A 121,896-nucleotide genomic window follows, 5' to 3' on the forward strand; every position below is an offset into this window, starting at 1 on the left:
CAAAAAGCTGCAACAATCACTGAACAAAACAAGTGGCTGAAATGTGGAGCACCACTGAAAGATGACTTAATGGTCTGTGATGGAAAACCAATATTACCAGAGTCGTTACACAGGACAGAAAAATTTGTAAGAACATGCCTATTCTGTCAAAAACACAACTCACAAGGAAACTTAAGACCTAAGAGAGGCCAGTTCTCCACACCATCCACATGGATTTTATTGAATTGAATGAATGTCAAGGATCAAAATATGCCTTAGTGATCATAGATGTGTTTTCAAACTGACCAGAGATATATCCAGTAAAAAGCCGAGGCAATCTCCATTGCAAAATGTTTATGTAATCATTTTATTCCAACATATGGTATCCCTTCTCTGGTAAGATCAGACAATGGGACACATTTTGTCAATGATGTGATCAGTAAGGTCTCTGAAGCACTAGGATTCAGCATAAGAAATCATTGTGCTTATCACCCATGGAGTGCAGGGTTAGTAGAGAGAACTAACGGTACCATAAAACAGAGACTCAGAAAATGCCTGAAATAGATAAAAATGCAAAGAGTTTAGTTTATTTAAAAGGCAGTGTGTGTGAGAGGATTATGAAGTTATTGTGTGAATGACGCTACATTCTAGATCAAAAGTTAGTTGAATTACAGAGGGTTTGTAGATTGTAATTGTTTTGAACTGCTGTGCGACGCTTCTCAAGTCTCTTGCAGATTAAACCCAGGCGATAAGGTCCATACCAAGTACTCCTAATGACACCAACAGCTTGCAAAATCGCTGAGAGGCCCTTTTGGATCCACCAGAGCTATTGCAAAAAAGGTGGAAGTGAGTGACAGCACAACCTAAAGACACCACCACCCCGACTCTTTGGTGATCTACAGGTGAAGGGAGGGCTGATTGGGTATATCCCGCCTTCTACTTCTCGCCTGTAGTCTACTCACCAGAGTAAATCGGTGTGTCTGGTAATCATGAAGATTATTCTGTTTACCACCTTGGCCCTGCTGCCTTCAGCATGGACCCTGATGCACTTAAAGGATCAAGAAGCCAACTTGCATAGGAGGGCATGGACATATGACAACTCACACCTGGTTGAAGTGACACAGGACCACATCCATCCCTGGATGAACAATGCCTGGTATAGATAATATAGCCCTCTCCTGTACTCACTCTACACCTACGACTGCACAGCCACTAACAACTCCAACATCATTGTGAAGTTTGCGGACGACACTACAGTGGTGGGTCTTATCACCAACAGTGATGAGACAGCTTACAGGGAGGAGGTCAGCGCCCTGACCCACTGGTGTCAAGACAACCATCTCACCCTCAACGTCGCAAAGACAAAGGAGTTGATAGTGGACTTCCGGAGGTGCAGAGAAGTACACACCCCCATCACCATCAGCGGCGCTGCTGTGGAGAGAGTGAGCAGCTTCCGGTTCCTTGGCGTACACCTGGCTGAGGATCTTACGTGGTCAGTACACACAAACAAAACAGTGAAGAAGGCGCAGCAGCGCCTCTTCTTTCTCAGGAGACTGAAAAGATTCGGCATGAGCCCCCGCATCCTCAGGACCTTCTATCGCTGTGCCATTGAGAGCATCCTCACTGGATGCATCACCACCTGGTATGGCAACAGCACCGCCTACAACTGCAAAGCTCTCCAGCGAGTAGTGCGGTGCTCTGAACGGATAATTGGAGGTGAGCTTCCCTCCCTCCAAGACATCTACAGGAAGCGGTGCCTGAGGAAAGTGGGGAGGATCATCAAGGACTCCAGTCACCCCAGCCATAAACTGTTCAGACTACTTCCATCAGGAAGGAGGTTCTGCACCATCCGGTCCCGTACCAGCAGACTGAGAGACAGCTTTTTCCACCAGGCCATCAGACTGCTGAACACTTCATAGACACCTCAGCTTCACTACTGGAACTTTAACATTATGCACTCCATACTGTACAGTAATGCCACTGTTTTGCACATGTCTCACTCTGTATATTTATTTTATATATTTTATTTATTGTTTACTCTATTTAATTTGTAAAATATGTACACACACACACACACACACACACACACACACACACACACACGTAGAAAAATATTTAGTATACACATCCAGAAATGCATATACTATTATATATTGTACATATATTTATTAGTTTCAGATGTAGCCATTCTTGTATTTTGCTTGTTTACATTATTGTATTTGCACAACTCTGTTGCTTGTGAAGCTCGCACACAAGAATTTCACTCACATGTGCTGTACCAATGTACCTGCACATGTGATGTGACAATAAAAGTGATTTGATTTGATTTGATATAATTGCACAGAAGGTAAAGATTGTTATATATGCTCACACATGCCTGCTACAACACAGCATGCTATATTATATGGCAGACCTATGAACATGACTCAAGTGACATGCACAACAAGCTTTGCCAGTCTAGGTTATCAATATTCAGGAATTGTCCTAAACCACAGCGACCCCCTGACTATTGGATTATCGTTTTGGGCTGTTTTAAAATGTATCGACCACCATCAACAAAGAGCAAAATCAGGAAATTGATGCCATAAGAATAACTGTTATGCAACACAGAGTTGCCCTGGACATGATCTTGGCAGAAAAGGGTGGACTGTGTGTTTTGTTCAATACAACTTGTTGCACATATATTCCAGATAATGTGCATTCTGACAATATGACAAATGCTCTACAATTAAATTGAAAATTGGTGTAAGTTCGAGCGCGAATATGACATCTTTATCGCCGCTGCCCACAGTGACAAAAATGCTAAGACTAAGGCCTATTTACTCCTCAATCTGGCGGGACCAGAGGCCATTGAAAGAGAGCGATCATTCACGTATGCCCCCGCAGTCATATCAGCTGAAGGCATAGTAGAAGTCGCCGCGGAATTGAGGGAAGACCCCGCATGTCTAAAGAGAAAGTTCAGGGAGATCTGCAACCCAGAGACCAATGTCATAATGGAGAGGCATAACTTTAACAAAAGACAACAGAAACCCGGTGAAACCATTGAAGCATATGTGAGCACGTTAAAGAACATGGCCAGAACCTGCAGCTTTGGTGCACTACAAGACGAGTTAATCAGAGACAGATTAGTATGTGGTATAACCAGTGACAGCGTCAGATGTTCCCTGCTTAAAGAGACGGAACTCACTCTTGCCAAGGCGGTGCGTATATGCCAAATAAGCGAGCTCACAAAAACAGGTAAATCTCGTTGCTTTCGGAGGCACGAAGATCAAGACCACAGGCACAGTTACTCTCAAGTGCAAGCTAGCTGGACAGTTATATGACCTGCAATTCCAAGTTGTAAAACACGATGTGCAACCCATCGGATTAAAGGACAGCGTGCGAATGAAACTGGTTAGTTTCAGCAAGGAAGTCTACCAGGTTGACACAGATCAGGATGAGACACTGGCGCAGAAAGTGTTTCATGAATACACAGACCTGTTTAAAGACGAAGTCGGTGACTTACCTGTAACTTACTCAATGAAACTCACTCCAAACGTTCCTAAGGATGCCCTTTGGCATCAACACCGCTTCTGAAGTCTTCCAGAGAGCCATGGAACAAATATTCATGGGATATCCATGAGCAGTGATTGTGGATGAAATCCTAGTGGGAGGCAAAGGAATAGAGGAGCATGACAAAAATTTAAAAAAAGTTCTGGAGCGGGCCAGAGAAGTAAAACTCAAACTGAATCCAAAACAGTGCAAGTTCAGACTTAAAGAAGTGAGCTATGTGGGACACATATTCACTGACGAAGGACTAAAAGCAGATCCAACTAAAATCTCCGCTATCAATGAAATGCCACCACCAGAGGACAAGACGTCTCTCCAACGTTTCCTGGGAATGATCAACTACCTGGGCAAGTTCATCCCAAACTTAAGTAAACTGTCAGCACCACTTCGCCAGTTGCTTCACAAGGATGTGGTGTGGAGCTTCACTCAACATCAGCAGGATGCTTCCAACAAACTTAAAGCATGCCTCACTAGCCCACCAGTACTTCAATACTATGACATGCACAAGCCAGTGACTCTCACATGTGAGGCTTCCCAGCATGGTCTAGGGGCTGCATGCCTTCAGGACGACAAACCTGTGGCATATGCATCAAAAACTTTAACTCCAACGGAGAGAAGGTACGCTCAGATAGAGAAGGAGTTACTAGCTGTAGTGTTCGCATGTTACAGGTTTTACGACTACATCTACGGACCACCAGCCTTTGGTCACAATCCAAAACAAACCTTTCCTCACAGTCCCGGCACGGCTACAGCGCATGATTACAAAAGTTCAACTTGACTCTGGTGTACAAGAAAGGCAAACACCTTTACATCGCAGACACACTCTCTCACACACCAACGCTGGATGAGCAACCTCTAAAGGAAGAGAGGCGCGACTTCGAGGTAATGTCACTTCAGCTCATCTCACCAAAACGCCTACAAGAGCTCACCGAACACACCTCAAAGGACGCTACCCTACAGACACTTGCTCGCTACATCCAGCAGGGGTGGCCAAAACAAGCAAGTAGTGTGCCTATAGAAATAAAACCATTCTTCAGCTACCACGATGAACTAATCATCGACAACAATGTCATTATGAAAGGCAACAGAGCCATCGTTCCAGCATCACTACATGATACCTATCTGCAGGAACTACACAAGGGACATCCAGGCATGGAGTCTACAAAAAGGAGAGCAAGGGACAGCGTATTCTGGCTGACAATAAACTCTGACATTGAGAACAAAGTCAAATCATGCAGCATTTGCAACAGTCTAAAGCCTCACCAACAAAAACAACCCTGATCTTCCCTGGTCCATCACAGCCACTGAGTTCCCTCAGTCAAATGGACTCAGTGAAAGAGCTGTCCGGAGTGCTAAAAGACTCCTTGAAACATCAAAAAGAGATGGAACTGATTTCTATTTCTATTTCTCTTTCACGCCACGAGACAACATTCTTGGCACACCAGTACAGAGGCTGCTATCAAGACGAACGCGGTCAACCCTTCCTGTGTGCAAAAAACTGCTAACACCAACAGCAAAAGTGACAACCACTATCAAAACTCAACTCACAAAAAAGCGTAAAACTCAAAAACAGCACTATGACAAGTCCAGCAAGCTGCTCAGTCCATTAACACCAAGCGAGGTGGTGAGATTACAAACACAGAGAGGACATGACAAGATTGGAGTTGTAAGTAAGGTATGTGCTGAACCTCGCTCTTATGTCGTTGAGTTGGGTGGAAAAGAATACAGGCGCAACAGACAACATCTTCTGCCTGTGAGTGAGCCTCAACCCGAAAAGCTCGCTACAACACAAGATGAACTGGACACATCTCGACGAGCGGATGAAACTGAACCTAATAAAACACAAACCAACAAACATGAAACAATTCAAGTTCAAATCGACCCACCACAACATGGCACAAAACAGTCAGAACAGGTGATAACACCTACAAAATGCCAAGTACGCTCTGATGACAGCTTGTACCGAACCAGATCTGGTAGAGTGTTTAAACCGAATAGTAAATACGTGGATTAAAAGCACACTGGTGCTGTATTTTCTGTTTTGAAATGTGTTTTATCTCGTGTTATGTTATTGCATACTTGTCGCAGTTATGACAATGATTACTGTGAATTTCATTTGATAGTTGAACCTTCATTTTGTTGTGTAATCCATAACCTGATAAGTTCTTCCATTACGGTGGTGTTGTTTGATTTGGGTTTGCCTGAAAAGTGCAAAACTAAGAAGGAAAAAAAAAACTGAAAAGGGGGATGTAGATAACAGCAATGTTATGTTTGCCTCCTGTTGCTGCTGTTACGGAGAGTTCCAGCAGGTGTCGCTGTGGTTCTCTGTAGGGGTTATGTGTACTTCCGGTTACGAGTGTACGGACGTTCATGTTGGCTGCTAATAAACACCTGGGATACAGTTACAGCGGACTGATTATTATAAGCAAACCTACAGGTTTGAAAACTGCTTGAAACTATAATTGTATTTCATTCACCACAAATAACTATCTGATTGAATAGTTTTCTTATCAGATAGAGATATCAAGCAGTAGTAATAAATAGTAGTAGTAAATAATTTCCCAGTATGTGTAAGTTACACATGCTATTTTTTAAAATTATCATTATTTTTTTCTTAGCTAGCAAAAAAAAATAAATTGTTGACATGCGTTTAGTGTGACACAATACGGCAGCGCTAGTATAGCAGTTAGTTTTGTTTTGTTTTGTTTTTTTATTAGTAATATGAACATACAAACAAAATGCACCATATATTACAGATTCGGAGAATAGACATTTCTTACATATTAGCAACTTTCATACATAGTGAAAAAGAAAATATAAAGATGGGGTCACATAATTTAACAGATTATTAACTCACTAAATCAAAATCTTCCATAAAGGAAACAAAAAAAGCAGCCTTTTTCTTTTAACTAAGGTTAAAAGATTTAACCAACAGGTTTAAGTCGTTTTTTCCAGTAAGCTAGTGTTGATTTAGTCTTAAAAAAGCGACATTTATGTATAAATTGCTTGCACAAGATTGATAACACATTAACACCATAATTAGCTTTCTTTTCTTTCAAAAACACTCCAAACATTATCATATTTAAGGTAAATGGGGTATTGAATCCCACTGGAATAAAGCCAGGTATGAGTATAGCAGTTAGTTATGGCACATGTACAATGCTACACGTACACGGCATTTTGGAGAGTTTGAATACATTTAAGATTTAAATTAAGATTTTCAAAAAACTAAATTTCGGTAGTCAGAAAAGGAAAGGTGAGATTTTTTTCTTTCTATGTAAAAGATTTGCGTTTTTTCCTCCTTTTTTGAACTTTCTCAGTGTTATAACCACATCTTCTGTTGCACGGGTGCCTTTGCATCCTGCACACCTGGAGATAAGGAACTCACCTCACTCACTCACCTCATTATATATGTTCACCATATGAACACACTATGAAAAGGATGTACATTTTTACATACAATCTGACAGCAAATGAAAAAAGCAGAAATTGAGATGTAATTTTTTTGGTGGTACTTTATTGATTAATTAATTAATTTTTGGTATTATTTGTTGATTTAAAGAAAATACCTGGAATTAGACACTGATACAAAACTAGTGGAACAAAAAAGAAAGATGAGGAGGGAAAAACTGTTAGTGGTCTCCACCTGTATAATCCTTTCTACTTTGAGGGTTATTGCCCCCTTAATTTCATTAACACCAAACATTAACAACCCCCTCTGCTAATTAACCGAGCAGATCAATATCCCAGTTTTAACTGGCTTGATGCTATACGCTGGTTAAAAAGTATTCTTATATTAGTAGTAAACATTTGCAGCACACCATCTGGTGGCGGTGATGCTTCCTCCTGCTTTTTACAGTATTTCAATGAGCTTAGACAATAAGTGTAAGAGACAGTTTTCTCTGTAAACTAGAAACCGCATCAGAGCTGCAGTGCCTGTCTAATCATTTATTGTCACTTCCTGTCAGTGATGAGGATCCTACTGATTGACGATATGTTATGCACCAGTGCAGCGCATTGTTAAGGCAGGTCGCACTGACGAAGTCTTTTGTCTTTCAGCAGTTTTCTGTCTCCATCACTATATTTTTCCCAGTTTTATCATTTCTTCTTTCTGTCACTCTTCCCCAACCCCCCCCCCCCCCCCCCCCCCCGCTCTAAAACATGTTTTTATCCCATGTTTCTCTGAACAACAGCTGCTTCTAAATATATCCTGCAAAACAAAAGAGTCCTCAATAATAGTTGGTGTCTATGTAACATGAAACAACAGGTGTGTGTGTGTGTGCTTTGAGAGTGACCTCACTGTGATGTGATGTGAAGTGATGTGGTGTGGGTGGAGTTAGTCTGTGGTTTCTGAAGTATGATTGGCTCGTTGTGTGGCCTGGCCATGCCACCATGTATAAAAAGGAAACCACTCACACACACTCATGCTTATTTCTTTATTGCAGACTACATTAACCGTTCTCCATGGCTGCTGTCGTTCCTGTGAGTATCTACGTGTGTCTGTGTGTGTCCATGCAGGTGTCTTAATCATCAGAAATAGGTCAGTTCTGTTATTTCTGTATTCTTCATTGTGTCAATGAACTGTGGTGCTGCAGAATCAGTGAAAGTGGCTGAATGAGTGCATGGGAATTTTGTTTCATCCTCAATGTTATTCAAATGTAATACCATTTTAAATATTGTAGGACAATAGAAAAGGTATTGATTTCTTTGTGCATGATCAGTGTGTGTGTGCGTGTGTGATCATGCCTGCATTAATAAAGAACTGTTGGTAGGCCAGTGCAAGCGATCAAGTATCAGTCCTGTAAATGAATCTGCAGAGCTGAATTCTCTTTGCGAGATCAATCCTCCTTTGTGTGTGAGTTTCTGACATAGAGGTCGATCAAGTCAGTGACAAGAAGACAGCCACTCCTGTGCTAATTAAAAGTGTGTGTGTGTGTGTGTGTGTGTGTGTGTGTGTGTGTGTGTGTGTGTGTGTGTGTGTGTGTGAGGGTGTGTAACATTTGAAGTGTGAATGTCAGAGGCAAGATTGCGTGGTCCTATTGTGTTCCGCTGCCTGAGCTACAGTATCTATTATGCTCCAATAGATTAACAGGCTGGGAAGCCAACAATAGCGAGATGCAATTAAATACTTATCTGTATTTCCCATGATGCATCAGCAGTTGAATGATTTGTTAGATAACAGGGTGTGCAAAAATAGAGCAGAACAAAAATAACAAATACAGTTCCAAAGAAGTTGGGACTGTGTAGAATGTAAATAAAAAGCAGGTACAATAGTTCGTGAATGTAATAATCTCACACAATATATCATGTTTAAATGTACATATTTTACTATTTCATGACAAACGTTACCTTAATTTGAATTTGATCTTGAGCAACACATCTCAAAAGTGTTCGGATGGGTAAAACAACAGGCAGTGACACGATTGGGTATAAAAAGAACTTGAACACAGCTGCTATAATACATGATTCATACACTGAATGATTTTGTAGGAAAATACTTTGTGCATATGCTAAAAATAACAAACTCTCCATCCTTGAATCCCAGTTTGTGTCCTGCTATGCCAGCGTTCAGCCCCTGCAGCTATTCGGAAGGGGACCCAGAGGGGGCAACTATTTGTCGCTTCTCACAAATCGGGGTCCCCGCTGCGCCCCGCGTCCCCGCCTGGCATGCCACGCTCCTAAGATGACCCTGCGGCAGATCTGTCGCATGCTGAAGGTGATGAAGCAGATCAGGAACAGAGAAGCTGCTGCCGCTGCATCTCCCACCAGGTGACTTACATCTTTAGTTTGTGATCAATAACCGGGGCTGTGATTGACAGAAAATAGTTAAAAATTCAAATGAATGTAACTGTAGCTTTAAATACTAACAGGTGCAATCACTGAAGAATTAAAGAGAACTGAGTATTCAAATTCAAAACGATTTCTTATTCAGAGGATATAGAGGGGTTTATATATATATATATATATATATATATATATATATATATATATATATATATATACATATATATATAAAACCTCCATCCTATGTGTAAGATAAAGAGAGGGAGAAAAAAATGACCTAAATCTGGCCTAAACAAAATATATTGTTTGTGGTTTTAGGTCCTCTCCTTCATAATAGAGGTCTACAGAAAAATACTTTTCTTGTTGCAGGAGATATTTTTAATTGCAGTATCATAAATGATCACTTAGAAAGTGGCTAGCCTAATCGTTGGCGCCATTTTTAGCTCTCTTGTAATAAAGAGGCTAATACTAGTTTGTAAGTCAGCTGATGGTAGGACTAGAGAAGGACTGTATTCTTTGATTGGTGTTTTCTTTTTTTTTCTTTTTGTTAGCACAGCTGATCCAATGTGGTGTGTGGATTGTATATAAAATAACTAGTCCCTGAAGCTTGCGTTCTTTGTAATATCCTGAATGGGGTGTGTGCACTGCTTGCAAAAAAAAGACAAATTATGATAAATCTATGAGATAATGATCCTCAGATAATTATTAATAAAGTAAACATTTTGGGTATTTTGCAGTAAACTCAAATGTTATTTTACGGTTTGTTTGTTTAAAAAAGTATATTATTTATTTTGTAAGGTATTGTCCATGTAAAGTAAAGTAATAGTAAAACTGGGTGAGTCAATACGGGTGTGTGTAGCGTCCTGAAGTTCAATGTGCAATGTCCAAGCCTCATTTGTATGTTGTCACCAAAAAGCAGCAGTCTCCAAAACCTATAGTGTTACCATAGTGTGTATCGCATTCTGTATCTTATTTTAGGATAATAGTTTGCCAACAGCAGTTGGTTAGCAGTAAACACAAAGTGAAGCTTTTGGCCTGGTGATCATTACACTGTGTAGCACGCGTTCAAAAAATAATAGTAATAATATCACCTGGAGTTTCTGAGTATCATCTTTTGTGATTAAGGTTCATTAATTATAAGACATGAAACAGAACAGAAATGTTTCAAAGGATACAAACACAAAAAGACTTCGTAAAACAAACTGAGTACTTACTAACGCTGCTACCTCTAAAAACTGTCAAAAGTCTCAAATGAGGCCAAGTTTACTAAAGGGCAATATTACTGACTATGTTTAAATAATATAAGACAAACCATGTTCAAGTCACCTTTAAATAAACAAAAACAATTTAACAGCATTTATTTGTTGTCTGGTTTCACTTATGGTTAAATACATTTTATTGAGACTTGATGGCGTGATAAGTGAAAAACTAATGTAGGTGTTAAAGCTTTCTGTCTGGTGATAATGTAGCAACAAATATTAACTAACGAGTGCTCAGTAATTCATTAATAAATGGATTCTGGGCTGTATTCATCCATTTTGCTTGGGTTAGGTTGAGCCAGTTAATAGCTCACATAAGGCTGATGCATGCAATTTATTATTAAAGCTTCACATTGCAGCGCCTAAAGACCAACCTTGACTATCAGTATCTGTACGATTGAAGCAAAGTTCAGAAAGTTTCTTTAGTGATAATGAAAAGCATGCAGATTTGTGTGTCCACCCATTAGGATGATTACTACATTATTGATGCATGAGGGTAATAACCACAGTGTCTGTGCTGGTCTTGGCTGCCCCAGACTGGACAGTGATCACATCAGTGATTCTACCAGCAGAGGCCACAGGAGCCGGCTGTTAATTATTAAATGCTCCCGTGTCACCACCAGAACAAACAATCACACTTCCTCTTCTCATTTCTCTGTGTCTGGTTTCTCTCTGTGTCCACAGGAAGCAGGGCTCTGCATCTCCGGCTCCAGCGTCTCCAGGCGCCAAGTCAGAGAAGAAATGTGTCCCCAGCTGTCTCAGGCGCAAGCGCAGCATAAAACGTGTGAGCTGACCCGTGACACCCGGATGACTTCAGACAAACTTATTACCCAGAAGAAACCTATTTACTATCACATTCACGGTGACGTGGGAGATCATCATCTTCAGTCCCCCTCCAATGAAAAGGCTTTAATGAATTATCTAATGATGCTGGAGGGGCGGACACTTGACTTGCAGCCCACTAGGAGAGGATGAAATGGTCTTATTCCCTCCTGGTTTAGAAAGCGGAGTTCCTCTTAAGATTTTTTTTAAAGACAAAAATACTTAAAGCTACAATTTTTAAAGCCAGATATTGTTGGTGGGAATCATTTGATGGATTGTTTGATGTTTATTTTTAATTCAATTTGTCCCCTTCAGTCTCCAAACTTTTATTAAATTTCCTCTACTTAACCTCCACTTTACCTCTGGACATGTTTTTGTAACTGTGTTTTGTAGTTGCTTTTCAAACACTTTAGACCAGTTTGATAATTATACCTTGTTTGCTTATTGAAGAAAAGCGTGTTCTATATGTTTCTTTCAGTATTGACACAGCCACCTCTGGCAGATGTGATGGTAGTCAACCGTTTCAGAAATCCTAAAGTTTAAAATAGTAAAATGGCAGCTGATTCCTCTGTGCTGTTCTTTACATGCAGTGTTTTATTTGTGTGTTTATTTATCTGTGCAATAAAGCTTTAAGAAGTTAGTGATAAAATGTTTTGCTTTTGAATAAAAACAAAAGAAAAAAGATTAAAATTAAAGATTTCAAAGTAGCCTTTGACTTCCACAGCATATTAACACACTCAACATCCACCTCCATCTGGTTAGTTTAGTCATATATTATTAAAAGTTATTACATTCAAATGTTCAAACTATAAGAACAGTATACATGACATCAGACTATGTAACGTATCCTCGAAGGGTAAAAATGCATCTTATGGTGTTCTGTTTGTGAAATGTGGGCAATCTTCTTATCTTTGATCAGACAGAGAATTTGAAGTATTGAGTGCACCCAATGACTCAGTAGCTTGCTGTTTCTCCTCTAGCAGGAATCACTTGCAGTATGTTTTCAGTCATTGAGGTTTGTGGGCATTCAGTTTTATGCACAGCATTTTAGGCTGTCAGACAGATGGCCTCACTCACTTTGACTCTAGAATGCTTTGTTATGCAAAGGATTTCATGGTCAATGCAACTGCAAATCATCATCCCTCTACCACTGTACTTGACAACTGGTATGAGGTCTTTCTGCTGAGATGCTGTGCAAATGTGGCATTGGATTATGGCCAAATGCTTCCATTGTGGTCTTATCTGTCCAAAGGACATTGTTCGGAGGCAACTTTAAAACCTAAAGATTGCTACAATGTTTTTCTTAAACAGCCCTTTGAACAAGCCACTCTTGTTCAGTCTTTTTTGAATTATTCTGTCATGATGCTGAACCCGAAATTCCTCCAAATCCATCCATCAGAGTGTGAATGTGGGTGTAAGCTAGAAAGAACTTAAAGGCGTAGAATAAAGTGCTGTATGAAAGAGTGATGAATGTGGCTTGCATAAAGCATTCTGAGTCCTCGGCTACAGTAGAAAAGCATTATAATAATGAAAGGCTCATACAGAGTCATCTTAGAGAAAGTAGCGCTAACCAGAAAACACTTTTTGCTTTTAATCCAGTGTTCGTGACCTCTAAGGTCCTGTGTCAGGTCTTTGCTACATTTCTTTCCTATTTATTAAAGAAATTACTTTCAGGTGTTCATCTGCTGCCACGTCTTTCTTTTGGGTTTTGATCGGTTTTGATCAGTGTTAACAGCTCAAAAACAAACAAAGAAAAAAAACCCAAAACATTCCTTTGAAAGTGATCAGGTACACAGACTGGAATGAAAACTTTGAAAGAGCTTCACAAAGCCAGGAGCCAGGAAGTCTGAATTCTAAGAAACAAAGTAAAAAGAGATGTAGGAGTGACAAGACTGTCACACAGCGCCCTAATGCACCTGTAAAGTAAGACAGCTTAATTACTGATCTTAAGAATTAGATGCTTTGGGGGAAAACACTCATGTCCATCCTTTTCCTTTTGCTCATCTGGAGCCGGGTCGCAGGGGCAGTAGCCTAAGCAGGGAAGCCCAGAGCTCCCTCTCCCCGGCCACCTTCTCTAACTTATCCGGGGAAAACTGAGTCGTTCCCAGGCCAGCCAAGAGATATAATCTCTCCAGGATGTCTTGGGTGTGCCCCGGAGCCTCCTCCTGGTGGGACATGCCCAGAACACCTCACCTAGGAGACACCCTATCCGATGCCCGAACAACCTCAACTGGCTCCTTTCGAGGAGCAGCAGCTCTACTCTGAGCCCCTGCCGGATGGCTGAGCTCCTCATTGTATCTCTAAGGGAGAGACCAGCCACCCTTCAGAGGAAGCTAATTTCTGCCGCTTGCTTCCGCAATCTTGACCTTGTGGTCACTAACCAGAGCTTGTGACCATAACTGAGGGTAGAGATATAGATCGACCTGTAAATCGAGAGCTTGGCTTTTTTACGATCAACTTTCTGTTGACCGATACAGCATCTGCAGTAGTTCAAACATGACGTACAAATGTGGGTTGCAGCAAAGATGTGAAGCAATATGTAATTTATGAACAAAACACACAAAGAAGCCGTGAGGCACCATTTTAACAATAAAAGCATGGATGTAATTAATGAGATTAACAGTGACTTTGTTCTATTAAAGAGTCTAGTAAGGCTCAGAGCGAACCTACACAATATTAGGAATCTGTGGTAGATAAATGGAATTCTGCCATTGCTCACTTTATTAATTGCATCTTATTTCTAGAATTCTTTGAAAGTGTCAATCCAAAAAGGTGTCATATATAAAGCCACAATATTTTTTAACTAAAGAAGCTAAAGTGTTCATATTATTCAAAGAAAAGAAGACCCAAATTCTATGTAAAAGTAAACATGTTGATGAAGAGGTAGTCAGAAAGGCAGTCAGATGGAAAAGTAGTCACTGTAAAAGGATCACAAAGTTCACAACTCGCTGTTTGTTTACAGCCCAGAATTATTCATTTGCTGGCTAAATAATGTGGAAACTACAGGTCACCTGTACATTTGCACACGAGCATGTGTGTGTGGACAAAGAGAGCGTGCAGTGGCCACCGCTGATCACACAACACTACTGTTAAAAGTTTGATGTGTGTGTTGGTGTTGGAGAGTAAGCGAACGTGAGCGAGGAGTCAGGTTGTAGGACAGGAAGCCTTCCTTTTTTCAGTATAAGAAGAAAGCCAATACTTCAGACCTGGACACAACAACAGCAACTAATGCTGGTGACCTGTAAAAGACAGCTATACATTGTGATCAACCATTCATTGTACAGGTTTAACATTAAATAAACAAACAACAGGTCAAATAGACTGGAGTCCCCTGACTGTGCTGTAACACAATCTCATATTTAGTCTCTGAAACCAATGCTAAATAAAACCGGTATTCATTTACAATAGAAAACATGTAGAAAATGTACAATTTAAAGAAAAAATGGTAATTTTGAATTTGATGGCAACAAATATGTCAAAGTTAGCACTGTGTAGCATTTTTTAATAAACAATAGTCTAAGTCTGAGAGCTGAGGAAACAAGCTGCCGAACTTTTGTGAGAGGAACTTTGTCTGATTCGGGATTCTAGTGCTTTAACTGTCCTGGTTCTTCTTTGGTGTATTTTGTATTTCATGATGCACCAAATGGTGAAAGGTTTGGCCAATCAAGGAAACACAGACTTTTTTTTTCATATGAAGCCCTGCTGTTGTCATACACCAATCAGACATCATATTATGACCACCTGTCTAATATTGTATTTGTCCACCTTTTGCTGCCAAAACAGCCCTGACCCATGGAAGCATGGACTCCACTAGACCGCTGAAGGTTTGCTGGGGTATCTGGTACCAAGTCCGTACCAATAAAGTCCTTTAAGTCCTGTAAGTTGTGAATGTAGAGCCTCCATGGATTGGACTTGTTTTGTCCAGCACATCCCACCAATGGTTGATTGGACTGAGATCTGGGGAATTTGGAGGCTGAGTCAACATCTCAAACTCATTGTTGTGTCAGTTCCTGAACCATCTTTGCTTTGTGGCAGGGCACATTATCCTGCTGAAAGGGGTCGCATCCATCAGGGAGTACCGCACCGTTAGTCTACGTGGTCTACGGCGTACGTGGTGCCAGGTGATGCCCAGGTAAGCGATGCAAACCCACCAAGTCATCCACGGGATGTAAAAGAAAACATTATTCATCAGATCAGGCCACTTTCTTCCATTCCTGTTGTTGTCTGTCGTTGTGACCATTGTTGCCACTTTCGGTGGTGGACAGGGGTCAGCATCGGTGCACCTTCATCTCATATGCGACAAACTGCGATGCACTGTGTACCTTTCTATCAGAACCATCATGAACTTTTTCTGCTATTTGTCTGTTCTGGACCACATGGGTCAGCCTTTGCTCCCCACATGCATCACTAACTTCGACCCCACATGATCCTGCACTGGATCAGCACTGTTAATTTCTTGCACCCCACAAGAGCTGCAGCTTTTGGAGATGCTAAAACCTGTACATACTGTTCAGCAACGATGGCGCCTTTCCAGATGTGCAAGCTGCACCCCCATACTATGAAATATGCAGCCTCTTGAACTGAGTGTTGACAATCAGGATGAACAATACAGTGCCTTTCCTGGTCTTGGGACATATGGCTTCTTCTTTGCATGATAGAGCTATAACCTGGGTTTGTGGATGAACTGTAATTTCTGAAAGTCTTCCTGATTTCTCCAGATTCTCAGAACCTTTTGATGTTATGTTTTCAAAAATGTTATATAGTGAACACCAACAGATGAGGAACAGAAGAAGAAAATTTTGTCTCCCTGTTATCTTGTAACATGCAGGAAATTTGTGACTTTTCCTGTTTTGGGCACCAAATTGAGATTTGCATAATTTGCAAGTCATAACTCCCTGCAGCCCTCCAGATACAGGCAGCAAACATATTCCAGGAGCATGTGTTTTAACTATGACAAAGTCATGTGAATTTGAAGCAATATCAGGGTTCTGCTGGCTAATCAAACCAATTTATTAGCACAGTATTGAAAAGAACAATAACAGTGTTTCAGATTTGTGATGGTGAGTGAGTGACTGCAATGTCAAACGTGTTGAATATGCAGATATTTACCATGCCACTGCAGTCCTCCTCGATGCTTTGAATACTTATGTATTTTTCAGCTTGTACTGGTTTTACTTTCTGCCACTTTTTTTGTTTTTTTACACAGAGAAATGCGCACACTTTCACGGACAACACCAAACAGCAGAGGACAAGTTAGTGACCAGGCTGCAAAAGATTAAGGCTCATACCCCCTCATCAGCTAAACAGTAGCAATGGGACTACATATAGCACTGTGCAAAACTTTGGAGCTATCCCTCATTTCTTTATATTTTGCTGGGAAAATTGGAAACCTATTGGAAATACAGCACATCGCTCCATAAGACTTGTTGTCACCGATTTACAGTCCAGTTCTTGTGTAATTTGGGATCACTAAGCCTTTTCTCCTTGTTTCCCTTCATCAGGAAAGGTTTCCTCCCATTTTTAAGGACACACTGTCCCCCATGCTGCGATATACCAGGTTTTTTGCTAATAGCTCTTTGAGAATCACCACTTCTAACTAGGTTACCTTTGGTATTTTTCATAAATTCACTAACGAAATGGGAACAAATTGTGTATTTTGTGACAACCTGAAAAGTTGCTCAAAACCACTTTAAAAAATACAAAGTCTGGCTCTTTGGAAGCAAAATGCAACGAATGAGGGGTTGTTAAAGGCCCCTCTTCTGTGGAACCAGCTTCCAGTTTGGATTCGGGAGACAGACACTATCTCTACTTTTAAGATTAGGCTTAAAACTTTCCTTTTTGCTAAAGCATATAGTTAGGGCTGGAGCAGGTGATCCTGAATCCTCCCTTAGTTATGCTGCAATAGACGTAGGCTGCCGGGGATTCCCATGATGCATTGAGTTTTTCCTTTCCAGTCACCTTTCTCACTCACTATGTGTTAACAGACCTCTCTGCATTGAATCATATCTGTTATTAATCTCTGTCTCTCTTCCACAGCATGTCTTTATCCTGTTTTCCTTCTCTCACCCCAACCGGTCGCAGCAGATGGCCCCGCCCCTCCCTGAGCCTGGTTCTGCCGGAGGTTTCTTCCTGTTAAAAGGGAGTTTTTCCTTCCCACTGTTGCCAAAGTGCTTGCTCATAAGGGGTCATATGATCGTTGGGGTTTTTCTCTGTATCTATGAAGCGCCTTGAGGCGACTTTTGTTGTGATTTGGCGCTATATAAATAAAATTGAATTGAGTTAAAGACTTTTATACACCAATATATGATGAACATGCAAAAGGCGTTTTATTGAACTGAAAATGTTTTGAGATGTCGTAAAACTAAAAATTTAATGAAGGTACCCTTTTCTTTGGTCTTTTTTTTTTTTTAAACCCCAAGCATCAAATTTAATTTTTTCTATCATCTAAAAGTTTGTGTTACTAACTGCACAAACGTCCTCATCACTTCTGTTGATTAGCTCACCGACTTTTAGTCTGTGTCCTCTTACAACACTGAGTGCAGGTTTTCCATTTCCTTTAACGCACCCAGGACACGCTCGGTATCTCCTGAGAAGAGCTGGAGGCGGCGGCTGGACAGAGAGTCTGGGCGTTACCTGAAAGTTGGCCCAAAATGCTGACACGGAAGTAATTTGATTGCATGTATATTTTCCGTGTAATTTTGTCAAATGAAAAACACTAAATTTCATTAAATCTAATCAATTGGCAATTATTTGACATCAAAGAGGGCTTTGTATGACCCACAGTGCAAAATGAGTTCATCATCCCGAGCTAAAGTAACTTTAAAATACCTTAATATTGGCTTTTATCCATCAAAACTAAATGCACTACACAGTTTTTGCTCACATGTTGTTTTAATACCCAAATATCTTTGGTTAAAGGCCATCTTGTGTATTTTAGGTAAACTGGAACCCTTTAACTCAACCCATTTTCCTTTATTAACCAAAATATAAAATAATCATAATAAATGTCACGCCATATCAAAACAAATGAGCAGTAAAAATCACTCACAACGCGTGCAGTTCATCTAAATAAAAATCATTTAATTTTCATTAATATTAATATTATTATCATCGTCATCATCATTCTATCTAGAGAGAGTCCACCATGCCACTTTCAGATCTGGAGTAGTGCTAAGATGCCTGTCTGTCTGAAGGGGGAAGAGGGTGGGGAGGAAAAAACAGGAAGGAGACAGACGAGTTAGGGTCGGGGGCAGGACCTGTACAGGTTCACGCTCCTGTTCATTCTCCATGCTGATGCAAACAAAGAGGGGGGCGCTATAAAGGAGGGCTGGACAGAAAGAGGAGGAGGAGGGACTGAATTGTAGTTTGTCTTCACTGGCCAACATGAAACTGAGCTGTGAGGACAGAGACCAGCTGAGGGGGACAATGGGTGGAGGGGGTGGAGCAGCTTCAAGCTCACTGGTCAGGTCTGCTGGACAGGGAACCAGGACAAGCCAATCACAGACTGATACAGAGGAGGAGGGTTTATGTATACACGTCTGCATCTGTGTTTGTACATGTAGAGGTGTGCTTGCACTGATGTGTGTATCTGTGAGTGTGTAACTGGTCAGAGTTACTTTGATCCATTGTCACTGTACACTTGTCAAAGTCACTGTCACAACCGGGTACAAAGTTGAGGTAACAAACTTCTTTTTCCGCTTCTGTGAAGAGAGACAAAGAACGAGTGAGAGGAGTCGAATCAATTAAAGCAGCAACTCACGGACGTTTTGCTTCCAGGCTTCTTTAAAGCAGAAGACAGACATCATCAGGGAGTTATCGATGTATAACAAACATAAACACTGGTGTTGTGCTGATAATAAAGCCGTAACACGAGGATTTCATCGTTTGTAAAACCACACTGACAGCACGCTGCAGTTAGCTCATTCGTGACGGGCAGCTGTAGCGCCAATACCTGTCGCCTTCCACTTTCTGTTTCTGAGCAACAAGGAAATGAGGCACCTTCACGGAGCTTCACGATTGGCAGCCTTTATGAGGATGCCATTAGCTCACCGCATGCCAAATTAAATCACGATATGCTCATTATTGATAATCAACTTTGACTTTTCACACTTAAATTCAGTCTTGCAGACACCTGGATGAAACCTGACAATTAGGAGAATCTGAATTTTTGACTGAAACACTTTGTAAGACAATACCGATTCCTAATTAGTTACATATTTATCTGATTCTGAGGCCTACTACATGCCCTCAGGCCATCCTCCACCCCAAACGAGTTGCTTTAGTCCACCTTTTTCAGACACTGACATCACACAGAGCCAACCTGAGCCTTTCGCTCCTGGGGATTATCCTTGTGCAAACTCCTTGTTACCTCATTACTGAAGATTTTGGCCACGTTTAATGTGTGCATCCACCTTTTTCAGCTAATTTTGGATATGGCGGTAAAAGCACAGTGAGTTTATAAAGGGATTACTATTGCAAAAAAGTAATTAGATTACTGTTACTTTCCTGTAAGCACGTTGCGTTACTAAACTGTGATTTTGTTTGTCTCATGACAATGACACGACAACGACAGCGTGCAACGTCCATGGCAACAACGAACACGTGTGTAGATCAACAATGGATAATATGGAGTGTGGTAAACAGTACAACCATGCAGCGTTTAAAGCTCGGAAATACTAACAATACTTTGAGTTTGATTCCGTAATAAGTGACAACATTAACATCCGCTGTACACTCTGCGTGGGAAAAAACTTCTTTCTACAGCGAAAAATTAAACTTAAAATCTGAGCACACGTGAAAACTTCATCTGATTATTGTTTGGACTTCTGTGTGTGCTTTCAACTCCTCACGGATGAGCTCTGATGATGTTCTTTAAGCCGTTACCTGTGTTTCATCGCGCTGTAGTGTTGCCACTGGAAACCATGTTGCTGTCAGAATTCGACAAAGACTGCTCCTTCACTACAGGGTCTGCAGGAGCGAGGGGAAAGGGAACCATGTTTAAAAACCAGAATATCTCTGAGAATAATAGATTTCCTTTTGATTTAGTCATTAAACCCAAAAAACCTACAGAAGTAGGGGTGCTCCATGGCCTCTGTGGCGGTCAGTCTCTGTTGGTGATCGTATCGTAGCAGCTTGTCCAGCAGGTCCAGAGCTTCGGGGCTCACCAAGTGCTGATTCTCCGTCTGCACAAACTGTTCCCAGCGCTTCCTGCTCTGCCTGCAGGCAAATGACGACAAACATGTTTCCATTTTTGGAGGCATGCTTCTGACTTGGTTCAAATCATAAAGAATAGAAGTTTCTCTGTACATGTGGGAGATTCTTCTTCTACAACAGCACCTTTCACTTATGGAGTGCCTCAAGGGTGCATCCTGGGCCCACTTCTTTTTTCATTGTATATGTTGCCTCTAAGTTTGACCTTTAGAAAACATAATTTTTCTTTCCACCGCTTTGCTAATAACATCCAGGCATATATCCTCATTCAATTGACAAGCAGATGCATGGGAGCATCAGTTCAGCTTTCTTAGCAACATTAAGTTCTGTGTGATGATAAATTTCTTATATCTTAATGAAAGAAAGCCCGAGGTTATTTGCTTTGGTAAATTTCACCCCTCAATCAACTCTTCTGACACGCCGAGTCATTCGGCTCGTTACTGTCATGCTGCTGTAATAAAAAAACAAACAAACCTGGGCATGATTTTTGATAAGTTTTCTTTTTAAAATGGATCAACAAATAAGGACTGCCTCTATAATTTACTTTTATCAAATCAGAGTCACTGCCAAAGTAAAACCTTATCTCTTGCAAAATGACCTGGAAAAGGTTATTGATATTTTCAATCACTTCCCACCTGCACTACTGTAATTCCCTTTGGTATCGAACAGTCATCTTTGGTTGCAGTTAGTCCAGAATGCGGAAGCTTGCCTCTCTACTGGTATTAAAAAGCACAAACATCTCTTAATTGGTTCCCTTTCCGTTTTTGAATTGATTTTAAGATTTTATTGCTTACTTTTAAAGCTTTGAACATCACATTCATACACCTGTAAGTACTCTGAGGTCACCTACCCAGTTGCTCTTAGCACCAGGTCTATGGAATAATCCATCTCTCCATATCCGTACAGTTCAGATGGTACACACATTTAAATCTTTATTAACAAGACATTTATTCCTCTTGGCATTTGGATCAAGTGTAGCATCCTTATAGACAAATACATTTTATTTGTTTAATGTTTTGCTTTCATTTTATTTCCCTTGTTGTTTTATTTAATTTTATTGTCTTTTATGAGTTGATCGATTGTCTTTCTCTAGATTTTCATGTAATTTTTCTTGAGGCCGAGTGAACTTACTGTCCTAGGAGGTCCTTGAAGCGTGGGTCTAGCTCAATGTGGTATTTACGCAGGTAGCCGAAAAGCTCGTCTGTCCCCAGGACTTTGGCAATCCGCACCAGCTGGAAAAAACAACAGTGGAAGATCATACATGTCAGAGCAGACTTTTAACACCTTCCAAAACATTAAAAAATGTAACACACAAGCTTTAAGACAGTGGTTACCTCCATCTTTTAATATATAGTCTATGCTACCAAACTGTGGGAAACTCAGACCAATTACTGCATTTATTATGCCAAATTATGCTTCAGCGACAAACCCTGCCATTTATTGGTTTATAAGTTAGTGCCACATATGAAAACATCAGGACACTATCTCACTACAACGTCTATTAAACAGGTTACATTGTAGGCTCTACAAAGGTTCCCCACAGAAGTTAAGTTAGAATGAGCAACTGCACTGAAACCTTCTGGTAAAATGAGGACCCCTGGTGGTGAAAGGTTTAATTACATTTTACAAAAAGTAATTACAAAAAGTACCTTTAGCTGAGAAAAGGACACCACAAACAGCTGTGTGTTTGTGCCATGAGCCGAGGCAGACCCTCTGAGTTTTTTAACGCAAGTGTGCATGGAATCAGTTTTTAATGTTTACTCTTTTGTCTCATCTCGTATAAAAATTCGTGTGACAGGCACCTGATCGTAGTTGTCTTGTCCGTGGAAGAAGGGCTCTTTCTGAAAGATCATACTGGCCAGCATGCAGCCCAGGCTCCACATGTCTAGACTGTAATCATACATCTGGAACACACAATCATCAAACAGCACTGCAGATGAGGACAAAACAGACATCTCAATTATCTGCATGTGAGAAAACAGTGTGCGTGTTACCTGGTAGTCCACGAGGAGTTCAGGGCCTTTGAAGTATCGTGAGGCCACTCTGACGTTGTACTCCTGGGATGGGTGGTAAAACTCTGCCAAACCCCAATCTATAAGACGTAGCTAAAAAACACACACAGCAGAGACACATCCTGTTAATGCAATTTAAGGGTAAATTGGGTGAAGTCACATCTATATCAGCCTGCTGCCCCCTACTGGACATCTTACAGTCTGTTTTTCTTTTCTTGTAATAAAGATAAACCTGCAGTCTGAATTTCTTTCCACAGAGAACTTATTCTGCCCAGCATAGCCTCCACTGAGCTTCACTGTTCCCTGCAGAAACTCGTCCTTGAAGTGCCCTCCAGCTCACTGAACAAAATGTGGTCTGTTCAAACCAAATACTTCAAATTTTGACTCCCTGCTGCCATTTTTCTGCTCTTGAGCTTTGTGTGTGTAGCTGAGTTTGAGCACTTTGTTGCCAGTTCAGAGAAAAGGCTTTTTGGCTGCAAGTCCACACTCTGCTTGTTCCGAACATCTCCACGTTTCAAGGGGAAGTCGGCTTTTCGTCTGCTGCACGCAGATTTCTGCATTTCAGCTTCACATTGCTGCTCATTTCCTTGTGGCACCGCTGGAAATGCCTGTGTGCCTTTGAGACGTCTTACTGACAGAGGATGACATCCTTTGGATATTTTTGTTATGCTAACTGTTGGCAACATTTTTTGATGAATTTGATTTCTGTCACTTCTGCAGCAACCCATTTTTTTCCCCTTCTGTCATCAGATTTTATTCCCGCGACGCTGCTGTTTCTGAGTAAACTCAAGATCGCAGTTCGACCTACATAAGTTGCAACATTAAAAACCGAATTGTTTTCAATCAGGAAACAGGATCTGCTACTGCTTTCACACAAAGCACAAAAAAACCCATGATGTAAACAAATAAAACATGTAATTTCTTATCTGATATATAAATATTACTGGCTTTAAAATGAAAAATATCAAACTAGTCAATGATTCCTATTGTGAATACATTATTAGAAAGCGGGCTTTCTGGGGCATTAAATGTATTTAACTTCCCGGTGAAGGCTTGTTAATGCCAAATGTGTCAGAGTTAAATATGGCTTTGCTCTGAGCATACAGGACTTTTAATATTTTGATGACTTCATCAGTCTCGCTTTGGAGGAATTTTGGCCTTTTCTTCCGTTCAGTGTTGGTTCAATGCATTTGCAGGTATTTGTTTATGCATGGCTCTCTTAAGGTGCTGACACAGCATTTTAATCAGGTTGAGGTCTGGACTTTGACTGGACCACTGCAGCACCTGGATTCGTTTCTTTTTCAGCAATCCTGCTGTGCTCGAGATCATTATTCTATTCCAATTTGGGCCAAATTGACAAATCGCTTCACATTTTTCCCTCCCACTGTCGCCAAAGTGCATATGCGGTATTTGTCCTGATATGCTTGCTGTCTTTGGTTTTCACCAAATGTGCTGCTGTATGTTGTGACCAAGCATTTTCACTTCGATCTCATCTGTTCACATTCAACTTTACAGACCTAAACCATGCTGCGATGTTCTTGTTTTATAGAGAACATCCTTTCCTACAGTGGCCCTGAGACGTCAAATATACCGCGACTTAAGAAACCACCAGAAAATAGACAAACACTGCGAAAGCACACGAAACACAACAAAAGTTGAATTTAGCACAACAGAAAGTGTTTCTCGGGACACAATAACTTGACGGTCCAGCGGCAGAAGTGACAGAAACAAAAAAGACTCAAAGCAGAAGGTTCAACCGTGCTGTGAATGAGAAAAGATGCTAACCCTAACCCTTTGAATCACATATTCATATAATACTGTACATACATGTTTGCCATTAGCTGTTTACTGTTAGCATGCCACTTCCGCCACTGTTCTGTAACGTTATTTGGTCCCCAGAGGTTTGTGAGCTTTTACAATTTTTCTATTTGCTGGTGTCTTCTTATGTTGCAGTCTGTTTGACCTCTCAGGGCCACCGTACTCTCTCCTGGTAACACTTCCAAACAAGCCACACCTGATTCAATGTTTGTCTAATTGCGCTGTCATGAACTTTAACCTTTAATATGCTGACTGAGGCCTGTAGACTGAGATGTAGCCTGTGGGTTGCAGGTGCATTTATACACCCGAATGCTCCAGACCAGCACACTGCAAAAAATGTCTGTTTTAATAGAAGCGCTCCCATTTGCTGATGACCACTCAGGTGGATTCTGTTACTTATCCTCATAATTCATATAGAAGCAGTGAGGCGCACTTAGTTTTTCCCACAGGACTCATTTTAAGACTTGACTGTAGCATGCCCACAAAATTTGTCCAGGCAGACTTTAGACTGCTTCTTTCTTTACCATGTACATATTTTTATTACACTTTGCACAATCTCAGTCTTACTTTTTACTCTTCTTTAGTTTAACCACATTTTATCCCTGTTCCATCTATAAAGCTTTCGCACTCTCTCATTTTAAGGCCGTCACTATGCGCCTGTGGCACTTTTACTTTAACTACATTATTTAATTATTGAAAATTGTACTGTTTTTATTATTTATCCTGCTGCTTTTAAACAATTATTTCCCCTGTGGGATCAAAGTATCTATCTTCATGTATTTAAAATAATCTATAACCAGTGTGGCAGCGAGCTGCCTAACCTTAAGTCACTAAAGCTGTGAGCAGTTAAAGCAGACCAGTTTTTGATTTGTTGTGGTGTTTGTGCTGTGCTGATTAGTGGATTTCCTTTCTGTTAGTGTTGCTCACTCCTCACGCTGGAAGTGGAAGAGAGACGAGAGAGACGGAGTGCCTTTCTCGCTCTGGAGAAAGGCACTCGGGAGCAAGCGACTCTCGACAGAAAATAGATCCATAGTCCTTCACATACACGTAGGACTACATGCTGTCAGAAGTAACCGAGAGAGTTGGAAAGGTCTTGTTTTTTTTAAGTAACATCATAACCTATAAAAAGTGACCTGAGGCATCTGCAGACTGATGATCATAAACGCTTTAATTATCTGATTCTAATAGCTAATGAAAATGCACCAACAGTGTGCAGTGAGCCTGACATTTACGTAGATGGAAATTACATCTGTGTTTATTTTAAGGTTCTCATGCCTAATGCACTCGCGCAGGGACGCTGCGTATTTGAAAGCCCACGCTAATGCAATAACAACTGCTTTTCAAAATGGGAAAAAAAAAGAAAAAAAAAGAGAGATAACAAAAGATGGGAATGAAAAGCCGTGGTGAAAATAACCAGTGAGGGAGGGTGAGTGTGGGGGTGTGAGGGGAGAACAAAATAAGACTACACAGAGCACTGCCTACCTTTCTCAACTGGTGGTCGATCATCACATTGTGAGGTTTGACATCACGATGCATGATTCCCATACTGTGACAGTAGTCCAGAGCCTGACACACACACACATACACACCAACATAAAAAGGTATTAAAGTGCTTCTTTTTTTGGTAAACAGAACAGATTTTCAAGATAGCATTTCTAAACTCACTAGTTTTCTTTAGACAGCATTAATTATTTCTATAACAGAAATATTATAGACAATATTATTAGCCCCCTGAAAAACAGACCTTTTCATTAAGCCATAACAAAACACACTGCTGCGAAATGACGTCCTTTAAATTGGTAATACTCAAAGCTTGTAAAATTAGGTTAATCATCAAATTTGTAAACAGTTTAAAACTTTAATGACCTAAAGAAAGTTTATATATACTGCAGAGAGACACTGCTTATATTTGGAGGAAAAGCACCGTCCCCACAGCGGAGGTTGGCGAGTCTGGAACCGGGAATCTCGTCGAGGTGGAAGTAATCAAGAAAAGGAAGAAGGATCTGTGAAGATTTTCAAAGAAAACCTCAAGCAGTCAGGAGTGAAACTGGGTCTGGGTCATCGCTTTGTCTTCCTACACAACAGCAACCCAAAACATATGTAGCTCCTGATGAAAAACGAATTCTAGAAGACCAAAGTGACCGTTACTGACTGGCCTGCACAAAGTCCTGACTTGAAATCTGCGGGGTGAACTGAAGCCCAAGGGCCGTGCCAGAATACCATCAGAACTGGTCAGGAGACGAGGGGGCTAACAATACTGACACTGGTAGTTTTTGGTTTTTGTGAAATTATTTTGTTTCTGTAAAGTAGAATAATGTAAGCATCCAAAACAAAACTACGATGTTTGCTAAAGCTGAGATGTCTCACCTTCAGTAGTTCATACATATAGAAACGGATATCGTAATCTGTCAACTTCTGGTACAACTCCTGCAGGGGGAGAAAAATAACACAAATAAGCACTGAGGTTTGCTGCTCTTTCAGCCTTACTGATTGCAGCTATGAGAGACTTGGCACCGAGCAATGAAGGAAAGAGGCGAGGATTGTACCTTGAAGTCTGTGTTATTGATGCATTCAAAGACGAGTGCTGGCGTTCTGGACTATACAGCCACCACAGAGAGCATGAGAAGGGTGTGGAGAGAAATCAGGAGGAAAAACAAACAATTAACACCACAGAGAGAGAAATATATAAATCAGGAATACGCTTATTTCTGATTCAATCACCTGATAAACCAGTGATTTGGCAGCCCCCACCATGTGATTTCAACCCAAACGGGACGAACGATACAACCATTTGAATCATCCCTGATACTCAGCCGTGCAGTCAAAAAGCTGTGCATACAATGATCATTTTCTAACCCAATGAAGTTCACAGGAACAAACAGACAAAGGACCCCGCAGGGTTCCCACCGCTGCACTGGAACAAGGCCTCCTGGCTTAGTCAGAGCATTTCCACTGCCTAAAAATATCCTTCCTTCCTGGTCGGTTGATGTGTCCCAGCTCAGAAAAATTGTAAAAAGGAGATATCCAGTCTGGTCGTCGCGGTGGATTTCAGATTGAAAACACAGAATATAGAAACAAATAAGTGGTCAAATGATAAAACTCCTGTAACTTCTGTTGACTACAAAACAAAAATTAAAACGCCACAAATTTTAGGTCCGATGGGAAGCTGAGAGCCAAAACAATCACACGGTAATTACAGCAAAACTGGAATTATAAGATTACTTTGTTTCTCGTGCCGACACAGAGTCTATCATTTGCTAAAGACAACGATGTCGTAAGGGGCTTCCTGCAGTATTTGTCATGCGAACAAACAAATGCTCAGGTGAGCACACAATGGCACAATAAACCAGCGATCCAGGTGCTAAAAAGAAAAGTTGCAGTTCCTCAAATGGCCACTTGAGGCAAAAACAAAAGAGAAGCAATGATTTCACACAGCTGGCCGTGTTAAAATATCCAACTTTACAGCAGCAGGCAAACAAGCTTGCTATGACGATGGCCCTTTATGACGACTGCATGGAGGTTATTTAATTATTTTGTTTTATAACTCATAAGTTTTCATTAGACTGATGTACAGAATTTAGCATGATAGAGTTCCAGCTGAAGTGTAACTTCCCAGTTTTCAACTGCAATGCCCCTGAAGTAGGATTTCGAGTCAGAGCAGCGCATTTGTGACTCGCTAAATGAGCCGTACGCAGAGCATTGATCAGGCACTATCCGTGAATGTGCTGCAGCACCTTTTTAAGCACAAAAAGAGCCCCGTGTTGTATTTCTACTGACGCACAAAGAGCTCGACCTCACTAAGGAGCAAAGCAAATCATGTTTTCCTTGATTTTCCAACTTCACTACTGGAATACAGTTTGAGAGTAAAGTCACTTCCAGCTCAACCATCCGTCTTCAGAGGCAAATGAAACGCCACAACAGCCTCGCTTTAGATCATTTTCGTCACCAAACTGAACGTCTTCACCTCGTCAGTGGTGCTAGTGCACTTATGAGGCGAAGCAAATCATCCTTTACATGCATTTCTGTGCGATGCAACCAGAAAACCTACAGTTGCATATTTCTAACCACAGCAGCTAGCATTTGCTTCCTTCTGGCTCAACACCGCCCGAAAGAAAACAAAACAAGAGGGAACTGGCTGTAATAATAAAAACAGTGTGAATACCTATGGAGCTGAAACATACTACAAAATCTTTTTGTACCATTAGGTTCACACTTCTCCACTCACCGACAGTCAGCAAATGCAATTCACCAAGAAGTGCAGCAATTTTCCAAACATACAATGGGAAGAACAACATGGCTGCCTTGGAAGTATTCAAGGTAAACACTGCAGCCTCTAAACTGACACCAACTTGTAGCTTAAAAAAAATGGTTCCAGTCAACCCGGTTTATTCATTTTAATATGGGGGAAAGTAACAGTGAGAATGGCGCATCCCTTATTTGGCTGACATTAAATCAAAGACCTAATATAAATGTAATTATTCACAATGCTGTGAGCTTGGGACAGTTTGTTTTCTTGAGAGAATGACGGGGAAACAAAGAAGGCAGAAAGACGGAGCTTTAATCTAGTAGCTGCATCTCTGGCTGACATTGTGGCTGCTCATACTCTAGCCCTAGTTTTACATCTCGATTCATTTTGACACTTCATAAAAACATAAACATGCTATTAGCAAGCCTACCACTGGGTCTTTCACTGTGTCCACCAGACGGATGATATTGGTCCCTCCTCGCAAGTTCTCCAGGATTTTGATCTCTCGCTTGATCTTCTTCTTCTTGACAGGCTAAAACAAGCATGAAAAACAAAACAGCCAGATTTAATAAAAAGATTTAACAGAGCAGTCTCAGAATAAATGAAAAACAGCAGAGGAAAAGATGTCAAATCTGAAAGGTTGCCCTGCTGCTTCTTCTCACTCCCGCCTCATATCTGCTGACTCTGCTTGCACTGTCGCTGCTGCTGCATTCTTCAGCATCTCTTAGCTTCACTCAGTCTGAGGTTTCCATTTAAGTGACTGTCAGCTAATCCTCATCTGTCACAGGCATCACTCAATTTTTTTTAGCGGTTAGACCTCTTGCACTTAGTCATATAGTTGTTTAGTAACCATGTTAAATAGTGACTACTAACTGTGACAAGACAAAAACGAATCAAACGCAGGGTCTACAGCTAAAAATCTAGATATTTATGCTGTGGCTGTTTTTAAGAAGGGCTCAAATGACTTGGATATGTGAATGTTGTGTACTCAATTAGCTTAATCCACCAGTAGTGAGGCAGCAGTAATAGAGCCAGTCAATCCAAGCCGGTTGTAGTGTTCGCACCACCTACGTCTTACAAATGGAGCTTTGTGTCAGCACCTAATTTAAGGAGTTTGGTTATTTCCCATATTTGCCTTTATTATTAGTTATATTTATTACTGATGTGATGCAAATGTTTGGCAGTTCTCTGCAGCACAGTAACCACACGTCATCATCCTGCTGGAACCAACTTCGTTAATCTTCATCTGGGATTTTCCAAAAGCAGCAGGGGGCTTTGCTCCCTGGCTTAACTGCAGGGCTGCAATTAGCTCCAGATCAGCAGTGATTGAGTGACCCAGAGCTGCCATCACTGGCCCGCTAGCTGTTTAGGCGATCGGGCAGAGCGGCCCAAGTTTGTTTGTTTTTTTCCATCTGGCAAAATGTTTGTCAGGAAAAAACTTTGGACTCTGATGTTGGAGTTTTTTTAATCACTAATTCAACAAACATGTAATCTAAACTAGACAAATGCAGGAAAACTGGAAAGCTAAGGTGCATCTATTTTCAGCTTACACGGTCTCAGCGCATTAGCAGGGTTTAAGACAAAAAATAATCCTTTCACGCTGCCAGAATTTTAAGAATTATGTCTTTGGGTTCATTTAAGCAGCTGGGATGAGAGTCAGCAATACCACGACTGAGGCCAGGTTTCTCTACTGCAAAATGATGGGGGAAGAGTTCCCCCCCCCAAGCATGGTAGGTGCCTTCCTTTGGTGGTTTTCAGGGCACGCACAACTGACCTAAAACTCGCTGGAGAAACTAGACATCTCATCTGGTCTGGGAGCGCCTCAAGATCTTCCAGGAGGAGGTGGAAAATGTACTCAGGCAAAGGGATGTTTGGAATAACCTGCCTAGCCTAGCAAAAGACTAATTATTCAGGAAATACTCAAGACTAAAAAAAGCTATGTCTTCATTATTCATTAATTTAACAATTATTTATGCGGTCATACATCATCAGCTGGTCAAACTCTGCTTTGAGGTTTTCTTAAAATTCACATTAATTGAAGCAGAAATCTCCACGGCCAAAAACTGCAGTTCCTTAAATGGCCACTTGAGGCCTGTTCCAGAAGTAAATCGATCCCAAAAGGCTTCCATGTTAAATTACCAAACTTTACAGCAAAAATAAGGATGTTTGCTTTGTGCTACAGGAGACTGTTTTTTTCTCAAGAGCTAAAATCCATTTTCATAACAACTATATAGGGGTGAAATGCACCTCAATGCAAAGAGCTGTAGCCAACAGCTCTCTCACCCTCATTTGTGCTGTTGGTTTAGGAGCATTTTAATGGAATGCTCTGATATGGATTTAAATGTGCTATAACAAGTTTATCCCTGAGTTTTGTTGAAATTGTAGTATTTAAGTACTAAAAGCTACTTTTAGCTACTCCCATATTCACAAGGGCTCACTACAGCAGGTAGATCCACATATCTGACTTAATGCAATGCCCGAGAGATTTTTATTTCCTGTTGGGATCGAACTCAGGATCTTTAGCATAGACAAATGCATACACAATTACACAGAATTCTCCCACCTTTTATATACAGTCTGTGTATTTATCTAATAGCTTTTCACAACTGGTGGTATGGTAAGTATAAGGCTCTATTGCAGATATATTTGGCAATAAAATATTATTAAATAATAGTTATTCTTTAAAATGTAATAAAAATGCCCATGATGGCAGTGCTGTCCCAATCAATCTGCTCACCTTCAGGATTTTGACCACCACCTTCTCATTGTTGGTGATGTTGATAGCCTCGAACACTTCGCTGTACTTCCCTCTGCCCAGCTTTCGAACCAGCTGGTAGTCCTCCTGGTTGCTATAGGGACAGCCAGAAAAACAGGAATATGAGGAGAGAGGAATTTTTTTCCAGATACATACAATTAAGCCAGTCTATAAGCTGATTCTAAATGTTCTACCCGCTGACTTCTGGTTCTGATACCAAGCCAAAATGTTATACAAGTCAGGCTGGATAGGTGAAAGAGATGGAGGTAAGGAGGAGGAAAGTGTCAAACAGTGAAGAACAGCAGGCTTGAAGGTCGGGAGACATGGTGTCATCACACCCTCACAGCTAAATGTATAATAATAGACGCCCATCTGCCATATTTCCCCTCCACAGAAATCCCTTATCATACGATTATCATGCACGCTGCAGTAATCAGAAATGTCCTCACTTCCAGTTGGGTACGTGGGCCTCGTAGTCCCAGTACTCGCGGGTCTTCAGCGTGTTGACGTCTGCGTACACACGGGCTTTGCTACCGGCCACCGGACCCGGCATGGCGAGACCCGTGGCTCGGGTGCCGTGGGGCGCCTGTCACGGAGATCTGCTGGGATGTGGATGGCAGACTAAAATGGGGGGGTGGGGTGGCGGAGTTGTATGAATGGGGATAACGTGTGTGGGTGTAAAGCGGAGCTGGCCAGCCAGCTATCGTGCAGAGATAAGCAACCAGAGTCAGAAAAGTGGAGGCAGGAATGATGAGAAAACCAGGGATGTCCGCCGGGAAAAGCCGCAGTCACTGCCCGCCGAGCAGCACTCCTTGGTGGGGTTAACAGAAGCAGCAGAGACGGGGAGGGGGTGGTGGATCTTGGAGTGATTAGCAGCTGAGGTTACACACAGGGACGGGGAAGCATCGGGGCACTGAGGTAGAGAAGAACCGGACCCCTGAAAGGCCACAGAGGGGGCTGGAAAGGAAGTCGGTGGTCTAAAAATTACGGGTCTAAACTCCAAGGCTAACGTTGCTCTTTGCGGGCCCCAAATCCGAGGAGAAACAGGCGGCCTTCCTGCGCTGGTCCGGGAATGAGGGGTGCCCACCGTGGGCCGGTGTTCGCTATCAACCGAAAACCGATGTGATGGATCGACAGCGGGGATCGATCTCGGGGAGAGGAGGGGGTGGAGTAGCGGAGAGATCGATGATGTTAGCTAACGGTAGCCTGCGATGCTACTTGAGCGCGAGGATGTCGCACCGACGGGGAGCGCTCGGCGCCGTGCACCACCATCGGCGGAGACAGCGTCATGTGCGATCGGCTGTGCGGGGTAAGCAGCGTCTCGGAGGCCCGGTGCCACACGCTCACGGAGACCCCACGATTCAAGGGGATTCTTCTGCACCTGCGGACCTCCCCTAGTCGAGAGCGCAGGGAAGGGAAGCGGATTGCGATTGAAGAGGCGCAAGAGAGCCGCCCGGATGTGAAAGCCGCTGGCTGCCGGGGTGAAAATGAGGAACGAGACCTTCCAGTGGATAGCCGGGCCACAGCGCCCCCTGGTGAAAAGGATGTGACGGATTTCTCAACTATTTAAAAACGGAGTGCAAAAGTAAGTAAAACAAAAACAAAAACAAAGCTGGCTCCGGTATGTAACAGGTGTCGTCTCGTCTGTTTGTAAGCAAGGTGCAAAAACTACCTCTCTAAGGCAGAACTCGTTAGATTTTAGTTGCTCCTGTCACTTTCCTAAAACTAGATATGCTCTCGAGCACACTTGGAAAAATTGTAAAATCTTCACACTTTCACCCAGCAAAGCGCAACCTTGCTCAATTAGAATGTTCTCCAAAATGTGAAAACATTCTAGAGGAAAACCTTTAGGAAGCTTTTCCTGGAGGTTCCCTTAAGTTTGTTTGTTTTTGTTTTGTTTTTTTAAATAACCTTTAGGGAAACATCTGGGAACATTCTTGAAGGTCCCCTGGAGGTTCTACAAAAGCAACCTTCAGTTTTCAGATTGCCACCCTTGCTGTTCACTCTGTTTTAACGAAATTTGTCTCATATGAATTGGAGTTGTCTCAAGTATGAAATACAATTCATTGTTTCTATTTTACCTTTTGAGTTCAACTCTGGCCTTAAATTTGAACTTGGTAGCATGGATTTTCTTAAAGAATATACATATCTCACTATAGTATTTTGTAATAGTTCTACAATAATATTCTCCATTTTTTGTTAATTAATGAGTAATAATAACAACAACCCTGCTATGCTTTCTGTGTTTCTTTCATGTAAGAAAGAAACAGATTAGAACATGATTGAAAAAAAAATCAGCTATTTCAAACGTAATATTAAATAGTATTTTACATCTGAAGCCGAAAACGTCTGGTAAATTTCATATATTTTCATGGATGAATTCAATATTCATGAGACATATCAAGGCTTCTTTTGTTTTAATTTTAATTATTATTGATTGACAATCAGAAATTCAGTATTAATCAAAAAAAGGATTCCTGATAGAGAAATGTTCCAATTCTAAAGCGTGGTCACTTAGTACTTGGTTGGGGTTCCTTTACCATGAATTATTGCATCAGTGCAGTGTGGCATGGAGGCAATCTCTGCTGAGGTGTTACAGGTTACTTTGATATGAGCCTTCAGCTCATCTGTGTTTTTGGGTTGGGTGTTTCTCATTTTCTTCTGGACAATACTTCACGGAGTTTCTGTGGCGTTCAGGTGATGGTAAACTGGCTGGTCAATCAAGCACAGTAATAACATGGTCACCAAACTATTTGGTAGCAGTTTTGGCATTATGAGTAGAAGCTGAAAGGAAATTGCTGTCTCCATAAAGCTCTTAAGAAGATTTTACTGAATTTCTCTAAAAAGTCCTGGTAGACACTCTATTGACTTTGGAGTTGATCAACCACCAACAACACCACACTGCACCACAAATGATCACACAGTGCAGGACATTCACATGGGACTTCACTACCGCTCTGTTCCTTCATCTAAGAGGAGGTCCACATCCAGATGTTGTTCTCCCTGGCCCAGGTAAGACGCCTCTGACGTCTCTGGTTCAGGAGTGTCTCCTACCATAATAGGGTAGAAGGTGCATAATACCGTTAATATGCTTCCGTACAGCACTCTGCAAACAGCCAGCTGTTTCAGCAAATCGATGATCGTCATCTGGACAGCTGTCGAGTCAGCAGTTTTCCCCATGATTGAAGCTGTATGTGCTGAACTAAACTGAGAATTGTATAACATTTGTAATGTCTGAATGGTAATTGAAATGAAATGGTCTAATAATCTGACACACTGGATTTCAGATTTTTATTTTAACCAAGAAAAACTGTTTTCAGATGGACGTATACAGGTTTTGACACGGTCGAAGGGCTTCTCGGTATCTAACGAGGTGAACGTGCGAATTCCAGGAAGGCTTTAGTTCCAAAATACCGATGGGCTTTGGGCTGTGGCTACAATGTAGCTTGCCATCACCAGTGTGTGGAATGTGTGTGTGAATGGGTGAATGACTGAATGTAGTGTAAACCGCTTTGGGGTCCTTAGGGACTAAGTAAAGCACTATACAAATACAGGCCATTTAACAAATAACTTCATTAATCTTATAGATTTATAAATGGAAAAAAAGTTTTATTTGTTAGTGCTGTTTGTAATTGAATGCTACATACATACAGATAATCTTAGCATGAATGTACACGTACTGTATGTCGCCACAAAGTTTTTTTTCTTTTCAAAGGTTTGTTTTCAACATCATTCACATGAACTACAGTACAATTTGGGAGGGAGGGGTTGGACAAAAAAAAAGGGAAAAAAAGAAGAAATGATATCTGAGGGAATGGCGCTGTGTGGAGGAAGGGCTTGGTGACACTGGTTCCCAAAGACAGAAACACAGGAACTAACACGGCAAGCATGCAGAGAGCAAGAGACACCAGGGTCTGACGGGGTTATTTATTGGAACTGAAAAGGAAACAGTAAACAACGGGTGGGTTAACTGGTGCCTTTACTGGCCTTTCACTGCAGGAGGGTAGGGAGTAATCATTTGTGCTTGTACAAAATGTTTTCCTCTGTTTGCTCATCAGATACGACAAATTTTTAAAAACCCACCCACCCCACTTGATTTTGAAGATTTCCTCGCTGTAACTTTTGGTCCGACCCAAACAGTACTCTACGACATAAAAAAATGAACAAAAAAGAAATAAAATAATGCATCCAGGCAGCCAAGGTCAGGAGTACTAATCACTGTAACAGTGCTGCTTGGCTGGCATTAGGTTAATCTTTGGCTTGGAACATACATTTGTATGTTGTTGTTATTATTATTAATACACATAAGTGAGGTCATTATTCTGCAACTTGAGCGACTATTTTCTATTATACACATCTAATGATGTGTCAGCACCGATCAACTAGTCCTTGCACACTTGCGTTTCTTGGCAAAATATGAACCCAGCCCCAATGATTCCTGATGTGTGTGTGTGTGTGTCATAGTAATTCTGCATTTCCAAAGCTGTGGCACACCTACCCCAAGGCCCTGGTCTCTCCCTCCAGGAATACAGATATTCATATCAATTCAAATAACATTAATTAAAAAACAAACAAACAAACAACTTACAGTACTTTTGTTTTTTAAACCTCAAATCCACCTTGTTCTGAACATCGTTCAATACCAGATTCATAAAAGTAAAAAAAATAATTAATGATAATAATAATAATAATAATAATAATGATGATGGTGGATAGAAACAGAAAGGAGTAGATGAGGCAGAGAGGCACCGCGGCCCCACTTTTAAGGCGAAAACAAAAAGAAAAGAACTGCAAGCTAGAATTTAAAAAAATAAAGTTACTTCTGTCTCCTCAGTGTGTACTCGGTTCTTTTCAATACTGCACTCAAACCATGAATCGAGCATTCACGGCGTTCACACCCAACATGTAAACTAACTGGTGTTCCAGGACCCTTAAGCACAACTACAATCTCATAGCTTTCAGAGGAGAGGAAGGAGCCAATCTCTCTGGTAATAAACCCACCCTGACAGACACGACGTCGTACGTAGCAGGACAAACAGATTTAACAGGTCTTTCAAACCGTGGAAATTATTCAACACATGCTGCAGGACAGTCCCGCAGAAACAGCTCTCACAAAGACCAGTACAGTTAGTAATAACAACAGTAATAACAAAGAAATAGAAAAAGGCAGGTTGGTTGAAATAATTCTACTACAATTCACTTCAGTCTGAATTTCCCTGTTTGACAGAACACCGTTTACATTCACGCATTCAGACTCATGTGCGGGTTTCTCTTTGAGACTCCTCGCGACGCACTGGCACAGTCACTACATGGACTACAAAAATGAAAACGAAATACAAAAAAAAAAGAAAAAAGAAAAAAAAGCATTTTTCATAACATTTCACGTGGTAAAAAGTAGCAAGAATACAAAAACAGCTCTTCAATACCTATTTTCATAAGAAAGACATTTCCGACTCATCTGGCTAAGCACACCCACACATCCAGAGTTATATACAGGATGAGGATGAGAGACTTTGACACTTTTAAATGCACGACAGCACTGACCTCTGCAGGAATAGTACATTAGTGTGAAATATATTTTTCTGTATTGAAGGATTAGAACAGCTGAAGCTTTTGCAGACTTAAATTTGGGCTGGCTGATTAGTCTACACACCACAGGGTGTAGCTTTATACTGTTCACACATAGAATTATTTAACCGTAGGACAACGCATTCCCAAATCCCCAATGCCGTTTCACTTCACATACACCGATCAGCCATAACATTAAAACCACCAGCCTAATATTGCATTAGAGCCTCTCGTGGAGCCAAAAAAAGCTCTGACATTGGCAGCAGATCTTTGGGGGCCTGTGGTGCCTCTGTGGATAGAATTTGTTCCAACACACTGGGTCAACACCTTTGGCTGCTATGTTATTGCTAATTGGTGTAAAATGAGGCCTTCACTGGCCACTTCTTTAATAAGAAGAGTAAAAATAAAAATGGAGGTTAAGGATACCCAAAGCATTTCAGACCACTCTTTACCCAAAGATATTAAAGTGAGTGCATGCGTGTCTTGGAGGGCGGTATGGAAAGTCACACTTTGCAAACTTCTGATACTAAACAGTGACAGGCTGAGTCAGGAAGAGCAGGAAGCAGAGGAAAGATGTAGGTAATAATGAGAGGGGGAGAAACTGAAGGGAGGCCAAGAGCAGTCATCACAAACCCATTGCAGACATGCAGTTTTTTTCCATTAAACTGACACCATCGAAATGAGTAAACTTCATGTAAATGAGCACTCGGGTCACTTTTATGTAAAAGTCGCAATGGCAATCCTACAAGATCAGACCTCGTAAACTCTTAAGTATCAGTTTTGATACAGGACAAGTGGACACGTTAACTGAGATTACACACGTGACTTCCTGAATTCCTCAGTTCATTGTGTGCAAAACATTTGATCTCTTTAAGTCAAATTCTAGTTTCTAGAATTATAGTTAAATAATTCCTCTGTGATGCTCTTCTGCTTTTCCAATTTCAGAAGAAACATCTCTCTGCTGCAGCGCACACAGAGAAAATAATCTAAAGTCTGGAGTCAATGCTGATGACACTCAAGCTTTTTTTCTTGAGGTATGAAAAGATTTTGCATGAGTACCATAGTAGGTCTGATGCATGTCTGAATGAGACCATGGGCGCCAATAACGTAAATATGACCTATGCCTGAATGACAATCTGCTATCACCTTAATGGAATGCTTTGCATCCCATGTTTGAAAAGGGCTATAGTAGCAAGGGGGGGGGGAAGAAGAAAAACAAGAGGACTCCACTTTAGTGGATACTAAAAGTTGCGACTCAGCCTGAATGATTTACTCAATACTCTCTTAAACATCCTACCAAACTGTTTTAAAAACAACAAATCCTGTCTTACTTTTTACTGACGTAACAGGGATGCTTCTGCTGCTCATTTCTGAGGGGAGGAAATTAGGGTGGATCTGCTAGATCAACCTGCAATATGGCACTTGTTCCTGGGAGTTACGTGGTTGTGGTAAGGGTTGGGTTTATTAAAATAAGGACCAGATTTAAGAAGAGACAAAAAAATGTTCAGTTTTTATGGAATGACAAGACTTGGAGTAACATTAACTGGGCAGATTAGCAGAGCAACAAAACCCTGATGTAGCACTGTTGGAATGAATAGAACAATTCAGGACTCTCCTGAAAGTGTGGTTAATGTTAGGCTGAATAAATAGCCCAGAAGGGACAGACAAAAGTTCAAACTAAGAAGTCAAGGGTTTATATGCACTGGGGCACAGGGTAGCCCCCTCCATCAGCTGTGTGCTGCACTGTGTGGTCCTGCAAGGAGCCCAAGTCACTGAAACGCTCTCCGCACCAAACACACTTGAACTGACCCTCTCTGGAGTGCGTGCTCTGGTGTTTGGTCAAGTGCTCGCGTTGTTTGAAGCCCTTATTGCAATGACCGCACTTGTACGGTTTTTCGCCTGTATGCACGCGCCGGTGTCGGTTCAGGTCCGACGAGTACTTGAAACGTTTCTCACAGTCAGGGCACTTCAGTGGCTTTTCCCGCGATGGGTCGCAGCGATGCTGCACAAACTCTGAAGAGGACAGGAAGCGGCGGTCGCAGAGCGAGCACTTGAGGGGCTTCTCCTGGCAGTGCGAGTTTTGATGACGCTGTAACGTGGAACTCTTCTTGTAGCCTTTGCCGCAAACGTCACACTTGTATGGCTTGTCAGGCGAGTTGTTGGACGACTCCCCGCACTTGTGCCTGAGCAGCTCTCCTGACTGGCTGAACTCCTTCTGGCATGAGGCACACTTGAACAAGTTGTCCATGCCGTGGACGTGCTGGTGGTAGAGGAGGTGAGAGGGCTGCATGAAGCCCTTGTCGCACAGATTGCATTTGAATGGGCGGTCTGTGGGGTCTTTATGAGTGCGGCTGTGGCGCACCAGTGCATACTGCTGCTTGAAACTCATCTGACACTCGTCACAGTGGAACGGACGCTCCTCTGAGTGTGTGCGCTCGTGCTGGCGAAGGTCAGATGGCCGCTTGAAACCCTTACCGCAGGTGGCACAGCGAAACGGCCGAGAACCCTGCGGGTGGCAAGGGTGGTGAAGGAGCTCTGAAGACTCTTTGAAGTGCAGTTCACATAAGTTGCATTTGAACAAGTGCTCACCCGAGTGCACGTACATGTGGCGCACCAAGTGGGAGCGGTGCTTGAAGCTCTTTTCACAGACAGCACACTTGAATGGACGTTCATTGCTGTGTGTTCGCTGGTGGTGCTGCAGGTGTGACGACTGGCTGAAGGCTTTGTCGCACGTGTCACATTTGAAGGGCTTTTCCCCCGTGTGAACCCTCTCGTGCCGTGTCAGTTCTGAGAGGTGTTTGAAGCCTTTCTGGCACACGGAACATTTGTAGGGCCGGTCTCGGGCCGAGGGGAACGGCAGAATGGACGAGCTGCTGCTGGCTGACGCCCCATCACTGCTGGGCTGCTGGGAGCTGCTCGAGGAGTTGGGTGTAGCGCTGCCAGAAGAGCCAGGCCGGTAGGTCTTCTCGCATATTGAACATTTCATTGGGTTGGTGCTGTTGTGCGATGTGTGGTGCTGGGCGAGAGAAGTGAGCAGGGAGAAGCCCATCTTACACACCCCGCACACAAACGGCTTCTGCTCCACCTGAACACACTGGTGCTCCAGCAAGTCTGTTGCCTGGTGGAAAATCTTCATGCACTGAGTGCACTGGAATGACCTGTCCTGAGTCACCATGCACTGATGTTCATGTGGGTTTGCCAGGTGGGAGATATCATGTCCACAAGCCCCACACTTGTGTCCTCCCTCTGTCCCAACCTGAAGGGACGTCTGCTGGGCCTGGGCAGGGTGCTGCTGACTGTGCTGCCCACCTACATGCTGCTGACTCCCACTGTGTTGCTGTCCATGCTGGCTCTGCTGTCCATGCTGCTGTAGCGACGTAGTGTCTGGCTGTAGTACGATACCATACACAGCACAGCCCAATGCGTTCTCAGCACCCGGAGGGATGGTGTGGACAACCTGAGGTGGTGCAACTGCATGCTGCTGCCAGGCTTCTGTCATACGGGCTCGAGTGTAAGGATTGAGCTTGGCAGCTGGTGTGGCCCAACTGCAGGAAGAGAGGGAGAGCAACAGGTATTTCAAAGTACAAGCTAAAAGCTTCTGTGTTTGTGAAGGAGAAATGAAACATAAACTCACTCCATGTCTGCAGCTGGCACCGGAATGCAAAGGCTGCTTGGTGGAGATGCAGGTGAGAAAACAGCCAGGTGCCAAGGGGAAAAGATGACCAGGTGTGTGAAGTAGTAAAGGTAAATCAACTACTTTCACTTTAGTCTTTGCCTTCAGGTGGTATCTGTATAAAAACAGAATTAAAGTGGGTTATAACAAACACTGCAACTGGCATTCAGTAATGATAATAATGTTTTTAAGCTAATGATTCCAGCCCTACACCCAGACTGAACAATCTGTTCAGTCTTTATATGTTTAACCAAAAATTTAAAGCCAGACCTACACCAGAAATGAGTACATCAGAGGGGCAGATAGGGTTGAGCAGTTTGGAGAGAGAAGTTAGAGGGGCAAGGCTGAGATGGTATGGACATGTGCAGAGGAGGGAAAGAGGATATACCGGGCATTGATGATGGAGCTGCAGGCAGGAGAAAAGGAAGACCTTAAGGGAGCTTCATGGATTTAGTGAAGGAAAACATGCAGAGGGTTGTTGTGACAGAGGAGGGTGAGATCAAGGCAAATCAAAGGGAGGAGGAGGAGGAGAAGGGCTCAAATATGAGACTTTACAGGTCTGCTTGAATTGGTTTTCATATTTAACAAGCGAGACATTTTTTATACCACTGTCCCAAATTACAGTTCCTGATTCTCTTTTATGGTAAGAAAAGCTGGAAAAATATCAGGCTTTTATCTTCAATAGTTTTTAGCCATTTGTGTTCAAACATTGCCTCAGATTTCAAAGTGTGAAAATTTTAAATTATTTGCCATATGAAGCTAAAAATTTACAGCAATCATTAGATATGTCCATTAGGTTTAAAACAGGTGAATGACAGACTGTGCGGGTAACTACACATGTGGGCACTTTCTCTCATTGCAGTCATCATTAGACCTTCACTTACATTCATTCTTCAAAAAGCATATATTCATGGCAATGACAACGAGATCAATGATACTGGTCAAGGTGAGGCCAGCGCAATTAGGCTGTAAACAGTGAGGGTGTTTGAAGATATGCAACGTCTATGAAAGCAGCAGCAAGTGAACTCATTAACATACAGACTTAGATCGCAAAGATTAGAGCCGGCTTTTATTTAAATGGTATAATAGTGGCGGTGAAGTCCCCTCCCCTCTCTATGTACGAAACTAAATGCCCACCGACTCACGGTAAAAAGTGGAAAGCAGCGTCTGCGCATCATAATGTTTCTCGTCTCCAGGCGAAGATCACTGTAACCAGGTTAGCTTAGCTACCTAGCCTAGCCACTTGCTAACGCATCCACAGGAGCTTACGATGGAGATTAGCAGGCTAGTCACAGCAAAATAAGAGCCAGGTAGCAGCAACAGCAACACGCTAGTTATACGAGCCCTTCATGTAAACAACGATGGGAAAATGCCATATTTACATACCCGGAGTGTCCAGTCAAGGCTGCTGAGTATTCTCTGTGTGATCGTAGGCTAGCTGTTCCCCATAAAAGCGCTGGGTCCCTTCCTCACATCCGCAAAAAGGTGCTCGGATGCTCTCTTGTTCAAGCGCTGTGGCTTCGGGGGGGCGAAAAAAATGTGATTTGCGGCTCATTAAAACACGCGGAAATTCTCCCGCGATTTCACCATCAGCCCCGCAAACAGCATCATTTCACGTAAACGTGCGTCCGACTCCTAGGGCATCCTCGCGGCTCACGGAAAGATGTGCATTTTGTAAGAAGTTGCTAGCCTGGTATCGACTAGCTACTGAGCCTCTGCCCGCGCGCACGGGACACACACAAGTATAGAGCCCAGTGTGTGAAGGCTTTAATGTAAGATTTAGCAAAAAAAGAAAGTATCCCTGTTCCGTATCTATACTTTAAAGAATAGAGAAAAAAAAAAGAAAAAAAAAACATTTTCTAAATGGCTCTATTAAACTTGGTATATTTTGTTCCGAATAGCTCACACTGCATTAATACACATAAGATACAGAGCTGATACAGTATATACACATTTTCTTTATCCACAAACCATCGAAAGGGGAACTGATTTACAGCAGGCGTTATGTTACACCGGAACCTAATTTATGGTTACAACAGGTTGTTTATATCGGAAGTGAAGCGCAGAAGGCGCTGGAAGGCAGGCACCTTTCTTATGTGCATGGTTTAAAAAGTTATATGAGCTCCCGTGAGTTGATCTCTTATTTTAAATAATGTGGCGGAATATCAGGTAGTTTAAAATGTTGGTTGGCTACAGCAGCAGCAGCTCGGAGGAGGACGGTGAGGCTGGCGGTGAAGCTGAAGGAGCGAAAAATCAGAGTGAAACTACCTGCCGAAAGTGCCAAGAGGAAGATGATGGTTTGCCAACGAGGAAAAAACCCAAAACTGAGGAAGAGAGCCGCAAATCAAGGTGTGTCTCATGGCTGTGTAACCCTCTCTCGGGTGTTAGCGTTGGTGATATAGCTAAACTACGGAAGACCAAACCTGCCCAAACTATAAATAAATATATAACAGAATAAAACAGTATGGGCAACGGGCAATCTATAAAATGTGAAGTAAACTAAATAATAAATAAATAAATAAATGTTATTTCAAACCTGTCCTATCCATCTGCCTCTTTGTTTGCCCCATGAGATCATAACCTGGTTTCCCTGCAACTTTCTCAAATTGAATAGTCATAAAAACGGAAGTTCTCGTCATTGGCACCAAACTGACCTAACTACATAAACTGTGAAGGTCAGTAATACCCATATAAATCATAAACAGTGAACAAAACCCAAAAAGATTTCATAATTGAATACTATGAACTTTTTAAAGTAATTACGTAACTGCTATTTTCCCACTTTTTACTTGTGAGGATTTGATGCATTTCTTTGTCAAGCAAGATTTTCAGGTGTCTATCTTTGGATTTTTCACGCAGACAAAACAAAAGGTGAGAAAACATAACTCCATCTTTACAAGGCTGATACAAAATTTTCAGATAGAATAACATAAATTGGAGCAAATAATTGTTCAATCAAGCAATAACAAAAGTGACCGTTGAGTGAGAAATCCTGCGTTTCCCAGGACGCCCAGAATTCTTTACGTCACAGCTGAGGAAAATATAAATTATATTAAAGCGTGCTGGGTAAAAAGAATTACTCCATCCTGGCTGTGCTTTCTGCAGACTGCCTCTCCCTGGCTGTGTCTTGACCATGTTTCCAGATGAGGTGGACTCACAGACTGAAGACAGCTCTCTTCATGGTGGACGCATCCGCTCCTTCAAGCATGAAAGAGGAAACTGGGCTAGCTACGTTTATTTCCCATGTAAGGCAGTCACTGTGTACAGCAAGCGACCGGTCAACGAAGCTCACGTCTTGATTTCTCACCTTGTGCCTGCTTTGCTCTCTGTCTCCTCAGATCATCCTGAAGAGGAGTTTGGGGAGCTGTTGGATGGGATTCTCTCGGCAGCATGTGCCCGGGGTGTGGTTTTGACTGTGCAGGATGAGTTCCACCTCAGCCTGTCCCAGACAGTGGTGCTCAGACACCACTGGATCCAGCCGTTCACACAGAGCCTCAAGTCAAGTCTTACAGGCTGCAAAAGGTTGTTTTATGTTGTTTTTTTTTAATTTATTATAATGATATGGATTAATTATTTACTTCAGTGATGTCAAAAAGAGAGCTATATTTTTTTTAATGTAGAGTACAGCTCTGCTTTTTCTTAAAGCCTCCAGTTTAGTTTTCGGAAAACTCTTAACTTTTAAACCTTAACAAAACCCAGATGAATGACTTATTAAATAAGTTGAAAATATAATTTATAGAGTCAAAAACATTTTGTGTACCAGGCTGTAAACATCTAGATTTGATCTCTGAAGTTGGGTATTTTAACGCGGGACAACCCAGTGGGTGTTGGCTTGCTTTTGTAGCCACCCTCAAGTGGCCATTGGAGGGAGCTGCAGCTTTTGGCATCTCTGTGTTGGCTTCATCCCCAAGAAGCTTCTGTGTGAATTTGATCACAGGTGGTTAAAATAAATAAATAAATAAACATGGCCACACTTCTGTGTAGGAGAAGTGAAGCCAGTGCAGAGTGCCTAAAATCCTGCATTCAATCTTTAGGCCACTAGATGGCGATAACTGTGGGGGGAAAAGACTCAGGTCCTATAGAAGTGTATGGAAAAACAGAATTCTGTAAACACTTCCCTGCTGAGTTTATGGACTCAGTCACTCATTTTGGTTCAGATTGAGTAAGAAATTGTTGATTTTATAAATCTAGGTCAATCTATGTGTCAAATATAGGATTATCAGCTGTATTAAATAAGCCCACTCATGGGTTAATGATTTGTGACTGACAAATTTTTAGTCTAATAGCAGTTTGTTATGTTGGTGCTAATATGATAAAATGAACCTTGTTGTCATGGCACAGCTATAATATACTTAATTTTAATAAAAATCAGAAGTTTTATTGCATTTTCCCAGCTTTAAATGTCAAGCTTTCAAAGTCAGAAACACTGGTATTGTGACAACACTAATGTACTGGTAAGTAAGGTGGCATTATTTTATAAGATGCAAAAGAGTTTTAACATTTAAAAATCTAAAATCACAAGACCAGATGGTAAAAAGAGGAAAAAATAAAGGAAACAGTGTGCAGAAAAATGCAGACATCTATAACTCTGGTGACACACTTATTCTGGTTGTATTGCTCATCGCCAGGTTCGTGTGCTCGGCAGAGAGACTGCGCGTGTACTCTAATGCAGAGAAAACGAGGTACAGTTGAGTTTTTAATTCGAACAGAAGTCAGACTGTAAGTATTTGGACCGTTACACAGCTTCAGCACATCCACACCAGCTCACTGACATGTGTACTGATAAAACATGCATGCTGAGCTTTGTTTGAGACAAAGCCACAAAATTGCACAGAAGCACTTCCACGTGGTTCGGTGTTGATTGTGAGATCGTGTAGATTTTAGGATCAACGTTTAGATGTCTGTGAACATTAGAAGTAAAGAGCTGACTGTGCAACTAACAAAGATTAGATTGCGAAAGCAAATGTTTAAAGAAGCTTTCCTTCTAAACTTGAAGGTGGACAGACATCGATCCTGGACAGCTGAAAGTCAAAATATGTGACTTAGTTAGCGGCACTCTTGCTGCAGCTCACAGCTGCGTTCCTCAACAAGGAAATAAAACCCACCCCAGATCAGCCAGCTAGGGGAAAACATAACATTTAGTATATCATCAAACTGGATGCATAACTGTCCTCATACTTTACACATATTGTCATTGTTGCACAGACTGTTCAGATCTGCTGCCAAAAAGTATGCTGCTCCAGTTTCTGTGTGTGTGTGTTTTGCCTGCAGGACATTCCTGGGGATGGAAGTGTCAACTGGGCATGCTCAGATGTTGGATCTGATCCGAGCTGTTGACAGGACGATGACAGAGTTTCGCCTGGAGACTTTCTACAAGGTCAGTTAAACACACACACAAAGAAATCTGCAGCTTTACCCACTATTGTGTGATGATTTTGTATGCAGTAGAGTAATGCCACATTAAATGCAGGGTTCTGATTAGTGAGCGCGATGTTCTTCTATGTTGCACCGGCCTCTTCATTCTGATCGAAGGGCAGGCGTGGTGTTAAACACAGATACCAAGCAGAGACTTTAATATGACACATCAGAGAACAAACAGCAAATTTACAAAAAGAAAAATAATTTTATCATCTCATCTTTAGAAAAAAAGCACTGAAAGAGCCTATAATGTTCCTTAATGTGTTTCATAGGATCCATCCTTCCACGTGAGTCTGGCCTGGTGTGTGGGAGACCAGACAGTGCAGATGGAGGAGTGCATGCAGGAGCTGCAGGTACTCGGACAACTTGTGATTTTTCCTAAATCCTAAATCCCAGCACTGACATCTGTTTGTATTATCTTTATATGATTTCTTTGTTCCTCCTAATTTGTTAGATTTTTTTTGTAGTTCTTTAGTTGATTTTAAGGGCCCAGTCTGCTTGTCATAGCAAGCCGAGTCCAGGTGTGATTAATAAACTCAGTATATCTCAGATAAGCAACAGTCTGACTGAAATGTTTTTGAATTATTCTTAAAACTATGATAATAGTGGGTCACACATCAGTGCTGATATACCGTTTTCATTTCCTGTCTGTGAGAAATGGCTCTTTAAACCCAGACAGGGATATGAAAACCTGTAGTGGCCAAGCAGTAATTACATAAAATCAGCTTCTCTTCATTTTTGTTACTTTATTGTCAGCTCGTTGTCTTTCACTGTAAAGGATCTGCTAAACAAGGATTGGTCAGCAGTCTGGCTTTTCACAAGTTATCAGTGAAGCTCGGATAAAAGGAGGATTCACAGTTACTTATTGATAAGATAAAATTGGATATAGTGTAATCCTGTATTTTAAATATGCTTCATTTAAACAGGGAAAATTTCAGTTATGTATTGTAATTGTTTGAGCTGCCGTAATGCCACAGAGTTTTAGAGTTTTGGAAAATTAATCCAAACGTGTCCAAAGATCTGTGTGTCCTTGGTCATGTGTGAAATAAGTTGTTCTGGTATGTGCTTTAATATCAACATACAAATGAAAAGGTGTTACGCTTTAGTCAGCTGCTTCAGGCTTGATGAGAGGGGAGCTCAGAGAAACTCGGGTTGAAGGAAACCCGACAGCGAGCAGGTTTGGTTAACAGAATCCTGAGTTTAACTGACTGAATTTAAGTTAAAGTTAACCCTCTTTCTGGAGCAGAAGACCCAGAGTTTCCTTCATTTTGGAGTTATCAAACTCTGTTTTAACAAAATTAGAGCACAGGTTCTTTAGCCCAGCTGCAGTAGATGTAACTGAATTTGTTTTATTTTTTGAATATGTTGTAGAGTCTAGTAGACGACCACGAAGACGGACCATTTGTGTTGAGGCTGGACTGCTCGGAGCTTCGCTGCAGGACGGGAAACAAGACTTTCCGCTTTGCTCTGGAATCCTAAAACATGAAGTTACTAATGGAGTAAAGCTGATGTTGTCTTTGCACAGATATGAGGGAGACTCGTTACCTCAGCTCTGACTCCAGTGTTCACTGAATTGCTAACATTTTAAATGTCCTTTTAAAAACTCCTGAAACGCCCCAACGAACACAATCACAGCTAACTGCAAAAGTATTGAAATGTTTTATGTATTTAAATAAAGACGTTACTTCTTTTGTATTTTTCCATTACGTATGGGACAGTGGTGAGAGCGCTGAAGAATTATGGCATATGCATGACTGAATCGCTGAAAGGAAGTTGTGGATTTGGTCAGCATAGAAACCTCAAGTGTCACAGCTGTACGTTTTACCAGAACAGTGGAAGGAATTCAGCGACTGGTTTCACTCATATTCAAGAAGTTTAAATGTCAAAATCTAGATTTCACATATTGAATGAAGTCAAAGTGAAGTTCTCTTAAAGTTGAGCCTTTTTTTTTAATTTTAGTTCCCTGTTTTTGTTCAACATTTTTGATTAGCTCCCCCTGGCAAACAGAAATATTGGGGCTTCCTGTGGTTAGAGCAAATGTTGTGTGTGCCTGACTTGATCATATAATTCACATAGTCCTAATCTTCCTAAACAACATCCATACATGGAGAAAATAAAACAGAGCTTTAGAGTAAGGTATACAAGAGGGATTCACTGCAAATATTTGAAAGAATTTAATGAATAGAAGGCAGCACGTGAATAAGTAGATCATCTTGGTCTGGCCCGGTGAGGGGCAGCATGGCACAATACAGTCACGTCAGAACACACTGTCCAATTTTGAACTTTTCACATCCACAAAAGAAAAACCCATCTCATGGTCTTGAGTCATCCCCCGGTGGCTGTAATTAAGCTTCAGAGCATGAAATCTGGTGTCAAGAACTAATTTATTGAATCATTCGGTCCTGATATATACAAAAGTCTTAGGATTTATTAAAATCTTTGTCCTGAACAAACCATCTTAGCATTTCAAAAAAGCATCAGCTCTTTAAATGATGGCATTCAGTGTATTCAGTAGCAGACACAGAAGGGGTCCCTCTTCCCCTGACTAGCCAGCCCAGGTTGGGCTCACCCTCTGAGAGAAACCCAAAACAGACCCTTTGATAGGTCTGCACAGAGTAAAGTTTAAACCCACAAATGTAAACAATCAGTTATGAAGTCAGTGTCATGTGTGTGAGACACCTCTAGTGTTTGAGTAAACGAAGGTAAGACCCAAAAAAAAAAAAAAAAAAAAGTTTTATTCTAAGCCAAATCATGGCTTTTGCAAACCTAACCTGGAGCCTTCTTCCTGTTAAACAGGGATTTCTTCCTCTCCACTGTCATCCAATGCTTGCTCATCAAGGATTGTTTGATTATTGGACTTCTATTCTGCTGACTTTCCAGTGTGAAGTGCCTTGAGGTACCCACTGATCTGATACATATAAATTTAAAGTTTAAACCAGAAATACTTCTAGTATTCAGCAGAAATGCCACCTTTAAATGATAAGATAACCCCATACTAGCAGGATGGCAAGAGCAGCATGTGTCCTATGGGCCGGTGTCTAGACTGCACTGATTCTTCAGTTGACTTTCTGCCTTACATGCAGCCTCACAAAGAGTTTTTTGATTGGTAAATCTGAGCCTTAGGGTAGCTTTTATGTTGCTTTGGCCACTTTATGAGTTTTGTAAGCCAATTAAGTTGTCCTCATGAGACCCAATCGATAAGTTTCACTGATAAAACTCCTAGGTTTCACAAATTAAATCACTAATCAGTTAAAAACATTAAATTCCATTTGGTAGATATAAACTCCATCTTATGACCAATAGTGTGTCATCTTCCCTCAGGAACAGTTTGAAGGCTTAAATCAGGGAAAGGAGAAGTCTTTAGTCCAAGAAGATATCAAATTCAACCATCTTTGAAACCTAGAAATCAGATGTGTATGGGTCTAATCCTTCAGCACGCGCTTTTTGTAACATGAATCCTAACAACCAGCGATATACAGCTAAGCTGAAATTTTGAAAAAAGGCAGGATTTATATTTAAAAAAAAATAAAAAATAAAAAATCAGCTGGAATGAAAAGGCTGTAAATTCAGTATTTGCTTTAACTAGTTACAATTTTACCACAATACAGTCAGAGTTCAGAAATCTCATTGAAGATCAAAACATCAACCATTTTATTAAAGCACATGCAAGTCTACATGCAAAGAGTTAAACTCTTTGCATGTAGACTTTAGAGTAACAGCTATAAAAATCCAAAAAAAAAAAAATATCAACCTACATTTGTCCTAAAGAACCGTAATACTTTCCTTGAGCATTGTGGCATAAATGGGGAATATTTGGCAATCATTGTTCAGACAGGTGAGACGTCAGTTCCCGTCTTGCTCCGCGTGTCAGTGTAAGGCAAACAGAGCAGTCTGCCTGCCAGCCAGCATCACGGAGAAAACACCACTTTCTTAATATAGTCCACAGTTGTCACATTGAGCAGCATGTCAACGTGCTCATTTTGTGGAAGTTCAACCAACGTCACAGGCTGCTTCTGCTTTCCTATCCAGCGTTTGCACTGGAGGGCACTGTACAGGTTCACCGTCCCGTCCCCCTCACCGGTCAACACTGTGGGCTCCACGTCTGGGAACTTTTCTGAGTACTGAAATGCTTCAGGAGTGGAAATGCCTACACCGTACAGACAGTGGACAGGCACGCCGGGGGGTGTGAAGTCAGCCACCAGCGATTCTGTGTCCTGCTGCATCATCCAGCCGTCCTCAAAATTGATGTCAGAGTAGAGGCGATGGTAGTCCTGCACAGTGTAGTTGGCGGTAGGTGTCTGGACAAAGACCTGGAGGTGGAAACACTTGATTTGGTCACCTCTGATGATCATATTCTGTCTAAAACTACATCACCAACCATTGCTGTAAGGCTGCTCTAACGTGTCAGGAATAAGTTTATGTTGACATAGAAGGAAAAATTAATTCCCATTTAAACAAACACACACCTTATCTTTGGGCCAGGAGCGGACAAAGGGAAACAGCCAGTTGGTGGAGACAGCAGAACGTTGCTGGGAGCGAATCCTGAGCGGGCTGATCACTGGGATGCGGTCATTATCACCTAGAAAGTGGAACAGAAATAAAAGGATGGAGAATTGAAAGATAGCTAAAGCTTTCGTTGAGTGGTGACTTAGAAAAGGGAAGCATGTCCTGGCAAACACCTGATATATGCCGCAGTCCTCAGTCTCTTGGTCAGGATGCTCTTGCAGAAGATATTTTATTTCAAATATTTGTTGTCAGTTTCAGTTTTAGTTTGGTGAACATTTCTCGAGTAGGCTAGCAGAGAGCAAAAAGTGGAAGACTGCTGTCGCAGAGAATTTTAAATTCCTGTAAACTCCGGTGTGGATTATAGATTTGGTCTGACATTAATAAACCAATACACTGGCCTGTAAAATTCAGTTGCAGCCTAATATCCTTTGTAAAACCAGACATTTATTTGACAAAAAATGTTTTAGTGTATGAAGATTACACAAAGATGGACTTAACTAATATTTTTCTAGCTGATCATTGCATTTCCAAAAATGCAAAAAACTTCTAGATTAGCATGCAAAGATGTTTTTCATCTTCACGTTCCACACATTTTTAATGTGAAGACTGCATCTGCAATTAGAAAGAAACCAGTCAAACTACATTTTGCTGATGTAGTTTTGAGGGCCCTCAATTTGGTGCTCAGCTGGGATTCTCAGTCTGAATCTTTGGCCAATTAAAGCAGCAAATGTCTGATAATTGCGATTAAGATGCTACAGTTCAGCATTAATTATACATACGATATATTTTGCATAGAACTAACTATGAATGAGGAAGCTAATGTCAGGGCTAGTAGCTGTAGCTCAATTAGCAGGACAGTTGTTACAGTAACATATCTAAACATAGAGCCAAGTATATCTAATATGTCTGAATATTCCCATCAGTAAATGTTTCATCTTTAGTGGCAAACTGTGAGCTGGTTGAACAACCTCTCTACATTACATTAACTGTTTTAATTTTATGCACAAATAAGCCAATTATGAGACTTTTTTTTTTTTTTTTTTAAAAGCATGTCTGATCCAAAAATGTTCTGTTCACAGTATTCTGGTGCCGAGGCACAGAGTTTGTGACTATGCCGGGCAGTCAACAACATGTATATCAGTACTTTTTTTGTAATGCTGGTTCGTCTCTTACCAGAGATGACCACACGTAAGGTCTTCACTACGCCGGCCCACGGCGCTCCGAGAGAGACGAAAGCCTTGATGTACCGATCTTTCCAAGCCTGTGGCTGCTGGTTGAGGAAGTACAGAGTGTACAGGTTGCCCATGCTGTGCGCGATGAGCACCACGGGCTCTCCAGCCTTCTCCACCATCTCTTCAATCATCTTTTGCAGCGCCAAGAAATAATCTTTATTCTCATCTGACGAAGACATGAGAGCAGATGATGACACACACAAAACGTTATGACATTCACGACTGTCAAACAAATAAAACTAGATGGCAAATCTTTAGTATGAGAAGAACACTCAAGAAAACCCAGTCAGCCCTCACGGTTTAATCAATTTTCTCACATCCATTTCTACACAAGTCTACTTTTTCAAGAGACAAAGCCATCATGGAAGACTTAAACCTTCCTTTTTATGCTCAGGGCATGAAAGCAGAAATGCAGTGCATGACAAATGTGTCAGCTGCTTTATAGCACGAACATGTTCTTCAAAATACTGGCTACTGTGCTTTATATGTCCTTCTGTTCCAGTAAAGAGATGCATGTTAAGAGTTATGCAATCACCTCATAAGACTAGTTCATTAGAAAACTAAGGAAAGTCCCGGCCAACCAAATATTGAGGAGTCACTCATGTGCTGCTGCAAAACAGCTGGCTGCATATAGATCTTTAATGCTTGTGTAATAAGCTAGTTGAAATATCACATGTCCAAGATACCACAGGTCATCACGCCTGAACTGCGTTGTTTCTAACAGACTGTGGACTGAAATACAAATGAGCTGGTGGTGGCTTCACTCCATTCTGGTACAGTTAGACTGAGAATATAAGAAGGCAGACTGCAGTTTCCAATTTGGAAATTCGAGAGCGCCAGTCGAGCCGAGGTGAATGCTTGGCCTGTTCTTATATCACAATGGGCAACAACCACAAAGTGGTCTATGGAGGAAAGTTAGAAATGAGGGATCTTTTTTAAAGACACCTGCTCAAAAATAAACAGTGGACGTCGGTTTGCATGACACGCTCACTTCAAGCACTTTGGGCATGGATGTAAAAGGAAATTTGACCCCGTTTGAGGGCAGAAAATATACAACTAATAATTTTAATCCCCATCATTATCTTCACAACTGCTGGAAACCAAAACTCAAGAGGTTTCTGGTCTAGAAGAATCAACTTTTGAAAGGGGAACTGGAGCAAAGCAGTTCTGGTAAATATATGAAATACACCTGTTACCCTCGACAGTTTTGTGATTTTTTATTTTATTTAAATATGCACCACTTCTGGCCATGTTTCCGCCTGGTTTTTCAAGTGTGGTAGCTTACTGGGCGCTTTCCTCCAATCATAGGGTGCTCCTCTCACATCATCATCTCTGGTGTAACCCCAGTCTACCAGTGCCTGCACTATACTGAAGAAATACATTCCTGCAACACACACACACATGAGAAAACATTAAGCATTAAATATGGTATCAGGGTAAATTTGATCAGCAACAAAATCTGGTCACAGTGAGAGGACGTCAGTTAAAAATGTGGCCATTTAACCCACCCACACTGCGTTTGCTTGGATCCAGGTACTCCACTGAGAAGGTCTTCCCGAACCCAGGGACGCGGATGTCCACACCTGGTGGGGAAGAGGTGGTGTGTGTGGTCTGGTTGTAGATCAGCCTGCACACACAAGTTTGCAATATTCAATTTATCTCAGTTCTGCATCTGTGGTCAACCAAAGACACACACGCGCGCCCTTTACAAGGCAACAGAAACACTTCTCGTTTTAGGTCTCCGTTATTCCACCTTCTTGTTATTTATGTGTGACAACAACTTCCACATGTGCGGTTTGTAGATATACAACGCAGATGAAAGTAAAGATGTTTGGTATGAAAAGCAGAAATGAGCATCTGAGAACATGCCAAGCTTTAAACGCATTTGGTCATGTTCCTTATTCGAGTGAAATCTGCCATTACATTGTACTATAGAGGCAACAAGTGGAGGTACCCTGCTGTAACCCAAACTAACATTTTACGTTGGGGTATTTCCAGTTAATAATTCTGTTATGTGTGTAGGACTGACTCCTTCAGCAGTTTCCATCCCTTTGTAGAAATGTGGGTAAATAAGGACTTTTCCAACAAAACTGAAATGACAGTAAGTGAAGATCACTAACAACATTGGCAAATATAAGCACTTCTTTTCCAGGGATCTCTACAGCAGAGATGCAAAGTGGTATTGGCATGATCTGAAGCCACAGAGACACAATAATGGGATACAGTCACCCCTTGAAAACCTGGTAACCTGGTCAAGCTGCAGTACAAATGTGCTGCTTGCAGAAAAATCATTCAGTCACGTGAGAACCGATCTATTCCCATTGCTTTGATTTCAAAATAAAAGCTCATACTTTGTGAAAATAAATTGCAGCGCAAAGAAAGTCAGGTTAAAATTTCCATGATCGATTTAGTCAACCCAGATTAGTCAATCCGAGTCCAAAGTAGGACTAAAGTAAGAATTTGTCTTACACGTCTCTCTCCAGATGTTTTACTTTATCATTCTTATGACTGTACTAAAGTACAGGTTTACTCAATTCCTGATGTCTTTGAGCAGATTGCACTTTGTTATCCTCTAGACCTTGTTGATAAAGGGGAGGACTATCTTATCCAGGTATTGGCACCTCAGCATTTCTCCACCAAAAAACAGCACATTAAGATTTTATATTTTTTACAATCAATGAAGACAAACAACAATAAAAGCTAGTAATGTAAAAAGGGGCAACTTGGTTAATGGTAATTAATTCAGCGACTGACAAACAGCACTTTTCTCTTCTTCACGTGACAAATTCAGGCACCGACACCCACCTAATGTTGTCTATCCAGCAGTCTATGGCTACAGGCACCAGCAGCTCCAGGTTGAGCCACAGTGTGAAGTATGTGTCAGTCTTCTTGTAGCAGATGTAATGGACCACAGTGGGTTTGTCCAGCATCGCCTCCAGCTGGTTTCCCAGATCTCCTGGAACTGCAATGAGCAACATTAGCAATGATTCACTTATCAGGGACATTGATCAGCACTTAGCCTTTAGACTATTAACATGCACTTATGTAACCATATAGAAGCTGTGCAAATTACTCTAAATCCCAAGAAGCCAGCGGAGGAGTGGATGAACTGCAGAAATTTAATCTGCCATTATGTATCGGTTAAGAAGCCATGGATCCAGCAGAGTAGTCAGTCTCATCATGCATGCAGCACATCTGACTGTACAATCATTTTAAAAACATGCTTTAGACATTCAGCTGCAATTCAGCCTTTGGTCTGAAGCAGTTGAGGAGTTTGTATTACTGTTCCCATACTCCAAAAACCTTCCCAGAACTTCCCCAGTGACACTTTAATCAAAACTATAGGTGGACACCATGTGAACTGTACTTTTATTTTAGTCCATGAAGTAGAATACAAATAAATCCTTTAAAGACTTCTGTCAAAGGGACGCTCAGTTTCTGCACACAGGTTCCACACGGGTGGACGTTAAGGGGGAAAACTGCAGTTTGTGTGAAGCAAGCCACAACTGACCAAGGCGGATGACCCACTGGTTAAATAAATGAGGAAATATAAAATCTAAACACAGAGTTGCAAAAAAAAAACCCCAAAAAAACAAAAACAATTCATGGCTTCAGCCAGATGTCAGCAGCTGTCGTGTAGGACACATGATCTGTCAGGAGAAGTCCCTAAAAAACCAATATGGTGCTTGCATTAAGTGATTTTGTAAACCACACAGAAACTGGGACTACTTCAAATTAGCACAGAATCTGAATCAGAAACAGCAAAGCTGAGTGATTGTGTGAAACTGTAATATGTATCAAGAAGGAAGCAAAAATTCCCTTCTGACAAAAATCCGAACAAGAACTACTGGGGCGCCAGAGGCTGCAGATACAGATGTGTCTTGAAAATCACTCGTCCTTGGGATCGTCATCAGCTCATGACGGCATGGGCGGCCTCTGGAGGAGTCAACTCCCAGTTACCTCCGATAGTGTGGGGCTCTTGCCCCTTGGCATCAGGGCGAGGAGGGTGGGACAAATGGTCCGGGTCTCCTGGGCCTCTCTGCCTCTGGCATTGTGGTTTTTTTCTCTTCCTCATAAAATGTGTTTCGTGACACTCACACGATCATATCTATTTTTATTTTTCCCCTTCTCTCTTTCAAGTGCCGTTTGTGTTTTTAAATAAAAAAATGCAGCAGTTGGCGCTTTGTCCCTTATCCTCATCTTTCTCCTTTTTCCACTACGCTCTTTTTTTCTTTCTAATATACTCCTACCTGTCTGTCAGCTATGGCATTTTTAATGCCGGACATAGTACTTGTAATGTGTACAGGTGTAATTATAACTCTTAACAAGCTATGCTTACATTCAGAAGTCAGGGAAGGTTTCAGCTGAATAAAACAAGTCACTACACCTGTGCTTTTCATTCTGTAAGCTGTATAAAAAAAAAAGAAAAGTCTACAGTACAGCCAAACAAGTATAAAACATGAAATGAAAAATGAGATTTTGAGGTAAAACCCATTTCATTTTTTATTCTTATTTATTTTAAAGTCACTCCTAAAGGTTACATGGCCCAGAAAGGTATGAGGGGAGACTCCCTCAGCGTCTGGAGGAGCTGATTGGCTGTTGAGCTGAAGAGTCGCGTTCTGTCATATGACCTGATGGCTGAGCTGTAAACGATTACCCTTTAACACAGGCACAGACACAGCTGGCAGGTTTAAATCTTTCCTCAAATAACGTTAATCAGTCAGTCTTGTCCACAGCAGTACAGCTATATGTCTTTTTTTGTTTTCAGATAGATGAAGATAGCCTATTTCTTATGTAAATCGAACCAACCCTCGTTCAAGAAGCCAACAATTTAAGGACGTCTCGCTTGAAAGCAAATTTTAACTCTGCATTTATTGTGGGAACGTGTTTTAGAGTTTATTTTGATACAGCACAGCTAAAATAATGAAACGTCATATTATCTGATCATAAGAGAGTCTTGAACACCGAGATGCACACACGAGGATTTCTCTGTTTTGGCAGCTGATGACAAGCACAACAACAGGCCAAACATTTACAAAAGTTCAAAATGAATTGACTTATGTGTAATATGTTGAAGCCGAATTGAAGACTTGCCAAGTAGTAATATGATAAATACAGAATTATTTTTAAGTTAACATGATGGCTGATAAACATCAGGAGAACTTAAATTTGACCCCCTTTAAATGGAGTTTGGTCTCCTTTCGAAATCGCCAGCTGCCGATTAGCTAACTGACGGACGACAGCAAGTTGTGCAACTATTTGGCAACAGAAGACAAACTAAGGAATAAATTGATGAAGGAAACACTTACTGAGGACGACCGGGGGTTTTGGGGATGGACGAGGCTTTTCGCCGAGACATTTCCCCGCCGGTTTCTCGGAGCTGGGTGCCGACAACAGCATTAATAAAAGCCCGACACAGAAGGCAGTTACCCGGTGCCAACCCGCCATGACTCCTGATATATCATAGCCTGAAGAGCATAATACCTCCGCGATGTGTGGAGCCGGCTGCGGTTTGCCGTTAAAGCCCACTGCTGCGAGTAAACTACCACTGTGGACGATCACGAGTTCCGGATTTTAAGAGCACACGGTGTTTTGCGAAAAACAGTTACGCCTTTAAGAAAGTGCCCCTCCTGCCATCCACAGGAGGGGTAGGAGGAGTCACCTCTTTCAAAGTAAAAGCTTCCACTGTTCTGCAAGCTTCTTATTTCTGATAGGCCTACAAGTAGAGGAAATAATAATATTAATATCAATATATTAATTGTCTTGTCTTGGCAGCCGGGGGTCAGTCCGCCAGGGCCTCCGCTCCTGGCCGCCACCCGGCACACAATGCACCCGACCCCTATGGCGCCTCCTGCGGGTGGTGGGCCTGCGGGAGGATGGGCCCATGTCTCCTCTTCGGGCTGTGCCCGGCCGGGCCCCATGGACTAAGGCCCGGCCACCAGACGCTCGCCCTCGGGCACCCTCCCCGGGCCTGGCTCCAGGGCGGGGCCCCGGTAACCCTATCCCGGGCAGGGTAAACTGTTCCCTCGGTGTCCTTTTCATAAGGGTCTTATGAATCGCTCTTTGTCTGGTCCCTCACCCAGGGCCAATTTGCCATGGGAGACCCTACCAGGGGGCAAAAGCCCCCAGACAACATAGCCCCTGGGATCCCTGTGACACACAAACCCCTCCACCACGATAAGGTAGCGATTCAAGGAGGGGATTGTATTGTAATGCGGTTTTCGTCCTGGTCGCGGAACACTGGACCAGCTCTTTATCCTCTCCAGGATACTTGAGGGTGCATGGGAGTTTGCCCAACCAGTCTACATGTGTTTTGTGGACTTGGAGAAGGCATTCGACCGTGTCCCTCGGGGTGTCCTGTGGGAGGTGTTGCGGGAATATGGGGTGTCTGGCCCATTGCTACGGGCCATTCGATCCCTATACAACCGTTGCAAGAGCTTGGTTCGCATTGCCGGCAATAAGTCGGACTCGTTCCCGGTGGGTGATGGGCTCCGCCAGGGCTGCCCTTTGTCTCCGGTTCTGTTCAAAATTTTTATGGACAGGATTTCTAGGCGCAGCCGAATGGCGGAGGGCTTTCACTTTGGTGGCCTCAGAATCTCATCTCTGATTTTTGCAGATGATGTGGTTCTGTTGGCTTCATCGGGTGAGGGCCTCCAGCTCGCACTGGAACGGTTCGCAGCCGAGTGTGAAGCAGCGGGAATGAGGATCAGCACCTCCAAATCTGAGGCCATGGTTCTCAGCCGGAAAAGGGTGGAGTGCCCACTCCGGGTCGGGGATGAGTTCCTGCCCCAAGTGGAGGAGTTCAAGTATCTCGGGGTCTTGTTCGCGAGTGATGGGAGAAGGGAGCCGGAGATCGACAGACGGATTGGGGCTGCAGCTGCAGTAATGCGGACGCTGCACCGGTCCGTCGTGGTGAAGAGGGAGCTGAGTGTAAAAGCGAAGCTCTCAATTTACCGGTCGATCTACGTCCCTACCCTCACCTATGGCCACGAGCTGTGGGTAGTGACCGAAAGAACGAGATCGCGGATACAAGCGGCAGAAATGAGCTTCCTCCGAAGGGTGGCTGGCCTCTCCCTTAGAGATAGGGTGAGAAGTTCGGCCATCCGGGAGGGGCTCAGAGTAGAGCAGCTGCTGCTCCACATCGAAAGGAGCCAGCTGAGGTGGTTCGGGCATCTGACAAGGATGCCCCCTGGGCGCCTCCTGGGTGAGGTGTTCCAGGCATGTCCCAGCGGGAGGAGGCCCTGGGGCAGACCCAGGACACGCTGGAGAGATTATATCTCTCGGCTGGCCTGGGAACGCCTTGGTATTCCCCCGGATAAACTGGAGGAGGTGGCTGGGGAGAGGGAGGTCTGGGCCTCTTTGCTTAGGCTGCTGCCCCCGCGACCCTGCCCCGGACAAAGCGGATGAAGATGGATGGATGGATGGATGGATGGATGGATATATTAATTGTACCGTTTGGATGATTATTTACCTTAAACTATACGCTACCAAAAAGTGTCCCCTCTTTCTATCCATATAATCCATATAATCCATCCTCTCTTTTCTACCATAATGTGTTTTATTTAGCAAATACATAAAAAAAAACTTACTCATGAAAATAAAGATCTTTCTCCTTAACAAGTCAGTCCAACTCCAACCTCTTAGATCACGTGGTTGTACCTGTCAGTTATTCAAATTAGCTGAGGTTTTGAAAGCCTATGTTTTATGTTTTATGCCACAATAAGTGGCGCTGTTGTTTCTCTCGTCTTCCATGTGTAGAGCTTCCAACTATTGGCCCATTCAAACTTAATTGGCATACATCTATTAGCTGATCTGGGCGTAGTAAGCCAATTACAAAAGGGCAGCTCCCTGGCCAGCTGAGGCTGCTTCTGACTCTCTGTGACTTAGATTTTGTGTGTGAATAGAATGGTTGTGTTAGGAGGTTGGACAGGTAAGCTTGGGGGTACCCTGTAGATATGTAACAGAGGAACAGTTATTAGAAACACTAGGGTGTGCGGTTGATACCTCTCTTGTGAAGATATGCGTAGCTTATTTGAGAGTTTAAAAATGTGTTAGGTAGGATGTAGAATTATTGTAGAGACACTGACACTGCCCTGGATGCAATAAAGGCCTGAGTGTGTAATGAATTTAGGAGTAGATTTCTAGGAGGCCCTTCCCCATTTTGAACTGTGAAAGTAAGACAAAGAGAAGTTAATGTTGAGTGGAAATTCCCCAGGGGAGACCTGGGTGGGGTCTACCAGTTACCAGTGTTTGTAATATGTTAACTCTGTTTTCTCTGTTGTGTAGAGGAATTTGGTGTAGCTTAGGTGAGGAGATTACTCTTACTCTTGCACGTCTTCCCTTCTAGGAGATGCATGCTTAAATGAAGATGAATAAAGATGAATAAAGGTTTTGTGAAAATGACTACTGAGTTCCGGTGCCGTCTCTGGATGCCCGAGGAATAAAAAGAACCGGGGTGAAACTGATTTCTTAACACTTGAATGGTTTTGACTGACCCCTTGTGTAGATGGGCCTTTTTGTTTGAGCATTGGTTGACTTGACCTTTAGAGAAGCTGTAGGCACTATTAATTTCTTTGATTTGCCTCAACCACCTGGTCCTCCTCCCCCACATTTTTCTTTTGTTAACTCTATTATTTTTAACACATAATAAATGGCAAATAAACACTGCATGACTTTTACACCTGCCCATATGTCAAGCTGGAGTTTGTGACACAAACATTCCACACAAGTGGAGTCTTTGTCACAAGTGTCCTCGCCCTGATACATTCTACTTTTAATTATTGTAGGAACCACAAGTAAAGTAAACCAGCAGTCTGAGAGTAAACTACTCTGAAGTAATATGATAATGTGGGGTCTTGAGTAAAGTAATAAGTGCAGTATACAGTATAAACTGTTTTTTTAAAACAAACAAACAAGCAAACAAACAAAAAGAACATGTGAAACATGTGACAAGACAAATCAATGTCCCTCTGCAGGGAAAAACAGTGTGATGCTGGCATCAAGTTATTTAGAGTTCCTTTGAAATCTTTTTTTAACTCTAAACTATTATTTTACAGATTCAGTGTGACATCAGTGTAAAATATCCGCCAGCATAGGAAGCTTTTATTTGTCCTGCATGTACATAATTGTTGCACAATGACTCCTGAAAAAAAAGAATAATAATATATATGTCTATGAATCTTAGCTTTGTCTAAAGATTAGCATTATGTGTTCCTTACAGTTTAAAATTCTGCAGTTAACATAAAGGAAATTAAATTATATTGACCACAATTATCCAGATTATTTCTTAAAACACTTGATTGCAGGACAGACTTTATTTTGAAAGAGGAGTCGCGAACTCTTCTTTCAGTCATGAACGCGCCGTGGCTCCTGCTCCTCTGCGCTCTCTTGAGGATGGGAAGGCACTTTCTGACGGGGGCAACTATTTTGGCACTACACCTGGCTGTAATGCAACTTCAGCGAGTCAAGAGTCCACAGCAGCAGATGCTGTCGAACAACAGATGAGATAAAGGCTTGACTTTTGTACTGGAACCAAACAAGTGACCCACACAGGTGGACTTTTGTGACCTTAAATGCTGTAATTTTAAGGTGAACCATTCAGACGGCTGTTTACACAACAGCACTTCAAAAAATATTCATGATCATTGCTCATAACTTATCAAAAACAAAGTTTCTGAGGGAATAATCCAATAATCTCACACAACAAAATGTCTCATATTTATTGGGTCTTTATGCATGAAAATAATAAAATGATAATGATGATGTAACAGGAGGACACAGATGAAAACAAGAAAACTAAAACCATCATAAAAATTTCTTACTACATTTTTAATTACTGTGATTATTATATTTCCATAATTGCCACCAAGTTTCAGACGTAAGGTAACTAAACACATGACCTCAGTTTAGTAATAATCAGGTCAGGGTTAAAACCCACATTGTTGAGTCAGCAGCGTTTAGTTTTGAGCTGTTGTACCTGCTTGAGATAAGAGACGGTACTGGTATTTGTTTTAAGCTTGATGTTTGATCTGGCTCAAAAGTCACCTATGTGAGACTCTAGCACTGTAAATGGCTTCAAACTCCTGAACGCCTGTATTCAGTGTCAGTTCTGACATCAACCTCTGTGGGTGTGTCCGATTTGCCCTCCAGGATGTCCTGGATTTGGTTGAGCACCTTTTCGTGAAACACCATATCCAGATGGAACAGCCCTCTGAACTCTGTGATATGGACGGGCTTCTCCTGCTTCCCCACCCAGCGTTTGCATAAACTCATGCTGAACGTGTCCACCGTGCCGTCTCCATCGGCATAAACAAAGTCCACTGGGTCCCCGTTGGGAAAGACCTCGTCGTAGATGTTTGTTACGGCAGTTGGAAGGCCCATGCCATACATACACCATACCTCGACGCCAGGAGGGTGGAGATCACTAGTGAGGTTCTTGGTGTCCTCCAACATATACCTGGAGCCAACAAGAGGGCATGATCATTGTTTGCTATTAGAAAAAATACACCAAAAAGAGAAGTATTTGATCTATATGCTAAAAAGGTATAGTTCAAGAAAAAGCAAGATGCTACCATTTAGATAGAAATAGAAGTAGAAGACAAAGAGCCCAGAAATTTCACACTTTCTGCTCTCAAAGGAGAGGTAAAGCAGTAAATACAGATGACCACTGGTACTATACAATTTCTGGTCTGCTTTTTTAACTTTTGGCAATCAAGACTTTCTAAAACCAACCAAACTGTTTCTTACCAGCCTTCCTCATTATCAATGTCTTTGAAAAACCGTTGGTAGTCCTTTGTAGTGTAGTTAAAGTTCGGCGTGGAGATGAATACGTGGTCACTTGGCCAGATGCCCTCTACAGGAAGCATCCACGCATTGGTGGTTACCATCCTCTGCTCCTCCCGAATCTTTAGGTTCGAAATCATCGAGAGGCCATCATTTACTCCTGTAAAGAGTTTCAGGTTCACACCGCTTTCTAGCCCCTCCATCTGTATTCTGTTCTGTGCGTTCTTATCATTACCTGAAGCCAGGACCCTGAGTACTTTTACTGCACCCCCCCATGGCGCTCCTAGAGAAATGAAGCCTCTGATGTATTTGTCCTTCCAGGCTTGAGGCTGCTGGTTGAGGAAGTAGAGGACATAGTGGCATCCCATGCTGTGTCCCACCAGGTAGACAGGCTCCTGATACTGGTTGTACATCTCCTCAACCAGGTTTTGCAGCTTTGCTAAGTACTCTGCATTCTCATCTGTGGGGGGACGAAGGGAAATAAAAATGTTACAGGCTCACAGCAAGAACCTTAAGAGGTGCACATCAAACGTCATTATGTAGTGTAATTAAAATTTGGTTGCATCTGGTCAAAATAACTTGAGAACCTGCTGCCACAATCAGGACATGCAACACCAAATGTACTCACAGTCAGTGTGTGAATAAAAACTAGTGAGTTTGTTTTAGAGTTTTGGTGTCCTAAAAGAAAATCCACTCCTCTCTCTAGGGTTAGCTCTAAGAACCAGCTGGTAAATAAAAATCACGTGGTCCTTAGCAGGTATTAAAATGAGGTAACTGCAACCTCAGATGAAAAGCAACCTGTGATATGCTACACTGTGTCAATATATATTTTTAAAAAGCTAAACCAACATGCAGAAGCAGTGTGTGAAAAACAAAATACACTCCTTTTACTTCCAGTGGAATTAATAGGATAAGTAGCAGCCAGGCGCTGCTAATCAGAGCATTTGATTATTGAGATTTTGGCAGTTTGATGGTCTGCAGCATTCAGATATGTGTTAACACAATGACAAATGGCCTGTATTTATATAGCGCTTTACTAGTCCCCAAGGACCCCAAAGCGCTTTACATATCCAGTCATCCACCCATTCACACACTGGTGATGGCAAGCTACATTGTAGCCACAGCCACCCTGGGGCGCACTGACAGAGGCGAGGCTGCCGGACACTGGCGCCACCGGGCCCTCTGACCACCACCAGTAGGCAACGTGTGAAGTGTCTTGCCCAAGGACGCAACGACTGAGACTGCCCAAGCTGGGGCTCGAACCGGCAACCTTCCGATTACAAGGCGAACTGCCAACTCTTAAGCCACGATCGCCCATAAGGAGGAAATATATCAGCAATAATCAATAAGGCCATTCCCATACAGTCTGAAGTCCATCATTGTACAGTGAGAAGACGAAAACATTCATGATATCTACATACCAGCAAATTTACCCCAGGAGCTACATCTCAGACTCTACAGGTCTCAGTCAGCATGTTAAAAAAAGGCTGTTCAAGTTTGGCTTGATTGCCAACAGAAAGCCTCTTCTTAGGTTTGCAAAGTTGCACCTGAGCAAAGACCTCAGGAACAATGTCCTTTAGAAAAATAAGACCAAAGTGGACATATGGACCATAATGCACAGCATCACATGTAGCATAAACCAAATACAACATATCAGCACAAATCCCTCATATTAAATGTTTTCAACTGAATCCAGTGGTAGTGGAGAGGTGATGATTTGGACTTGTTTTGCAGCCATAGCACCTGGGTACCTTTCAGTAGTTGGGTCAACCATGAACTCTATATATAGAAGTATTCTAGAGTCAAATGTGAAACCATTTGTCTGACTTCAACCTGATTAAAATGTGGCAGGACATCAAAAACAATTGCCCAAAAACTTCAAGAAGAGTTGTTATAATGTGAAGAATGCGCCAAACTTCCTCTACAGCAATGTAAGAATCTAACAAAGTCACACAGAAAACAAATACTTGAAGTTATATTTGCTACACGCTACCAAATTATGGGGTGTACAATACTGTAGCATCAGCATATATTAGTATTCTCGACCGACAACTTTATCGCTTGGTTCAATCCTGCTTCTCCCACCGACATAACAAACTCACCTTTCCAGCACTAAATTCAGCAACTTGCAGAAGAACATAGTGAAGTATATAGTTGTTAAAGTGGCTAGTGAAGACTTTTCTTCTCAGAAGTTGGGAGACATTAAAAGTCAAAGTAATTACCACAATTATCTGTACTATACTAGGAAGCACATCTGAAAATTGCTCCTATTGTATTAAAAAAAGTAACATGACTTTAATACATGATTAAATAAAAGCATAAGTTAATGTTCTTTAGTAATGTAGATTTTTATCATTGACCCCCCCTGCGTGGCATAATTAGTAAAAAAAAAGAAAAAACAGCAGAAGCTGAGCTGCTCAGGAAACTTCTTTTGTATACTCGTAAGCAAACACATGCAAAGCACCGTGCTTTCTCTCTTAACATAAAAATAATACAGACTTACTAGGAGCTACTCTCCAATCATACGGTGCTCCGCGGACGGTCTCGTTTCGGATGTAGCCCACGTTGACCAGATGTTCCACCATGGTGTAAAAGTAACCTTCAGAGAACAGTAGCAGACTCGGTCAGTTTAAGAGTCCAAATCTAGTATGGAAATAAAGCACTGGGCTACATGTTCCTTTATATTTTTGCCTTCATGACCATTAAACATTTCTCTGTTACTCAGTGTAGAAATACATTAAAAGATGTCAGAAACTAGTCCCCCAAATTTACCAGTTTACCAACACAGATGTATTTTTCTCACCAGCCAGTCTGTTATAGTCAAGATATTCAATGGAATAGGTCTGCCCAAATCCAGGCACTCGCACCTGCACCCCGGGTGAGTTGGATGACCGCCGAGTTGTCCTGTTGTAAGCGAGTCTGCAGGACGCACAAATGTGGAAACACATGGCTAAGTTTTCAAATTCTGCAAAACATGTATTCAGTGATGAAAAACCTGACTAAAGATAAACAAAACTGACAAGCGTAAGCATAACATAAAAGTCTGTTCCTCAGCTGTCACCTACAGTAAGGCAAAGTTGTAGATCAAAGGTGTTGTTAAACTGCTTAAACGTGGATGTGAGAGCAGACAGCAGGTCTCACCTGATGTTATCGATCCAGCAGTCCACACCTATGGGTATGAACATGTTGAGGTCGATCCACAGTGGGAACCATTTCTCAGTTTTCTTGTAGCACAGCCAGTGGACCAGCGACGGCTTGTCTATTTTGGCTTCCAGACGGTTCCCCAGGTTCCCCGGTACTGAGCAGGAGGGCACATGCAAACACAACAGTGTGTCAAATGTTAATTGTACTGCAGGAAAAAGTGGGACCAATACACAGCACTGCAAACTGCTGCCGAAGTTCAGCAAACTTCCAATTCAATTCAATTCAATTCAATTTTATTTATATAGTGCCAAATCACAACAACAGCCGTCTCAAGGCACTTTGTGAGATAAGGTAGACCCTACAATAATACATACAGAGAAAAATCCAACAATCAAATGGCCCCCTATGAGCAAGCACTTTGGCGACAGTGGGAAGGAAAAACTCCCTTTTAACAGGAAGAAACCTCTGGCAGAACCAGGCTCAGGGAGGGGCGGAGCCATCTGCTGTGACCGGTTGGGGTGAGGGAAGGAAAACAGGATTAAGACATGCTGTGGAAGAGAGACAGAGATTAATAACAGGTATGATTCAATGCAGAGAGGTCTATTAACAACCATGCAACAAAGAACTGATGAACTGATGGACTTCCCAGACAGCTGTCATAAATCAATGATCCTAATCATATTTTTTTTTTACAGATTGCGTGTCATCAGAAGGAATCAGAAGCTCTCTGACTTCTTCAGTTTCATATTGTATGAAATATGAAACATGAAACTGAGGAATCATTTAATTGAACTGAAAGAAATCAAAGAGATTATTCATTAATTAAAGCTGTGATAAGAGTTTGCAAAGTGACTTTTTGCATGATGAAGAGTCACCAGCTCAGAGAGCTGGGAACCACTGCTATAGATCACTGGTCATAGGAAATAAAAATAAAAACTATACTTTTCGGAAAAGATCATCAGAATTTTTTGACATTTGGAAGATGCTTCTGGAGCTATTAAAGACTGGGGAGGTTGAGATTAAAGACTGGGAACGTTGAGATTAAAGACTGGGAACATTGAGGAACTGGAGAGAGACTGAATTAAAATCTGCAACTAAATTTGGGAATGTATACAGTATACACTATCCTGTACTTTTTTTTGTATTTTATTTTTCAATTTTGTTAAATTTCATATATATAGAATTCAGTCAGAATTCAAAACAACAGGTCAAAATAAAATTAAAATTAAAACTAATTAGAAAATACAAAGCTATAATAACCCCTACCTACACTCTGTCTTATTGTGTTTTTCTGTTTCTCCTTGATATCCTGTCAATATTCTGTCTCCTGTTTTGCAATTAAAAAATGTGCACAGCTGCTTTGCTCTGGAGGATCCTGAGACCAGATGTTGATAAGCTAATTTCCTGCCACATTAAAGAGTTATATAATTTAAGTTGGAAATAAAAACCACACTACAATTTAGAAAACAAAACAAAAACAAACAGTGGAATCCAATTTATCTAATGTTGTTATATTAATGATCTCATTTTCACTTTAAGAAGGAAACGTCTGCGGTTGGGAAGGTCTGAGATTTATTCTTTGGTTGCTCTCAGACCTTTAAACATCACCAGGGCTGCAGCTGAAAATGATAAAAACTAAAACTATCTTTTGCTTATCTAAATATGAGTAATAACAATTATAATACATCTGTTCTTTTATGACTTAATGAAAGAGCACTTATAGCACAAACACACACTTTAGGTGTTTTCAGTGCTGTAATTTACTGTCTGATTCCTTTCATGTTGCAGTCGCTCACATCACTGCTTTTATGTGGTTAACCTCTTATAATAACATAGTTTTACCTGAATCAGTTGCTCTGCTCCCAGATATCGCCCCTTTCATGCGAACACACTCGTGCTTCGATAGATAAATCCTGGGTTAACTTATCAAGCTCATAATCACCTTTGATCGACGGCTTAGCCTGATTGCTAATGCTGAAACCAGAGAAAGAAAGGTGACCTGGTAATGTTGAACTTGCTTCAAAGTACAGGGCCCATGCCAGGATGCTCCCTCCACCATGCCTTAGAGTTGTGATGATGTGTTGCCTTTATTCCTTCAGACTTAGCATCTTTGCACACAAGACGACTGCTAAATAGGTGATGTGAAACATCGAGGTGGCATTTTGCAAACTTTAAAATTTCAGCAACGCTTTTTTTTGTTTGTTTGTTTTTGTTTTTCATTTTGAGTGGTTGCTTCCTTTCTTTGTCCTTCCATAACCACCATTCTTTTTCAGTGTTAAAGATATATTTCAGGAAGTTGCAGAGATTTCTGCAGGTGTTTCATGTTGACTCTTTGGTACTTCTACTCTCGCTGAACACTTTTAAGGTCTTGTCAAAGCTGTCGGTTGACACCTACCAGTCTTTCTTGAAACGAGCCGACAGTAATCTGCCTTTTTTTATAGGTAAGGACATTTCTACACCCATCTCTTCCACTTATTTCACTTACTTTTTTCACAAAATCATATTGAAGTCATGGGTAAAACTGTTAGTGCTGTTTAGTCACATTGTTTTTTGAGTTTAAATAAATGTCAGTCGATTGGTTCACTTAAAGCAATCAATGTAGAACTCAAAGCATTTTCTTTATCTCCTTTTAGTCAAAATCTCCTCATTTTGTTTGCCTGTCCTTTACTTGGAGCTCCTGTGCAGTAGACTGCACAAATCCCTGACTGGACGATGACTTTTTGACTGCTAACTGTGAATCACAAGCAGCAGAAAGAGGGAAATGGTACAGTGTAAGCCTAAAAGGGATAACATCATCTAATTTCTAATAGCACAAAACCTACCAAAACACTTTATCCCGGGGTGGGTGATTTACGATGATTACCTTGATGTGGTCACATGTTTTCTTTTAGCCTTAATTTACCCAGAATTCAGCAAATAAGGTGTATTTGACATAGCAGACAGTTTTGTGAAATGCAAATATCTGGATCTGTTTCTGAATTTGCGAAACTGACCCCTGACCCACAGGAGAAGCTGCATGATTTACCGTTACCCAGCTACACTATTTGCACCGCGTACACAGCAGTTCTTCTGCGATCTGGTCAGTCCAGTGTTTAAACATCATCATATCAAAGACAATAAAAATACCACTTCTTCAAATTCTGAGGCGAAAATGTCTCTCTCTGGATGTTTGAGATTTCATAAAAAGGCAAGCTGAACTTTAAAAGAAATTTCTTGAGATAGAGAGGACGATTTATTTTAAATTATATGTAGGAAAAGAACAGGTTTAATAGTCTTTCAGTTTGAGCGTGGAGGTTTATCCAAAGCACAGTCACTAAATTGTGTCCCTAAAGCTTTCCTGATGAGAAAACACTGATATTGCCTGCAGGGTCAAATGTACAGAGTGCTGTGTGTGACCTAAAAACACCCCCACCCCCCGACTGTACTGGACCTTCGTGCTACATGTTTCCGCATAGATGTCCAGCTAAATCAACAATAAATCTCGGGTATATATCACAGCAGTATATTTTAATCTTCCATACATATTAACAAACAGACAGACCCTGTACTTACCGATAATAAGTGGAGGAGTGCTGTTGCTGGGTACTTTAGGTTTGGCTGGGGGAGGAAAGACAACGTTGACGATCCAGAAACCTGAGGAGTGATGAAGCCCCAGCAGAAATGCAAGCAGCAGCACTAAGCTCAAGTGTCCTGCGGATCCCATCTTTTCCTTCGGGCAGCTGTGGCGCTCTGGACGGAGCTCAGTCTGTGCGCTGCAGCTGGAGGCGGAGGCAGAGGCGGGCCAGCCGGGAAGAAAACACGCGAGGTCACACCAGAGGAAACCCTGTGTTTACCATCTCTGAAGTAAAAGTGCATCCACACGTCCTGGGCTGCTGAGTGCTGCGGGAACCACGTTTAATTCTCTCAAGGTCTGCGCCAAGAGTGTCTGGTCAGAGTGGCATGCAGGAGCAAATAAAACGTGTACGGTACGGGTACACCGCCCTATCGATCCCTCCTACGTGTGTTTATTTACGCCTCAGAAGGCAAATGATTGACAAAGACTATTTTTTAATGAAAATGTTCTGATTTTTTTTTTCAAGCAAGCAAAGCCAAATGTGATGTGTGCAACGTGAAGCTGAAGTGAACGTATCCCACTTCTCTTCACAGACCAGCTTTGAATGTATGCACAGAGAGATTTCCAAAAAGACTTTAATATAAAAATGATCATCTGCCCCCAAAAGGTTATTCCTGATGTTTTACATTTTTTAAATGTTCAATATCCTTATTTATTTTGGGTAATTATCTTATAGTCTACAGGATTTAAGAAGGAGTTATTTTTAAAATAATGAAATGACTTATTCTCAATTTCTGCTACCCTCTTGGCCAGATTTCTCTTTAAAAAAACAACAACACACTTTTACTGTCAACGAGCCGTTTAACCTGGATAAATACATCATAAGTCGTTCTGAGCCAGAAAGAACGTTTTAGTCTTAAGGTAGATCCCCAATCAGTTTTTTTTTTGGCAAAGTGACTTTTATATAACCCCAATGTATCTAGGTGTAAAGTCCCAATGACGCGAAAAATGTCATTTTTGACAGAATTTGTAACAAATATGACATCACAGTCCACAGGACTGTCATTTCAGTCATTTCAGAGTGTTTTATATTGTAAAGTAAAGACCCTACAATACTAGAAAAAACCCTCTGACAATCAAACAACCCCCTATGAATAAGTATTTGGCAACAGTAGAGAGGAAAAAACTCCCTTTGAATAGGAAAAAACCACTGGCACAACTAGTCTCAGCAAGGGGCAGCCACCTGCAGTGAGTGGTTGGGGGGTGAGGGGAAAGAGAAGAGAATTGCTGTTAAGTATAAATACTAATGAAATGACAAGAAATTAGATTTAGACAATGCTATTCAAGGAGCTTTATCTTATATATATCTTATACAATAGGGGTGGGCAACTCCAAGGCCTCAAGGGCCGGTGTCCTGCAGGTTTTAGATATCACCCTGGGTCAACACACCTGAATTAATGAGTAGTTCATTACCAGGCCTCTGGAGAACTTCAAGACATGTTGAGGGGGTAATTTAGCCATTTGAATCAACTGTGTTGGATCAAGGACACATCTAAAACCTGCAGGACACCAGCCGTTGAAGCCTGGAATTGCGAATCCCTATTATAAAAGCCTTATCTTTTATATCGTAAATACTAGTGGCATTTGGAAGAGGGCGCTAAAATGACAAACTACTACTTTTTCTCACAAAAGAAAAAGTGTGTGACCCGGAAGTGGGTGGGTCTTGGGTTGTGTAGAAGAAGAAGCTAACAGCTAGCCTCCGGGAGCTGCAGGTTCTGTCTTTAGCCATCAACATGGTCCAACTTGTGGGTTCCCTCCGAAAAGAGCTGGCTGATTCCATCTCCACCTGCAAGGTCCTGGTAGTGGGAGCAGGAGGGATCGGCTGCGAGCTGCTGAAGAACCTTGTACTCACCGGCTTCAAAAACATCGAAGTGGTCCGTCCCGTTCACGCTGTTTGTTTGTGTGGCTGTGTCTTTGGTAGCTAACCGGCTAGCATGCTAACTGGTTCTTTGTGCTGCAATGAGTGTGTCAAGAGGAGACGTGTGGGCTCAGGCTAATTGCTGAGACGTGGCATTCAAAGATGAGCTGTATTACTATCTCGCTGGTGGTTTGTTAACACCGCGTGAACAGCGTCAAATGGACCGGCAAGGATATCTATCTGTGAGGGTGGAAAAAAGTCGAACAAGATCGTAGCGATGTAGCCGGGATATTTGGCGCCATTATCACTGCTAAGTTAGCCAGTCAACTTCTTTGTAAGGACACCGCGGGCTGTGTGCCACCATGGAGGTGCTTAGACATCTCCGTGCTTAGCCATGGACGGTGTATTATAGGGAAAAAACATCCTCACTGTATCTATCAACGCAAAACGCTCAGTTTCTTTATTCATAGAATGTATGTGCGTGCTGGTTGGGGGCTGAGCGTGAGGAGTTCACGGGTGCTCAGAAAGTGCTGTTAAATTGTGTATTAAATTCTCCCTTACGTACTGTGTGGTTTAGAGCCAAGGACCCCCCCCCCCCCCCCCCCTTGTGTCTGTACCATTTCATTTTTTTAACTGCAGAATGCATAAATGGCCAATCTGACATTAATAAATAGAGGCTTTAAATTTCACAACACTGGTAGGAGGAAAAAACACCAAGCACACTGTATTGTCATCACACTGTTGTACCTAAGATATAACACAACCACCACATTGATTTAAGAAATGTGTTACTGAAAATGGAAATGGCAAGAGCACTTTGGAACTGTTGAGATTTATTATGTATAACAATTAGAGCTTACTTCTATATCAACTACCAGTTATTATATTATTAAGTTGTTATTAATTAACACTTCGGGCACTTAACCATACGTTCTTTGGGCATCATAATCTATACACTTAAAACTCTTTACCAACCTCAAATCAATGGTCAGTTTAGAATAATAAATTAACATAATGTGCATATCTTTTCACTGTGAAGCCAGAGTGAACAGCAAGAGCATGCAAACTTAACACACAGTCACCTCAGCCAGAAGCCTGCATGCTGTGAGGGGACATTTCTAACTACTGCATTACTGTGCCTATTACAGCTCTTATATGTGTCAGGGCACCCTCTGACCTCTGTTTCTTTTGTCACTGTCCATAGAGTAGTGGTTTACACATTTGCCTGACAAGCAATAGATCTGATCAAATGATGTGCATTGACCCACTGTGGCAACCCTTTGTGAATAAGAGAGTACCCAAAAGTAGGTTTTGGTGTTTTGAGGGTCCTACATGACCTCGGCAAGTGCCATTCTCTTCAGGAAGCTGGGTAAATGTAGTGGGAACGCAGACATTTCCTTTTCACAGTGACAAGGTCTGCGTTGAACTTTGTCACCATTGAGGGTCTGTGAGGCTTCTGGTTTTCAAACTAGAGAGTGATGTCTCAAGTTTGCTCCTATTCCTTATTCTGTTCTTGTTAGAAGCAGTTTGCACTGGTTACGCTATTGTATTTCTTTATTTAATTATTATATTTTTGGTAACATTATAATTGATACAACCAAATAAGAACCTGCAGATTGATTTCAGATTTGCTTACCCCTCTCTTGAGTGTAGTGTCCTGTATTTGGGGGACATTTGAGAATGACATTGACATGATAAGCTAGAAAAGTCAGGAGTGTCTAGTTTGTCTCAGTAAACTCTTGATGACATTGTTTGAGCCTGTGCTCGCCTTCTCTCTTATCCTGCTGGTATCAGTCTCCCAGAGTCAAACATGAGACTGCGTGCATTTAATGTCTGCAGCCAAAATAACCGGCGCTGCAGTATTTTATTTATGAAAGTAGAATCCATCCTGTCTGTCCTCGCTCTTTACATAAACAGTTTCATTTTTTTTGTCATCTGGCATCCACCACAGACTTCATTAGTTAAGGCTACTACAGCCTCTCCCTCTTAAAAAGGGTCAACGACAGGTCGTAAAGTCTTCTGGTTATCTTTTACTTTACTGTCATCATCTCAGTGGTACCTGCAAACACCCTGTGTGAGGTTTTTTTGCTGCTTGTGCCTGTAATCCTGTAGCAGTTAACCAGCTACTGTTTAAATAATTTAATTAACCTCTTGGCTAGAATTGAGATAACATTGTGAAACTTTTATTTGTCACCGACTGAATTAGCAGCAGTGCTATACACACAGAACACTCTGTCTCACCCTCTCCCTATCATCCCCTTCTCTCACACCAACCTTGTGCAAAACCTTCTCTGCAGTCTTCCTCTCACCTGCCTGGCAGCTCAATATTCAGCATCCTTTGTCCAATATATCCATATCTATCTATTCCTGCATATGTCCAAACTATCTCAGTCTTGCCTCTCTAACTTTGTATCCAAACGCAGCACATAGAAAACACATTAATGCAAATCTAGAACAATTAAAATGCAGTAAAATAGTTATATGAAAAGAAAGACGTTCAGCAGAGAATTACTTGTTTCTCTTGGTGTTTAAAATGCTCGTGCAGTCCTCTGATTGTCGCACTGACTTACCCCTGTTTGTTGTGACCTAGCAGGCGTTTCTGTTCAAACAAATAGAAAAGTGTTTGATTGTTGGATTGGACTCGACTGACTTTACAACCCTGTTGATTTTGGCAGATTGACTTGGACACAATTGATGTCAGCAACCTGAACCGTCAGTTCCTCTTTCAGAAGAAGCATGTAGGCAAGTCTAAAGCACAGGTATGTAACTCACCTCTGGTCCTGCAGGCTGCAGAGTTCTGTCTGAGCTGCTATTTTAAACGTCCTCTGTGCACTTTATACATCCGTCCCTTACTCTTGTTGTCTTGTAGGTGGCCAAAGAGAGCGCCTTGCAGTTCTGCCCCAGTGCCAACATCACTGCATACCACGACAGCATCATGAAGCACGTTTCTTTCTCTTTTTTTTTCACAGTTTGGTCAGTCTGAGGTTAGCTCCTTCAAGAATGTACTGATGTGGGACTGACCGTGGTTTGTTTTTTCCTTAACAGCCCTGAATACAACGTGGAGTTCTTCAGAAAATTCATGCTTGTGATGAACGCCCTGGATAACAGAGGTACCCTCGTCTTACAGCATTACCGAAATATCTTCTTTTACTGCTAACGCTTTCAAATGAGGTAAATAAAACCACGTGTTGCCTCCCCAGCTGCCCGTAACCATGTCAACAGGATGTGTTTGGCAGCTGATATCCCTCTGATAGAGAGTGGCACTGCTGGATACCTGGGACAGGTCACGGTCATCAAGAAGGTAGCACTGATATTTTTTCACACAGAGAACCAACAATTTGGCTGCATGTCTTTAAGCTCTTTTTACATTGTGTGTAAGGTAGCCAAGAACCCAAAGGGAAATGGGGGTCAGACTAAAATTCATCAAGGGCCTTGATTTTGATCTGTGCTGCAGATTTTTGAGCAAGGGCGGTGAACATGTCTCTTCTCTGCTGCTTCTTACCCAGGGAATGACAGAGTGCTACGAGTGCCAGCCGAAACCAGCACAGAAGACCTTCCCAGGATGCACCATAAGAAACACACCATCTGAGCCCATTCACTGCATCGTCTGGGCCAAATATCTCTTCAAGTAAGCCGTGTTCTTTTTACGCATGCATTCTTGGGCTTCAAGTTACATTTGATTGCAGTCTGCGTATTAGTTTAGCAAATATTAGTGGCTTTTGCCAGGCTTGATCTTGCAGGAAGAGGACAGGTTAGGTGAAAAACACATCATGAAATGTGATCCCACTGTGCCTCACTACCTCTAAATCCGGTTGTTCAGTGATGACGCGACGAATCCTACTTCCGGGTCTAAAGTAGTCTGCGTTTAATATGGCTTTTGTGTTGTTAACATGTTTAATGTTATGTATTTTCTTCTATTTTATCTCAAAAAGCTCCTAAAACAGTCAGTGATCCCTGTTGACCTCCCTCGGCTTTTATTACCGCTAATCATTTATTTAAGCTCAGTTTTTAAAACCTTAGGATGTAACTACAGCCCAGCCCATGCAGCAGCATGAATGACTAACCTCGTATTGTGGATGGATTATCTCAGTTGTTCTCCTGGCTGAAGTTTGGTCCTTTTACAGCATCCTGCCATGCAATTACATTTGTTCCTGACCACCGAGAACACTCACGTTAACTTTTATGCTAACATAGCTGTGTCGCTAGCGGTCACGTAGCACATCATTATATACCAGCTAGCCAAACTTCAGTAACCCTACAAACGTCACTGCTGTTTAGTTTTCTGTCTTCATTTATGCTGGAAGTGATAACAGAGCTGTACGTTTTAATTTGTTTCCAAAACCCCGCAGTCAGGACATGCTATATTGTATTTAGATAGAAGCTAGCGAGCTAACTCCCTGCTAACTTCTAACTCCGTTAAATGTCATAAATTCCGTTTTCATGGATGCCTGGATGTTAAAGATGAAAGACTTTAGACAGTTTTTCAACTCTCAGTAATGCCACAGTGATCGTTTGATATATGGAGCTGCAGCGGAGTTTAGACCCAGACACGGCTAGTGACGTCAGACTGAACAATCGGATATTTTCTGCATGATCTGATCACTTTCTGCGTGCAGTTTTTGACACACGCGGTTTTATCTTCTTTTTTCCAGTTAAGACTGGACGTAGAGTAGAGTGTGATCTTGATTAAACTGTTCCTGCACGTGTATGAAAATTACTACATTCAGTTTCATTTATATAGCACCAAATCACAACAACAGTTGCCCATAAGGTGCTTTATACTGTAAGATAAAGAGCCTACAATAATACAGAGAAAACCCAATAATCAGACGACCCACTATAAGCAAGCAGCTGGCAACAGTGTGAAGGAAAAACTAAATTTTAACAGGAAGTATCCTCCAGTGGAATCAGGCTCAAGGAGGGGCAGCCTTCTGCTGTGACCATCTGGGAGTAAGGGGATGGAGACAGAAAGCTGGAGGCTCTGCCTCCCACACAAATATCTGAGGGACCAAAAGTAAATCAGCAGTCTGAGAACAAAGTGCACTGTTGGAGTGACTCAGTGCTATGAGGTCTTACGATTAGATGGGACCTCGTCAGTTGTTAATCACTAATCTAGATATGACCATTTCTAAACCATCAGATGATCTTTCAGAATCATCAGCGGATAATAGGCTGTGTGATGATGTCATCTTCTGTTGTTTGTATGTTGCCACTACAGTCAACTGTTTGGAGAAGAAGATGCAGATCAAGAGGTGTCGCCGGACACAGCGGACCCAGAGGCTGCATGTAAGTGAGAGAGAGAGTGGCATTAATGTGGATTCACAATTTTGTATTCCCTGTTTTGGTTTTTGCGGGGATCCTTTTTGATTGTTTGGTCACACAGCAGGATGAATATTAACGTAGGTTAAAATTAATTGCTGTGTAAAAGCTGTGAATTCGGTTAAAAGGGAATCCCGAAGAGACGGCGGCTCGTGCCACCGCTTCAGATAAGGATGGGGACATCAAGCGTGTTTCCACCAAGGAATGGGCTCGATCCACCGGATATGATTCTGTCAAACTCTTCAATAAGGTAATAAATAAGCAAGCGAGTATAAATGGGATGGGCACGAGATGTTGAGTAGACTGGTGGTTGCCCTTGCTATTCGACGTATTTGAACGTTAGATTAATGAGGAAAGGAATTAATGGTTTCATATTACACCCGAAGTACACAGTTTGCTTGGCAAATATTTGTTTGTTTTCTTTTAGACTAGTTAAATTTCAAGTTTTTTTCCCCTCTCCTTTAAAAACTAGCAGATTATTCGTCAAGAACACAACCGTTGAAGAAGCGATCATTCTGTCCTTATGTGGGCTGCAGAAAATGTTGAGAATCCTAGAGTTTAGTCATTTAGCATAGCATCACCACGGACGTAGAGTAGTTGTTTATGATTGCTCCTTTTTTTTCCAGCTGTTCAAAGATGACATCATGTACCTTCTGACCATGGACAAGTTATGGAAGAAGAGGAAAGCTCCTACACCTTTAGACTGGCACCAGCTAGAGAACAGTGGTATGTCCTTTATGCACGCGGAGCTTAAGCCCATTCAGGCTTTCAGCATCACCTGGCGTTACCTGTGCTCGCGCATGTGTGTTTAGGGGCCATATTTCAACTTGTTTGAGTCAGGAAGACCGAGAAAAGAACTCGAAATATTTTAAATTGTGAGTTTATTACTTGTGTATAAGTTTTACTTCTGAACATGTCCAGCTTCTTTTTGTTGGGAAGATACTGAGCTGCACATTAGCTGTAAGTTTAAACGAAGCAAATATTTTTTGTGTCCTCACAAACATAACAAAAGCACATGACACATGTAATAAAGAACAGCTGTTTGCACAGCGTGCAGCCTGTGGAGGAATTTACTTATGTTTACAGTTCGCTTACACAAGGAACATAACTGCGAGATGTCAGATTTATATTAATTATAAAAAGGGTCACTGCTTTAAAGGCTTCATTAACCACAATATTGTGTGCCTTTCTCTTGGCTTTAGAGTGTCCTAAGGAGGGGACTCCAGCTTCAGGTCTGAAGGACCAGCAGGTTCTGGATGTTTGGGGTTACTGCCAGCTGTTCCAGCACAGCGTGGAGACGCTCCGCTCACAGCTGCAGGAAAAGGGCGAGGGTGCTGAGCTGGTCTGGGATAAGGTAAAGACAAGACGTTCTTGTGAATTAGTTTTTCACTTGATTTTTCCATATAAAAATGGTGGATGCTTGTATGAAACATGCCCACAGCTTTGAAAATGAGGTCAGACTGCTCTGGATACTCAGTCTTTGTTTTTTCTACTCTGTATCATGTCAATGAGAGTGGCTATCCGTAATCCCAGGAAAATAGTTCTGGCAGTACACACAAAAGCCCAACAAACCTACTGTTCAAATCTATTTTTGTGTAGTGTGAGCCAGTCAGAAGTAAGTTGGCTTGAAGGAAGAGGAGCTAAAATTGTTTTAGTCAATGAAGTAGATGATTATTCATGCAAAGCTACTCTACAGTCCAAAAATATGGTGTTGGAAATGAGCTTAACGGGACCTATGAGCATAATTGAGTGTAATATTTTTTAAAATGCTCAAACATACAATGTAGCCAGTGCTTTAAATAAATGACACAGTATGACTGTATTGCAGAAACAATAAAGATGTATTAAGACAATGAATGAAAATTGGTGGACATAAAACAGCCCATGCACTCAGTGGAGTATGCGTTGTGAGTGTAGTGCTGCACTCTGCTGGCTGCCAGAATAAGTACACATTATAATAGTCAACCCTGGTCGCTGAGCTTCACTTGTTGGGCAGGTTTCATTTGGTATGTTAGTATAGTAATTGTACTTTGTACATTCATCTGAATGGCTTTGCAAACTGACAGCCAGCAGATACAATGTTACTCCAGTAGAAAGTTGCTCCAGATGTAATGAAATGCTGCACACAGATGATGAATACCTGCCTCCAATGCTGGGTCATATCATACCGTTCACGGTAATACCGGTATAATGTTGTTTGTTTTCATACGCACATGCCAGAAAAAGCACAGCGGCGAAGGAGAATGAGAAGGGTGAAAGTGGATTGTTGAATGAAACGGATGAACCAGAATTGTTTTGTAAAAATGCTGCAACTTCAGTGGTGTGGAACTGGTTTAGCTTTCGTCCGTCAGATACACAACAAAGCACTATTTTTGGTAGCACATGCTAGCGGACCGTCGTTATTACCGTGGTTTATGGAAAATACGGCACACTTAAAATCAATCCTTTGATTTTTCTGAAAATCGACAGTGCCCCTTATAATCCCGTGTGCCTTATGTATGAATTCTGGTTGTGTTTACTGACCTCGAAATGAGTTTATGTGGTACACGGCGCTCGAAAATCTGTCAAATGTTTTAGTACGACTTTGCTGAGCTACGAACCCGCACCGCTTGATGGATTGTCGGAGCACTACGACTATCGTAGGTAGGAGCCTCGCGGAGTGATACGTAATGAGCTTCAACATAATATTACCGTATTGTGTGTATATAACCTTTTTTGTTATTTGTTATCTGCTTTGTGGCAGTTTTGTGATATTATACATGGTTATGCTGAGGATATGTCGGCCAATTTCCACTGGAAATGCCTTTTTGGTTAAACTGTCTGCAAGAAATTTGGATTTGCACTGTTAAATTTTTATATAACTTTAATGCACATAAAAAACAGCTGCTTGTTTAAGTGAAAATACATTGATTTTTTTTTTTGCACTAATAACGTTGTGGAGTTGTAAAGTATTTTGTGTAGTGTCAATTATATCGTCAGTTATATCGTTATCGCAAATTTTCAAATGTATATCGTGATAAATATTTTTGGTCCTATCACCCTGCTCTACCTGTCTCCCTCTCCTCTTCCTGTCAGGATGACCCTCCAGCCATGGACTTTGTTACTGCAGCAGCCAACCTGCGTATGCACATCTTCAGTATGAACATGAAAAGTCGCTTTGATGTCAAGTGTAAGTCACGCACAAAGGCTACAAAACAGTCATGTCAGAGTTTTTATTCACAAATCAGTACCAAAAATCTAAATGCGTTTTGCACCTGTGCATGTGCAATGACAATAAAGTTGAATTCTATTCAATTCTATTCTATTCTATTCTAAATGTGTTTGTTAATTTCTCTTCAGCAATGGCAGGTAACATCATCCCAGCTATTGCCACAACCAATGCTGTCATCGCTGGACTCATCGTGCTGGAGGGGCTCAAGATTTTATCTGGGGAACTGGAATCCTGTCGCACGGTCAGTTTGCTGTTATCTGTTTTAGCAGTGGATCATATATGACTCTTGACACTTGTGTACCTACTGCCTTTGGCTTCAGATGCCAAATTTAATGCACACTGTTAGATGAAAATGCCTTAGCATTTTGTCCAACCCACAGGTGGTAATAGACCAGTATGTTCACCCTCCTAAAAGGTGTGATTTGCTAAAGCAACCTAGAATGGGGGAGTATATTTAAGTGTAATGTTGAAAAATATTGTCAAATATTTGTTCTGACTTTATGCCTGCATATTTTTGTTATTGTCCTGTGCAACTTTCATACACAAGCGACAAAGAGCAGCCTAGTTTTTTATGTTAAGAGCCACTACACCAGAGTTTGTCATAACTAGAATACGGCTCCTATAATAAGCCTCTTTTTATGTCCATCTTATTTTTTCTTGCATCAGATCTTCCTGAACAAGTGCCCCAATCTCAGGAAGAAGCTGCTGGTCCCCTGCGTGCTAGACCCGCCCAGCGCTAACTGCTACGTCTGCGCCAGCAAACCTGAAGTCACGGTCAAACTCAACGTGCACAAAACCATGGTGCTCACTCTGCAAGACAAGGTAATGTTACAGCACGTCCAGTATCGAAGACGATGTCATTAATTGGTAAAATTCCTGAGCATCGCTTATCCTGTCAGACACCTTTCCTTTGCCTTGTTCAGACTGCACCAGTTTCCAGTATCGACTGTGTCAGTTTATGCTTTTGTAGAATCGTAAAATCTTGCCGTGACAGATTACACCTTGTCCCACTGATGAATCTTTCCCGGTGCTTAAAGTTTTTGGTCCCAGAAATCTGGTTAGAGTCAGTTCAATTACATCTAGCAGGTTAAGTGCATTTGTAGGTAATGGGGAAAAGCCTCTAACTAAAGAGCTCCAGTACCTTAATTCACTGCCTCCATTGTAATTCACTGGCCCATAGAAATATGACATATGGAATGTGACATGTCTTTGTGATATCTTAAAACGATCAACTGTTGAGCAAGACTCACATTTTTCTTCCTGAACTGAAGCTCATAAATGTGCTAGTGAGAGTGTATTACTGCTCAGTAAACACTGCTTTTAATAATCAGTTAATCAAGTGCATATGATTATCAGCGCCTGGCTGCTACTATACTGTAATTCCTATGAAAGCAGTAAGGATGTATTTAGTTTTACATGGGATTGTAAAGCGTCACAAAAATGTCATTTTTTTCATGACAGGATGTTGTTTTACTTACTTTTTACTTTGTGTTCCTTGTCTTTCTGTGCAGATTGTGAAGGAGAGGTTTGGTATGGTGGCTCCAGACGTTCAGATAGAAGATGGAAAGGGAACCATCCTCATTTCCTCAGAGGAAGGAGAGACGGAGGGTAAGGAAGAAGGGGGCGGGGGGGATGTAAGACTTTAAGCTTTGACCGGGGGCTTTTAGAGGATAGAGGAAAAGGCAAGGCAGAGAAGAAAAGATGAAAATGATGGTTGTAATCACATCTCAAAGGAGATCTAGAGAGAGATGGTAAAAAGGAAAGACTGGATGGACAGACCAAAAGAAGAGGGACAGGCAAGAGTAAGATCATTTACCCACAAGACAGGAGTGCAAAATAAAACGTACCAGACAATGATGCTAAAGATAATATCTGCCTATAGAGATATAGATGGGAGTTGTTTTTCATTTAGTGCAAGTGGAAAGTGTCCATATGGACAGAAGAGGGTGCTCTAATAGCATTTGTCAGGATGTCTGTAGGTAAAAGTCATTCCAGGGCAAAAACAGAAACGCCTCAGTTAGTCGGCTGGATCTCAGTTTTAATTTGTAACAGCTTTAATGATAAAACTGATACAGTGTTTGAAAGGAGTATAATAACTTTTTTATAGTAGGAATTAATTTAACTACTAACAGTTAGTTAGTAGTTGGTAGTTAAATTATGAAATTGTGTTATTTACGGTCTTTATAGGTTCAAGAATGCATTCTCCTTACATTTATACTTATTCTTTCTCTTCACAGGCAACAACAACAAATTTCTTTCTGATTTTGGGATCCGTAACGGCAGCCGGCTCCAAGCTGACGACTTCCTCCAAGACTACACACTCCTCATTAATGTCCTGCACGTGTATGTACCTGTGTGCATGAACGCATGAATGAAATTCACAGTTTACAGTCAGCCTCTCTAAGGGACCAAAGCTGAAAAGTGTGTGCATCTCTCCTTATTGGCAGTGAGGACCTAGAGCGGGATGTGGAATTCGAGGTAGTAGGTGAGGCCCCAGATAAGGCTCCACCCCCTCAGACTAACCAAGAGGAGGTTAACAGCATCACCAACGGCAACAAGGACTCCGCCCAGCCGTCAACATCCTCTAAAGGTCAGCATCGTAGTGGTCACGATGCTAATGCCATGACTGGAGGCGTTAACATACAGTCTTGTAAAAATGATAATAAAGTGACGCCCTCTGGAACTGCTGTGGACGTTTTCAGTACGTTTATCCTCCTACAGAAAAGCCTACAGATACAGATTTCAGAAATATGTTAGTCCAAATCAAGACAAATATTAATAGTGTGACATTTGGAGAAGCCAAAAGTTCTTTGAAGGAAAATCGGAATCTGACGGTGGGAAATTTGACCAGTTTATTCAAAATTGCCTCAGTTTGGGGATCCTTCGGGGTTTTCCATTGCGCTGTCATTATCTGTATGCTTTTCAACATTTTGATGAGATTCTCAGCTTCAACTTATTCATTGCATAAGCTTTGGTTTCCTCTTTTTGAGTTGGTCCTTGGTGGTCCACTGACTTCTGGGTGTTTGTCTCGCAGCAAGGCTGCTAAGCAACCCCAAACAGTAACATTTCCACCACCATGACTCACAGTTGGCATGAGGGTGTTTTCCTGAAAACACACATTCAGCATGCCCATCACTGTGATGGCCAAACAACTCTTGAGTTTCTTCGTCTAGAGCACATCTTTGCCTACATGTACACTATTTTTGTGCTCTAAAAGCTCACCTCACATTCATGTTACATTTCTGCTGTCCTTTTGTAATTATATATACACTTTGACACAAGCAGTTAGAAGAGACTTAGTTCTGTGTCAGAAGTTGAGCTCTCAAGCCGATAGGTGTGCTCAACAGATCAGTCCTGAATAAGCTGGCAGTTGTGGAGGTTTGGCAAAAAGACCAACCAAGGGTCAGTGTCACTACTGTACTGTAAATCTGTGATGGATTAGTTTTACTTTAAAATAATCACGCACACAAACACACATTCTAAAAATGACTATATAAGCTTATTTTAACAAGAAAGAAAGAAATGATAGTATAAATAAAAATGAGCACTTAAGTGTCCCTCTTATCAGCTCCATCGAATGGAAAGTTTTTTTTGTTTGTTTGTTTCAATAGTTTTTTGGGGCGTTCCAGGCTTTGTTGAGACAGGCCAGTGGAGAGAGCGCTGGGGCAATCCCAGCCTCTGCATTAGTCTTATTGAAAATGGGTTTTCTCCTTAACACAGCGAGCTAAGCCAGTGCAGCAAAAACTAGGCCCTATTGGAGCACTATCCACTTGCAGCATTGCATAATGTGAGAGCTGTGTCCTGCTCCAGACTTTAGGGTAACCGCTGCAGTAATTAGTGAATATAAGTGGACATATTTTAGCTGAACAACCAAAATAAATGGCTTGGTTTTCTTTTTTACTTTTTTCTACTATTTATCTTGTTTTTGAGCACTACGGTCTAAAAGGGCAATCGTTGTTTGTTCTCTGTTGTGCAAATAAACCTGTATCGTTTCTTCTTCTTCGATCTCAGCTCCGTCAGAGGATGACGACATCATGATAGTCGACTCTGATGAGGAGGATGGGGCGGCTTCCAGCTCAGCAGCAGCAGCAGCGACGGGTGGCACAAAGAGGAAGCACTCAGACGCCGAAACTGGCGAGACCTCCACCAAGCGCCCACGGACAGACCAATCGGCAGGCGACAACAATGACGACGATGACATAATCGCTCTGGACTAACTCCCCTCCCTTTCTCCTGAGGGACTGCAAACTCTTTGACTGCTCGTAATTTTGACTCGAGACAGACAGTAGGTTTAAATAAAACACCTCCTTCATGAAGAACCGTTTACAACCCGGGCTTCTCTTTCAACAGTTTCCCCCCCCAAATGTGTTTGTGCTTTGGTACTCCCTCCACTCTCTGACATGATGCTGTAAATAGATCCTACAATATATCCTACGGGGGGGGGGGAGAAAAAGTTTTGACGAAAAAAAATACATAGACTTCCTGTTATGTCACTTCTACTTCTCTTGTTGGTTAAATAAACAAAAAGTGCATTTTTTTTGTATTTTTTTATAAACGTACTGTATTTCTCATGCTACACAAGTCAGGGTGTTTTTGTGCTTTGATGTCAAGTTTCAAAGGAATAAGATTTAAAAAACCAAAACATTTTCTTGGGTTGTAATATTGATCTCAGTTTTTGTGAAGATGGGGACAGAGGGGTTAGGGGAGCAGGTTGTGCTGAATCAGTCTGGGTGGGTGTGGACCGGGGCTGGCCTGTAGGTGCTGTTGACGTCTGTCAGCAGGTCAGTAAAGCACAGAGGCACTGATGGCAAGTTTGTGCCAAGGGGTGTTTGTTAGCTACCTCTTTTCTAGAACTGACATGTTTAGGCTCCAAGAAGGTAAACATGCCCTCCATCACTTCATCGCAGTGAGGTGTCCAGCTCTTAGAGAACAAGTTACTCGAACAGCCACGGAGACGAGACAACACACCTCCCTGGGGAAATGGCAATGACTGAACTGTACACTTTTTAAAGGCAGTAGTAATTCAATGTTAAACATGTTACAGTTTTATTTTTCTTGGCTCTGTTTGAGTCTAGAAACGGTTAAAAAACAGAGCAGCAGTTTGTCCTGTTTGATGCTGCAGAGGTTAAACTAGGTTGTCTGGCAGCAGTGTCCTGCACTTAAATAACGTGAGAGCCACGGGCACTTCATGACCTGCTGTCTTCTCCCGTCTAACCCTTGTGTTGATGTCCATAATTTCATGTTTTATTGTGATCTGACTTATTGAAAAGCTATGAGAGCCCTTTGGACCAATTTGATGAAGATAATAAACTCAAAAATTGCAGATGCTTCCTGTTTTGTCAGGTCTTTGTGTCCATGTGAATCTGTTGCCTTCTGGTAATGGAAACCCTGATTGGGGAAAGTATATCTGAAATAGACCAGGAGGTTTTCTGTGGTTGAACACTTCATATGTGTAGGGTTTAGAAAGATCATTAAACCAACACAACAGCACAGAAGATGTCGGGAGGGATTTCAGGAAATGAGAGGCCAGTTTTTTGAGACTCTGGCATCGACCAGGAGTGGACTCCCTGAACTGGACAAGTGTATGAAAACAGATGGGAGTTTGTATGACAAGCAGGATTTAGACAACTTTTTAAAGCAGCTGACTCTCTATGTGTCAATAAACACATCCATGAAAGTCTCTGACAAGTTTGATACGAAATTACCAAACTAAACAAATGCTAAAACTGAGGAAATTTCTTCTTTATTAAGGATATTTTGTATTTTTCTTTAGTTTACCGAGTTCATAACATAATTTATTTAGGGTTTTGGGTTTTTTTGGTTTTTTTTTCAAAAGTCCAGGTTTTACTTTGCATTTTTCGCATCTAGTTGTACTTCTTTACATCTAGTTTTTAGTTTTAGGGCAATAAAATTCAGTTCAGTTTGATTTGTATAACACCTTGAGGCAGCTTGTGATTTGGTGCTATATAAATAAAATTGAATTGAACTGAATCTTAGTTAACTATGATAACCATGTTGCCTGAGTTGGTTGTATTAGCGATATAACCTCTCAATGGCTTCATACAGACCCAAGTGAAGGAAACACTTGCAGGGATGTCCGGCACATATTCTGACATCATCAACTGAAACTTTGGCTGTGATAATATGAGATCCATAATTCTAATATGGATCTCACATTCTATTCTAATGGTGGTCAGAGGGCCCGGTGGCGCCAGGGTCCGGCAGCCTCGCCTCTGTCAATGCGCCCCAGGGTGGCTGTGACTACAATGTAGCTTGCCATCACCAGTGTGTGAATGTGTGTGTGAAGCAAAGCGCTATACAGATACAGGCCATTTATAGAAAAAAAAATGCAAACTGCCATTTGGAATAAAAGAAATTAAATAAACAGATTGTAGCTTTTTACCCTTCCCTCATTCCAGGATATGCGCTAAATACTCACAGTGTCTTTAAAGAATGAGATATGCATGAGCCAAATTCCTGTGATGCAAAACAGAGACTAGACTTTACTATAAACAGTTTTAAGAAAATGTAGCGTGATTAGGTTAAATGTCACTGTTTCCAGTAGAAAATTAAGATAAGAATATGAAAATGTAGGATAAAAAAGAAATACTAAATAATAATATGTGTTGCTTATATAGTATGATTTGTTGATAGGGATAAATTATTTTAAACTAGACTTTAAAGAGAACTATGGCTAACAAATAGAGAGATTGGACATTTATATGTGTACAGGAAGCCTAAAGGTTCATTGCTCCATGATTCAAGAGACAGAAAATAAAGTCAATAAAATGTACAAGTATTCTATATGAGCTGAAAGCTCAGACCTTACACTGCTCTAAATGCTCAGTTTCAAACATCTTTTTCCACTCTTGGCTCTGTATGATGTCAGTGAGAGGACATCTCTAATCCCCAATCACAGAGTTGTTGCAAGGAAAGCTCAAAACAACACCATTCAGGCACACTGATGTTCGTGCTGTGTGGTTTGGTGCATTTTAAGTGGGGTTTGTGTGCAGGAACCATGAATACAGTCGCAATCGCTGAGGTGGTGGCACGGAAGGTCCTTGTAAGCCTCATGGATGTGTAAACATAGCAGCTTCCCCTGTTAGTATTAACATTCACATGCGGAAACCTGTCTGCCCGCACTTGATCTTTGACCTTTTAGAAGTAAAACTTCATCACTTAATTTTATTCAATTAATCATGCATTAAATGGTTTTTTTTTGGGGGGGGGGGGGGGGTTTTAATAACTGGTGCATTAATCCTTAAGTAATGACCTAAATCATGCTTGGTCAGTGACCTTTGACTTGACTCCCACCTCATGAATGTTTGTGCCAGGTTTGAACATATTCCCCCAAAGGTTATTATCTTAAAATGTTGAAATAATCACTCACAATTTAGGATAAAAACTCAAAATCTTAGATTTTAAATCCAAATGTTAAAATAATAACTCAAAAAATTTTTCTTATGGATGGAAAAAAGAAACATTTATCTATTTACAATTGGTGTCAGAAACAAGCCACCATACAAAACAGCGCAACTTAAAAATTCAAAGAGCTTCTTTGTTGATTGTTCTTGTTAATATAGACTTGATGTGTAGTTTAGTATAGTTTTACATTTATATAAATATAAATATTATAATATAAAACTTCATCAAACAACTACCCGATGAAGGTTTTTCGTACTGAAACGATAATAGCAGTAAGAAAGAAAGTGAATTATATTGAATTGTTTTGTGGATATAAAACTCGGAGGCTGAAAAAAATTACACTTTTCCAGAATCTTAAGAAACCAAAACAATAAATTTTCAAAGGGAAGCTCAAAGATATAAGTAATTTTATCCCAGAAAAATTTCCTCACGTAATGTTATTTACTCAAAGGGGGCTGTACTTCCTCTCGACGTCATCGTGCACGTTAACGCCCATCGAAGGACGTCGCTGATTGGTCCGCTCTACACCCCCTCCCCAGCCAACCTCTCTAGCGCAAACGACAACCCTGTTATCGGTTATCGAAGGTGTGCGCCGAGAACAAGTGTGTTTAACCGTGTTGTTCTGGTGCTATTGCTTCACTGTAAAGCCTAGTAGAGTCTTGTTTGCTTTCTGCGGTCACAATTTGAATGTGTGTTGTTTCCCCCGACTTCAGAAAAACGGTAGGAGGGCACGGGAGGAGGAGGGCACGGGAGGAGGAGGGAAGCCAGCCGATATATTGTTTTCGGCAGGCTAGCTAACTTTAGGAGAGTGTAAAAGCTAACGACTCGACTCGTTTGCAGGGAAGCAGGTAACTCGGTTAAAATGATGACTTTCTCGGCTCTGGTTAGACCTCTGGCTTCACAGATTCACCGACAGCTCGCCAGACAAGCCAGGAGTCACCGGATAACGCCTGTCAGAGGATGTAACCTGACTGCGTGCTCAAGCAAATATGTGCTGTCTCAGAGTGAGTACTTTTATTTATAAGGCATGTGTGGTAACGTTGGTCATTGTCACACAGATTATCTCTGCAGCCCTCACTGTGTGTGTGTGTGTGTGTGTGTGTGTGTGTGTGTGTGTGTGTGTGTCAGCTCGGCAGTGGTCGGCTTGTTTCATTCATTGCGGCTGACACACAGCATCGTTTGTTGGTCACTTTTGTTTTCATGCCACAGCAGCGCGGGGAGCTGTGCAAACCTGGAGCTGGACTTTGATCATCCCTGGATTTCGATCAGTCGCCTCTCTGGTGACTCGGCAGTGTTCAGACTCCAGGTTTTCCAAACACCTATTGATAACCGCTGATCGGTGTGCCCCACACCGGGGCCCTTTGACCTATATACCTTCTACTTGTATGCACTTTATGTCATACTAAAGAAATTTCGCCTTAATCGCCGTTTCCACTGTGCATATCCTTATTGAGAGCACATAAAAATTAAAAAAATTGTCACGTGTTACATTACAGTATGTACTTGTGCTCCTGGCAGATGTGTGACATGAAACATTCGCATGTTTCACAACTAATGAGTCACCACCTTTTATTTTCATGAGACCACAGACTTTCTGAACCACTCAAGCTTGTCTGAGCAGTTTTAATAATTTCACTAACACGCCCTGGTAATGTCAGTATTGCCTTGTTTGCTGTCTCCAGCCAAGTACAAGAGTCAACATTGAAAAATGCAGTATATTGGCGAAAGTAATTGCTCGATTGCCTTAACATGCATATAAACTTGAATGACATCTCATTATTAATTCATAAGGTTTAATATGATGTCAGCCCACCTTTGGAAGCTATAGCAGCTTAAACTCTTCTGGGTAGGCTTTCTACAATATTTAGAATTATTTATTGTAATTTCTGATGTTGGCCTGACTCGCAGTCTCCACTCTATTTTCTGTTTTGTATATATTTCTCCTGTTTGTTATTTATTTCAGCTGTCTTACTTTTTATAGTTAGTAGGTGACCTGTGCTATAGTCACAAATAAAAGGTTTTCTGGGCATTTACTAAGAGAGGCTATGAATCAGTATGGACATGAACATGCTTTATTTTTAAATTTGTCAAAATACTTAAAAGTATTAAATCTATCAAATTCACGTGACTGTACTTCTCTTCAGAGGTGTGGACTCGAGTCACATGACTTGGACTCGAGTCAGACTCGAGTCATTAATTTTATGACTTTAGACTTGACTTGAAAAAATGTTCTAAGACTTGTGACTTGACTTGGACTTTTACACCAATGACTTGGGACTTGAATTGGACTTGAACCGGTTTACTTGAAAAGACTTGATATTTTACCCCAAATATAAAATTTAACACGCATATTATATGGAGATTGAAAATGTGACGTCATTCACGGGTAGAACCGCAAAGGATTCTGGGAACTCGTGGCAAGCGGTACTAGCGCACGCAGGCTTTCAATTAAAATCAGTCACACAGCGATAAAAAGAAACACAAAAATGTCAAGAAGCTGTTGTATTATTAACTGCAATAGCCGGTCGCATGACAGCCACGGAAAGCCGACGGGTAAAGAGATCGGTTGTTATCGGATTACGTCGTGGAAGAGAAATTGTTCGAGCCATGTTTCCGAAGTAACAAAGAGGCGACTGGATTGCAGCCATTCAAAGATCAAATATAACGTCCCAGAACACTCCAGCTCACAGGTTAGTCTGCTCCAAGCATTTACACAAAGGTCAGTCTGCTGTTGTAGTTAATGCGTCATTTTTCTTAACATAATTGGTGATATAGGTTACAAGCAAGTCTGGCGCTGAACAGAAATTGTCGCGCTATGCTCCTTTATTTATTGTGCATAAATAGTAAATTGTCCTGACACAATATTGCGTTTCGCTTCTGTTATTATGGTACACTGACAAAAACACATACTTTTATTCACAGTATAAAACAGGTTTTTTGTATCACTAATTGCCCAGTACGATTACAGCATACAATATTATTGTCACTGCTACATTTCTGTGATGGGTACCAGAAATTATTTCTACTACTAATTAATTACCGTTGAGCTCAAAGGTCCTATTAATAAACGGTTAACGAATGTGTATTTATGAAGACGATTTGTGAGACTGGTAAACTTATGATACGTACGATGGTCTTTCGTTCTACACGGTGCATTTCAAGGTCCTGCACCCAAATCCGTCGGTAAACTGTACCTGGGCTTGTTGCAGTGACCGGAAGTTACTAAACTTCATGAGTGTATGCACTCACTCCAAGAACCGTATAATTATAAATATGCATATAAATATGCTAGGATGAGATAGCTGACTTCATCTAACTAGCAAATGTTTTCCAGGCTACGTTGGTGATACAGTTTTTTTTAATGTGTATGATATTTTTGTCATGCGATTTTAAAGCTGGTCCTACAACCGCATCCAAGAATAACATGCAGCGTATCTCAGAACTGTCGGTGAAAATTATTCTTGGAGCTAAGTTTAATTGAGCTGCATTTTAAAGAGGTGCAATTTCACAATTTGTGTATATTTTCTAAGTTCACTATTTTGTATGTGTTGAGAAAAACACAGATTTTAAAATTACATGGTCTAATATTTACATTTAGCATATAACTGCAACATTATTTTTTCGTTTGTTTTTTTTAAAGACTCGAAAGGACTTGAAATTCAAAGTTTCAGACTTGTGACTTGACTCGGACTTTTACACCAGTGACTTGAGACTCGACTCTGACTTGCCTGACATTACTTGAGACTTACTTGAGACTTGCAAAACAATGACTTGGTCCCACCTCTGCTTCTCATAGCTGTATGCCACCTTTTCTTATTTGACTGTGCAAAATTAAATTTGACATCTCAAAAATTTCTTTAAAAACATCGATCAAAATCTGACAGGAATATGAATAATTTCGGATTAATAGACATACCTACTTTAAAGCTGGGCCATCCTGAGGCCCTCCAAGGTATGGAGGCCTATCTCCCCTCACCACACTCCCTGCCAGTGGCTGATGCCCTCAGATGTCGGTGCATTGGTGGTTCTTGGTATCCAGGGCTGGGCACTCGGGTTACCCAGTGGCTGCTTGTCAAGTCAAAACAACTTTATTTATCCCCAAGGGGCAATTAAGATAGATGACAGGGGTTGGTGCCCGTGGCTTGGTTGGGCCAGTTCAGGGGGGTGGGGGGCCCTCAGGCCTCTGGCCCCTGGACCTGGGTTTCTGTCCACTCTGGCGCAGTTGGCTGCTGTTATTTACTGTTAGCTAGATTATTGCGATGGTGTTGTGTTTATTATGTTGCTCTCCCCTTTGCTTGTTTTCTCTTCTGTTTTTTCTTCTCTCAACAGGTTTTTTTAAGTGCCCTTTCTCACTGTCCCTCTTCCCCTCTGTCTTTTTTCCCTCCTTCCTTCCTTCCTTCCTTCCTTCCTTCCTTCCTTCCTTCCTTCCTTCATTCTCCCAGTCATGTCTGTCCCATCTGTAACAACTGAAAATAAAATAAATGCATAATAATAATAATAATAATAATAATAATAATAAAGGTCAATCAAATGGACCAACATGGCAAGGCCATTATGTTCCACTTAGTAAAAAGGCAAAATAAAAAAAACTGGTGAAGTAATAAAAAGTGATAACAAGTTCTACTAGTAGCTTTAAAAATAGTCAAAGGGAAAAACCTATTAAAAGGTAAAGTTTTTACTATAATTTTGACTGACGTCCAGCTGAAGCTCAAGGATGTATATTAAAAAATGTGCCAGGTGTGCTACACTCTTACTTATTGTTTGTTTTACACAATTTTCTGTGTGGATTTTTTTTGTGGAAAGCTGTGGTTATTTGCCGAATCTCTTGAAGTGGAGTCTTTTGTTCCTAAAATAAAAATAAATCAGTTTCAGCTCCTCTCAGCTTTCTTATTGGAAGAAAAATAATGTTGTTGGTCAGACTTAAATGAGTAGTTGGCTGTTTGGGAGTAGAAAAACTGTCCATTCCAGCAAAGCTTTTATGTTCAACCATTGTAATAAACTAGAGTTTATATTTAACTTTTACCAGCTTGTTGTGTCCGTCTGTGTCTGTACAAAGCATTACCAAAAGACTGGGTTGTTTTGAACTGGTCAGTGGGATTTTTTTTCTTCTTTTTTGCTAGTTGCTTGGTCTTCAGTTTGATATCTGTGTAAAGACACATTCGCTCTTCGTACACTCTTAACAAAAGTAGCAGGGAGGCATACTGATATCTTGCCAGCTTCAGAACAATGGTGCACTCTGTTCCCTCAGTAGTGCCTGTTGGGTAAAATTTTCACCTCAGTGGGTTCAGATGGTTTACTCAGTCCAGACCTCAAGCCTGAACATAAAGAGATTCTACCTGCAAGCCTCAGCTCAGGGCACAAAGTTTTTCTCTGCAGAGGTTTGGAGTTACTGAGGTCTTTGGAGTATACAGAGAAAACAGTATTTTGTTACTGTTTTTGCTGAAACCATTCCTTCTTTCAGAACCATTATACATAGTAATCATTTAGTCGGCGAGGAGTCCATTTTATTTGACATTTATGTAATATATTACTCAGATCATTCGTTTCTAATTCTTTTTTAATTCCTTATTTGTAAGTTTAATTTGCCAGAACCTGTTAAAAACTTTCAGATTATTATTTTTACGAGCTCGCTTATATCAGAGATTGTTTGCTAATTAAGAAGAATGACTCCGAGCACACTCTTCTGTTTGGTAGCAGGAGTGACTGGAGCTCAGCTGTGATGGTCCCCCAGTGAGGTGCAATACACTAATTGGCTCAGAACATGTTATTAGGCTGGTTACTCAAGACTGTTGTGAAAGTCTTTGAAAAGATTCAGGTCCCTGTGTCCAGGATGTGTAGCGACACTATCATATCACAGTTACCAGTCTTGCACATTGGATGGTATGACTTTTTTTCCCCTGCATTTGTGAAGCTTTTATTATGATGCGTCTATGGGAAATGAAATGCGAGCTTGGCAGATTCGCTGATGTCTGCAAGGCAAGATATAAACATCTTGTCCTGTGCCAGGAAAACTCGAGCAATTGCTCGGTACCTCCACCCTGATTTAAATTAGGATAAGTGATTTGTGATATGCTCCTGAAGTGAGTCCCTTTTATGGATTCAAGGCCATATAAACTCCACAGTTGATAATTGCAGTGCAAGAGCATGCATGGCTTTGGAAGCAGTTATTGTTCATGCAATAACTGAGACAGGCAGCCGACTCTCCTAGGAGGAGCCACTGAAATCCCATGAAGATGAAGGTCATGTCCCAGTCGGACCTGTTGAGCTTGGCTCTCAGTGGAAACCTTATGCTCCGGAGAGAATGAATGATAAGGAAAATAAAAGACTGAACTGCCTTTGTGCCCTATGAACTGCGCATGTTCTTTTTCTTGTTGATCTAGGTTCAGATAAATGAGTGAAATAGTCTTTTAAACTGTGTGTGTCCTTTTCTTTTTCTAAGGAAAAGACTTTTTAAAATAGTTTTGGATGTATTTCAATAGCAGAGGCACAACACCTAAATAGGGAGGCAGAGAGAATAAGCAGAGCTTTGAGTAATTAGAAGTCAGGTCTGTTGACAGATGTTGGACTGAGCGTGCAGTTTGACTGGCCAGAGGTCCTGGTCAGGTTCTCCTGCTGTGGAGGCGAGCTGAGGGCGTGCCAAGACATTCCGCGTGTCACTTTCTGTACAGCCGGCCCACTTCTCTCTTATTTAGTAATTTCCTTTAGGGAAAAAAAAGTAAGCGGACTAAAAGGAAGTGAGATTGCTTACTTGCTGACTTTTCAGTCAGTTCCTTTTAAGAGCTCGGGGAAGAAGGATTGTACCTGTCTTTCTAATACTGTCACCATTTGAATCTTCTTTTTATGAAGCATTTTTAATTATTATTATTTTTTAAATAATGGATTTTACAAAAATGCAGGAAGCAGCGGAGTGCAACATGAAAAGTAGGTTTAAGGGTTTTTTTGGGTAATCTTTTCTGCTGTTCCCTTTGTCAAGAATTTTTAACTGACTGGAAAACGATAATCTTCAATATCACTAACTTGTGTTTTGTTTTTTTTTACATTTTCCTCTTCCTCCTTCTCATCTCCTTCAGTGCATCCCATGTGGCAGGGACCCCTCGTGGTACCAGGAGGGGATCGTCAGTCGCCAATTGATATTGTCGTACGCAAGAGCATCTTTGATTCAAAGCTGAAGCCTCTGGTTACCAAATACGACCCGCATACTTGCCAACAAATCTGGAACAACGGTTACTCGTTTCTGGTCGAGTACGATGACACTACAGACAAGTCCAGTAAGTACTCTTTTGTAATCTGCATGTATATATTTAGTTAAAATACTCCAAACAGTACACATTAAGTTATTCAGGTAATTACTCCCTAGAAACCTAGAAAGTAAGATTACAGTTTGTACCATGTAAGTTCCTCTTTGTTGCCTGCTCAGATGGCAGCAGGTCTGTAGCTTCCATTTAAATCGGGAAGAATTTAAGGGAAATCTCAGCTGTAGGAATGTATGTTTTGGTCTACACAAGGGGATTATCTTTTCCTGCACTCCCCCTTAAAGAGCACTCAATATGTAGGAAAATCCAGTGAGCAATACTGCTCTTAAAGGTGCCATGTGGGCTGTCATGTGACTTGTATGTTTGTGCTGACCCTTAAAAGTGCAACGTACCCTGTCCTTAAAGTGTCATTTTGGTATAATTACTGGGGTGTGCCAAAACACTAACTTTACTACCCATTAAGATTCTAAATATAAATCATGTTTTGGTGAGATTACAACAATACACTTTATAGGGTGTCACATGCTGCCAGTCTTTGTATTAAAAGCTTTAAAGCTTAGTCTGCGAGAACAATAACAGGTTTATAAACTTCACTTTGTGAAGAACTTTAGCCTTTATTTTTTTGACAACAGAAACCTTTATGCTGCTGTATTTGGAGAACGAGAGGCCTTGTCAGTGTACAGATACTGTGAGGACAATAAAACATTATTCTTTCATAGCCTCGTTCTCACCTTAATGTTTCCTGGATGTTTGATGTCAGTATTACTCCCTGAACAACCTGTTTCTGAACAGTCAGTCTTTGTCTGATAATTTCTACCCTTTGAAGGAGGAAACAAGTAATTAAAAATTCCTTGAAACATAAGCTATTTCCTCTGGACGAATCCATGTTTGATGCACTGATTTTTCATGTCCTTGAACTTTATGGTTGCAGCGCTACAAGGGGGCCCCATGGAAGACAAATTTAGGCTTTGCCAGTTCCACTTCCACTGGGGTGAGACCAACGCCTGGGGCTCAGAGCACACCGTGGACAAGAAGCTGTTCCCCGCTGAGGTACAGCAGTGCTGCCACCTCCATACACCAACACAAACACATGGAAAACATGGGGTCACGTAAATGTTCACAGCCATCATTTTTACCATGAATTTATCCAAGTCCCCTTCTGATGTGCACTAATTTTCACTAATGTTGTTTGATTATGTCGCTGGTCAATCTAAGAGCTCGTAACATTTATATATTACTTGGAAAGTATGCACAAGATTATGTGTTGTGGGATTTGTAATTTATGCTGACCATATACAAGTTGCAGTTACACAACTAAGACAGGCTCACCTGGAAACTCTTAAGGTTTTAATTTAAGAAGTTGAACATTAATATTTATATGCAATAATAATAATATGTCAAAATGCAGCTATTTTATGCACAGTTCCTTATTTTCTGGGTTTTAATTTTAATAGGATAAACTCGCACAACAATAACAGAAGTGCTTATTTTTCATGGACGTCACCAAAGACTGGCTTTCCTCCTTAGTGGTGTTTTGCTAACCTTCACTGTGGCTGCTTTTAGTGGTTGTTTGTGGGTCTTTCTGCTTTTAGTGATGTTCAGCTCCGTCTGGTTGACATCGGGGAAGAGACTGAGCCAGTGGAGATTATTCCACTTCTTTACCATTAAAACTTCAGCCTGAAAGGCATTGTTTTAGTTCTCTCTTATTAAAAGTCTGTTGCACATCTATTAGTGACTGACTGAATGGACTTCAGCATCAGTGCAGTAAATTCAGATGTTAGATGCTTTTTAATAAGATTGTTTTTTGTTTGTTTTGTTGTTGTTGTTGTTGTTGTTTTTTTTACAGATTTTGGATTTACAAGATTTTATTTTTTTAACAAAAGCCACAATATTAGCATCACCTGAGATCAAAACACCACCAAGTACATGAGCGTGTTCATACCTGTAACAGCAGTGTTCCCCTATGCACACACTCTGTTGATGCTTAAAAAGCCCTGACCTTGCAGCAGCTGGATTAATGTAGCATGCTAAGTGCAGAAGCACTGCACACTGTATGCTATTGTTTAACGAGCCGCTGAATGGAAACTCACATAGGTATTACTTAAGAAGCAGGTAATTGAGAGAGAGGGGAGGGGGAGGGGGGGGTAATTCGCTGTCAGTCATTTGCAATTACTTTCTGCATCACTGGATCTTTACATAACCCCTCACTGAACCCACTATTGTATTGATGCTTGCCTGAACTCAACTCAAGTAATATTACAACCCCAACTCCAAAAAGGTTGGAACGCTGTTTAAAATGTAACTAAAAACAGAATAGAGGGATTTTAAAATCTTATAAACCCCTACTTTATTCAATATAGAACATAGAGATGGACCGATCCGATATTACGTATCGGTATCGGTCCGATACTGACCTAAATTACTGGATCGGATATCGGAGAAAAATAAAAAATGTAATCCGATCCATTAAATATCACGAAAGCACCTCACAAAACTTGCAACACGCCGTAACTCGCCTCAGAACGTTAGCACATCGGAGCAGTATGCATCACGTGATAGAGCGGCTGTGGCATGCGGGACCTGTCGGTGGTCTGGATAGCATGTGGAGCTTCGCTAGCAACCCGGCATTTCATCTCCGACAAAGTTATCCCCGAGAGAAGTAAAGCAAGTGTGTAAGTCCATCTCTGAATGTTTGTAAAGCATTCCTGCGTTAAGCTTAACAAGCGACTGCCTCTTCTTGCTGCTACTTCAATCATGAAACTGCTTAATGATCAGCTGATCGGCTTTTCTGTCGGGACTCCATCTCTCTTCTTTGTTTTTGGCCCACTTTGCACCAGAAAGAGGAAACCAGCGGCTGAACAACAGCAGCACGTTTAAGCTTGATAAGCTGTTGTTAGAATGTATTTAATATTACTTTCTACTCGAGGATCCTTTTCTACGTAGCTGACAGCTGGTAACTGTGCAGGGGCGGATCAAAGTTTAGCCAGGGGGGGCGATAGGGCATTAACAGGGAAAAGGGGGACACAAAGTCATACTTTTCTTTCTTATTCTCATTTAAAATGTCTAGCTTTTAATAAATAATTATCTGACACCCAAAGTTTTAATTTGATGTAAAATGAATAGAAGTCAATTACTGTATATAGTGACTATTAAGTCTAATATATATATACCCTAGTAAGCTATAGTACTTTTTCCTTTGGGAAGGTACCATCTGTGCAGTCTGCAATTTTGTTGAAGAAAGATGTTGAATCTATTTAATATTTCTTGAAAAATAATTGATTTCTGTGCATTTTCTTTCACACTGCATCAAATTAAGGTTGATTACGTCGATTAAGCATCATGAGGTGGAGGGTGGGGGGTGGTTCCCTATTTTTTATTTATTTATTTTTGTTGTTGCTGGGAGTTGGAACCCTATTAGTTAGGTTGCTTAATATTTACGCTAAGTACTCTTTAAAATACCAGAATAGGGAGGATGGTGTAGGTTTAAGTTTATTAGATTGATCAGTATTTCGGAACTATGAAATATTTTTTTTTGCATATAGGTATAACAGAATAGCTTTAGTGTAGTTGTTGTTTTAAACTTGAGTATGAACTTATAGAGACTCTTTTTCTCCAATTGATCTTTCTGAGTTAACTTCAATAATTACTTCCTCCAAACCATCAACGTGTCTTTTAGACCCCATTCCTACAAAACTGCTCAAAGAAGTCCTGCCATTAATTAATTCTTCAATCTTAAATATGATCAACCTATCTCTAATAATCGGCTATGTACCACAGGCCTTCAAGCTGGCTGTAGTTAAACCTTTACTCAAAAAGCCATCTCTAGACCCAGCAGTCTTAGCTAATTATAGGCCAATCTCCAACCTTCCTTTCATATCAAAAATCCTTGAAAGAGTAGTTGTCAAACAGCTAACAGATCATCTGCAGAGGAATGGTTTATTTGAAGAGTTTCAGTCAGGTTTCAGAGCTCAGCACAGCACAGAAACAGCTTTAGTGAAGGTTACAAATGATCTTCTTATGGCCTCTGACAGTGGACTCATCTCTGTGCTTGTCCTGCTAGACCTCAGTGCAGCGTTCGATACTGTTGATCATAATATCCTATTAGAGCGATTAGAACATGCTGTAGGTATTACAAGTACTGCGCTGCAGTGGTTTGTATCATATCTATCTAATAGACTCCAATTCGTGCATGTAAATGGAGAGTCCTCTTCACACACTGAGGTTAATTATGGAGTTCCACAGGGTTCAGTGCTAGGACCAATTCTGTTTACATTATACATGCTTCCCTTAGGCAGTATCATTAGAAGACATAGCATACATTTTCACTGCTATGCAGATGACACCCAGCTCTATCTGTCCATGAAGCCAGATAACACACACCAATTAGTTAAACTGCAGGAATGTCTTAAAGACATAAAGACCTGGATGGCCGCTAACTTTCTGCTTCTTAATTCAGATAAAACTGAGGTTATTGTACTCGGCCCTGAAAATCTTAGAAATATGGTATCTAATCAGATTCTTACTCTGGATGGCATTACCTTGGCCTCCAGTAACGCGGTGAGGAACCTTGGAGTCATTTTTGACCAGGACATGTCCTTCAACGCACATATTAAACAAATATGTAAGACTGCTTTCTTCCATTTGCGCAACATCTCTAAAATTAGAAATATCCTGTCTCAGAGTGACGCTGAAAAACTAGTTCATGCATTTATTACTTCCAGGCTGGACTACTGTAATTCATTATTATCAGGATGTCCAAAAAACTCACTGAAAAGCCTTCAGCTAATCCAAAATGCTGCAGCAAGAGTCCTGACAGGGACTAGAAAGAGAGAGCATATTTCTCCTGCTTTGGCTTCCCTTCATTGGCTTCCTGTTAAATCCAGAATTGAATTCAAAATCCTGCTCCTCACATACAAGGTCTTAAATAATCAGGCCCCATCTTATCTTAATGACCTTGTAGTACCATATCACCCTATTAGAGCGCTCCGCTCTCGCTCTGCAGGCCTACTTGTTGTTCCTAGAGTATTTAAAAGTAGAATGGGAGGGAGAGCCTTCAGTTTTCAGGCCCCTCTTCTGTGGAACCAGCTTCCAGTTTGGATTCGGGAGACAGACACTATCTCTACTTTTAAGATTAGGCTTAAAACTTTCCTTTTTTCTAAAGCATATAGTTAGGGCTGGACCAGGTGACCCTGAATCCTCCCTTTGTTATGCTGCAATAGATGTAGGCTGCCGGGGGATTCCCATGATGCATTGAGTTTTTCCTTTCCAGTCACCTTTCTCACTCACTATGTATTAATAGACCTCTCTGCATTGAATCATATCTGTTATTAACCTCTGTCTCTCTTCCACAGCATGTCTTTATCCTGTCTTCCTTCTCTCACCCCAACCGGTCGCAGCAGATGGCCGCCCCTCCCTGAGCCTGGTTCTGCCGGAGGTTTCTTCCTGTTAAAAGGGAGTTTTTCCTTCCCACTGTCGCCAAAGTGCTTGCTCATAGGGGGTCATATGATTGTTGGGTTTTTCTCTGTATCTATGAAGCGCCTTGAGGCGACTTTTGTTGTGATTTGGCGCTATATAAATAAAATTGAATTGAATTGAATTGAATTGAATTATAGAAAATGCAGCAAGATATTTAAAAAAAAAAACAGTTTTGTTGATTAAAAAAGACTACCGTATTTTCACGACCATAAGACGCACTGTACTAAAAGGCGCAGTCTCAGTTATGTGTGCCATTACTGTATTTAACACACACATAAGGCGCACTGGATTATAGGGCGCATACAAGTACCGTATGCGTATTTAAAAATAAAGCGGGAGCAAACCTGAGTTCGGTACCTTACTCACATTTCTATTACCAGTAATCGTCATCATCAACAACACACAAGCATACAAGTGTGCATATTTAAAAATAAAGCAGGAGCAAAACAAAGTTTGGTACTCACATTTTTATCATCAATCAAACCCATCGAAGTCCTCATCCTCTGTGTCTGAATTGAACAGCTGCGCTAAATCTCAATCAAACATGCCAGGTTCACTTTCTTCACTGTCAGAGTGACTTTCCGTGCCGTGCGGCTCCTTGGAAATGATGCCAGCTTTTGCGAAAGCTCGAACAACAGTGCCAGCAGACATGTTAGCCCAAGCATCTACAATCCATTGGCAAATTGTGTCGTAACTCGCCCGGCGCTGCCTTCCACTCTTGGTGAAACTGTGGTCTCCATCGGTCATCCATCGCTCCCAGGCCGCTCGCAGCCTTACTTTGAACGGGCGGTTCACACCGATGTCCAGCGGTTGGAGCTCCTTTGTCAGGCCTCCCGGAATGACAGCAAGCTCACAGTTCATTTGTTTCACTAGTTTTTTCACATCGGCTGTGAGATGGGCACGCATAGAGTCACAGATTAAGAGCGATGGTGATGCGTGGAAAAAACCACCTGGTCTCCTTACATACACCTCCCTCAGCCAGTCTTTCATCATTTCCTCATCCATCCAGCCCTTTTCATTTGCCTTAATGATGATTCCTGCTGGAAACTTCTCTTTAGGCAAAGTCTTTCGCTTAAAAATCACCATAGGCGGCAGTTTCTGTCCATTAGCATGGCAGCCAAGCACAACAGCAAAAGAAGACTTTTCATACCCCGTTGTGCGTATCGCTACCGTGCTGGTCCCCTTCTTCTCCACAGTGTGACTCACCGGGATGTCAAAAGTGAGCGGGACCTCGTCCATGTTAGTGATGTGGCTGGGCTGGATGTTTTTGTCGGCGATGCATTTGCTGCAGTAGGAGCGGAAGATGGCCAGCTTTTCCTTATAATCCGCTGGAAGTTGCTGCGCTACCGTAGTCCTGGTCCGGATGGAAAAATGGCACCGTTTCATAAAACGAAAGCACCAAGACGGACCTCCTTGGAAATGTTCAATGTTTAGGTATTAATGTTTCTCCCAAGCTTGCAGATCTAACTAAATTAAACCATATCCCACTTTTAAAGAAGGTAGAAGATGATCTGGCTAGATGGAAATGTCTACCCATATCACTCATGGGAAGGGTTGCCGCTATAAAAATGATGGTCTTACCAAAAATAAATTATTTATTCTCAATGATCCCAACTAAACCGCCACAAGATTGGTTCAGATCTCTAGATTCATGTATGTCCAAATTCCTTTGGAAAAATAAACCCCCACGTATAAGCTTAAAAACACTACAAAAGACCAAGGATAAAGGAGGACTAGAACTGCCTAACTTTCAGCACTACTTCTTAGCCAACAGGCTTCAGTTTATCTCAGGATGGCTAAAACACACCCTCTTAGATGAACCTTGGCTAGATGTAGAACAAGCACTCTGCAATAATCTAGAGATCTCAGACCTACCATTTATCAGCTCAAACATCCAACGACATGAATGCTTTAAAAGCATCAACATCAGCTCTTCTCTGACAGCATGGTGGGAGTTTCTAAAATTGACGGCGTCTTCATTAATCCCATGCAAACGTACACCTATCTGGAACAACCCTGACATATTACAAAACAATAATATGATAAACTTTTCAGATTGGAGTGATAAAGGAATCAAATATTTAGAACATATACTAGAAGGAACAGAATTTATTTCATTTGACGGACTAGTTACACAATATGGGATCAACAAGAAAAGATTTTTAGAATATCAACAAATTAAATCCATAGTAAAAAAGAAATTTAAACCGGGTCAAGTTGAACTACAAACACCACCAAGTGTGGTTCAATTTCTTACTCTTAAACCCCCCAAATTACTATCCAAAATATACAGAATGCTTTCTAAAACAGATGAATCAATATCACTTCCTATTGCAAAATGGGAAGCGGATTTATCAGTTAACTTAGACCTAAACTTCTGGTCTCAGATTTGCTTAAAAACCTTTCATCTAATTAGAAATCCCAGTCTTCAATTAATTCAATACAAAATATTACATAGAGTGCACTATACAGGTCATCGGATGTTCAAGATGGGCTTTACGTCTACCAACAACTGCTCACACTGCCAAACCAATTCACCGGACAATTATATCCACGCTCTTTGGTTCTGTCCACCAGTTCAGAAGTTTTGGCGCGAGATATGTGAAGACTTATCGAAGTGTCTGAAATGTAACATTCCAACTTCCCCCTTAGTGTGTTTGTTGGGCAGCTTAGATAATGTCACTTCAGAAAAGAATATCGCCCATATGGTTTTCACTGCCCTATGCATAGCCAAGAAAACAGTCCTCATGAACTGGAAAAATAAAAATAATCTTAATTCTAACCAATATAGAAATTATCTATTAGATTACATTAGTCTTGATACAGCCTCTGCCACCACATCAGATCAATTGCTCTGGGCTCCTTTGATCAGCTCCATCACCTAGTGGGGGTGGGGGGTCATAGTTTGGTCCCGCCTTCACTGTTGTGATTGGTGTGGGGGTAGGGACAGGCTTAGGGCGTCGGGGGGTTCCCCGGAGGCATCTTCCTTGGGGGGCTCAACCCGGGGTAGCGGTCATGTCCGGTTAGGGGCTCTGTTGGCTCTCCGGTGACTGTTTCCTCGCGGCTGCGTGCAGCGGGGCTAGGGGAGGGTCTGTGCTGACGGACGTGGGTTACTGACCTGGTAGCCTGGCTGCCCCTGGGTGGGTCCGGGATGGGCGTGAGGTTCTGGGGGCGCTCCGTCTCTGGGCTGGGACCCGGACCGGGCCTCGGGGGCTTGGGTCCTGGTTGGTGTGTTGCCGGGGTTGTGGGCGGGTGGGTGCATGGGGGCCCAGCCCTGGAGCAGGGTGCCGCCGGTGCGTCGAGCCACCTGGGGGGCTCTTCAACTGGTGGGGGAGATTGTCACATCTTGCAGGAGCTTTCCTCTCCTCAGGAGCTCCCTCTGCAGGAGGGGGAGATACAGGAGAGGTGGAGGAAGATCTCAGCCTGGGTGTTTATTGTCTTATGTAGTCTGGAAGATGAGTGGATGGTGGGGTGGGTGCAGTTTTCTCTGTGGTGGGGTTGGGTGGACTGTCCCGGGCTCTGTGGGGCCGGGCGGCGCTGCTGCACTGGGCCCGGTCTGGATGGGCCTGGGCCCCCTTTCCCTGGCGGGTCGCGGAGTATGGGGGTGCCTACTGGGGTCAGCGGGGGAGCTGGCCCCAGGGAGGGGTCACTTGCCCCTCCCTTCCTTCCCTCCCCATCTCCAGCTGCCTCCCTCTTCCCGCTCCACCACAACCACCCACACATGCAGGGCCTTGGAGTAGGGGTATGTCACCAGGGTGCAGAGGAGGCTACCCCCCCCTCTGTCCCCTTCTGGCTGCCTCTGCCTCAATTTTATCCCACAACTTAGACATTCACATTACTCACACTCTCATTACACATACATATAGGATCTTGGGGGGTGGGCACGATACACGGAGTCCAAAGTACCATCAGGGTGTACACCCCACCCCTGGCATCGTTGCCCACCTCTCAATTTTAAATACACGTAGACATTGAGGGCTAGCAGGAGGGACCATGCGCTTACCTGCTGCTCTCTGGCAGGTAGCTCCATGCCCTCCTGGGTTTTAAATGCACCTTAGAACACACATGCATCAACATTACAATGAGCGGGTGGAGGGAGGTTTGGAGTCTTCTCTCACCCCCGTTCTCTGCGACCTGCTGGAGCAGGGGGGCTAGGACTAGGAGGAGGAGTTGGCCGTCCGACTGCGGTCTGGAGTGTGGAGCCTTCCTGCTGCTGCGGAGTCGGGGCGGTCTGCCTCCCCCCACCGCAGGGAAAAGGGAAACACCACCTGGGTCTGGGTGCAGTTCCCCCCTCCAGGGGCGGGGGCACCTAGACCCGGTTTGTAGAGTACGCTTGGGGAGTGTGATCGTGTGTACAACGTCTCTTTATGTCTGTCTCCACGTTGGTTGAGTGTGGAGTAAGTGCATATGAGAGCATGAGGGTGGGAATGGATGTTTGTATCTATGTGTGCCTGTATGTCTGTGTCTATATGTCAGGTTGGGTGTCAGGCGCCACCTCTCTGGGGACATCTCAGGCCCTCCAAGGTTTGGAGGCCTATCTCCCCCTACCACCACTTCCCCTGCCAGTGGCGGACCCCCTCAGACATCGGTGCGTTGGTGGTTCTTTGTGTCCGGGGATGGGCGTCCAGGTACACACCGGCTCACTCCTTGGCGGCCGCTTATCGGGGCCTGGAGCCTGGGGCTCGCTCGGGCCACTTCGGAGGTGGGGTGCCCCCGGCCTCTCGGCCTGGGGCTCGGTCACTCAGGCGCAGCTGGCTGCCGGCGGAGCTCACGGGCGCGTCACTGCAACTCCCCCTGGCTTCTGCTCCGCGGCTGCTGAGCGAGCCCTCATCTGGGACTCTCCTCAGCTCTTTCCGGGACAGTGGCGCAGCTGCCCCTCTGTTGGTCTTCCTTGGTCTCTTGTGTTCTGGGGGCCTCTGGATGTCTGGAGTTTTGATCTCCTCCACACCTGCTTCACGCCCTGGAGGACGGGGCTGTGGCCCCCCCACACCCTCTAGCAGATTATTACATGAAGGAACCTTTTAAAAAAACAAAAAACAAGCGCGTCCATGCTCACAGGTGTACACACGGGTGATCACACCCACAAACTACACCCTTTTTGGCTCCTACCTCAAAGCACACTGTGTTCTGTTGATCTTATGTGCTGCACAATAATGTTTAACATTTAGTATTTACTGTCATATTCCCATATATCATTGTGATGTTGTTTATTCTATTACTCTTGTTCTCTTCTGCTTGCTTTCTTTTTTCTTTCTCAGCAGGTGATCCAGGTGATTGATATATGCATTTTTTTTTTCTCTGCCCGTTCTGTTGGTTTTTGTCTTTTGCCCTTCTCCCCCGTCCCTCTTCTCAGCTGTTTCTCTTTCCCTCTTTCTTTCTCCCCTTCTTTCCCCAGTCAAGTCTGTCCCGTATTCAGTAAGTGAAAATAAAATAAACAATAAAAGGTAAATCAAATGGAAAAAAAAAAAAGAAATAAAAAAAAAAAAAAAAAAAAAAGGAAATGTTCAATGTTCATCTCTTCAGCTAGTGAAACTGCTTTTAGCCGAATGGTGACCGTCGAAACGCTTCTCCCGCTCGTTCTTTGCTCGATGATCCACCGCTCGAGTCTTTCCTCCAACTCGGGCCACCTCGCCTTATGTCCGCGGAAACTCAGCTGCGTTTTCTTGACCTGCCGGAGCTTGTTTTCTAGCTTCCTCCATTTGTGAACCATCCATTCGTTAATCTTAAATTCTCTCGCCCCTGCTCGATTTCCATGTTCCTCCGCATAGCTGATGGCCTTCAGTTTAAACTGTGCTTCATAAGCATGTCTCTTTGCCATTTTCAGGGTTGTTAAAACAACGATGTTCCACATAATGCACATATCTGTCCTTTTATGCAGGTATGTGCGATTGTCCGGTATATACGATCAACGCCCACACTTCACCCTTTAGCGTTCTCATGGTGTTCTCTACTACGTCCTCCTTACAACACACAGGGCGCGCTGCGCTATAGGGCGCGCCGTACTTTTTGAAGAAAATCTAAGACTTTTAAGTGCGCCTTATGGTCGTGAAAATACGGTATATCGGATTCATATCGGTATCGGCAGATATCCAAATTTATGATATCGGTATCGGTATCGGACATAAAAAAGTGGTATCGTGCCATCTCTAATAGAACAATATATCATGTGTTTGAACTGAGGAAATGTACAATTTTCAGATTCCTTGTTATCCACAGGTTAAAGCTCTATCATGCAAAGAAGAATCCATATATGAGCATGATCTGGAAATGCTTGTCTTGTTTGGGACAAATCTAATTTAAAATGGACTGAGGCAAAGAGGAAAACTGTTGTTTGATCAGACAAATCAAACTATGAAATGCTTTTTGGAAAATTTGTTTCTTTTTTTTCTTTTTATAAATTTTATTTTCAGTCACAGCAGCATGTTAACAAAAAAACATTGAGCATACAGTAGTATGCTGTTCAGTATTTACAATACCCCAAAAGATAACAGAAATAGAAAAGGAAAAAACAAACAAACCAAAGAAACCCCTACAAAACAACAAAAAACAAATAAACAACAACAAACAAATATAAAAATAAAATGTATAAGGGACATTCAGTGTACAGTTAACTATGATAGTGATATAGAGATATGGCATCCGGTCATGATAAGGTGGTCATTTTAAATGTTTCCATGTACATCAGGAATGGCTGCCATGCCTTAAGAAATTTGGTGGTTGAACCTGCCAGTGTATATCTCATCTTTTCTAAATGTAAAAACCTCATAAGCTCTGCAAGCCACTGTTCATGTGTGGGAGGAGCTTCCTGCTTCCATCTTAAAAGTATAAGGCGCCTTGCGATAAGTGAAGCAAAGGCAATAGAATTCGAATAGCATTTTGGCAAAGTGATGTCTTGAGGTATCACCCCAAAGATAGCCGTTAGAGCAGAAGGATCATATTTAACGTTATACATCTCTGACAGAGTGCTAAATATAGACACCCAATAGTTATGAAGATTGGGGCATGTCCAAAAGGTATGAAGGAGCGAACCTGTTTCTGCTTTACATCTGTTACACAGAGGGTCAGCTCCTGGATAGAACTTGGCTAACTTTTCCTTGAAGATATGTAATCGGTGTAGGACCTTAAATTGAAGGAGCCCATGCCTGGCACATATCGAAGAAGAGTGTACCCTCCGGAGAAAAGATTGCCAGAGCTCATCTGTTATAGTCATCCCAAGGTCTTTCTCCCACTGTGCTTTAAGGATGAAGAGAGAAGGAGATTGAAGATCTAATAGTATAGCATAGATTTCTTTAATCGCCCCTCTCTTATGAACGTTTATATTAATAATTTTATCCAAAGAAGTTTCCTCAGGTAGTTCCGGAAATGAAGGAAATCGACTCTTTACAAAGTGACGAACTTGTAAATAGCGGAAAAAATGTTGCCGAGGAACATTAAACTGCTTCAGGAGCTGTGTGAATGAGGCAAAAATCCCATCTACAAAAAGGTCTTTGATATTTCTAAGGCCATTACTTTCCCATGTTTTAAAGGCAGAATCCATCATGGAGGGTGGGAACATATGGTTTGAGCAGATAGGTGCTTTAATTGACATTAAGTGTAACCCCAACCTTTTCCTACATTGCACCCAGATTCTGAGCGAGTCATACAACAAAGGGTTACGTTTATAGGTGTATAGTTCTAATGGGAGAGCTGAACTCAACAAAGCTGATAGGCAAACTTTGCCACAATTGATTGACTCAATTTGGAGCCAAGCTGGAGTCTCTGTAGTAACATTACTCATCCAGTACAGCATATTACGAATATTTGCTGCCCAATAATAAGACTGAAAGTTTGGCAAGGCTAATCCACCCAGTGGCCTAGTCCTCTGCATGAAATCTTTACGAATTCGTGGACTTTTGCCATTCCAAATAAATGCAGAGATATGCTTATTCAGTGTTATAAAATACTTATTGGGTAAGTAGCATGGGATACATTGAAATAAATAAAGGAACTTGGGTAGTATGTTCATTTTGATAGAATTGATGCAGCCAGTTAATGACAGTGGTAAATTGTTCCATCTCTGAAGATCTGTCTCAGTATTTTTAAGCAGCGGGACAAAGTTTCTTTCATAAAGATCTTTGTGGGTAACCTTAACCCCCAGATAGGTCACATACCCTGATTTAACGTTAAATTGAAAATCTGAAAATGAAATCTTTCTGGCTATAGAGTTGACACAGAGAAGTTCACTTTTATGCAGGTTCAACTTGTAACCTGAAATATTACCAAAACATTCAAAAATGGCAAGAGCACAGGGAAGAGAGCATAAAGGCTCTGACATATACAGCAGGAGGTCGTCAGCATATAAGGATATTTTGTGCTCCTGGTCACCTTTGAAGATGCCCTTAATGCAACTGTCAGCTCGCAGTTTAATTGCCAGTGGTTCAATTGATAATGCAAAAAGAAGAGGGGATAAGGGACAACCTTGTCTCGTACCACGGAGAAGTGGGAAATAAGAGAATAACGAATTTGTTCTAACACGTGCCATAGGTGAGGAGTAAGGTAACTGAATCCATGAAATGAAATTAGGGCCAAATCCAAATTTATGTAGAGTATAAAACAGATAATCCCACTCCACCCGGTCAAATGGCTTCTCAGCATCGAGTAATAAGGCAATTTCAGGGGTTGTAGTTGACTTGGTGTGTAATATGTTTAAAAACCTGCGCAGGTTGAAAAAACCATGCCTACCCTTCACAAAACCTGTCTCATCTGGAGAAATTAACAATGGTAGATATTTCTCTAGCCTGAGAGCAAGTGTTTTTGACAGTATTTTAAAATCTACATTTAAGAGTGATATAGGACGATATGATGTACACTCTAATGGATCCTTATTTGGCTTCAATAGGAGTGAGATGGTCGCTTGTCGAAGCGTTAGGGGAAGACATTTTGAAACCAATGACTCAATGAACATGTCTCGTAATAAAGGTGATAAACTGTCTTTAAAGGTCTGGAAAATTTGTTCCTAAAGAGGAGAAGGACTATCCTGCCTGTTATCAGTCCTTGGTTCCAAAGCCTCCATCTCTGACGGCATGGGGGAGTCGTAAGTTATGATGTAGATTTCTCACAGAATCTGAAAAAAAAGCTGACCAGGTTTATTTGTAAGCGGCAAAATACTTTTTATAACTACAATGGATGCTCCTAAGGCTCTTACATTGACACCAACCTGTAAAATTCATGTTCCTTTAAACAAAATGCAATCACTCAGTTTAAATGTAAATGTATCCTTTCAGAGACAAGTGGAGCTGCTCATTAGAGGTACAGTTTATTTTCAGGTTGTTAGGCTGCTCATTCAGTGCATTCCTCTCAGTGTAGTACACAAGAATGTTATAACTAAAGCTCAACCCACATGACTCTGCGGTGGTTGGATGCATCAGCAGGGATGATGAGACAGAGTACCGGGCTGTGGTCGACTCCTTTGTCACGTGGTGTGAGCAGAATCATCTGCAGCTCAACGTGGCAAAGACCAAGGAACTGATCGTGGACTTCAGGAAGACCAGGAAACACTTGACCCCTGTTTCAATCCAGGGGGTCAGTGTTGACATTGTGGAGGACTATAAATACCTTGGAGTACACATTGACAATAAACTGGACTGGGCTAAAAACACCACAGCACTTTACAGGAAGGGCCAGAGTCGTCTCTATTTTTTGAGGCGACTGAGGTCCTTCAACATCTGCCAGAAAATGCTGAGGATTTTCTATGAGTCTGTGGTGGCCAGTGCGATCCTCTATGCTGTTGCATGCTGGGGGAGCAGGCTGAGGGTCGCAGATGCCAACAGACTTAATAAACTGATCCGTAAGGCCAGCAATGTTGTGGGGATGGAGCTGGACTCCCTCAAGGTGGTGTCGGAGAGGCGGATGCTGTCCAAGATAAAGACAATGTTGGATAACACCTCCCACCCACTCCATGACATGTTGGTCAGTCACAGGAGCTCGTTCAGTGAGAGACTGAGATTACCGAAAAGCACCACTGAACGACACAGGAAATCATTCCTGCCTGTGGCCATCTCCCTGTACAACGCATCCACTTAACACACTGTTTGCTGCTACAACTACACATGTTTCTTTTCCAAATATTTATTTATAAGTGACTTATGTATGTATGTATGTATATATATGTATATATTGTACTATTCTTAGTTAGCGTATTGTCTGTCTTGTCTTAATGTTGGTTTAAAATGGAGCACTGTAACAAAAAATAATTTCCCCCAGGGATCAATAAAGTATTCTGATTCTGATTAATAGCTAATACAACACACACAAACAGAGAAACAAGCCTCCTCGCAGTGGCATGTGGCCAATAAGAAAAGATGCGACTAAGATGAAGTCTCTGACATTTTTTCCTGAGTAAAATAACGATTTTCAACTAAACCCTTGCAGGTTTTTCTTGGGTCTAAATTTAATTTTTTTTTCCTGTTGTCATGCTCTGAGTTAGCAGTTGTCTGCACACCTGAGCGTCACGGTGGTCCTCTTAGTCTGAGCGTCTGTGGGTCTGTACCTCTGACACTTGTTAAAAGGTGGACAGTGGAACAGCTCATTTAAACTTCTGCAATAAAACTTTGGAAGATTCATGCCTACGACGTAATCTACTTTTACATGTTGTCAGTTATCTTGTGCTCATGTTTCTTTGTTATGTGGTGCTTCCCATGGGGGAAACAAATTTAAACCTGGGACTTTGTTCCCCTCCTGGGTCCTCATTCTTTGTTTGCTCAGTTTACTTTATTTTTTAACTTTTGGTGATGAACATATTTGTCCCACAGGTTTTTCCGTTTCATATGTTTCCTGACATTAATAGTTCCCACAACTACCTGACATTTGTTTGTCCTTACATTGAGGTGATAAATATTATGATTTTTTTTTCTTTTTTGATTGAAAAACTGTGAAAAACGTATCTGCAAATGCATCAGAGACATTGGCAGTACTGCACAGGCCCGTCACGATAGCTGCAGGACGTGTCGTTGTATTTCCAGGGGAAGTGCGTGTTGGGTTAGGGTAGGCCACATTGCAGGTTTTCAGAGGGTTTTGTGCTTACGATGTAACTAGAACGTAGATTTAACGGAAAAGTATTTAAAAAAAACATATTTGTAACAATTCCAACTGCCCATAGCTAAAACTGAGATTAGTCATGCAGGTATTTTATGCTTACTATTTGTAATCTTACATGTAATATCCTTCAGTATAAGTCAGTTTTTAGTTCTTAAGGTTAACAGAGAGGAGTAATGGAAAAAACAACAGTGTGCTGTTGAAACAGCGCAAATATTGCCTTAGTTTGTGGTCCTTTTATATGTACTCATGTACCCTGTTCGAATTGTTTGTTCTTCAAATGTTTAAGCGTTGTGCAAAACTGGTTACATTGTTTAAGCCATACAACTGTGGTTCTTTCATCCAGCTGTGTTTCTCTAATTCTTTTTATATCGCCAAATTCGGACTCAAACCTCAAAGTGTGTGTTTGTCTGTCAGCATCTGAGTTTACAGACTCGTACATTTGTCCTGTATATAGAACATCTATTTTCATGTTGTTCCGTTACATTCACGCACACTTATGTAAGAAGCTCCACTCCAGTGACTGTGTGCGTGTGCGCGCGCAGAGCATCAAGTTGCAGTTATGAGTCACAGCTTCATGGGATCTTTGTGTCATATTTTAATACAATTAATAAAGCTGTAATTTTTACACTAGGTCAAATAAAAATATAAGAAGGCAGGAAGGATTTAACAGGAAAACAAAGATTATAGCTGTTACAGTTTGGGTCACATACAGACAAACTCATGTCTTTGCTTTGTGTGCCGCTTTAGCTCCACTTGGTCCACTGGAACTCTGACAAGTACAGTCTGTTTGAGGAGGCAGTGATGGAGGATAACGGGCTGGCGGTTATTGGAGTTTTTCTGAAGGTACATCACACACTGTCTTTCAAGTCCTTAAACAATGACCAAAATCATATGTTTTGGGTTACTTTTGATTTGCGTTCAGCAGTGTGTTTATGTGAGAGAATGGTAACAGCCGTCCAGCTGATTTGTGAGTGACGATAATCCAGATTATGGTCTAATCTTTGCATAGGTGGGAAAGAGACACGAGGGGCTGCAGAAACTGGTGGACGCTCTGCCTGCAATCAGACACAAGGTTAGTCACACACACATATGTGTGTATACCTGTTGTGTTTTTTCTCTGCTTTAATGAGAAAGTGTATTTACCTTTGACAAAGAGCATCACAGACCAACAATTCTGTGCCTGTCAGTTTATAGGGAGGTGGTGCCCTCTAGTGGTTCAGGCTTTCTTTCACACAGAGAATTTCTTTTTTTTTTTTCACCAAGTAGTCAAAAGAACTGAAGTCAAACTGAATCAGTAGCTGTGTATTCACTGCATCCAAGGACCTGAAGATGAGGTAAAATTACACTAGCTCTGTGCATTAATAAATGTAGCATATGTAGGCAGCTCGCTATATGAAAAGAATGCAGGCAAGAAACAACAGGGAGGAAGCAAAAGAGCTTAGTGCTTTTAACCTTGGATTGATTATTGGTGCAGAAATGATTGATTATTGGTGATATGCTTTTTCTGGTCTGCTTTTTTTCCACGAACAACAGTCTAGTTCAGAGAGTGTAGCAGAAAATTACAAACACTCAATAAACTACAGTTCTGTGGTTGGAAAGCTGTAGAGGGTGGCGTGCAAAAGCGGGCGGTTGCATCAGCACTCTGTACTCTATTAACTTAGAACAGGAAACCAAGACTATATTGGGCACACATTTACCACACCTAGACAGTTTTCATCTTGAAACGACGACAGACTGTCCTGACAGATCATGATTTCTGCTCCCACATCAGATTGTCAAGTCAGAATTTGGTGATAATGAGACGAATCCGTGGTCCACAATGCGTGGTGTTAACAGTTCAAGCTGCTAATGGTGGTGGTGGTGTGATATAGTTTTTCCCTTGATTTTAACATGTTGATCTGTCATTATAGACCTGTCCTGAGATATGATTATATTTCCTTTACACTGTTGCTTGTAGTTTTTGAAGGTGACTCACTGCAGATTGTATTTTCCCCTTGTTTTTTATCACTACTAATTCACAGCTTATCACTAATAAGGTCTGATATGAATGTTGGTTCAACAATATAATAAGAAGTGTGTGCTAAATAACAGATGTTGTGTAACACATACCAAACAAATTTTAAATATATTTATATTATAGTCAACATTTAATGATTTTAAATATTTTACAATTTTCCACAGAGTGCATCCAGTCTGCTGTTGTGTATTTTCTGTAATATACTTGTACTGTTACACTTGCGGATGCTAATATCAACACGGCTGTGAGTGGAAGCTGTGAACTTGAGACGTACGCAGAAAAATGTTGACTCACAGGGAGAGGAGCTAAAACGGCTTGTTTCAGGCAGAACTAAGGATCAGTTTGAAGTGTGAATCATGCAAAGTCCACAAGCTTTAACTGAATATTTGTTTCTTTGGTCTTCTGCAGAACAGTGTAGTAGCGTTTAACCGGTTCGACCCCGGCTGTCTGTTGCCCACCAACACAGATGACTACTGGACGTACCACGGCTCTCTGACCACGCCTCCTCTGACAGAGTCTGTTACCTGGATGATTATGAAACAGCACATAGAAGTCAGCCATGAGCAGGTAAGAACGATGTTTTTAAGAATCACAACACAAAAAAGTAAAGAATGTTAACAATGGGTCGACGTTTCATGTGCAGTGTGATTGGTGGTGTCTGTTTTCTTTTTTTCAATCCTTCTTCCTCTGTTAAACCTTCCTCTGTTAAAATCCTAAGATGTTAAAAGGTTTAACATCTTAGGATGTGGTCCATCCTAAGACCAAATACAGACAAATAAGGGCAGAGATGTAAATGAACACTGTATTAACACATGTTTGAGTGGGTGGGGATCAAAATTGAGGATAAACACTGTTCCAAATGTGTAGAACTGGTTGCTAACGTGCTATCCATGACTACTATTAACCCTTTTCCACTAGTACCTACTCAGCCAACTCAACATGGCTCAGTTTGGGATGTTTGGCATTACAATAGAGTCTGAGGTTGTTATAACAACATTGTGGCCAAACGTCCTGTCATTTGTATGCAACACTAACACCACAACAGTGGAGGACGTTGAGGCAATGGCATACCTGCTGCCAAAGTAGTGCTTCTTTGTGTAGCTGTTTCCCTCGTTGCCAGGTTTTTGATTTTTGTGAGTGAGATGCTCTAATGATTCATGATGCCACTGACTAGCCAATCGGTGGCATGCAGTCTCTTAATGTCACATTTTCAGATCATCTCAGATCGATTGGAATTCCAGCCGAGCAGGTACTAAAAAAGTACATACCACCTAATGGGAAACCCTAAAAACTAAGATAAGTCAAGCTGACCCGAGCAGGTACTAGTGGAAAATGGCTGTATGAGAGTTATTGCTGCCCCATGGTGGGCACGAATCACTGGTGCAACTTTAAGTTGAGTTGCACACCAACCTTTGGATATGTGCTGTTGTGTTTTGGGAACAACTGTTCTTTCAAGGTAACTTTCAGTAGTGGTTTCCGATGACAGTTGAGGTTTATGTGAAGGTGTGTTTATTTTCACCCACACCCATAAAAACCAGCACAGCAACATTTCAGCTTCAGGATTCCCAGTTCATTGAAATTACCCAGAAACTAAAGATATTATCTTTTGAAGAAGTTTGATATAAATCTCTGCTGTCTACCGCTGACTCTCTTGCCCTATAGTTGGCTGTCTTCCGGAGCCTTCTTTTCACCTCAGCCGAGGAGGATATGCAGAAGAGCATGGTGAACAACTTCCGTGTGCAGCAGCCTCTCCGGGGCCGTGCCGTCCGCTCCTCCTTCAATCCCTTCCTGAAGGAGGCGCCATCCACTGAAGGCGACAAGCACAACCACTGATGCTGCTAGACCCTTTTGTCTTCTCTTAGAGTAACTCACACAGTGACCACTGTCCACACTTCTGTTGTTTTCCTTTCTTCATGCTGTCAGAACATGTTGTTGCTCATCAACATCTGATGCTGGAAGCAGGTTTTTAGAGTGTAGCACAATGTAGGGGGGATGTAAGCAAACTGTTTCTGATTGGTTGCGGTTTTTATTTTCTTTTACAATTTGGTTTGACTGTTGCAGACCAAAAGCCAATAAGGGATGCTTGCTGTGGGGAAAAAGAATATTGATAAGAATGGTATTTATTCTATATTTACAGTCTTTTCAGTTACTGTATGTAAAGTTTGTAGCTACAGCTGTGTGTAGGGAGTCACACCGAGCTGCAGGTACAAACTTCATGGTCACAGCTACAGCAGAGAGTGCTCTGATCTCCTCGCTGTGATGTTTTTATCCTTATAAGGAGGCAGGAGCTACTGTAAGTTTACAACACAATGCCCTGGAGATTTTACCAAACCGTCAGGGGGAACGTGCCTCCCCAGTAAAATACTCAACATATCTAAAATCATCAGTGTTTTACCACTTGTACCACAATGTCACTTTTTTCATTCTTAAAGTTGTAAGATTTACTGTTTTGTTTTTTTCCATCTACACACTTTAAACCTTTAGTGTCGTAGCCTATAAAGAGTCATTTATATATTATACTTTATACATCTTTGTTTTATTCGGACATCCTATAATTTAAAGAGTCTGAAAGCTGACTCTAAGCTTTGGTTCTTCTACATAGAACCTGTGTAATACGCACAATCATGCCTGGTTACTATAGCACATACACGCATCCTGATTGACCCAGAGTGCATGTACCTGTGTCACACTGGTGCACCCAGTTACTCTGGCTCACAGTGATCTCCATTAGACACTATAACCGCCGTGCCTTTAAATGTTCTCTGTGTGGCTCACTGCTTTTGGCAGCTTCACCCTCACCCCTCTCAGGATGGAAAGTATCTGTTCCCCCAAGATATAGCTCGGGTACAGTGGTTGGTGGTCACTCTCAGAAATGGTGGAGGCTCAGCTGCTATTTACTGCGATGCTCACCTCTTACTTCCCAGACAGGTGTACTAAGAAGTGAAGAGTCAGTTTTCAGTGTTACAAAGGAAGCTCTGTTTGCGCTCTATACCTACTTATGGTGAACTCGTAACCTGGTCTGCAGCAGAGTCAGTTATCAGTTCAGCTCATTTTGGCTTGGCCAAAAACTAAACTGATTCCACTGATCTCTCTTCATTACAGTATGGGACGGCATCAGACCTGCATGCACAGGTGTAAAGCTTTAAAGTTGCAGCTGTCATGGTAACCTAAAGATGTATTTGCATATAAAATCCCAGAATTAACAGTTTTCTTCAGCATTGAGCTTATGACTTATTGGTAACATCACTGTTGGTTTTATTGACCTCTGAATAAAGCAGGCCAGCAGTCTGGATTAACCACAGTTTGAGGCTTTGTTGAACCAGCCAACACAAAGAAAGCCTGACTATGTTGAACTTGCTTCATAGTACACCTGTCTGGTAATTTGAATGAATCGAGTTGTAATTGGGAGGAAGCTGCTGTCTTTATTAGTCTCTGTGGTGCAGTTGTTGTGTTTTAACAGAAGATTAATCGCACTAATGTGATAGAACAAATCAGTCTGCTGTTTTTGGATTGGAAGGGGTTTAAAGTTACAGTTATATTTAGCATAAAATGTAATGTAGAATCCACATCATCATTATTATTATTATTATTACGATTGATGTTTTAAAGCTAAAGACCTTTTGCAGGATGTACTTGGATAGGTCACAGGAGGATAAATTACCTCTAATGTTGCAGCATGTTTTTATTTTTATATACAAGGATTCCACTATTTGAGTTTCACCTGTAACCTATCCAGAGGGGACCTATTATGCTTGTTTCCATCGACATATTTTTATTCTTGGTCTCTACTTGAGTAGCTTTGGTTAATTCATGGTTCAGGATGAATTTCTTTCTTCTGATTGGCTGCTGTTCATAAACAACAGGTGGGTGGGGATTCTGCACTCACAGAGAGCTGTGTGCCAGAGTGCTTTGTCACCTGTGACATTGTACAGGCAAAAATATCTGCCATTTAGAGCAGCGATAAGCCTGTTTTTTGTCTCACAGTGCACCATTTAAAACTGAATATGAAGATTCATCATTTTAGCATAATTATATGACAGAATATGAAGAAAAAAAGCATAGTAGTTTCCCTTTAAAGATGTAAACTAGAATAAATTAAAATGATATGCAGATCCAGTGCAGGGACACAAAGGTTTTGAAATCGGGAACGATTTTAATGCAATGTTACATCATCTAGAAAGGTTTAGCAGTTGTCATGCTTTGGCTCATGTCCAGCAGCCGCAGTGCTCGAAATTGGACTGTGCAGCAACGTCAGAAAGCTAAAAGGAAGTTTGAGGTAAAGTTGAGAGAGGAGGAGGGTACTGATGGAACGATAGAAGGAGACATGCATGCAGAGACCTGTCTGGCTCTGAGATTGGTCTTATTTCAGGACTGCAAACTGGAACATCGCACCATATCTGGCCACTTCTAACGTCATCTGTGTGCAAAGGTTTTCTCCAATGGCATACAGTTGCACTGAAGTGGGGTGAGAGGTCATGGCTGTCTTAATGATCCCTCTGTAACAATGCAACTATCCAAACTTGCCCTCCTCCTGTCACCGAGGCTCACGTGATTCTTTAACGCCCTGCTCCATCTCCCCCGCGGGTCATCCGTTGGCCCCCCAGTCGAAGCAGAGCACGAAGCTGCACAGCGACTGGACTTCAGTGGACATGTATTGAAAAGATGCGATGTGCACTGGGTGATGTTAATTGTTGTGACGGCTGCAGACTGGCTAGATAAACAGTGAGGGGCCCGCAGAAGGCAGAAAAGATTTTAGCGTGAAGTTGAAGTGGAATTTGATATGGTGGTGTGCTTGGGGTTTTTTTCTTCTTCTTTGTTCAGTGTATTGTACTAACACGGGAGACAAGGGACCCAGTGCTGCCTTCATCGTGTACAGTTGTATTTTATTCATGTATTTGAATTGTGCACCATCATCTGCTGTGGTTTTTCATGGCTTTTTACTCATGTTGTTACTTTCTTATGCCTTTTTAAAAAAAATTGCAGTGCTGTTAATATTAACATATTACAATGCTCACAGTCAGTGCAGACTGATTATTTAAATGGATTGATCTATCAAAGTATGAGGCGCTAGAAATCTGTTTTTGGTGCTTTTCTTGATTGACTGCTAAATATTATATATATTTTTGCATCAATGAAATCTAATAGAATATAAAGTCTTCCATTTTTTTGTGTTTTAATCCATATCATTGCCTGCTTTTCTAATCATGGAGATACTACAGGTCCTACTGTACTTTATTAAAAAATATTTTGCATCTTTACTTCATCTTTCCTAGTCTTCTGTGGCTCACTGTGATGTTTTAGCAGGTGTATGATGTGTACACTGTATGCAGTGCATATTTTAGCTGTTTATTTGTTGAGTGTGTAGCCCACATTCCTGCCCTGCAGGGCCCTGCTAGGCCATCCAGCAGTGCATGTTGGAAGACCCTCCTGATCCTCAGGTGGCGATATTGAAAACCACCCAACATCGATGGAAACATGATTGTAGTTAGACTGATGTTAATAAATGATGTAAAATAATAAAGTATCATGTGATGTAAAAATGCTTATTATTATTATTATTATTATTATTATTATTATTATTATTATTATTATCTTATTTTATGATTTTATTTGTTTTTCTTAAGTCAGCTGCATACTAAACAGCCCGTCAAAGTCACAGGAGGTTCACAAGCAGCAATCTCTCAGTATAAACGAAATTCAGCTGAATTGTTCAAAAAGTGCAATCCCTCAAATGCCATTTGAGACTGACTCCATAAATGAGTCGCTTCCTACAAAATGTCTAACTTCAGCACTGAAATGGGCTTGTTTACAGCATGATCCAAAAAACTGAAAAGTTTTTTTTTTTTTTTTTAAATAAACCACTTTAATTTTTTGAGGCTTAGAATTAGGAGCCCGGTTACTTTAGTTGACAAGTAGCAGTAGCAGGAAACTGTCTGCTAGACCCCATCTCTGATGCAGCTCATCCACACAATCTTTGTAGTGCTGGTTCTAATTTTTAATTGCTTTAATAAAAAAGTGATTTCATTCAGTGCATTAGGAAGAAACGTCTCTGGAAACTGGAGACTCTTTGTATTTACAGCTCCAGTCTTTTCAGCAAATTTAAACAACCCCCATTGTTCCTTAAAAACACACCTCTTTCCTAAAACACTGAGGAACCAGGGCAGAAACATGTTTGAGATATGAAAACCACTTCTAACTGCCTCAAGCTGCCTTTGAAACCCTCATGACACAGAGAGGGGATGTTTGCTGGCCCCCACCCAGTCGCCTGGGGTCCTGGGGATGGATTGTTTATCCTCTTTTCTACACGGCTACCGTGGGAGGGTGTGCTCAGCTTCTCCACCTGAGTCGAGCCTAAGGAGAGGCGATTGAAGGCGACCTCTGGGGGTGTTTATTGTGTTTACTGGTCTGCAGGCTTCCCACGATTGTATGAATGTGGACAGACTGACTGGACACCCCTCTGCTTTGAACTGTACAATATGTTTGCGTGTGTGTACTATAAGCGTGCACGTGTCTTTGAAGTGGATGAATGACCAAAAGATTTCAAACCTGCTCAATGAATGTGACTAATTTTAGACTTCAAAGCATATACAACAACGATTATATACAGGATATATATATATATGTGTGTGTGTAGAGGATAACAGGGCATGCTGAACTGACAATATCAGAAAACTTGGACAGAACCAGCTTCCACAATCTTGCATTTGTAGTCCAGTTTGACACGATGTGACGACAAGGTAGTTTTGAATTTCTCATAGTGGGTTGTACATTCAACGTTGTGGTTAGTTCTGTGTTTTTTGGGATGCTCTAATGAAAGAAATGCCCCAAATCAAGAAACAGGAAGAAGCATTAAACAGGTGAGATGCTGTCTTAAAATATTCATCAACTTTTAAAAATGCCTCTTTTGCCGTCCACTCTGAGATAGTTTTAAATGAAACTTGTAACAAAGGCAGGTTTGGTTTGCACCATAGTGACTTGTTTAATGGCCGTCAGTGAAGATGGGAGATGAAACAAAGACGAGACCTCATCTTCATCTTTGCTTGAGGGGAATTGTTTTAGGTCAACAAGTCACAATCCCCTCTACTTTAAGGCACAGATATAAACAGGAACCTGCATCCAGAGCCCCTTTCTTCCTCTGAACTCCAGGCCAGCTGCTCTTCCTCCTCATCGACTCTCATGTGTCCTCTTCAGCCTCTCTGATGTGCCTGTTTAGTTTTTCAGATATTTGAGACAAAGGGCTTCAGTCAGTGGGATTCCTGTTTGGTTCTGAATGCAGTCTAAACTGGTTTGTTGGGTTTTGGTACTTTATAAAATACCAACTTGTCTTAAATGCAAATATCAACTAAATTCTCTAATATTTAATACTCTTTCCTCTCCTTTTTATTGTTGTTATTATTATTATATTACTACCACTGCTGTTTTCTGTTATTTTCTTCTCAATATACAGTGGGGCAAACAAGTATTTAGTCAGCCACCGATTGTGCAAGTTCCCCCACTTAAAATGATGACAGAGGTCAGTAATTTGCACCAGAGGTACACTTCAACTGTGAGAGACAGAATGTGAAAAAAAAAAAAAAAATCCATGAATCCACATAGTAGGATTTGTAAAGAATTTATTCGTAAATCAGGGTGGAAAATAAGTATTTGGTCAATAACAAAAATACAACTCAATACTTTGTAACATAACCTTTGTTGGCAATAACAGAGGTCAAACGTTTACTATAGGTCTTTACCAGGTTTGCACACACAGTAGCTGGTATTTTGGCCCATTCCTCCATGCAGATCTTCTCGAGAGCAGTGATGTTTTGGGGCTGTCGCCGAGCAACACGGACTTTCAACTCCCGCCACAGATTTTCTATGGGGTTGAAGTCTGGAGACTGGCTAGGCCACTCCAGGACTTTCAAATGCTTCTTACGGAGCCACTCCTTTGTTGCCCGGGCGGTGTGTTTTGGATCATTGTCATGTTGGAAGACCCAGCCTCGTTTCATCTTCAAAGTTCTCACTGATGGAAGGAGGTTTTGGCTCAAAATCTCACGATACATGGCCCCATTCATTCTGTCCTTAACACGGATCAGTCGTCCTGTCCCCTTGGCAGAAAAACAGCCCCATAGCATGATGTTTCCACCCCCATGCTTCACAGTAGGTATGGTGTTCTTGGGATGCAACTCAGTATTATTCTTCCTCCAAACACGACGAGTTGAGTTTATACCAAAAAGTTCTACTTTGGTTTCATCTGACCACATGACATTCTCCCAATCCTCTGCTGTATCATCCATGTGCTCTCTGGCAAACTTCAGACGGGCCTGGACATGCACTGGCTTCAGCAGCGGAACACGTCTGGCACTGCGGGATTTGATTCCCTGCCGTTGTAGTGTGTTACTGATGGTGACCTTTGTTACTTTGGTCCCAGCTCTCTGCAGGTCATTCACCAGGTCCCCCCGTGTGGTTCTGGGATCTTTGCTCACCGTTCTCATGATCATTTTGACCCCACGGGATGAGATCTTGCGTGGAGCCCCAGATCGAGGGAGATTATCAGTGGTCTTGTATGTCTTCCATTTTCTGATGATTGCTCCCACAGTTGATTTTTTCACACCAAGCTGCTTGCCTATTGTAGATTCACTCTTCCCAGTCTGGTGCAGGTCTACAATACTTTTCCTGGTGTCCTTCGAAAGCTCTTTGGTCTTGGCCATGGCGGAGTTTGGAGTCTGACTGTTTGAGGCTGTGGACAGGTGTCTTTTATACAGATGATGAGTTCAAACAGGTGCCATTCATACAGGTAACGAGTGGGGGACAGAAAAGCTTCTCAAGAAGACGTTACAGGTCTGTGAGAGCCAGAGATTTTCCTTGTTTGAGGTGACCAAATACTTATTTTCCACCCTAATTTACGAATAA

General features: G+C 41.6%; 8 protein-coding genes across 16 annotated transcripts; 4 read left to right on the forward strand and 4 right to left on the reverse strand.

Moving 5' to 3' along the window:
- Positions 1–4,863: 4,863 nt before the first annotated feature.
- Positions 4,864–12,028, forward strand: LOC146706397 (uncharacterized). Of its 2 annotated transcripts, XM_085465258.1 has the most exons (4): positions 4,864–5,965; positions 7,974–8,010; positions 9,074–9,297; positions 11,256–12,028. In XM_085465258.1, exons 2-4 carry the CDS (start codon positions 7,993–7,995, stop codon positions 11,362–11,364), a joined length of 351 nt encoding a protein of 116 aa, XP_085321384.1. In that variant the 5' UTR covers positions 4,864–5,965; positions 7,974–7,992; the 3' UTR covers positions 11,365–12,028. The 2 variants fall into 2 exon arrangements, with proteins under 2 accessions (XP_085321384.1, XP_085321383.1); XM_085465257.1 differs by lacking the exon at positions 4,864–5,965 and having other exon boundaries at positions 7,851–8,010.
- Positions 12,029–18,452: 6,424 nt separating this feature from the next.
- On the reverse strand, positions 18,453–32,871 carry csnk2a2b (casein kinase 2, alpha prime polypeptide b). Of its 2 annotated transcripts, XR_014921539.1 has the most exons (13): positions 31,884–32,871; positions 31,417–31,528; positions 29,110–29,211; positions 26,980–27,030; positions 26,801–26,860; positions 25,916–25,999; positions 22,598–22,708; positions 22,406–22,507; positions 21,735–21,835; positions 20,461–20,609; positions 20,277–20,360; positions 19,010–19,093; positions 18,453–18,861 (listed from the first exon to the last, which is right to left on the reverse strand). XR_014921539.1 is itself a non-coding variant. In XM_085464558.1 (12 exons), the coding sequence occupies exons 1-11, from the start codon at positions 31,985–31,987 to the stop codon at positions 20,284–20,286; spliced, it is 1,053 nt and encodes a 350-aa protein (XP_085320684.1). In that variant the 5' UTR covers positions 31,988–32,871; the 3' UTR covers positions 18,453–19,093; positions 20,277–20,283. The 2 variants fall into 2 exon arrangements, 1 of the variants encoding a protein (XP_085320684.1); XM_085464558.1 differs by having other exon boundaries at positions 18,453–19,093.
- A 2,474-nt stretch (positions 32,872–35,345) lies between these two features.
- On the reverse strand, positions 35,346–42,416 carry znf319b (zinc finger protein 319b). 2 transcript variants are annotated; one of them, XM_085464554.1, is made up of 3 exons: positions 42,062–42,416; positions 40,637–40,790; positions 35,346–40,547 (listed from the first exon to the last, which is right to left on the reverse strand). In XM_085464554.1, exons 2-3 carry the CDS (start codon positions 40,639–40,641, stop codon positions 38,696–38,698), a joined length of 1,857 nt encoding a protein of 618 aa, XP_085320680.1. In that variant the 5' UTR covers positions 40,642–40,790; positions 42,062–42,416; the 3' UTR covers positions 35,346–38,695. The 2 variants fall into 2 exon arrangements, with proteins under 2 accessions (XP_085320680.1, XP_085320681.1); XM_085464555.1 differs by lacking the exon at positions 42,062–42,416 and adding an exon at positions 41,821–41,884.
- A 5-nt stretch (positions 42,417–42,421) lies between these two features.
- On the forward strand, positions 42,422–47,788 carry usb1 (U6 snRNA biogenesis 1). 2 transcript variants are annotated; one of them, XM_085464559.1, is made up of 7 exons: positions 42,422–43,024; positions 43,781–43,920; positions 44,014–44,197; positions 45,304–45,357; positions 45,947–46,052; positions 46,366–46,446; positions 47,465–47,788. In XM_085464559.1, the coding sequence occupies exons 1-7, from the start codon at positions 42,855–42,857 to the stop codon at positions 47,570–47,572; spliced, it is 843 nt and encodes a 280-aa protein (XP_085320685.1). In that variant the 5' UTR covers positions 42,422–42,854; the 3' UTR covers positions 47,573–47,788. The 2 variants fall into 2 exon arrangements, with proteins under 2 accessions (XP_085320685.1, XP_085320686.1); XM_085464560.1 differs by lacking the exon at positions 45,304–45,357.
- Positions 47,789–48,252: 464 nt separating this feature from the next.
- On the reverse strand, positions 48,253–59,491 carry pla2g15 (phospholipase A2, group XV). 3 transcript variants are annotated; one of them, XR_014921538.1, is made up of 8 exons: positions 57,141–57,485; positions 54,637–54,793; positions 53,340–53,458; positions 53,117–53,215; positions 51,773–51,997; positions 50,560–50,672; positions 49,845–50,403; positions 48,253–49,764 (listed from the first exon to the last, which is right to left on the reverse strand). XR_014921538.1 is itself a non-coding variant. In XM_085464557.1 (7 exons), the coding sequence occupies exons 1-7, from the start codon at positions 59,422–59,424 to the stop codon at positions 50,002–50,004; spliced, it is 1,119 nt and encodes a 372-aa protein (XP_085320683.1). In that variant the 5' UTR covers positions 59,425–59,491; the 3' UTR covers positions 48,253–50,001. The 3 variants fall into 3 exon arrangements, 2 of the variants coding, with proteins under 2 accessions (XP_085320683.1, XP_085320682.1); XM_085464557.1 differs by lacking the exon at positions 57,141–57,485 and adding an exon at positions 59,421–59,491 and having other exon boundaries at positions 48,253–50,403; XM_085464556.1 differs by having other exon boundaries at positions 48,253–50,403.
- A 2,045-nt stretch (positions 59,492–61,536) lies between these two features.
- Positions 61,537–69,779, reverse strand: lcat (lecithin-cholesterol acyltransferase). Its single transcript, XM_085464562.1, has 7 exons — positions 69,310–69,779; positions 65,755–65,911; positions 65,417–65,532; positions 65,117–65,212; positions 62,849–63,073; positions 62,578–62,773; positions 61,537–62,287 (listed from the first exon to the last, which is right to left on the reverse strand). Exons 1-7 carry the CDS (start codon positions 69,458–69,460, stop codon positions 61,906–61,908), a joined length of 1,323 nt encoding a protein of 440 aa, XP_085320688.1. The 5' UTR covers positions 69,461–69,779; the 3' UTR covers positions 61,537–61,905.
- Positions 69,780–71,004: 1,225 nt separating this feature from the next.
- Positions 71,005–85,086, forward strand: uba2 (ubiquitin-like modifier activating enzyme 2). Its single transcript, XM_085464561.1, has 17 exons — positions 71,005–71,244; positions 73,904–73,987; positions 74,098–74,168; positions 74,274–74,338; positions 74,429–74,529; positions 74,735–74,856; positions 76,447–76,514; positions 76,676–76,797; positions 77,174–77,273; positions 77,750–77,901; positions 79,623–79,716; positions 79,887–79,999; positions 80,425–80,580; positions 81,270–81,366; positions 81,996–82,101; positions 82,206–82,348; positions 83,770–85,086. The coding sequence occupies exons 1-17, from the start codon at positions 71,104–71,106 to the stop codon at positions 83,973–83,975; spliced, it is 1,941 nt and encodes a 646-aa protein (XP_085320687.1). The 5' UTR covers positions 71,005–71,103; the 3' UTR covers positions 83,976–85,086.
- Positions 85,087–87,710: 2,624 nt separating this feature from the next.
- On the forward strand, positions 87,711–118,546 carry ca5a (carbonic anhydrase 5a). Of its 3 annotated transcripts, XM_085464565.1 has the most exons (8): positions 87,711–87,903; positions 88,024–88,187; positions 94,254–94,451; positions 95,368–95,486; positions 111,735–111,830; positions 111,997–112,059; positions 113,413–113,571; positions 114,667–118,262. In XM_085464565.1, exons 2-8 carry the CDS (start codon positions 88,046–88,048, stop codon positions 114,835–114,837), a joined length of 948 nt encoding a protein of 315 aa, XP_085320691.1. In that variant the 5' UTR covers positions 87,711–87,903; positions 88,024–88,045; the 3' UTR covers positions 114,838–118,262. The 3 variants fall into 3 exon arrangements, with proteins under 3 accessions (XP_085320691.1, XP_085320689.1, XP_085320692.1); XM_085464563.1 differs by lacking the exon at positions 87,711–87,903 and having other exon boundaries at positions 87,912–88,187; XM_085464566.1 differs by lacking the exons at positions 87,711–87,903; positions 88,024–88,187 and adding an exon at positions 92,846–94,104 and having other exon boundaries at positions 114,667–118,546.
- Positions 118,547–121,896: the final 3,350 nt, after the last annotated feature.

Source organism: Copadichromis virginalis, linkage group LG7 (genome assembly GCF_057382275.1).
Source record: "Copadichromis virginalis isolate Kocher_CV1m ecotype Utaka linkage group LG7, C_Virginalis_male_GT1.1, whole genome shotgun sequence".
Taxonomy (NCBI): Eukaryota; Metazoa; Chordata; class Actinopteri; order Cichliformes; family Cichlidae; genus Copadichromis; species Copadichromis virginalis.

Excerpts from the sequence above, each read along its gene's own strand:
- LOC146706397 (XM_085465258.1), top strand. Across the intron at positions 9,298-11,255 it reads GCCGCTGCATCTCCCACCAG|GAAGCAGGGCTCTGCATCTC; the intron begins GTGACTTACATC and ends CTGTGTCCACAG.
- csnk2a2b (XM_085464558.1), bottom strand. The coding sequence starts at position 31,987 with ATGCCGGGTCCGGTGGCCGGTAGCAAAGCCCGTGTGTACGCAGACGTC. Across the intron at positions 22,508-22,597 it reads AACTCCTCGTGGACTACCAG|ATGTATGATTACAGTCTAGA; the intron begins GTAACACGCACA and ends TGTGTGTTCCAG. Across the intron at positions 20,361-20,460 it reads CATGGAGCACCCCTACTTCT|ACCCTGTAGTGAAGGAGCAG; the intron begins GTAGGTTTTTTG and ends TCGCTCCTGCAG.
- usb1 (XM_085464559.1), top strand. The coding sequence starts at position 42,855 with ATGTTGGTTGGCTACAGCAGCAGCAGCTCGGAGGAGGACGGTGAGGCT. Across the intron at positions 44,198-45,303 it reads AGTCTTACAGGCTGCAAAAG|GTTCGTGTGCTCGGCAGAGA; the intron begins GTTGTTTTATGT and ends GCTCATCGCCAG. Across the intron at positions 45,358-45,946 it reads TCTAATGCAGAGAAAACGAG|GACATTCCTGGGGATGGAAG; the intron begins GTACAGTTGAGT and ends TTTTGCCTGCAG.
- pla2g15 (XM_085464556.1), bottom strand. The coding sequence starts at position 57,279 with ATGGCGGGTTGGCACCGGGTAACTGCCTTCTGTGTCGGGCTTTTATTA. Across the intron at positions 53,459-54,636 it reads TGCTGGATAGACAACATTAG|GCTGATCTACAACCAGACCA; the intron begins GTGGGTGTCGGT and ends TTGTGTGTGCAG. Across the intron at positions 53,216-53,339 it reads TCCAAGCAAACGCAGTGTGG|GAATGTATTTCTTCAGTATA; the intron begins GTGGGTTAAATG and ends TGTGTGTTGCAG.
- lcat (XM_085464562.1), bottom strand. The coding sequence starts at position 69,460 with ATGGGATCCGCAGGACACTTGAGCTTAGTGCTGCTGCTTGCATTTCTG. Across the intron at positions 65,912-69,309 it reads CACTCCTCCACTTATTATCG|TACCGGGGAACCTGGGGAAC; the intron begins GTAAGTACAGGG and ends CCTCCTGCTCAG. Across the intron at positions 65,213-65,416 it reads TGACTATAACAGACTGGCTG|GTTACTTTTACACCATGGTG; the intron begins GTGAGAAAAATA and ends TGTTCTCTGAAG.
- uba2 (XM_085464561.1), top strand. The coding sequence starts at position 71,104 with ATGGTCCAACTTGTGGGTTCCCTCCGAAAAGAGCTGGCTGATTCCATC. Across the intron at positions 74,857-76,446 it reads TGGGCCAAATATCTCTTCAA|TCAACTGTTTGGAGAAGAAG; the intron begins GTAAGCCGTGTT and ends TTGCCACTACAG. Across the intron at positions 76,515-76,675 it reads AGCGGACCCAGAGGCTGCAT|GGAATCCCGAAGAGACGGCG; the intron begins GTAAGTGAGAGA and ends TTCGGTTAAAAG.
- ca5a (XM_085464565.1), top strand. The coding sequence starts at position 88,046 with ATGATGACTTTCTCGGCTCTGGTTAGACCTCTGGCTTCACAGATTCAC. Across the intron at positions 94,452-95,367 it reads TGACACTACAGACAAGTCCA|CGCTACAAGGGGGCCCCATG; the intron begins GTAAGTACTCTT and ends TTATGGTTGCAG. Across the intron at positions 111,831-111,996 it reads TTATTGGAGTTTTTCTGAAG|GTGGGAAAGAGACACGAGGG; the intron begins GTACATCACACA and ends ATCTTTGCATAG.